The 120,138-nt window shown below is 39.6% G+C and overlaps 6 protein-coding genes and 1 long non-coding RNA gene across 17 annotated transcripts; 2 read left to right on the forward strand and 5 right to left on the reverse strand.

Moving 5' to 3' along the window:
- Positions 1–3,368: 3,368 nt before the first annotated feature.
- On the reverse strand, positions 3,369–9,371 carry LOC137136446 (proepiregulin-like). 3 transcript variants are annotated; one of them, XM_067521811.1, is made up of 6 exons: positions 9,090–9,188; positions 7,756–7,846; positions 7,272–7,355; positions 6,021–6,147; positions 5,790–5,936; positions 3,369–4,560 (listed from the first exon to the last, which is right to left on the reverse strand). In XM_067521811.1, exons 2-6 carry the CDS (start codon positions 7,826–7,828, stop codon positions 4,494–4,496), a joined length of 498 nt encoding a protein of 165 aa, XP_067377912.1. In that variant the 5' UTR covers positions 7,829–7,846; positions 9,090–9,188; the 3' UTR covers positions 3,369–4,493. The 3 variants fall into 3 exon arrangements, 2 of the variants coding, with proteins under 2 accessions (XP_067377912.1, XP_067377911.1); XR_010915591.1 differs by lacking the exon at positions 7,756–7,846 and having other exon boundaries at positions 5,446–5,936; positions 9,090–9,371; XM_067521810.1 differs by lacking the exon at positions 7,756–7,846 and having other exon boundaries at positions 9,090–9,366.
- A 528-nt stretch (positions 9,372–9,899) lies between these two features.
- On the reverse strand, positions 9,900–11,844 carry LOC137136448 (epigen-like). The gene is made up of 5 exons (XM_067521812.1): positions 11,689–11,844; positions 11,218–11,349; positions 10,710–10,830; positions 10,403–10,555; positions 9,900–10,246 (listed from the first exon to the last, which is right to left on the reverse strand). The coding sequence occupies exons 1-5, from the start codon at positions 11,720–11,722 to the stop codon at positions 10,192–10,194; spliced, it is 495 nt and encodes a 164-aa protein (XP_067377913.1). The 5' UTR covers positions 11,723–11,844; the 3' UTR covers positions 9,900–10,191.
- A 127-nt stretch (positions 11,845–11,971) lies between these two features.
- LOC137136445 (bifunctional methylenetetrahydrofolate dehydrogenase/cyclohydrolase 2, mitochondrial-like) lies at positions 11,972–25,169 on the reverse strand. The gene is made up of 8 exons (XM_067521809.1): positions 25,018–25,169; positions 22,088–22,272; positions 21,750–21,872; positions 21,142–21,294; positions 19,393–19,500; positions 15,735–15,827; positions 13,739–13,864; positions 11,972–13,477 (listed from the first exon to the last, which is right to left on the reverse strand). Exons 1-8 carry the CDS (start codon positions 25,158–25,160, stop codon positions 13,362–13,364), a joined length of 1,047 nt encoding a protein of 348 aa, XP_067377910.1. The 5' UTR covers positions 25,161–25,169; the 3' UTR covers positions 11,972–13,361.
- Positions 25,170–30,801: 5,632 nt separating this feature from the next.
- Positions 30,802–72,562, forward strand: slc20a2 (solute carrier family 20 member 2). 8 transcript variants are annotated; one of them, XR_010915588.1, is made up of 12 exons: positions 30,802–31,098; positions 53,414–54,015; positions 56,623–56,763; positions 57,359–57,444; positions 58,630–58,726; positions 58,923–59,042; positions 60,033–60,266; positions 60,356–60,986; positions 61,164–61,349; positions 63,947–64,031; positions 64,653–64,737; positions 67,204–67,342. XR_010915588.1 is itself a non-coding variant. In XM_067521792.1 (12 exons), the coding sequence occupies exons 3-12, from the start codon at positions 53,727–53,729 to the stop codon at positions 67,366–67,368; spliced, it is 2,034 nt and encodes a 677-aa protein (XP_067377893.1). In that variant the 5' UTR covers positions 46,353–46,532; positions 46,922–47,874; positions 53,414–53,726; the 3' UTR covers positions 67,369–72,562. The 8 variants fall into 8 exon arrangements, 7 of the variants coding, with proteins under 7 accessions (XP_067377894.1, XP_067377891.1, XP_067377897.1 ...); XM_067521792.1 differs by lacking the exons at positions 30,802–31,098; positions 64,653–64,737 and adding exons at positions 46,353–46,532; positions 46,922–47,874 and having other exon boundaries at positions 67,204–72,562; XM_067521794.1 differs by lacking the exons at positions 30,802–31,098; positions 64,653–64,737 and adding exons at positions 46,610–47,874; positions 47,970–48,072 and having other exon boundaries at positions 67,204–72,562.
- Positions 65,992–69,186, reverse strand: LOC137136439 (uncharacterized). The gene is made up of 2 exons (XR_010915589.1): positions 68,348–69,186; positions 65,992–67,378 (listed from the first exon to the last, which is right to left on the reverse strand). It is a non-coding gene; the product is annotated as an uncharacterized lncRNA (long non-coding RNA).
- A 2,584-nt stretch (positions 72,563–75,146) lies between the features above and the next one.
- On the reverse strand, positions 75,147–87,565 carry LOC137136438 (E3 ubiquitin-protein ligase KCMF1-like). Of its 2 annotated transcripts, none has more exons than XM_067521799.1 (7): positions 87,532–87,565; positions 82,890–83,057; positions 81,150–81,289; positions 80,195–80,296; positions 78,591–78,771; positions 77,390–77,708; positions 75,147–76,782 (listed from the first exon to the last, which is right to left on the reverse strand). In XM_067521799.1, exons 1-7 carry the CDS (start codon positions 87,563–87,565, stop codon positions 76,458–76,460), a joined length of 1,269 nt encoding a protein of 422 aa, XP_067377900.1. In that variant the 3' UTR covers positions 75,147–76,457. The 2 variants fall into 2 exon arrangements, with proteins under 2 accessions (XP_067377900.1, XP_067377901.1); XM_067521800.1 differs by lacking the exon at positions 87,532–87,565 and adding an exon at positions 84,779–85,155.
- Positions 87,566–88,800: 1,235 nt separating this feature from the next.
- lipg (lipase, endothelial) lies at positions 88,801–94,583 on the forward strand. Its single transcript, XM_067521798.1, has 10 exons — positions 88,801–89,108; positions 90,125–90,312; positions 90,567–90,746; positions 91,742–91,853; positions 91,950–92,168; positions 92,417–92,659; positions 92,897–93,017; positions 93,430–93,657; positions 93,741–93,845; positions 93,951–94,583. The coding sequence occupies exons 1-10, from the start codon at positions 89,015–89,017 to the stop codon at positions 93,961–93,963; spliced, it is 1,503 nt and encodes a 500-aa protein (XP_067377899.1). The 5' UTR covers positions 88,801–89,014; the 3' UTR covers positions 93,964–94,583.
- Positions 94,584–120,138: the final 25,555 nt, after the last annotated feature.

The following is a 120,138-nucleotide window of genomic DNA, read 5'->3' on the forward strand; positions in this document are numbered from 1 at the left end:
GTTTTGTTTAGTAGGGAGTGTTTCGCTGTCTGAATTAAAGGTGTGTGGTTTTATTAAGTGATTGCTGGTGATACTATTTGAGTACTCTGTAACCAAAGGAGACGCAAAGGCTTGGGCGGGGATGCTGTTCGAAAGGTGTGCTGATTATCTTGTTGTGTCTGCAGACAGAGGTTGTCCCATCCTCCATGCTCCGGTGGAATCCAGCAGAAACCTGCAAGGAATGCTGGGAACTTTTCCATGTCAAGCTCCTGACACATTTTGTTTATACTCAGCCGAGGAATTTAATTGTTTGGATTATGCGTAATGGCATTGGGTATATGTGATACAAATGTGTGGAAAGTCTGACACAAGCCTTTAAGGAAGCACCTCATAACAGCCGCCCACTGTAAACACACGGCTGTGAAGCTAACAGCATGAAGGATGAACACCTTTTGACACATCAAGACTGTCGTATGTATTTGGAATAAAAAATGAATGATGTCAGATACTGGGCATGTGTAAAAAAAAAAACAATAATGCATGATTCAGACTGTTTCTGTGGGAAGGGGATTATGGCCCACACAGAGCACACCCTCACTTTAAGACTTGGTGCAAGAGTCCATATGCACGTGCAAGTACAGAATGTCTCCAAAGGAGACACAGCGTCTACAGACATGCATCATCTCTGTGAGCTGCTCTTCTCCACAGGGCTTTGAGAACGGCACTACTGTAATTATCGGGTCAGTATTCTTCGCTGGTCTACCTTAGATCTTCATAAATATATTTATATAAATGCACTTCAGGTGACATTTATCTCCACACAAAGCAGTAATGTCTTGGTAAATTCCACCATGCTGACGTTCAGTTCACCCTCTTAGTTTAGCATGTGCATGTGTTCTGAATTTGACTGGTATCACATCATTCAGTAAGGTCTTATCAAATACATCATCAGCCTTACTCTGGGTTCACTAGTAAAAATTATATCTTCAAGACATGTGATTAAAAGGCACCATATTGTTGGGGCAGATGGTTTAACCTAAAAGCAGAGAACTTGTTATACGATATCGCCATTTTAACCTATCCCTAATCCTTTTGTGCCTAAACGTTTTCAAGTCAGTGACTAACTGTAAAAACATTTTAAATATTCCTTCAATTTGTTTGTAGTGCATATAATAAGCACCTACTAAACCCCTAGTTATGGCCTGATACCAGCTGATAACAGCCCAGTGAATGCCAGAATTCCTTCCGTATCAGGAACATGGGAGAGAGGGAGTTGTTCACTAGCCTCAGAGTCAGTGATTTGATCCCCCTTTGAACTACACATTTAAGTGCACTGAAGCTCAAATTGTTTTTGGTGTTACATGAATGAATGTGTCTGCCAAAAGGCTCGATTTAGATGGTAAAAACTGCGGGGTGACATTTAATGCGTTTTTTTTTTAGGAGAGTTTATAGAAAACTTCCTACAACAACAAAAATATCAGGATCAAAGCCATTCTTGCTCCAGGAACCATGACCATCTGTATAATTCATAATCTGTAAATAATAATTCATGCAGTCGACACTGAAATATCTTTACAGGATAGATGTAAACCAGAGCTTCACCCACACCTCATTAGGATTTAACATAAATGTCTGTACAGAATTTCATAGTGATACATCTGTTGAGATATTTCATTTTGGACCAAACACCAGACCAGTGTTGCCATCTCCATCCATGCTGTCATGTTAGCGTGGCTTATAACAATTACAGTGAAAAACTGAGCAGCCTTGTTGCAAAACAAACGTGCACATGGTACACGTGGACATTTTGTTTTGTTAAAGGACACGCAAGGACGCAGCTTAGTGGGGCTTCCACCAATCCCATTACTTACTGCATGAGCAACCTACTACTACTTATGCAATAATTAGGTAATAACACATATTGAAGACACCGTAGACATTAGGCATTTCCTGAATTGTTGATGTTCAACTACAGGTTTTATATTTAGAACAAAACGGATACCATTGAAAGAGTGTGCGCACATATGTGTGTGTGTGTCCGCACACTTATGAGTTTTTAAGTATGTGCTAAACACACCAGCGGCTGCAGCCAAGTTAATGTTTAGATGGGACATAGCTGTTCATTAGCATATAGAGCATTTAAAGATGCTTCAGTCAGGTGTTAGAAATGGTCCACTGACTCTGGCTGGAGCTCTAATTAGGGTGCAGGTGGTAAAATGATGTTACTGATTAACTTGACACCGGACACTGGCTTTAATAAGACTGACCTAAACTGCAAACAGCACTGATTTGAACTATATAAGTTTATATAACAATTTTTTTTTTTTTTTTTTATTTTTGAATTTGTCATGTTTTAACTTTGCGAGATTAAACAAACTGGCAACACTTAACTTATCGTCAAATGTTCCCAGAAACACCAATAAGTGATAATATAGTAGCACTATAGTAACACACAGTTCATAATAGAATTTATAGTTATTTGAAAATTATATATAATTCTGCTCATAGCATCGTATTGTCTTTATAAAATGTTTAAATGTCTACTGTTATGGCTTAGTTGGAGCAAAGTTATGTAGACTGATCCTCACAGTAAAGGTGACACTGCTGGCTGTGAAGCACTCGTCATAAAGTCATAATTTTCATTCTTCCATTTATCACAAGACCCACAGTGTGTTTCATCTTGAAAGGCTTGATTGTGTTTGCACAAAAACAATGGATAGTGTTAAAACACATGTCATTTTCCTGCATACCACACATAATATCTTAGCTTACATCTCTCCTTAACACGAATCTGGTAACAAACAAGACGTGTTAACAAAATGCTCAGAGTTACGTTAATTTTCTTGTTACTTCCACATAAACCATGAATGTATGTTATGTTCGATTGGTGAACTTAGATCGAAGTCAGTTTGGTGTAATACTTTCCCAGATAAAAGGTTTGCTGCCTTTATTTTTGTGCAGTCTTAAAGGCCTCTGGGTGCAATTATTTGTAAAGCGTCATGACTGACGACCTTTTGACTTGCAGAACCAGCACAGGTGTAACTATTATTAAAATTACCATTAATTATGACACATTTCCATCTATCTTCAGTGAGTCACCACGCACAATACCAGCCCTACGACACTCATCCAAATGTTCCTGCTAATTATTAATTTTTCACACCTGTCACTATTGTGAAAAAGGGTCTGGAGGTTTTCAACATTTTATGTGGAGATGTTAAGGACGTTGACTATATCCCACAGCTACCTGCATTTCTCTTAAATATCAGATGATTCTCATTTATTTACAGTGTTGAGATCATTTAATATAAACTAAAATTCACATTTGTGTTCCAAATCTGAAAGATTATTAAAATGAATGTCTGAAAGAGATGAGCACAAGTCACACATTTGAAATGCATTTGCTTTATTAATGATTTAATACTTTATTAAACATGTTTACTCATACATGAAAAGCTAATACTGCCCCTGCAAAAATATCACGAAAAACGTTTTTACAGCTTTTTATTTTTTATTTTTTATAAGAGGATTAAGGAGGGGAAACTTAACAAAATCATACACAGTATGACTAAAGGCACTGAAACAGAAAAGAAAAAGTAAAAAGATCAAAATGTAAAAAGAAGTTGCAATAATTTTTGTGGCAGTGTCAGGGGCATAATATTGCAGTGTACAACGTAAAACGTTTAATAACTTATCAAAAGAATAAATTCTATTTAAACGAAGTTTAAAAGAATGTAACAGTCATTCTCCAGTTTAATGACACTAATAAGACCACTAGTGGACATTTAGCTACAAAAGACAACAAAAGGGCAGGCAGCAATAAATAATAACTGAAGTCAGCAAAAAAATTAAATATATTAATATTAAAAACTGTGTTAATAACAATAAAGCTTTGTTAAACTGTTGTGTACTGTGATGGGAACCATATTATGATCACAAACCTCTGACACTGATTTAAAACAATCTGCAAACTAACTGAACTTGAGCTCTGCAAAGTCTTGAAATAAGGTCATATATTGACACATTACTTATGATTATTAATTGTTTTTCCAGACCCAGGCCTAAACGTCTGAAAGCTGCGGCAGATGTGTTTGAGATGTCAAACATATCCGTCGCTTTGCAGGACCACTCTTGGGCCACCATTACTCCTCACATTGATTTTCCATTCATTGTCCATGAATGGATAAATGTGGGTGGTGTCACCCACAGTGATTGTTGTATTGCTGCATCTCCTTTTTCTTTTCTTTTCTTTTATGTGGATGAGGATGAGGGTAGCAGGTGATGAAATGTTAGAACCAGTGCAGCTGAACACAACAATCGCCATGCACACAAAGCTGCTCCTTTTTGAACCTTTTTATCTCCTTGTGCTGATCTACCTGCTTGAAGTGATCCAAAGTTGCGTGACGTACAGTACTCTGAGTGGCAACAACCAAGAATAAACAGCCACCGAGTGTAAGCTTGCCAGGTGACATTGTGGTATGTTATCCTGGTTTTCATTTTCCAGCGGCGATGCTCTACACAGTCTGAACTCCTCTGTAACCCTGCCGCTTCTGCTGACATGGAAATCTGTTTTTTTTATACCTGCAAGTATAACACAGCACATCAATTATAAAGTCTTGTAATGCATTAATTAACTCACTAACTTCATACAATAGCTGGCTTCTGCTACAAGTTAAAATTTGAGTCTCATTTTTTGAATCTCATCAAAAGAGTCTCATCTTACTACAATGGCTGATTTTAAAAGATGCTTAGGACTCACTAATAAACAAACACTTCTTGGTGAGATGGATCATTTTACAGTGCATGCAGCATATGAAATCTACAAAGTGTCACCATAAATTGGAGGAGAAGTAAATGAAAGCAGCAGGGTAGAAAGAGAATAGATAAAGTAAAAGAAGCACAGCCTAAATCTACTCTAACCTGCAATTACTGACTTTATTTGGCCACTAGAGGGCAGTGTAAACAAACAACATTGACATTCATAAGTAAAATTAAATTGCAGCTACAGAGCAACAGTATCATTTATTTGGAGTTATGTTTGTCTCCCTCTGGTGACTGTAAGTCTAATATTTACTCTCTGTTAGCCGTCTCCTGAAAAAAGTAGTGTTGGGGGTCTTATTACTGTATTATTTTTATTAGGTGATATCATCACCGTAATATAACTTTACCTCGTTAGTTTAGTTATGCTATAATATTATTACACCATTTATGTAGTGATATGTTACTATGTTAAGAAATTATACTTATTTTTATATTTAATTAACGGTAACTTCTTCTCTTTTGAAAAATAAAATTTTCTCAAAGAAGAGATGAGTTAGCCAGAGTTTTATTCATTTTATCAGGGCTCGGGACCGGCACAAAGGTGGCCCCTCCATTAATATAATTAAACATATTACGTTTATTTATTTGAAATAACTAATATGTAATATATTACATTTGACAAAAACATTTTTCAACACTGTTCACCATTGCATTGCTAACGGTGTCTGCCTGCCAGCTGATGTTGAGCAGGTTCTGTACTTTGGCTTATGAGAGCTTTTCTTTTCCTGAAATGAAATGAACCCATACTAGTGAACCCAAACAGTTAATATGTGGGCAGACAAAGAAAACAAAAAAAAAAAATATATATATATATATATATATATATATATATATATATATATATATATATATATACTTTGCAGCACTAGTTGTTGGCAAACTCAGAATCCTGGATGAGAAACCTGCTTCTGCCAGCTGCTTTACCCCAGTACTGACCAGCATGCACTATAACTACTGCAAACACACACACACACACACACAAGCCTTACCATTTGCAGAAAAAGTACAGAATACCTGCCAGTCCGATAATCAGCAGACACACAAAGAAGACAGTGATAATTATCTGTTTTTCTCCCATTGGCTGTCTGACAAGCTCCACATTGTCACACCTGTGACCATAATAACCCTCCTCGCACCTGCAACACAAAGACACAAGTCATTCACAGTCACACATGATGATTACAAGGAGCAGATACACACACAAACACGCAGGGTCATACTTGCAGTGGTGTTCACTGATGTCCAACAGCAGCATACACTTGCCGTTGTTCAGACAGTATTCATCAAACGTGCTGTCGCAATTCTGTATTGTACGCTTCTCCACATGGCGGCGCTCCTCTGCCTGCCCTGAAACACCAGAAACAAAACAGCTGAAACTTTCTCATAGCTAACTCTGCATCCTTTTCACTGACTGACAGTCTGTGAGTTCTTAGATAAATGGCCCGAAATTGCTTCTTTTGTTTTACTTTTTAAAAAAATATCTCCTTATGATCTTGGGTTGGCAGAACCACTAACATCTTTTAAATAGCTAGAAGACACAAGTTAGAATAAAAATATTTTGTACCTGATCTCATGAAATTATTCTTGATAGATAAAGTGTATATCTTTTCAGAACTTTAATGATCAATCTCTTCCAAACATGTCACTGTGAAAATGAAACCACAATTAACCTTTGCAAAAAAGAGGAATGTGTCTAAAAACTAAATTATTACAACTTTAAGGGCAACAGTGTATGTTTTAATTAAACTATAATTCATACTTAATTTTTTCAGAGTTTATTAACGTATGTATTGTTATAATATTGGTTTATTAATGTGTTTTAAATCAATTTATATGTAAAAATATCCAGCGTTTGATGGTTTAGGGTTCTGAGCTGTAACAATTTGCATTGTTTGTCTTTGCGACATCAGATGAAATCTGTGTCCCATATGACTGTGATTTCTGGATCTCAAAAACAAGAACATAGTTGGAAGACTATAATTCATTATAGTTGATAGGGTTTTTTGCAGCTGAAATGAATTTATTATACTCTTATGTCTCATATTATTTTGGTGTATTGATTTAATTTGTCAGATCTGTAAGTACTTTTATTTAACTGAGATGCTGGAGTGTTTTGTTTAAACAGTGCTGTAGAAACACCACTCATGTGACGGTGGATTTTACATTATTTTTCCCCTCAGAGTCAAGAACTTTTTCATGCTACCTGAAAAGCAAAGTAAATAATTCAAAATGCAAATGGTAGTAAGCATAATAATTTTGCTGTAAGCATTACAGTATGCATGCAATGATGATGCGTATGTGGTACGTGTGTATGTGTGTGTGTCTGTGTGTGTGTGTGCATATAGGTATAAATGTGTATGTGTATGAAGAGTATCGCATTCTTTGTAATTTTACTACCAATTACCCAAATACACTGTAATACTTGGAAATTGTGAATACATTTTAATGCCAACTGATGTTGGGGTGAATACCTGTAGACAGTGAAGCCCAGTCTGCGGTTTCCAGAGTGAATGACACACTCTTAGTGAGAACATGCGGCCATAGCAGCATGAAGCCTGTTGGACAGAGAATATTTGTCTCATTAGTTACGAAGGAGAGAACATTGAGTTTATATGAATGTTCAGTTTTACCAGCATGTTGTATATAGTTATTTGCACCTGTAATCTGCCATCCAGGTTTGTGATAGGGAAAAGTTAAACAACTATATTTATCCTAAATTCAGAACACACCAGGTGTTTTCCTGTGGAAATATGTATAGACTCTCTGAGTTAATTTTATTATTTTTTGTAAAACCTTACAACAAATAGAACATTTTTTTTTAGCATGAACATTAACAAAAAAAGAACTTATATATGTATAAACATCCCAGGATGATTTGCGTTCATGACTGTGTTTCGATAATATGTGGAAAAAACCCAAAAGTGCTTTTTTTGTATAAACTGTCTCAGCTAGGACCTGATGTGGTGTGGCCCGCGTTGCCTGGCCCCCATGCCTGTACTAGCCTGCAAAACTTCGTCACGCATGGCATTCGCAGACGCCCACATTCCTGCAGGCAGGACAGAAAAACATGTGAATCTGGATTCAAGATGTGTCTGGTTATGACTGGTTATGAATCAGGTTATACTGAATGAAAGTCTTGCTTGTCGGTTTTCGTTTTATTGTTAATGCTGCAGAGACATTTTCCTCTGACGTGGATGATTGATATAAACTCACACCACAGCTGGAAGTGATGGCGAAGTAATCAGCCTATTTACATTACTGGTTTTACGCACTTGACTCTCATCACAGAGGAGAATTTAAATAGTATCGGGCTTATAATCAGAAATAAAGGTAAGCAGCCGTATATGATTAAGAGATGTAAAAGGAAAAAGTAGAAAAATAAACCATAAATCAATCACCAAAAAACAACTAATTATAATAATAGTCTAAGTACCTAAAACTAGCTCTATCTGTACATTATTTACAAAATAATATATTAGCAGCATATATTATATGTGTTACATACAGTTTATACTAACTAAATAAAACATTTCATTTTTACTTAGATGCAAATTACCTTTATTTAACAAAAAGAAGAAGCTTTTTAAGCATTTGTGGTTGGACTTAATCCCAGTGAATGTGCTGGCAGATAATAAATCATCCATTAATACATGCGAACAGCTTCCAGCATCAGAGAAAACATAAGGCTCTGGGCTCACATCAGTCCTGGATTTAGCTCCATCTACATAATGTGGTTAAAACGAGTCTCGCCTAATCCAGCTACAGCAACTTGCTACTTCTGCACAAATGTGTCACTAATACACAAAGTATATCAGTCACTGGTCCATTTTTATTGTTGGTCGTTAAAGTACATTCCCATTTTTATTTACAATTCACTGATACGTAAGTGTATTTCAAAGTTTGAAATATGGACCCTGAGGGATTTGAATCTAAATATCAGTTAAGTTCATGAACGCCTGCAGATGAATGTAACAGGTTGAGACACAGTTTAATAAAAGTAACGATGCCATAAATTGACAGCAGCAGATGTGTTTAAAGTACCAGTCCAACAATGGAAAAACGATGGTTATTTACAGTAGCTAAGCCAAAGTACTGAAGCATTAACGTAGGAAAAGTCCAAATTTAAGGGGGAAATGGACTGGAATGGATTGACTTCTTTACACCGTGCCTGTCTTTTATATGTCGTCCCAGTTCATGTTTGAGACCTGATCTTCGGTTACATTAAAACCCGAGTCCACATGAGGTCCCCCCATCACCTTTTTACCCAACATTAACCCAACCCGACTCACCGAGCAGAGACAGAAGAGCCGAAGGTTTGCTGTTGGTCCCCATTTCCGAGTCGACTGGTCTCTGATCGAGGCTCCAGGTACAGAAGGCGTCAGTCTGCATCCGCTTCCGACTTGTCTAATTAACCATTAGGTAAAAAGGGGCAGGCAGTATGCATATCCTTGCAGACACAAACTGGAAACCAGTTGCCTCAATCCTGTGGGCTGGGTGTGGTGAAAACATTCCTGTAATTTAGCACATTTCGCCCTTCGAAGGTCCAAATCAAAAGCCAGACCCCGCAGGCGGCTGTTCCCAAAGGGAAGCTGCTTCTGTCCTTCAAACAGACGCTCGACTAGAAGAAGACTACTTACTCTGGATGGACAGAACTGAATCTGTCCTTTACTCGGGTTTTATCGGCAAACAGCCAAAGCATCAAAAGTAAGAATTGTTCTGCATCAGAATGGCCCCCGTTTGAAACAAAGTATTGGAACAAGCCGAAAGGACAAACAAAACCAAAAAAAAAAAAAAAAAAAAAAAAAAAAGTATTTGACTCTGATATGGTGTAGTAACATATATCTAAACTACTGTGAGTACTGACTAAAAGTTATTTTCCATCAGTGCAAAAATATGTACCATATGTCTGTTATTTGGGAACCTTATTCAGGCTAATTATAACATTCAAAAACATTCAAACTTATTTTTAACTAACATTAATTACAGTATTGTGTGAACCTCCCCAAGTAACATTTTCATTTAGGGTGTGTTTGTTATCGTTGTGTGTGGGTGTGTGTGACCTTTTGCCCACAAAAACTAATGAAACACATTCTCAGAAATTTATTACAAAACCTTTTAATAAGTTAGTTATTATATTACAATAAATACGCATATGTTGTCACTGCCATGTGTTAAATTACAATTGAAGGTGATGATGAGCCTGTTTGTCGGACACAGAGTGGTCTTTAGATTGCTTCATTTCACCGCAATTAGTTGTTTGGATAAGATTAAAGAGAAACAGTGGCCTTTGTTTATACTCATCAAATGAAAAGTCTAATAAAGCAGAAAAAGCTTTTGGAGTTTCGTGGTCTCTTCCTGTGATGTTTCCAGTGCTGTATAAGGTTTTATGGGTCACACTGATATCTCCGATGGTGCTGATTTTATTAGTGGCGTTGATTTCATACACCTGGAAGAAAAAAAAAGTATTTGGATTAAAACTTATTCTCTTAGTACACTCCCAGAGGTTTCTAACAAACTGTTGCAAAATGAAAACAAGACAAAATTCAAAATAATGAGTCTCAACATTAACAAGTGCAAGGAAAGAAAGACAGTAGATGCTCACCTCCTATGAGCGAAGCAGTAAATTATGATGGCGATCCCAATGATGAGGATGACTACCCCTAAACTGATACCAATCAGTTTCTCAAACTCGGGTCCAGTTTGAATGGGTTCAAGCAGGAAGAGGCAGCGAGGCCCGCTATATGAGGACGTGCAGCTGCAGAGCACACGGGCAAGTATGTGAGTGCATTCCAAAGGTGAACACGAACCAACATGTGAATGTGGATATGAAGCAAAATGTTGACTGATCCTATCTTGTAACATGTGCAAGGTACACAGGGTACCTGTGCTGAAAGTGCAACGTTGCTTACATGCAAGAAGGTCGGTCACTGTCTTGGGGGTACATGCACTCTCCACCATTTTCACAGTAGTTTTCATGTTCGCTTCTACATGGCTTGTGCAAGTGCAGCACCAGAGGTTCCTCCATACTGCCTGCGGACGAAAAGTAGAATCGTAATTATTTATCAATTTTTTTTTTACAGAAAAATGTCTGTTAACTTTTTATTTTCTATTTCCTTTCGTGGTGGGAGATGGCGCTGTCACTTATTTATTTTATAGCGGGTTAATTAATCACATACTCATTCAGTGGCACATTTGGACCCAGGTAGGGGCTTGAATTCTCAGAGATTTCTATTCAACCTCTGCGATCTCTTTTCATCCTGTGTATTTGCACAGGATAGGTCTAAATCCGCAGTTAGTTGAATCTTAAAACAAGATTCACTGCAGTATTTCGAGACTTTTTACACAAGTTAGAAATAAAACATGTCTCGGTGACACTGTGTGGTCAAGCTGACTCAAGACTCTGTTAGAGACACTCACTGTTGTTTAGCTCTGTGGTCAGAGTCAGATTTGACAGAGGTGTAGTTGTTGTGGTCTGAAGCTCCTTAGTCAGCATGGCAGATTGTCCTGTTGTGGTCAGGAGGACCAGCAGTGCCACTGCACGGAAGAGAGCTGGAAAATAAAAAATAGAAATTAGAAATGATTAGAATTTACGGTGAAATTAATCATTTTGCTTCCTTTTGGATGAAATGCTGCTTTCCAGTCAATACTCTTCTGCCTTAAAGTGCTACACTGTTGTGATCATAAAGATACAAGAAACAAACTGAATTTGACTTGATTTTAATTTCTTATCCCCAAGGGTGGCAAAACACGTTTCAATATTTCAATATTGATGTAATCAGTAATTATTACATGACATTCATCATCAAAGGGATCATTCAGTCAATAAACTATAGAACAATCACCTAACTCCTTTCAAATTAAAAAATACAGAATAAACTTGACACGTACCCTTCTTCAGGTATGCTTGTCTTAGTGTAAGCATCTTGTCCTGTGGTGCTGAGATGTCTGATGTTTAGCAGCCTGACTCCGTCTGTCTGTGCAGTGTGATCAACAACAGGTTTTTGCTCTCTTTTATACCGTGCTCTCAACCACTGAAAAGGTTTAAACAGCCAATCAGCGGCCCAAAGAGTTTGTGGGGGAAAAAAAAAACAACAACTCCATATCCATCATTTCCTTTTTGCCCAAAATCTGCATGCAGAGACAAATTCTAAAGGCTGCTGATGATGGTGAGGGCACGTGACTACCCAGAGGCTCTTTAAATGTAGTTTCTTCTCTGGAAGACTCCGAACCCACGCAAATATCTGGCAGATTGAAAGTTTCACTCAAATGCCTGCCCTTCAGTTTCAAGGTGTTGCATCACTGACAATTGCAGGTGTTGTGAAAGCCTTAATTTCTTCAGATGGGATTATAGAAGGAAGGAAAAAAGAAAGGAAGGAAAAAAGATTTGTTTTCATGGCTGCCCTTAACTTTACATAAGCGTGGATATGAGAAATCCCAGGTGACGTGCTGTAAATGTGAAGTAAAGCGTTCTTGGTTGAGAGGGAAAAGCTAGAAATCCAAGCTAGACAAGGGTTTACAAACAGCTTCTCTGCAATTGTCTCTAGGCAACAGTAGTCAATTATGACCCGGCAGTTTCAGTCAACCTATAAAAATGTTCCTGAAAAATTGAATTTAAATGGTTACTATTGTAACATACAATAGCAATGAGGCCAATTTCATGAAGAACATTCATTTGTGTGGAGCTGCAGGGTTAGACAACTAAATCCAACACCTGGAAGTTACTAAAGGATCACGTTGTTGTCACTGCCCCCATCACTTGTTGTTCAGGGTGCCTGAGAATCTGAGAGGTGGGAGCTGCTCATTGTTCTTCACACGACATTTCACGATACCCGTCTTTGTCATGCTTATGGAGGTTTCTCTTACATTTTCCTTGTACAGTTTGTTTTTTTTAAAGGAAAAAAAGATTCAAAAGGTTTAAAAACAAAGGATGTGATGTGTTGGAAAGATCGTAACACCCTATGAGGCAAATATTGGACTATCTAATAATTAAATTAAATACTATAGAGAATGTTCAAATGCAAATTACAGAGAAAAAAAGAGTTTTTTTCACTAGTGACTTAGGCTAAAATTGCTTTAGGATGAGATCTCATCAAGGCCAGCACAGACAGGATGATTGAAGAAAGTCAATACGACTTTCATTCATGTACGAGCATGTGAGTATTGTTTTATGACAGACTTCAAGTAACAACAAAGCGAGAAAGTTAATTATTGGCACATTGTTGTTTTTTATTTTATATTCCCTTTCCAGTGAATCTGGAATGTTCAAGAATGAACAAAAATGACTTCAGTAGAAAAAATATTAATTTAAAATCTTAGAAAATGAACTTTAAAATAAATAACAAATAAATACATGACCAAATTCACAATATAAACAAAGTACATATCAAGTAAATTTCCCAGCAGGTATGGAATCTCTAGCTTATGGATGTTTAAATAAAAATGTGTTTGTCTGGCATGGTGTGTGTGTGTGCGTGTGTAAATGAACTGATGTAAGTATGTGCATATACTGTTGGTAGTGTATAGCATTCATTCAACCAAATGAATCTATACGGTGTCTGTAGTTAATGCATCAGTGCGTTTCTAGCAGCAGTCACAGTGTTCTTCATCAACATGGCGACTGTCATCGGGCCGACGCCTCCAGGAACAGGTGTGATGAAACCTGCTTTCTCCTTCACCCCTATAAGTCAAACAATCCACTTGTTAAAATTCTTGAAACTCAAAATCCCTGAACCTTTGAGTCCCGTGGGAGACTTATCTTTACAACTGTAAAAAAAAAAAAGTATGTGTACATGGCTACATGTCAAATCAGAAACGTAAAATAAAATGCCCAGCAGCATTTTCTAATGTTAATATTGTCATCAGGGCAGTGAAAACGTTTACCCCTGCAAACTTATCATGTAAGTACGGTTTTACATCAAAAGTACGTTTGATTAATTACCCTCAAAGTCCACATCGCCAATGAGCCGGAGTTTGCCAGTGTTTGGGTCCTGGATACGATTTATGCCCACGTCAATGACGGCTGCGCCCTCTTTTACCATATCTGCTGTGATCAGCCTGGGGACACCTATGCACAGAAACCAAGCGGACAAATATTATTAGATGGTGCTTTATTAACTTGTTAAGAAAATTAAATTGGTCTTTTAGTGGTACACAGCCCTTTAAGCTAGATTTCAACACAGGACTTCTCTTAAGGAGCGTGTCGAGATTAAGTAATAAAGCAGAACACACCCTATCATGTCTGCGCATATTGTCCTTAACACTGCATATTTGTCAAGTTACAATTAACCAAATTATCCAAATTGCTGGCACAAGGGTTTTGAGACAGCAATAATTTTAAAACTGGCCACTAATTGTGGTTTAAAATAATTTTCATCGGCCATGACATTGCCATTCCAACCACCATACCAATGTAAATAGCCCATAAGAGGAACACTAAAAAGAAAGCTCTGCAGGTTCCATTGAGTTTTGACATGTAAGTCACTGTACCACAAGCTGTAGCTTCCTTTCTGTAGTGATTCTTTTCATCTTCTTTTAATCTCTAGTGAAACACAATGACAATTTTAAAAGGCGACAACGTAATAAACATTGCAGATTTACTTTAATAACCACTCCACTTTAATGTTGACTGTAAGAAAACTGTCAATTTGAATCCTACAGACTGCAATTACAGCTGTTTAACAATGAGTCTGTCTGAGTCAAATACCTCCTAAGCACCAGATTTAACTTAAGAAAATTGCTGCGGCTCAGATAAAGCGCACAGACACCAGAGGAGTGACACGCTAACCCAAAACTACACCCTCAGTCTAACTGCCTACTAACATGTAGGTCCCTCAACAAACCTGTTTGAATTCCCAAGTGGTGTGAAAACAGCTGCATGCCTGGGGGATAACAACACATCACAGTGTAAAGGCAGCTTTTTATTTCCAAAACAGAAACCCAACAGAAACCTAACAGTTGAATGAAAAAAAAATAAGATGCCCTTCCCAGAGAGAAGCTTTTAGTCATCGGGAAAGAAGCTCATTAATTGGGAAAATAAATACAACAAGGCACCGGTATTGGATTATGTGACTAAAGAGACTTTGGGCAGATTGCTGTCCTGCATTGATTGATAGTTCCACGTTACAGCTGCCACACAGCACTTATACTGTAAGGAAGTGAAATACAATGAAACGGTTGACTATTTAAAGTTGAGTATTTAAATTCTAACAAGATCGCTTCAAGGAAGGGCTGGTGAGCACTTTCACAATCTTTTCTCCGTCTTGCATCTGACACACGTTTAAGGAGTGTGCACTTCAGGCATGACCCGCTTAAGTAAGACCATAAGCACCATCACGTCCCTTATCCCGGTTTTATTCACAACTTTGAAAAAAAAAATCATAAATAATTGGCAAGAATTATTGTCTTTTAAAAAGAAAACAACTGGAGTGGCTGGAGACATTTTAAACTCTCCAGTTGAACCACATTAGCTTATCTAGTTAGAGAAAATGAAAAAGTTAAATGTTAATAACTGCTAATAGCTGTGTGTGTGTGTGTGTGTGTGTGTGCGTGTGTAAATGTTCATTTAAGTTTGAAGAGTGATTGCTTAGTCCAGGTTTGGCCTGGACAGATATTCGTTCTGGCTGAATTTCCTTTGAGGCATGTACAAAAATCTTATTTAAATAGGCTTGAAAATGTCACCGTTACACATAAACAGTGGATTAAATGAATAAATTCCCACACAGACACACTTCTGCATAACAAATTATCCACGATTGGCCATCAACTATTTTAATTGTCTCTGTAAAACATGTAGGGCTAAAAATTTCATTATGTTTCATTGCTGCTGCTCTTGTAATGCTAAGCTAAATCTCTTTGACTCCGACTGTGGGTCGGCAAAACAACATCAAATGAACTGAATGAAAGCTTAGCATGATCATGGTGCTTTGTAATGTTACCTGCAGCTGCGATAATGATGTCAGCCAGGCTGGTTAGCTCCTTCAGCTGCTCCCTTGGTGTACATCTGTGGGCAATGGTCACTGTGGCATCACCTGAGAGAACACAGAATATTTTAGTGTAGAAACAAAAATATTTTAACACCAACCTTAATCCAACCTTGCATTATTAAAAATTTTGTTTTACGTACTAAAGTGCAAACAATGTGGGTGAATTCAATGTCATACAGAACATATCAGCGTAACTCAGGATCATTTACATACGACTATGAAAGATGTCTTTTGGAACTACTTACAATAAAGCACCTGCCCCACTTACATCATATGACAATGACAGTTAGTGTGACAACCAATGACACACTATTTAGGGTTTCCTGAGGAGCACCACGCCAGGAGCCGATCGGCAATCAAATACGGAAACAGATCATGATTATTTAGTGTATTGACTTTCATGATTATTAAATGATTTATTTCTCACAGTTTTCACATTGTGTAGGCCAGTAAATAAATTAAATTTTACTATGTGAACAGACTCTTCAGTAATTCTGGTTTCTTCCCCTTTGTCAGTGTAAACTCTTTTATTTCAGTGCTTCAAGGTTACTGTACATCAAAAGACTGACGCATTCACTAAGTGGCAGGTTGTGGTACGGTGACGACACTTTATGTAGTGAGCAATTACACAATGAGGAAGCTTAATATCTCTCTTAGATGTGTGAAGACATACTGCGTAGTCATAACTGAGCTGAGACCAGTATTACAGGAGGAGCCAGAGAAAGACACCAGGAGGGCTTCTAGGAAGATAAGAACAAGAAGGAAGAAAAGGCAAGTCTCAGCACATCAAACCTGTGTTTCACATACCTCTTAGTCTGTCTACGTGCATGTGGAGAGTGGAGAGAGAGAAAAAAAGGCAGCAAACTGGCCCAAAAGGACAATTTGATCAAAATTATTCTTTAACAAATATTTTAGGGGTGGCAGAGTCAACGCTTAGGATTATTAGGGGTTATTAACCACAGATATGGGGACTAAATGGTCAAAATGGCCAAATAGTATTATTTTTATTTCATTTATTATTTTGATTTCATTTAGGTTTACTCCTCTAGCTGGATTTTTTGCTACTTATTGATCAGTAGTTTGTACTTGTTTATTGTCTTGGTTTGGTGGAAGCTTTTTCCTTTCCTTCCTTTTCTACTGCTCAGGTAGAGAGCAGCTGTAAAGAGGCAACACAATTTCCCTAAGGGATAAATAAAGTTTTTTGGATCTTAAAAATCAGAAGCATGTATTTTAATGAATTTGCTTTATAACCTTGTCATTGTCTGTTGATGCACATTCAGTTACTATTGTACACAGCCTTGGGTTTCAAGGATTAGTTTCCAACATTCACAGAATTTCACCTTAGTGCCACAATCGACCAGAAAAATGTGAATAATGATGGAAATCTAACATATTCTGGGATGTATCAGGGTCACATCACATTTTCGATAGTTTCACAGATGCCCTGAATAATTTTAAGCATGGACAGTGCAAAACAAATTATTATTATTATTATGGGAACATTTTTATTATTGACTTTCTTTAAAGAGGGAGGTTTAATGAATCCCTGGCAAAAACAAGCCACCTGTTTGGCCCACTATTCTATAATATATGACCACACAATGTCCACTTCAGTTTCTGGTATGTGATCTCACTTTCACTACCCATGTTTTCTGCCTCTAATGAAAAATATATTAAACAAAACATAAGAACAAGGCAGATACAATGTTGATAAGAGGTGCTCAATAGCTGTTATCAGATGATTTGGTTGCTGATTTATGCTGTGTTGGCTGAATAGTGTGTCTCTTCTCTGCAGTTTAGCAAACCACACATTCATACCACAATGATTCACATCTGGTCTCAAATTTTCAAATTCTATGACTATTTCATCTTTATGCAAGAGACATCTGGTATGTGTTACAAGTGTGCATTGCACTTAGATGAGGTGTAAGGCTGGTGGCACATCTTTGTGCAATACCAAACTCAGTTAGGTTCTAAGGTTCACCAATTCCAGGAAAGTTGACATACTTTTTCACGTTGACATTGTGTAAAAAGTGCTTAACGCAATATTCAGCAAATGATTCATAACCGTTTTTTGAGTTGGATGCAAGCCACACTTCTGGATGTAGTGAGAGAGGACATGAAGATAGTTGGTGTGACAGAAAAGGATGCAGAGGACATGTTTAGATGGAGGCACATGATTCGCTGTGGCGACCCCTGAAAGGAAGCAGCCGAAAGGAAAAGAAGAAGAAGATGCAAGCAACACTTCTCAAAAAACTTGGGACACTGGCATCAAAAACTGCATAAGTGGTGTAATCCTAAAAAAAAGAAACATACCTGGTGGAACTTTCCACAACTAATAAAGTTGATAAGCAACCGGTCAGTATCTCGACTGACTATTAAAAGAGAAACTCAGAGAAGCTGAGTCCCTTGCAGAAGGATGGGGCGATTTAGCACCTTTAGAATAAAGTTTCTCGACATAAAATCATAAATAATTGAGGGATTTCCTTATCTTGGCAATGTTTGTGACAATAATGGACTGAGGTAGAAAACTGTCATTTGTCCACAGTTCAAAAGTATCTTGTACACAGTATACATAAGCAACTTGTACATATGTAAAGACATCATTAATACTGACTGATAATCACAGGTTTTGGAGCAACACATACTGTCATTCAGCCAATATGTTTTTCAGGGAAGGCCCTGAAGGCTCTCTTCAGCAGCACAATGTCAATAATATACTGCATGTATTACAACAGTGTGGCTCAGTAGTAAAAGAGTCTGGGTGCTAAGCTGGCCTGCAAACTCCAAACTTGTCACTCATTAGAAAGTGAAATAAATAAAAGGAGCTCAAGAGTAAGTAAAAAAAAAGGAAAAATTTTGGTTTCAAAATGAAAGCAACATCAACATGCCTTGTCTCAATTTTTTTAGGCAAATGAGCAAGTAGTTTAAAAAAAAAAAATCTTCATCTGATATGTTGTTTTACACATAACAACATATAATAAACAGGTTGCACCACAAAAACTAATTATTTTGCAGAGATTAGTTGTTACTAAATAATTGGCAGTTGTAAATGTTGCGGCCGACTGAACCAACAGACAAAAGTAAAGTTAGCTTGTCAGCGGTGTAACTCCTGACTTACCCAAAATCATTTAGTCATATCAAATGTTCTTAACAGAATTATAAACCAACTTAGATTTTCATTTGCAAGTAGTCTCCAATATTTGCTACATCTGCTGACCTGCAATATTTTGACAGGTCAAAGATATCTTGTTGCTTCATGTAAGCACGCATTTACTCGCAAATGTCTTTCCAAAGGACCCTCCCTTCTTCCTGCACCCTTATAAGGACAATTGATCCGTCTTCAGTGGTGCTCAATGCCAGAAGTCTCACCCTGAGCTTTGCCCTCACACTCCTTGGTATTTTTATTCATCAGACATCTTCAGCAAAACTTGCATAAGTATTTACTGTTTGGTTAAGAGAAGGCCTTTTTTTTCTACTCGTCACATCCTGACAAAAGCGCTTTTCAGGGAAAGCCAAGATGGTGCAATTTCATTAACCTGCAATTCTCCATTCATAGTATAATGCTGACTCACTGACACAGACGCCGATAAAACACACATGCACTTACCCCCTGGACGTTCATGGTTCCGATCGCTATGCAGCAACATTGCGATGGGCATTCCCACATTCTTGGAACGACCAGCAACCAGCACATTCTTCCCCACCGTCTCAATACCTGCAAACACATTTTAGGGGGAATCATTATTATTATTATTATTCCTGATTGAGTGTAGAGTTAAGCTGGGACTTCAGAGAACATGAGCATTCAATAAACAAACTCTGCGGAATGTGGAGAAAGGTTATTCTGCCAGACTCCCCGCTGCCTGGCACCACGATGTCGCATATGTGACAATTACTACATTCATTGTTAGCCAAGACATGGTTATTAAAGTGATTGATAGTGGGAGGATAGGTATGTATCAAGCGCCATTTGTTAATAAACTGTCTGGTTTAGCGTTATGGATTTTGGCCAAGACGTTGTCAACAGGTTTTCGACTAAAAGGTTGTTTCATGGCCACTGGTAAAAAAACAAGTCTTTGAAATATGCAATGAAATTTTTGCTTCTTTAATTATGTATGTGTTCATGCTTTCTGTAATGGCAGTGTCATTGTAAATCAGAGTTACCCTGATCAACATACCCAATCAGTTCAACTTTTAGTAAATCCAGGTGACTTTAGCAGACTGAAAATATAACACACTCTTGTATGGTTTATTAGTCTAGTTAAATATGATAAGTTGAGTTTGAATAACATCTTCAACATCAGTATTTTTGAGAGTTTATCATAATAACTTTAAACTCAACACAAACCATTTGCCCAAAAAGCCCAGGTTTGTTACCATTTAGTCCAGATAAACAGAGAAAAACCTCCCACCCTCGTGACATTCTATAAAGCGGACTGCAGAAAGCATCCCAATCTGCCTCAACACTCTCTGGTATGGGGATTGCAAATTTTTTCTGATTGCTGGTAGTGAAAACAGCCCTCAAGGTCCCTCACTTCTCTACATAGCGTACTGATCTTTATCAACATCATGACTGTCATAAACACTGCAGTCAAGACGCCTCCAATATTGCCAAGGTGCCTCACAGCACTCTCATGGTGTCACAGTGCACTGATTTATGGCAGGAGGGATGTATGTAGCTAGTTTTTTCAGCAGTTGCCTCAGTTGAACTTACCAGATAAGAAGTCAATTTTATTCATGCTTCAGTTCTGCTTGTATATGAGCAACAGCACCCTCTTCCAGCTTTGATTAGTAAGGCAACCGACAACTTCCCAGAGCACCCAGTTTTTGCTACTACCTGACTACCAGACATACCCTAAATTCTACATTCAGGGCTGACTCCTGTAAATTTTATTATCCTACATTTGTTTTATTTATTTATGTAACTTATGTAATTATTTAAGTTAATGTCACTAGATTCAGGCTAATTTTGAATTACAGATCTTTTGCGGGGAAAAAAAAAACACTACTTTTGTTTTCCTATGCATTTGCATTTGGTAAAGCACATTTAACCTTAGTTCTTTACTGGCAAAACATTTAAAGCTTTTACTTGGTCAAGGGGCTGCAAAGGGCTGTCTAGCACACTATCACGATTACATGCCATCTAGTGGGCCCTGTACACTAAAACAGCAACATATGTGTGACTACTCCTACATTTGTCCTCAGAGTTAAAATAGCTGCAACACAAAATCCAACATGACTTTATTTTAAGTAATGTTGGGATGAATAAATAATCAACAGTACCATAAAGATCTTAGACATAATAACACTAAATATCCCAACGGAAATACTGATATTACCAATAATGATTATGTACCCGCTCTTTTGATGATCTCCCAGACGGCGGCAGGCGTAGCTGGCACCATCGATCTCTGGTCCAGACACAGTTTCCCAATGTTCACAATATGGAAGCCATCCACATCCTTCTCTGGAGCAATGGCGTTACACACGGCTCTCTCATTGATGTGCTCTAAAGAGGAAGTGTCAGTAGGATACTCATTGATTTTGAGTGTATTGTAATTAAGTGGAAAGCATGATGACAAATTGTTGGTAGCTACACTCAAACATTACACTACGTGTTGTTGTAAACAGAGTATTGAAACATTTTCTAAGTCAACATCAACTGGCGAGATATAGTCTGAGCCTTTTTTATTGAAATGATACACTGCAAGACAAAACTAAATACTAAAGTGGGGAAAGTCTCAAAAGACTGAGCCAAATTTGACCTTTGTGTGAGGACTAAGTAAGGTCAATCAAAAGAAAGAGATGCTATATCATCAGAAATGTTATAAAAGTTAATCAGTGTTTACATAGCATGTAACGGACAATAAGCTACTGCAGAAGTTGGTTCACTTTAAATTAGACTTCAAAGATCAGTTAACACTTAGTTAATTTGAATTCAGAAGCTGTGCCCCCTGTGTTTACCAGGAAGAGGCAGCTGCACCAACAGGCCGCTGACCCTCCAGTCACGGTTCATCTTGTCAATCAGCTCCAGCAACTCCTCCTGGGAGACCGAGTTAGGCCGCACCACAGTGTCACTGGAAATACCTGGACATCACAGAAGCATCACACACACTCCACGTTAATGTTAACTTGCATCTGTGTAACAGTACACTATGTTACATTAATGTTATGTTTATGCAATTCCACGCATGCTTTGGAAATGGGAAGTGCATTAGATAAATCTGGATTATGCTTGCTTGTCTGTATGATGCACATCATGCACACAGTGTTTAGGAATGTTTGCAGTGCTCATATCTGACCCAGAATACTGGCTGCCCGGGTCTTGTTCTTCACATAGGTGCGACTGGCTGGGTTGTCCCCTACTAGCACAACGCCTAGGTGAGGTCTCATGTTGCCCAGAGCAACCAGCTCTTCCACATCGCGTTGAATTTCTCTGTGAAGCTGACGAGCCAACTCTGTCCCCGAAATCACCACAGCTGCATGTCTGGAGAGGACAATTGTACAGTTTTATATGAATGCACATGCACAGAATACACCGAACATATGGCAGTGTAAAACAGACATTACACAGAAACTGTTAAATGCTTATATAAATGATTATTTGACAAAGTAGAGAGTAGCAAAAGTTCTAATAATACATGTAGGTTCTAGCTTCTCATGTGAATGTTTGCTAGCTTCCTTATTTTTAATGAAAGTAGTTAATACTCTATCTAGTAGAGGATGAAGTAGATAATTTGGAATATGGTCAGTTTATATGACAAAACGAGGAAAAAGGCTATGTCATCTTTGGCTTTAAGAAACCGCATTAAAACAACTTTGTACAGCAGGTTACAATGTGTATGGAGGGTCAGTGATGTACACTTTCATATTTTACATATCTACCAGGTGATTTTAACAAGGAAAATGTGACATAAACTGACATAATATGGACAGCAAATAAACCGTCCCACCAGAGAAACGAATACACTCGATACACTAGCTACATTGTACTGAAAGACACACATCGCTCTGGTTCCAGGGCAGTTCTGGGTCACTCAGATCACTGCGTGGTTCATCGCCTGCTGACCTATAAGCCAAAACTAAAATCTCTGAAGCCTTGACCAGTGTGAAGAGATGGGAGAGATCAGTGAAGCAAAGCAGCAGCTGCAGGCTTGTTGTTACTGCCCAGACTGGAGTGTTTTTCAAGCTCCAGTTGAAGACCCGGACCTGAATTCCTGTACAGGCAGGGACAACATTCCCTGTCATAGGAGATCAGGGTGCCCAAAAGAAACTACAATTGTACAGCTTTTTTTTCTACTAACAATGCCACAACAGTGTGTAGAGCCTTGCAGGATATTACAAATTACTTCCTCACTGAGAACAAAAAACTTGTAGACAGTCTAAACAAATTTTACTGTTGCTTTGAAAGACACAACTTCATACCCCTCACCTGCACTAGCTTAGTGATCACTGATACCACCACACCTGTGTGCAACCCCCTGTATTCACCCCATCAGCTCCCCCTCCAGAAACCCTGGAAACCCTCAAGATATGTAAAGACATTAACGCTTGACCGGTTACCTGGGGCAAGTAAACTACGATTGGGAAAGTGGAATGCATTATGAAGTTGCCTAATCAGGCAAGTGAAAAATACATGTGATGGTCTTCAGTGTTTCCCAAACATTAATTTATGTTGCCTCACCACTAATTGGTTAAAATCATACTTAATTGCTCTTAACAGTGTTGACAATCTCTGATTTCCGAGCCAGAAACCAGTCATTTTATTTTTCATTTTCTGCTGTCCTACCTTGTTTACTAACCTCATTATAACTTTAAGGAATAAAATAAATAATAATAAAATATTATAGGCATATGATAGACCTGCTAAAATAAAAGAAAATTTAATCTTTAGTTCTACTATTACTGAACAAACAAAACTGAACAAAGGAACTCCAAACTTTGGATTTGTAATACACTAGCTTTATTACCCTTCTGGGCAGCTGCCACAGGCCCCCATAGAAATTCTAAGACCTCAATTGCTTAAATTTATTGAGGCAATTTGTTGGTTGCCTTACACATTACACTTCTATTATGAAATAAAGCAACTTAATATAATAAACAAAACCTTGAGGATTGCAGGCAACAGTGACCTTTTTTAATCAGTACATTTGCAAAATACATTTTTTTAAACTTTTCCAATACATGTACAGAGAACAATGAAGAATTATTCCAATATTCCCCTCAAGGACATTCAAATTGTTTCTTGTATCTAACCATCAAAAACCTCAAACGTCATATACGACTGTTAAACTAGTAAACATTCACATCTGACTAGCTGAAACCATTGATTTCCTTTTTTTTTTTTAATTTAAAAATGTAATACCTTCAATTCTGGACTAATCAGTTATGAATTTCTTCCAACTAATTTTCTATCAAATAAGCGATTAACCAACTAAAATGTTAACTCCAAGTACAGAGAGAATAGAAGGTTAAACTTTTTTTTTGCCACTATAGTTTCCCAGTGAGTTAAAGGAGAAAGCTGACTAACGATGAAAAATTAATTTTAGACTTTTGCATTCTGAAAATTGCACTGTTATAACTTGTGTTTTTGGTTTTGGTTATTTTTACATACATTCATTACATCAGACATGTTACTTAGCCTTATAGCTAAAGGTCGACTGAGAAGAAAAAAGTAGCATTAAATAACGATTTATTGTACTGATGTGATTAAATGCTTCTCACATCTGTACACGAAAAATCAAAAGTACCATATTGCCTTGATATTTACTAACGCTAATTTTTTATTTTTTTTTCAATTGATGAGCGCGCGACTTTTACTGGCGCTTTTATAATTACGTCATCTTATTGCGCAGTCTTCTTCTTGCAGTTATTGAATCGACTTGAATGGGAACTTGGCGCCACCATCTGTTCAACTTGACACCTAACCAATTGCTACTGTTCGTACGACGATAGGGATGGAATCGCTCCATTAATTCGCGTTTAATTTGGATTTTCAAGAAATACGGTTAGATGTGGCGCTGTAGACGAAAATCCACTTGACCTCCCAGCTAAACCAAACCTCTCCCTTGTCTATTGTGAACGGGGAAACCTGCTGTCAATCAGCATCCTCTGACACGTGACGGTCCACACGCCTTCGCCGGTGCTGAGGCGTCACTCATCTATCTCTCAGCAAAGTATCGCCGTGCATTTAAATACCGAACAGCTGTGTCCTTAGTGCGGTGCTATTTACCTCGTCGCCGACTGGTGAACATGTCTCCTTTGACTCTCGCATTTTCTGTGAGTTTGCAGTTTGGCCCGGCAGCAGTGGTGGTGTAACGTTAACAAGCTACAAATCCTGAAGGAGGAGCGTAGCGGTGTAATAGAGGCAGCCATGTTTGTGTGTCTTAGAGCGTGTGTACGTCGTGCGTGTGTGCGTGCGCGGGTGGGAAGGGGGGGGGGGGGGGTAATATAGCTGATGAATGATGACCTGAACTGTCCACACAACAGAGAATTAACTTGTAGCTGTTTATTTTTTATTCATTTAGCATTGTTTGAAATTCAGTAAAATGAAAAGAGTTACAATAATAAGCGCCATCACCAACGACTTACAGTAAAGTACATTCGCGTGATAACTCATGCGTCCCCCATCCTCCACTTAGTTATAATCTAGGTTTAAATGTCTTAGTTTTTTATGCAGCTCATTTTTTCTGAGGCATGTTTGTATTATTCCATTATCCAAGGCTGAAGGCTGCAACAATTAATTGCAATATTAAAACAATAAATTCATTATCAATACTTCTACCAGTTACAGGTGAATGATTGCTTAGATAAATGTAATATCAGAAAATAGCTGGGAAATTATCCTCATATTTAATTCTTGAAAGCCCAAGTGTGCAACCATGAATAACAAGATGCTGAGTTTATTACAATACAAAAACTACCAACAATGACATTCAGTATTTTTAGTTTGAAAATGTGTGTCAATTATCCACTTCAGCTCTAGTTCTGGTTTGTTTATGGATGCTTTGGGGCAGTAATGGACCGACCATATCAATGGAAATACACAGGTTAAAGTTTGTGACTTTTAAAAAAAGGAGTTAATTATTTTGGGGGGAACAAAGCTTTGCTGGTCAGTGTTATATGAAAAGAAGTTCTCGGCCTTACCATTTCAAGTGCCTTTAAATCACTTATTGGTAATCTTATTTTCCTTTTGGCTGTTCCATTTCTGGGGTCGCCACAGCGAATCATGTGCCTCCATCTAACCCTGTCCTCTGCATCCTCTTCTCTCACACCAACTAACTTCATGTCCTCTCTCACTACATCCAGAAATATCCTCTTTGTTCTTCCTCTAGACCTCCTGCCTGGCAGCTCCAACCTCAGCATCCTTCTACCGATATACTCACATTCTCTCCCCTGAACATGTCCAAACCACCTCAATCTGTCCTCTCTGACTTTATCTCCAACACTTTTAACATGAGCTGTCCCTCGGATGTCCTCATACCTGATCCTGTCCATCCTCGTCACTCCCAAAGAGAAAATCAACATCTTAACCTCTGCTACCTCCAGCTCTGCCTCCTGTCGTTTCTTCAGTTTCACTGTCTCTAAGCTGAACAACATCTCTGGTCTCACCACCGTCTTGAAAACCTTTCCCGTCATTCTCGCTGATACTCTTTTATCACACAGCACAGCTGACACTTTTCTCCACCCGTTCAAATCTGCTTTCACTCGCCTCTTCACCTCTTTTCCACACTCTCCGTTGCTCTGAACCGTTGACCCTAAGTACTTAAAGTCCTGAACCTTCTTCACCTCTGCTCACTGTAACCTCACTTTTCCACCTGGGTCCCTCTCATTGACACACATGTATTCTGTCTTGTAGCAGCTAAGCTTCAGTCGTCTGTTTTCCAGAGCAGACCTCCACCTCTCTAGATTTTTTTCCACCTGCTCTCGCTACGTGCTCTCGCTACAGATCACAATGTCATCTGCTAACATCATAGTCCATGGAGATTCCTGTCTAACCCCATCTGTCAGCCTGTCCATCACCAGAGCAAACAAGGAGGAGTGTAGAGCTGATCCTTGATGCAGGCCCACCTCCACCTTGAACTCCTCTGTCACACCTACAGCACACCTCACCACGGTCTTACACCTCTCATACATGTCCTGCACCACTCCAACATACTTCTCTGCCACACCAGACTTCCTCTTACAATACCACAGCTCCTCTCTCGGCACCCTGTCATACGTTTTCTCTATTCCTGTGTTCACACGAGGAACACAGGAATCGGGTAGCTGTGCTTACCAAATATAACAAAATCAACCCAAAGCAATAAAGCTCTGACACATCTGTTACTGAGCCCAGTCAAATAGTCCACAAGATGGCACCAAATATTAGGTGCATTAACTAATTTGTGTAGGTCCATTTAAAATGTTTGAAGTTTTACAAAGGTACGTATGCATCAGGTGTGTAATCATTATACAGTGTGCACATCACACATAAATAAAATATCTGCAATGCTAATCCTACAATGCTAATCCTATAATGCTTCTTAGCTTGTGTAAACATAGGTCTATAAGAAGGGAGCTATTCAGCTGTATTTCCTGATTGAACATGTGGGTTAAATGATTCAGGAATCTCAACTAAAGGAAAAAGGAGCTTGATATTTTAACCAGACCACCTGTGAAAATAGAGGCAGGGTAAACAGGATGGAAGACATGCCACTTAAGTTCATTTGCATTTAAGCTAAAGGTACTTGTGGTATTCCTGGGTGTGTGTGCAAAGCACATGACTTTAAAACCTGGGACTGGAATTCATATCCTTTCTCAGGCTGTAAGTCATTGTTTACTTTTTCAGTATTTAAGTCCACATTCCCTCTCTTATCCCGAAACACTGTAGTTCTTTACACATAAACACAAAAGCTTAAAAAGGGGGTATTGTTCACAGTGTTTCATAGAATCATAAGCATTTTGCCATCACATTGATAATTACGTCCTGGTAAGAGGAACCTAGAGGGAAGATAAGTGGTTTTGCAGCACAGATAAAAATCACACATGCCAGTAAAGTTTTTAGTTTAAACCCTCACAAGAAATTCACCAACAAGAAGAACTGTCTTTAGTTTATTTAGGTATTTTGTGTGTGATATAACATTTTAGTTAACCAGTATCATGTTTACTTACAACAGTTGAAATGGCAAAATTCCATATAGCTGTGTGATTTTTTTCGCCATGCTTTTAAGATCCATTGTGTATGTTCTTGAGATGCATAGGAAGCTTTAAAAAGGCAGTGACAATTGGACTTACATTCATCAGGTGGCCAGAAACACAACACAATGAATACTGCTGTTGCAGTGTATCAATAAGTTGGTGACCTGTCAGTTTCCATTTAGTCGTGCTGAAACCTGTAACAATTCATGTAGTGTGTGAGCTAGTAAAAGTAACATGAGCCAGCCATTTTTATTGTCACAATTGTATTGTAAGTGAGATGCACTGCACAGCGGGCAGCACCATGGTAACTGGTCAAGTAAGGACTAAACAATCTATCTCACAGCAGTGCATGTTGTGGATTGCAGCATTTTGGCATTTTGATTCAAGAAAATATTTGGAGCAGTTGCAGAGAGGGTGAGGAAAGTGAAGACGTATCACCTGATAAAATTCTAAATACAGATTCAACTCAGTTCAGTGAAAGTTCATAGTACATGTGAAACACTTAGAGTACAGATTTGTTTCATGTGGTGTAGTGGATTCAGAAAATGTAGTAAACACCACGCCCAGTAAGGCTTGCCTGGACACGGGACTGATAGAGAATGTGGGCATTTTCCCTTGTGACACAGACAAAGCACTGTTTACTTAATTTGTAGCTTAAATGGTCTGTTTGCCAGCCCATACACTAATTATGTAATTAACATAATAAACATTTTTACTCTTTTTTAATAGAAACATAACAAAGCTGTGATGCATTCCAGTTGAGGACGTAACATATTAAATACAATCAATGTTCTTTTTCACATCCAGCAGCTGTGTATTTAAACAACACAGACTGTACAAATAGGAGAGTTGCCAACTGGGATTCAGCATTAATATTATGTAAAGATTCTGGGAAACAAAGAAGGAAAAAGATCAATTTCCTGTAAACATAATGAAGCTATGATATTTGTTGTGTGCCTGTTAAACGGCAATGACACACCCGAGGCACAAGATGTTGACTCACCGATGTTTGGTTGTTGGCGTTTGAGTATTGCTGTCAAAAAATGGTAAGATTTGCTCCTGCACATGGTCCATGGGTTTTGTTGTCTAAGTTTTAGCAATTCCAGGTTAATTTTTTACTGGAGTAAAAAAAATTTATCCACAGTGACTTACAAGTGCGTTACAAAGCAAACAACAAATCAAAGGGAGTAAAGAGACACTGGAGCAAAATGGAAGACTCTTTGTAAAGCTCACATGGCCTGAACCAGGTGGGACAGTTTTTGGTGTGGCACCTCTGAGAGGACCCCGGCCTTTTAACCACTTTTTAGCAAGGCATCTCTATATGTAAAGTTCTAGCCCATCTCATACGAATGGGGCCCAGGTAAATAAGGTGATGGCTCATCTAAAGTTGGAAACTACATAGAGAACTGCAACCATTCCTGGCCTGTGAACATGTCTGCACACGGAGAACTGTATTTTAATGCCTACAACTGATGACCACAACTTATACAAGATAATTATAGCTCTTAGACATTGTGTTAGTTTTTCTTCTTGTGAGTGTGCGCTGGCCAGCTCTTCTAGAGATGGGGTGGGAACTTGAGACTTTGAAATTAAAATGTTTAAAAATCCAATAGCAGCATTTAAATACATTGATTTCCTTTTCAAGATTCAGTGAACTTTATCAATCATGGGAGGAAATTGCTCCACTGTTGCTTCTGTGTTATCCTCCCTGGGATGCTCATTAAAAGAGTTGTATCCCTATTATAAATCTGTTCTAAGACCATGATAAGATTTCACAGGATTAACGTGGAAGCAAAAAAGCTCACTTTAATTTGTTGTTTGGAGAGAGTTGTCCAGGAGGCTAATTGCCATTTTGGTTTTGTTTTATAAAAGACACGGCCGTGGTCTTGGGTAGGTTGAGGAAATTAATGCAGCTGTCCAGTGCGGAATAATAAGCTGGGCCCAGCTAGGCGTGGGTGCAGCTCTGTAGACTCAGTGACACTCAGTTGTTCCACAACATCCCTGGCTGAATGGAGTCATGTCTCAACAAGACCCAGCATTTATACAACTGAAAAATGAAATTAGAGAAACACACACAAACTATCAGTGCTAATCTGATATTCTTAAAAGATATAGGAACATTGAAGGTGAAGATCTGTGAACTTCTGAACAATTAGATGATTGTTTTCTATATTTATTTAATTTGAATTATTCAACATTTCTGGGAAACTAACAGTGTGTTTTTGCTGTTTATTCTGTGTGTGCTACACATTTAAATCATACACTTTGAGGTTGGTTTAATTACCCTCCCAACGACCCCCCTCCCCCTTTCCACCCACTGTTGTTGCCTGGCTCCCTCCGACGTTACGTAACACATTTATGCCGTGCGCACGTGGCCACGGCCATAATAGATGGCCACATTTAGACAGATTAAACATCGTCATCGACCCCACTGACCATGACCTTAACACGCAAGTTACATTTTACATTTGATGCGTTAAACTAATTCTGGTTAAATACACAACCCCCCCCCCCCAAATCTAAAAACCCTGCGCTCCTCAACGCGGTTCTTTTCCGTCTCAGCCATCAAACTGGTGAACAATGAGAGCAGGCTGAGGGAAAAGAGCCGCACTGTGTTGGTAAACTCCGTTAGTGGCGACATTTTCTGCAAGATACTCGAGTATAGTTTCAACACTAAATCAAACGATCACTCAATGATATACACATTCATATCAAATATATTCAAATCCAAACAACCAATATTTTCTCGATTTCCCTCAACAAACGAATTTCTTTCCTATATGGTGTTCTGCCCCCACTAGATTGACCACTACTCCTGTCTCTCTCCCTCCCACCCCCTCCCCCTTAATCCAAAAACTGTCATCCCTAACAGAGTTGAGACGACGGCTCAATCCCTAAACGCCCGGATGAGAGCAGCAGGCGACGTACAGGGCAACTCGGTCGCGTGAAGCCGAAGGACTCGAGGGCAAAAAACATCGGAGGGGGGCGGACAGCCACTGCTGGAATCTGTGACATTTTCGACGCAGCCCACGGAGAAGGGATCAGGGAAAACACGGACACAGACAGACAGACAGAGGCGAGGAGACGAAGAGGAAGAGCACGCTTGCCCCTCTCGTGGTGTCCTGTTTCGTTGGTAAGTACGTTTTGGGGGGTAAAAACGCTGCCACTGTGTATCGCCCCCTTCTATGGGGCTATTGTTGTATTTAGTCACTTTCCTTGCCAATTTCTTTGTGGCGAGCGTGTGTGCGCTTTGCGTTTAGGGACAAACGGGCCTGGTAACTGAATGTAGCGTAAAGTAGAAATGTCTGTGTTTAAAGCAGCTGCTGCAGCCTGTAACCGTGAAGCTCCCGCTTGAAGCCGCGTAGTTCTCGTCGAGGTTACCGTAAACGTAGCATTTCACCTCAAGACGATGCATTTGGTTTTGGTGCAACGTTGGTGCCACTGCTCGCACGCAACCACGGTGAGTGGAGCTGCTACACGTGTGTGAGACTGACTCCACATCCGACAGACAGGGAATCACAATAGAACTGGTTCAGATCCGCTGTCTGGTGGCCTCGCCGCCGGTCTGAACCAGTGTGGGGAACTGCAGCCAGCCAAGGCAAATTGCAATCGCTTGGCCCAGGACTTCGCTTTCAACCGAATCATTTGACTTTTAAATCACGCCAGTTCGTTTCACTCTGTTGAACCTTTCGTGCGGGAAGCGGACTCAGTTTGAAGAGGCGGGTCGTCAACTGGGCATGCGCGGTGTCCACAAGCACTGCCGCCCCATTACTCGCTAATAATAAGAAGTTGGAACTTGCCTGTCATCTTAGAACCATCTCAGAGGTCAGGTCACTTCCCATGTCTGCACATTCAGGTTGATATTTGTCAGTGGTTAGTTTGACCAGACGGTAATGTGACATACAGTGTATTTCTGCAGAGCCCCTGGAGCTTTTTTCTTTTTTTTTTTTTTTTTTAAAGAGCTTAGTGTTTTTCATCTGTAACCATGATAACTATTTTCCATCAGGAGAGACAAAAACACTGGAACATATGTGCAGCAAACATACAGGGGGGTGGAAAGAAAAACAGGAATGCTCTGCAAAATAATACAGCTGTGGTGGCAGAAGTGTTTCAATCAGCCGTCAGAGTTTGAAAGTGGAAATACTGCCGTGTAAAATATTACATTACAAATTAAAGATTGGCAAAATATTGTTTCAAACAATGTAAGTATAATTTACTTAAAGTACACGTAAAGTACTTACATAGGCTGCCTCCATCTTAATGTTATTCTATTGTGTTTAAATATTAGGTTATATTCCTGATGGGTCTATTATCCCTGTTGTTGGTGGAGTTTAAGGTATTTTAACTATTTTACACTGTGTTGGCCAGTTTAGTCCATAATAGTGCATTTTATTTTGAAAGGTCCTGCATTTTTATGCAAAATCGGGAAATTTCCCTCATTAAAGTTTTTCTAAGAAATTATAACATCAGTAAGCGGGAAGCATCAAATGCAAGGATGACTGTTCCTTATCTAGCTGTAAAGGTCATAAAAACCGATATGAACGCGCATGATGATAAGATTGGTAGATTAACGACTTCCCTTTTTTTTACACGCATTTGTGAACAAATGGGTGCTCAGTCTTAGACTTCTCTTTACCCTGCCTTAGCTCATTTTTTTTTGTTCTTTTGTACTTTCGGCTTGTCCCCTGAATTCAGGGTCGCCACAGCGGATCATTGTCCACATGTTGATTTGGCAGTTTTTATGCCCTTCCTGACGCAACTCTCCTCAATTTCTACCGGGCTTGGAGAAATTGCACTGCACAGCTGGGGAGGGGAATGGGCTGTTGGGGGTTCAGTGTCTTGCCCAGAGACACTTTGACATATATTACTACTGAACCACTGACCCTGTGGTTTGTGGACGACTGCCTAACCAACTAAGCTAAAACCGCCCCCTTAGCTTCTCCCTTTCCCATTTCTATGTAGTTTAAAAATGTACCCACCTACCTTTGAAAAGTGCTAATGAACTACAATACCTTCAACGTCCCCTTTTAATCCATATATCAAGTAACTTTTGGAGTAGCTGGGCTGCCTATAAGTGGACTCTAAGCTTACTACACTGGTTTGTACATGGGCAGGGTTATTTATTTATTTATTTATTTATTTATTTATTTATTTATTTATTCATTCTTACACATGCACTGCTACACATGCAGTGCTTTGCACTGTTTAATCTGCTGTTTTGCATTGGAAGCTGTTGGATTTGCTACAGAAACATGGTTTCCAAGAAGTGTTTTAGTTAAAATTCTGTTTTGTACCCTAGCAAGTTCAGCTACAGTGATGCTCATCTCTCACAGAGAGGAGAAATAATTCCCACTGTTACCATCTCCCTGACTGAGCCTTAATTTAAAGTATTCTGTATGTGGACTTATGCTGGATTCACAGAAACATTAGGGACAAGTTGAATTTATATTATGACTGTACTTTGACCTGCCCTTTGTGAGTGAAATCCTTTTGTGGAAAAAAAAAAAACAACTGAGGCAGAGTGATTCACACTAAATTGCCAGTTCCGTGGCGACAGGGTACAACCACAGCTTGGACCACACCGTCAATAGTCTCTCTTTTATGCTAACCCTTAAATCCAAATGCTTCATAACAGAGACAGAGCGGTGCATATTTAAACAGGAGGTAAAGCAGCGAGCTTAAGCTTGTGTTTTGAATGTCCTGTGTTGAAGCTGACTGTCAGTGGAGGAGGGGAGACATGAGCTGTTTGTATAAAGTAAGTGTACCTTGGGTAATGTTGTCACGTTCAACATGATGCTGAGAGAGCAGTGTCAGACCAGTTTTCACAGAGTGCTGCTTTCTCTGTCCACGTGCGCTGGAGTGTTGTGGAAGCGTATGAGATGACTACGCAAAAACAAAGTTACAGTAGGCTAAGGCTCACTTGTAAGGGTTTACCTAAAAAGAAACATTACCCAAATCTGTGGTCCCTTTCGGCTTCACTTGAGCCAGGCGATATGGCCAAAAAGTTTTACCTTTTCCAGTTGATTTAATCTCATTTTTTTAAAATTTAATTTAATTTATTTATTTTTTTTTGCACATGAACTAAAGACAACATATGATTCAAATACAGATTTTTTAAAGCTATATGCTGTTCCTCTAGGGCCATATGTACTATATTGATAATGGAAACGCTCTAATATTGTGCTGTAAATGCTTTCAAAACACAAGTATTATACATTCTGTACAGTTGACTAACGCTACGACTTCTTAAGAGAGAATGTTACTGTCTTTTTAATGTGAAGCAATCACACAAAGTCAAGTGAAAGAGCGTAGGTGGGATGTCTGGTATTTCTATATCACTGAGGTAATATGACTAGCTTTGTGTGTTTTTTGTCATTGTTCTCAGCTGCAGTGGCTGCAATTACTGCAGCTTGTTGACTGGCAAAGCCAACACAAGTGCAGGCGTCTCCAAGGAATCACTGACAGTTTGCGTTACTGTTGTAAATCCTACTTATTCCTGGCATACATAGTTATTTATAAATATATATTATGTTAAAATGTTAAGACACAATAAAGTTTGAGGTTGGATCCAAATATATTTTAATAAATCAGTGCCCTGGAGTTATCTACAGTTCTTCTTCATTTTATTCTTATTATTATTTTATTCTATCATCGTGTCATAACATATTAGCATTGTCATTTATTTTTCTGCTCATTGACGGTGATTGTATTAGTCGACCAAAGTTTCAGGTCTAGTTTAGTGAGTTTCAGCATCACTCAATAATATATTCTAAACAAAACCATTAGCGGATTAATTAAAAAATAAATAAGATAATCAATAGCTGCTTCTGTATAATGTAACATATAAATCTGCGGACAGAGGTTTTACATTTTGCTCTCAACTCAGAGTTGAGAGCAGAGAGGACCAATTCTGAGTCTCACTCCAATGCTACCTTGAGTTGTCCACTGTAACTTTAATTCTGAATTTCGAATAAAAATGGAATTCACATTTTTTTAACACAAAAATTGAAGGAAGACAACAAAATGTATGCTGATCAGAGATCAGAAGCTGCTCTGGTTTCCGTGATGGTAAGACCCATGCGTGCTGGCCCTTCTGCCGGTGGGTGTGTCTGTATCTCTGTAGGAGGAAAGGCAGTTGGCACCAGTGCTGGAAGTCCCACAGTCGGAGAACAGTCTGTCTCTAAGATCGGCCCACCTCGCCCTCAGAACACAATCGCACTGTTATGTCTGAGCCCTCTTTTGCCATGGCAACATCACATGATCGCATAGGAAAAGTGGGAATCTTCATGCTGTGTGTGCGTGCTGCTTGACTGCTCGTACCAGGATTGCTTAATCCATGTTGTTGCTGAAAACCTGGATAAGCACGTCTTTGATCATATGCAGCTGATAACATTTTTTTTAATATATATTTATAAAAGGTTAGTATGAGCACAGAGAACAGGTGGGAGAGCAGGAAAGGTTGGCATGTGAGGGTTGTTAACGGAAACAACCTCGGAATTTTTTCTTTTCTTTTTTTTTTCTTTCTGTGATCTCTTGATGAATTAATTGCAGGTTTACTTCAGGGTCAGGGAACTATTAAAGCTTGGGAAAGTAATTTAGGAAATTTTAACTCCTAATTAGACTACTTACAACCGCAGGTTCCGCTTTTCCCTAGTATTTAACCAGAGTAAGCATTCTTAAAGCTTGATTTATACACTTTCATATTTGTGGTTTACACACAAGTATATGTATGAAACTGGTTTCAGGGAACTCCTGTTAATGGCATGGTTACAAGCGATAAGAATGCCAATCCCATAATGCTTACCAGTGTCACGTAGGCCTGCATTCTTGTTTGTCTCAAAATTGAGCCTTAATAGCTCCAAATAGATTTTTCACCAACATCTCTTCATGTAATGATTTTAGTGTTTTAATTTATTTTTATTATTTACTGTTTCATCTATCTTCTAAACAAATATATTTAGCACTGACTCACTTAAATTGTTGCACGTGACTCATACAAGACAACCTCAGTTCTTTTAAGTTCTGGCTTCCTTAAAGACAGAACCACTAGATTGTTCCCATTAAAAAGGAATCTCGTACCATTGACAACCCATTAGCTGGTGACCGCTTATATCACTTGCATCGTTTTATCTGACCTGCTGTGCATTTTTGGCTTCGTTTGTGCTCTCCACTCGGGCTATGAGAGCCATTTTGTCGTGTTACTGGTGGCCTTCTGTAAGCAGCAGGGTCTGTATCAAAGCGCTGTGACACAGAGCTTCTCTTGTTTGGGTGCTGGCCTGGTGTTAACTATGCTAATGACGGGCTTACTGCTGAACTGTGAGGCATTGTGGTTTTATTTAGAGATGGTAGAATGGGCATTATTTTCCTGTTCTCCTCATTCAGGTGCATTTGTCCAGGAGCACCTATGGCTTGGTTGACTTTAATGAGTCATAATTTGGCCACTAAGGCCTGAGGTCACTTTGAGGTTTTTGGGAAATATTTGACAGCAAAGTAGTAGAGCAAATCCTGCAAAATACCATAGCAAGGGTTATTTTTGGCATCTGGAATGATGCGTCAGGTCATGTCAGTGACACAGTGACAGATCTATGCCCCTCTTGATTATAAATTCCCTCTAATTTTCCAAAGAGCCAGTCAAACAGGAAAGCACTAGCAAAACTGTGCTGCAGAATATTGACAACTAATTCCTTATTTTGAATAATTACAGTATGGATTATTTTTCTACGCTTTCTTTGTGCTTAGTTTTGAGTATTTGGTTTTGTGAGATTAATCTATCGATTGTAATTCTGCTCTGCAAAAAGCCTCTTTTTGTGTTTTCGGTCCAAATATAAAATTGTTTACATATTTTCTCATTTAATTGCATAGACATAACCTCATAAACAAAGCATGTTTTTCAAATGCTTCTCGTGGGAAAAGGGGCTTGGATTTGTGCTTGTGAAAGTGTTTGAACAGGTGTGAGCTCACTTGTCCATTTTAACTCCTCTCTAATAGTTGGACACCAGGGCATAATGAACAGTCCCCAATGAATGCTGGACCTTTCTGTACCTGTCCATGCTTTTAAGTTGACAATTTTACCGCCTATTTGCATTTGAGTGTACAAATCGGGCAGGGCTCCATGTAAGGATCCGCAGCTGGCTGACTGGTCACTGCCCACACTCATGTGACACTGCTATTTCTAGCCAAACCATTTGTCCTCCATACTGCCTTCAGCAACAAGAGCAAGTGGTGGATATGTGACACTTTAGAAAGCAGCAAAGCTGAAAGCAGTCAAATAGGGTCTGGTGGTATCTATCCAGACATCACATTGCAGGGTGGGCATTAGCTAGGTAGAACAATGGTTTGTTGGAATACATGTAGGCGATTCTGCTTAAGATAAGACTTAAATTAGGGTTTATTGCATAAGCACTTAAATTCTCAAATAATGTTTGCACATTTTCCAGTGGAGACACTCATGATAAAAACATCTACTGTAGGCTGTCACACATCCATCATGCTTGTTTACAAGTTCTCAAGAGGTCACGTGATATTGATGCGGTACAGTTTTTCTGTGCTCTGGCTGCTTACTTAACACTGCAAAAACAATCCCAGTTTTTTCAATAGTTGACTTTACTTTCTCTCAACTCAGATCTCAATTTAGTGTGTTGATGGGATCCAGTTGCTCCTTTTGTCGGACAATCAGAAATAAAACCTTTAGAACCCTCAGCTAACCTGCATGTCCAGACTTTTATTTTTCTGCTGGTATTGACTACCAGTATAAGTAATGCTTCCTAATTTGGTAAATAGGGTAGAGGTAAACTGCACCTTGACACATAATTTTTTTTAATTTAGCATCATAGTTAAAACATAAAGTACTACAAGCCCTTGGACTTTTAGTAATTATAACCTCATTTAATCTACTCGACATGTAATTGTATAGTGTTCAGGAAACACTATTGTGATCAGATATGATGAATCATACAGCAAAACCCTAACAAGCTGAGACTGCCTAACATAGTATCAGGGGGCTTTTGTTTTCTTTTTTTACACGAGAATGAGGATTTTCAAACTGAGTGGAGGTTATGATTAATGATGCAATGCAAGTGCCCTTGTTTTGTTGTGGAATTATATAATGGGTTTTCTTTAGATCTGTGATAGACCAAACATAGAACTGATTTGGAATGGAGCCTGGAAAATGCACTGGCACCAAAAATACTTGTACTACAAGAAACCTTAGGGACTCCTCGGAAGAAATTAGTCCTAGACTTGAGCAGAGAGGCTTTTTTGGGGGGTAATGTCAGGCCATTAGACTATGGGAGGCAAGGATTAAATATTGTTGAAAATCTCCAGGGTTCCCTGTACTGAACAGGTGATGACATCTTCAAAATGTTTCACACATTCCAGCTCTGCCATGGTCCCACAGTAAGTGCCCCCCCACACACACAACTCCAGCAATGCTGTGAGGGCTTACCCAGTTTCAGTCTGAGCTGGAGTCAACAAACCTGTCAACATAATTTGCCCACATAAACACTTTGATTTCTTTCTGCTGCATACAGACGTTATAAACAACACTGACTTGTCTGTGCTCATGTTTAGTCTCTGTCAGTCTGCAACCTGTATCTGCATTTAGTTATTTGGCAGACAAATTTACCCAAAACAACTTACAAGTAACTAATGTACACTAGGGGCAAGTTAAGATCAAGTGTCTTGCCCACGGTCATTTTGACACCAGGCCAGGATGAACCAGGAATAGAAAGACTAACCCTGTGGTTCATAGACGACCAGCTGAGCTACAGCCAGTTATTTATCTGTGCCACAGATGTGCCAATTTGCCATGACTTTGTACAGTGCTCTGAAGTAGGCCAGTCATCTGCACATGTGCAAGATCTACCGTGGAATTATGGCTATTCAGATCATTTGTGACATTTGTTTAAACATTTCTGCCATGAATTCTACTTTTAAAAAGTTATCATTTCTCCGTTTTTAAGTTGAAACCGTGAGAAAGGTGATAATTCTACTGTGTGTTTGTTATTGAGGTCATGGCAGGCTGTGGAGTCGTACTGTAGTGCGTTATATTAAGAAGTGCTTCTAATATTTTACTCCTCTCATTCAGTTTAAATAGAGTTGCCAGATTCAGATGACATGCACTCTGGGTTATGCACCCTGATCAAGGCCTTGCTCTCCTGGTTACACTAGAAGGAGTCCTGGCTGTTCCCAGCTTCTTCCATTTTACAGTTATCAAGACTGCATTGTTGGGAAAACAAAGCATTGAAAAGATGGAGGATATTGTGCTTTTTTGACACACCTGATAATCATCTTATAGACACTACTTAGTTTAGTTTAGCTGCGCAACTATTTCACAATGAAAAAGGCGTGTATTTTTTCTCCCCGGTGCTGATCTGTAACTTCTAAAATAATACAAAGATGGACTCCCAGTTAAGTTCCTCTGTCGAGGTAATAAAAGCAAAAAGATGGAGGACCACAAAGCATTTACCGTTTGCATACATGTTAAAAAACATATTTTCACTTGTTTGGCATTTGTAATTAAGTTACTTTGTAAAAGAAAAAAAAGCATTTAAATCTAAATAAGCAAAACAGGTGTGTGTTTAAAATATCTCCAAAGCCATGTTTCATTCTGTGGAAATGACTGGGTTGTAATTAAATCATGTTGAAGAGGACATAAAATGTATTGGGCCATATTTAAAAAAGCGGATGACTAGTGAAGGAAGCTGAATAGCTCCTGGTGGGGCATGGTGATTTGCTGATTTAAGCTGATGGGTAGAAATGATTCATATCAAGAGGATTAGAGGTGCCGAGGCAAAGCCACCCTCTTCCCCAGTTACCCTCCATCACCGGAACACCACTAGACCACTTGTCACAGTGAGTTTCCCTCAGTGTCGAACATGCTGCGACAACCCTCAGACAAAAAGAAAATAACACGTGTCAACGTCTACCCGTACTATCCAGTATGACACCTTGATATTAACGTACCTGTGTCATTATTTTCTGTTAGCTTATATATATTGTGTTACGTATATATCTTGTTCAAATGTATGGTATGTGTTTTATGTGACTCCAAAACAGATTTTCCCTGGGGGCCAATGAGGGTGAAGTTTAAAGTTTATTCATAAGGTGCGTCTGGGTGTAACCTGATGTGCAAATGTCCCACACAAATGCAAAACGGATTACCACTCCTTAAAGTTGAAAAGCAACCTGCAATCACATGATAACACTGGTTACGCTGTGTACTGTGCTGTGTTAGGCTGAACTCATTCATACTTTGGTATCAGTTGTAGCTGCTTTGATTTACTTCTCCTCCCATGCATTACTATTACACGGTTCACTGCCGGGAAACTACATGCAGACATTCCCGTTTCCATCTTTCGTTTTTTTAAACATTTAATACACATATACAGTCTGTTTAGTTACATTACTATACATTTTTGTAAATGTGCCAGAGACGGCCAGAGGCTAAGGAACATCTGTCATCTCCTACTACAAGGCATCCTTTAAAAAACAATAAAATCTATACTAAAACTCTTATCTGTAATTATAAAGTTACTGCCTTACGCACCTACGCTATGCCATGCTCTGCACAGCATTATCAAATTATAATAACTAAGGATGCTCCAAAACTTACTGCCTTCCTCAAATAATTAAAGAATTAAGTATGTGCAATGTTCTGTTCTGAAACTTTGCTTCATGGAGGCATCCACATTACCTTCTTACATTAAGCAATGTGGAAAAACCTAAAGAATAATCCGTTATTTATTACACCGTTCGTTGAAGTTAAAAAGAGAAATCTGTGTGCATCCTGTTGAATTTAATGCTGTGACATTATTGGTGTATAAACTTGTTCACTGCCACGAAACCTGTGGACTGTTCAGTTTCAGTCTTTGTCCATTTCTAGTTTCCGGTGTGTTACGCAACACTACATCCTCAATTGCTTAAAAACTCCGCTTGATGTTATATTTTGGTTTGCACATTGGTGTTGATGTGTACTGAAGCTTACTTTAAGTGTTTCTGTTAGTAGGACCCGATATTGAACAAGTGTTGTAAGTATATTGTGTATATTAGAAATGGCTATAATAATGTTTATAGTGTAGCTATGCTGTGCTGGGTTCTCCAATAGTTGGTGTTCTTTTTTTTAAATTTTAAAATCTGACCAGATTTCCCTTTGTCACAGACATTGTGTACTCTACAATGAGGGTAAACTTTGATAAGTGAACATTAAAACCCCCATTTGCCTTTAATGATGTGGCTGATTGGGATTGTATGAAAATAACATGCTTTTAATAAGGAAAGCTAATTAAAGATAAATTGGTGACAACCATTTAACAGCTTCTGATTATTTTCACACACGAAATTCACCTCCCTTGTGAGACGCCTTGACGCGATTGCTGCTTAAGTCTTCTTGTGAAATTCCTCTCCCTGTTGTGACCGCTCTAAGTACCAGTCTTGCTATCATCCTATCATCCATAACTAATGCTAGCACTACGTTTTTGAGCCTTACTCTTAACTTTCTGATAGAAAATCCGTGCCGGCTAATGTGGTGACTCACTGACTTGCAGGCCTAATTCGGCCTTTCTTCTGTCTTTTTTCTTGCACTATGCACAGCCTGCGTACACTGAGGTTAAATGTACGGTTAATGCGGTGTGTACATGTGTCCGTGCACTAGCATTCCTGCAAAGTGGCAGCAGAGCACAGGACTCTGTTCTACCGCTTCTCTTACTACATGTGCAAAGCAGCAGGTCTAATCAAAGCACCCTCTAATACTATTAGCTTGGTCATGTGCTTGAAGCCCGGATTAAGAGCAGGAGGGCACAGGCCACTAGATCCAGCTTAGGGGGGATCATTCTCTCTCTCTCTCTCTTCATTCTTACTTTCTTTCTTTCTCCTCACTCCTTTTTTTTTTCCCCCCTTTTGTACACCCATCCTCTCTGACAGCGAGCAGCTGTTTGTTTTTACACACATTGTTACCAGAAACTTTCAGTTTCATACTGTCCTTCCTATCCACTGATGTGTTTTGTTCTTACATGATGATTTTTTTTCTAAAATCTAATATTTCAAACTATAACAGAATAATTTGTTTCCACATCAGTGCAGATACTTAAATACCCCGCTTAACACAGACAAATTAACACATTTTTTTGTTGTTGTTGTTGTTGTTGTTTTTTAGCTTAGCACAGTTTCTCTCATGGATTCCTGTGATATTCAGATAGATGAAATCACATGATATGTCATATGTCGGCATAAGGCTGTTTATTTTGTCTTTGCTCACTATAACACAATTGTGGCATTTTTGGATTTCCACTTTGGACAAGGTTTTGTTTGTCTATCAGTAACTAAATGTGAATTATCCATATTAATGTCATTAGCCTAAAACATCATTAATAGTGTTGCTAACTGGCCTTTCTCATTTGCCCTTTTGCCTTTATTTTCAGCACTCACTCACTCCAACTATTACCGGCACTCACTTTGCCCCAGTAACACAATTTAATACCACAGAGCCTACCAACAGTACATTACCAGTCTTATCAGTTGAGAAGTAGGTAGGTTTGAGGACCTGGCAGGGCTTTTTGAGAACGGAGTAGGGATGCAGATGTCAAACAGCTTCTCTAACCAATAGTGTACAACGTTAAAAATCAACTATTGTTTAATCGCTGATAAGTTAGCCGGAGACGGCCCGCCTCCACATTTGGCCCGGCCCCCTGAACAATACCAAAGACACATTATGATTTTTTTTTTCAGTCTGGGCACGCAAATCTTAGACTAGCCCCTGTCAAATAGAACGGAATAATGGCAAAAAGGTTAGGTAAGAGAAAAATTGATCTAGAATGCAGGGTATTTAACCTGCAGTGGTCAAATGATTATTTTTTGTTCAATGCAAAGAAAAGGCTGTTTGTCTCATCTGTCAAGAGGCGGTGGCGGTATTCAAGGAATACAATCTGCGCTGACACTATGAATCCCATCACAAAGGCCAAATGCGAGCAGACAAACTCTCAAAGCTAAAAATGGACTGTTAATTCAGCAGAATACATTTGTACGCCAAGTTCAGCGGAACCAGTCATCTGTTCGGGCCAGCTTTCGGGTTGCTCAACTGATAGCAAGCAGCGGTAAACCTTTCAGTGATGGAGAGTTTGTCAAGAAATGTTTTAATGCTGACGTGGAAGAAATGTGTCCTGAGAAGAATGAATGGGATTCTGTCATGAAGGTTGTGGTGTCATGCATAAACTTCATCAGAGCAAAAGGACTTAAACACAGGCAATTCCAACAATTCCTGTCTGAACTGGAGTCTGCGCAGGGCGATGTGCTGTACTACACAGAGGTCCGATGGTTGAGCTGGGGCAGAGTTTTGAGGCGTTTTTAGAGCTGCTACCCGAAATTAACGCATTTCTTCATTCAATGTTCAATGGACTTTTTTTCTGTGAACAACCCAGAGAGCGTTATTTGGTTATTTATTTCACAAATAGTTTTATTTATTTCCTGACTTTTTTCTTTGAAGATCCCAGAGAGGGTTATTTGGTTATTATTTAATTAATTAATAGTGTTATTTATTTCCTGACTTTTTTTTTTGTGAAGATCCCGGAAAGGGTTATTAATATTTGGTTATGTGTGGCTTTCTGGAAAGCAATACATGTTTACGTTTAGGCACCCTGTGATCGTCACACATTTTCTGTTACAAACTGACCCCGGCCCCCATCAGAGAAGGGAAAAGTTATGTGGCCCTCACAGGAAAAAGTTTGGGGACCCCTGACTTATGTGATCTACGTTTGTCACAAGAATCAGGAAATTTGCATCTTAAGGAACAGGTTAGGTAAACACCATGTTCCATGAAATATACTTTTTTGTAAGCTTCTACTCACAATTTAACAGTTGTTTCATTAAAGAACAAATGTTAGATCAGTCTAAATAAGCTGGATTTGTTAAATGGCACTAAATAACTAATAATGAATACCATGAACACCCCAGTCTCCCTGCAGCATCCTGGTTTTATATAACACTATGTTGTGAGTAACCTGTGTAATGCTGGAAACATCTCTTTAGCTCTGGCACATGTTGGAAATGTACTAATGTTGCCACACCAATTGTTTGTCACATCAATTGTTGGTCACAACAAACGTTTGAGCAAGTATTTTTCACTGTTAAAATTCAGCTGTGCTTTCTCTTGTTTAAAGCTTGCTTGTATTAGCACAGGGAAATTTTGCAGGGCCCTTCACCTTCCAACACTCAGTCCCCAACCTGCAGCTAAACTGGGCAGCTGCCAGAAAACATTGTCATCCAGAGTACTACATCAGTCTACTAAGAGAAACTATCCTGACATCTTTCTTTAATGCCAAGGGGGTGCATTTGTTTTATGAATACCAACTAGAGGCATAATCCGGTACTGCAGTAACCACAGTACATTACAGCACATTTTCTAATAGTTGAACTGGGTATCCTCATCTGTAGTATCGGTTGATGTATATTTTTTAACGATTATTCAATTAATTGTTTAATATTGACATGACCAGTATAGAGTCAGACCCACATTTTCCTTTTTCCACATCTAAGAGACAGAGAGATCGAGAAGAGTAGGCAAAGGCAGGGAGATGATAAAGGACATAGGTGAAGGGGACCTGATTTGCTACTGGGTACTTCTGTGGTAGAGAAGTAGAACTGTCTTGCCAAAGCAGAGTGTGGGAGGGGGTGAGAGCAGAGAGGAAAACAGAGAGAGGGTCAAGGGTAAGATGACTCCTACTTTGAGGAACACGGAGACAGATGGCTGTAAGAGAAGAAAGCCGGACTGCAACCTTAAAAAGCCACAATTGTTGGTAGGTACCAAGCTTAATTGTGTCAGCAGTCTTATGATTTGAAGCCTAGCCAACAAAAGCAGCCCCCATGCTGTTGTTAATAAAGTAGTCGGCTTTATGTTTATCTTTGAGGCACAATGTGACTGGTCAATTAGGATCCCTGTTGTGAGCATGGTTTATTTTCAGAGGTGACTAATAGTTTCTGCTGGTCAAAAAGTATTATTTTGATCTGAATCCTTTTGTGCTACTCCTATTTTAAGCCTTAGTGGTTTTTAAGCTGTGTGTGTGATTGTGAGACTGTTCTCAACTTGACAATTCCAGCCAATTTCAAATAAATTCATTTACCGTAAGAAAGTACATGTTGAAATCATAAAAAGTTTTTTTTTTTTTTTTTAAATTTATGTTGCAGCTATATCTGCATTTGTTTCGTGTTTTTATTTATTGCTCTTTGTTTTGTTTCAAAGTTGTGTCCTGCTTTGGACACCACCACAAAGACGAACTGTAAGGGCAGCACAGGGTGTCAGTCTCAGTTACTTAAAACAGTTGAATAGACACTCTCATAAGGAGGAGTCACTTCAGTCTTTGCCTTTCCAGGGCGAGAGAGTCAAACCTCTGCACAGTCTCCACTGAAACCAGAGAGAGCTGACCTTAAACGTATTTAAACATAAACCTTGCTCAACACTGGAAGTCAGTGGGGGACTTGATTGTTTGCTGTTGTAACTCAGCCTGCTTTGTGTTTTTAAAGGCTCAGATTCTTGTTCTGTCTATGGAGCACAGGGTTGACATTTCTCTTTATTTTGGCATTTTTTCAAACTGCATTGGAGATAAAGTGGCAATCTTTTGTATCGGGCAGCAAATACCAAAGAGAGGTTTTACTGAAAATGATGATGAAAATGTCTCCCTGAAGCAGAGGAGGCAGAAGTACACAAACTCAGTAGATTGAGTAGAAGTTAAAGTAAAAATGCATTGCGCTACAAGTAGAAGTATTACTTCAAAATTTTTTTGATTAAAGTACCAATGAACTACTACGTGCTATAAAATGTATGAAGTACAAAAGTCCATTCTGTCCAGTCTGTGAGATTGTTCCCCATATGCGTCATATGACTCTGCAGAAAATATAATATTTCTGGCTTTCAGTTCAATTTCAAAAACCAAAGAACTTTCTGAAAATGTACTGTTGTTCTGAAATGTACCCTTGTACCCAAATGTCAGTATTACAACAGGCCCAGGTGTAGAGAAACTACATTTATTGCACACAGTGAAAAACTGAGGTGCTGCAGTATAGTCCCACGCTCACGAAGAGAAAATATGAGTGAAAGAATTTATGGAAATTTGTGTGCATGCGTGTTCCTGAGCGAAGCCTTTGAAGATGGTGTTAAGACTGACAAGCTCTTTGCAGTCATGCGTGCTGTTGTTGTCATTTTTAAGTGACCCCCTGCTTGCCAGTGGGGGCCGACTGTTCTCAACACTGTACGCTGTGTGTGTACGTGTGTGTGTACGTGTGTGTGTGCGCGCGCGCGTTTGTTTGGGTTCTAGGAGACAGCGCCTCCCTGCTGCGAAGAGTCAGAGGCAGCAGGTGCAGCTGACGCAGATAGGCTTTTTAGTAGACAGGGCCAGTTGAGGGACAGAAAGGGAGAGAACGAGTGAGACCTGATCGAAGAGAGAGCCACAGGAACTCAAACACAAGACCAGACCTCTGAACAGTGCGAGACTGATTTACTTATCGCCCTTATTCTAGTCTTTGCACAGTATGTGAGAACCGAGGGAACAGGACATGAGCAGTGTTTCCTTAGCGTCAGTGGTACGTGAGTAATATGGTTAAAACTTTGCAGAGATTGTAAAGGAGTTCATGTAAAAAAAAAAAAAACTGCGAGAAAGATAGAATCTAGGTGAGCAGGTAGTTTGGAGTTCAGCCTAATCTGTGGTACATTTTTCAGAAGGTTCAAAAATATTCGTAATCAGCTTAAGAGTATTGTGCCACAAACATAGTTGAAACAAAAACTTTGTGTCAACTCATTTGGCTGTCTCCCCTTATTCCTCTAGAAAAAAATGTAAATCCACTATTGCTAAAAATGTAATAAATATGTAGTCTGTGTGTAGAGATTTCCCTGTCATGTTTTTTGTATCAGCGAGTGTTTATGAGCTGCTGAAGAGATGTGGACTCTCTGACTCTGCTTTGTATTTTGCCAGCGTTGTGCCTGCAGTGACTGATCCACAATCTTCAACGTGTCAACGAGAGACTCACTGAGACCAAGTCACATAAAGACAGACTGTACTGTTCAGCATGTCTTTTGAAAGGGACAATTGTGGAAGAGAGAAAGGCAGTGAAAGTGATGGCTTGCTCATAGTGTGTGTGTGTGTGTGTGTGTGTGTGTTCGTTCTATCTGATGACCCCTCGGTGGTACTAGGAAAAATCGTCCTGCCAGTCAAATTCATGTACCAATAGCAAGCATCAGAGCTTAATCCCTCATTTTGTCGCATGGTTACTTTATTTCTTAATCTGCATCTGTATTTAGGCACCAATATGCACATCACTGTGGTCAGGAAGAAGAGGGATACTTTTGAATGCCCTTGATCCACCTGCATGCTTTTCTATGGCTCTAAAACACATCCACTTTCCGTCTCCTCTAACCCCTCGATGGTTTTCCTCCTGCACGGTTATTGGCTGCCCCCTCCATCTGTCCGTCCTCTCTGGACACAGACAGCCAGTCAGCTGTACATCTAAGCCTCCTCAACATTGTCATTGGCTGCTCTGAGTTGTGAATGCGGCTGCTTTCCTTTAAGAGGCAGTCTAGACTCAGCTGGCTGCATTGCTCTCTCTCTTTCTCTCTTCTTAGCTCGCTCGCTCGCTCCTCTCTCCTGCAACAACACCACAACCTGCTGATTTCTCACTAAAGCTCTCCTGCTCTCTGCTTCATTGCTTTCACTCCTCCTCTCCTCCTGTCATTAGTTATCATCTACTCTCTGCTCATAATTTTATTTTCTGTCGGTCACATGCTCAGTTGTGTGTTATTCTTGGTTTTGTTTTTTTCAACCTAACGTTTTTCTTTCTATGCATTTCTCCCCTTTACTGTCATTTGTCTTTTGACATTGATTTATCTCCACCACTTTCTCACCTTCTACAGATGTAAGGAGACATGAAGGTGAGTGGAGTTGATTTCCAGGAGTCAAGATTTCTCTACTTACCCGCATGTTTGACTTGATTTCTCATCTTATCCACATCTCTCTGTTAACTTAGTAAGCCATCCGGTAGATGTGAGCATCCTGTGTCCTTGGCGGTATGGACCGCAGTTGCCTACGCTTCAGGTGTAACAATCAGGCAGCACTGGTAGCAGTCTGCTGTGAGTCATCATCTGACACTGCCTGTATGCTGTAGTTCTGCTCCTTTCACCATGTGCCTAGAGAAAGAGGGTTAGTTAATGTGTGTAATGTGGGTGGGGGGGTGCAGCTGCATGTCGATGCAGGCTCTAGCTCGTGACAATGTGTTTTGCGCACCAGCTGTGGCTGTGGTGCAGCAGCATCTTAGGCAGATGAATGAGCATTGTATAGCAGCAACAGCAAACAATTAGAGAGGTGATGACAGCATTTCGCACACAGGTTTTTACAATTTTTACAGCCATGACACAACACATGCTTGTCAAGGTTGTGGTTGTAACAGGTGAAATGCTCTGCTCAGGCTGTGATGGTGCTGAAGAGTTCAAATTCTCTTCGGTTAGTATTCTCCTCAGGAATTTCGCAGTATTGCAAAATTAATGTCTTTTTTTTCCCCCCAGTGTTGTGTTTTTTGTGTTTTCCCTCATTACGTGAACTGTTTGCCACCTGACACTGACTGGATGCAAAGACAACATATCTGCTAGAAAATATTCACATCACAGATTCTATGGCTTTTTGTTATTATTTCGAGATGCCTTTTGAAATGGGACCGTTTTATTCAGAGTATTGCATAGTAAACGGCAGTTACATGGTGCTTTTCAGCAGACAAAACACTTTTCAGTTTGCCTCTCACACACTGCTGCACTGAATGGCAAATCCATTCCCCCATGTGGGTCAGCGTTTAGCATTTTTTCAAGGACACTTCAACATATGGGCATGGCACTCTAAAAATTTAACTGACACTCTACTTCTTGAGCCGCTGTGACCTCCAGAAAGTTTGTATTTTGTAAACGCCAAAGCATTAAAAATATTGCCGAAAAATTCTGAATAAACATAATAAACGAAGGATTTTTTTTAAACCATTTCATTTAAAATATTGATTTGCAGCTTTGCATTTACAGTATGAATTACCTGTTCAGCCATAGTCTAAATGACAGTCAAGTCACAAGTCAGTAAGCAAGTTGGGGCAACTGCCTTGTCCACTGCTGATTACCTGGGTAAGGTGTGTTCAGTCAGTGAGATGCTGGAAGAAGAGTGAGTAGCTTCTGACTGACTGATCACACCTGATAGTTCCCCACCACTGCTCGAGAGTTTGCATATTTTGAATGCATTTGCATATATTTGTGTATAGTTTTGCACGTTTCTATGGGTTTCTTGCAGATGCTCTGCTTTCCTTCAGCACAGAGTACAGTACAGGCATGTTTATTTTCCTGGTGAGTAGGCATTGGACTTTAACTATTCAGCAGCAGCCATAGTCCAACACTGAGAACAAATCTTCGTACATGCCTCAAGTTTAACTTATCATTATTAAATTATGGATATTTTTGAGTTTGCAGCCTTTTATCTAGATAATTTCACACTTTTAGGCACTTAAACTGCTGGGAAACCATAAGAAAAACAATAGTAGACTCAAGTGAGAGCTACAAAAGACTTGTTGAGGACCTGACGATTCCTGCTGTTTGTGTGTTTCCCTGTTTTCTGTTCCTATTCTTTTAGTCTTCAGACACTGTAGGTTTGTCTTACCCAGTTCTTATTTTTGGAGTCCCTGAGATAACGGTTTTTGTCCATCACTTTGGCATGGTGGACAGTCTAAATACTACAATTGTCATAAGTCTTGGCTGCTGTTACTGGGGAGAAGAGCTATTGAAAGGCTCACATCATATTAGTAGCAAACTTTGACATGTTCCAGCATTCAGTTTGTGAACGAAACATGATGCTTTAGTCGTTTCATTGAAACAAAATTAACAAATAATGTGAAGTTGTAGATGGCTGTTAGCAGCACATGTAAGAGAATCATGCTGACTTGCTGCTTGTTGCAAAATTGTCAGAGTCTTTATGTCTGCAGGCTTGTACCTGCAAAGGCTGTACAAAATAACCTGCTATTTTCTAATGACATTATTTATACGTTTTGATAATTAATTAAAGCAGAGGAGTTTCATGTCCATCCGAACTACAGTGGTGCTTCAGCTGTCAGTCACGTAGCATTCCTCCTGCTTAATGTTTCGTTAAAACGCTTTCTGTTTGCACACCTAGGAGCGGCAGTATTAGAAGAGAATGGACATAGCGTCAGCTGCAGCTGTTATATTGTGTCTCTCTTCAGGAAGGTGGAGACCTGATTATCAAGGATTTGGTACTTATGTGCATGCCTACATAAGAGTCACTCATGCTCATTTGTCTTCTCCCCCTTCCCACATTTACACACACTTAAATGTTGTACTGTCTGTTTTCTCTGGTGACGTGTTTGACCGTTGGACACACCGTTCCTTTGGGATTCTGGTTGGTGGAGAGCCATGTTTGACTGTGCAGTCCTCTTGTGGCGGTAGCGTTTTTTGGATTAAACATTTACACAGCATACTGTTAGTCCTGGAGACTCTGGTACGGTTAATACATGAACTGCAAAACTGATCATTTTTACAGCAATTCTCAAAGGCGTTGAAGTGACCAAATAGACCTAATTACTAAATAATGAGTTCAGGAATAAAAAATAAAAAACAATTTAGGGTAGCTTGCATCTCTCAAAGGCATTTTATAATCTGCATATTGGTGCAGACCTAATAAAACGGGCATAAAACCACATTTTAGTGTTCTGATGAACCAGTATTAAAGCAAGTATACAGAAACTACATGTGACACAAAGCACTTAACAGAATCAAATAATCTTTAAAGCTTCAGATGGACGTAACATTCAGTCTAGAATTGTATTGGTACAGGTGTCCATGAATTATTAACCTGGTTAACCTTTTTTGTAGCGATGGACATGGGGTCATGACTTTGAAATGCTTCATCTAAAGAGGGTCAAACTTCTGTGTCTGAGACTCTAAATCTCTAAATCCAGGAGCACTGATACTCTGCTCTGATCGTTCGCTCTGATCTCTCTCGCTCTCTCTCGCTCTGTCTCTCTGGAGGGAAGCAGAATTAAAAAATTTCCCCAAGCCTCCGTGTATCAATATCATATATTTCTTTAATAATAGATATTTGGCCATCTCTTAACTGTCTTTGCCTCTGTATGAAAAAGACCTGACCTGGGATCTGTTGATTCACTGCATGTACCTTTTTATATTCTAGATTGTTAACAGTGTATTAAATACTGGTTTCATGTAAGATACTGAATCTTGATTCAGGCAGGTGTTTCATGGACCTGATCTAGAAACAAGTTATCAGCATCTTTTTATGTGTGCATTGTGGTTCAATGAAGGATAAAGGATACATGTACGTGACCTCAACTGTTCCAGATGGAACTGTTGGTCAGGAGGAGGGAGCCATAACTCGCTGCAGGCTATTTAGAAAGGAGTGGTCTGCCCCCACGCGATAAGAAGCACACAGTCAGTTCATGCAGAGAGAATGTACTGGTCTGGCCTTCAAGCTGTTTACATTTAATGCTCCCCATTAACAATTGACTTAATAGAAGGGAATGTGCTGCCATTAACCCCTGTCAAAGGACTTTGATTATGTGGTATAGATAAAAGAAAAAAGAGGAGAACGAACCCAGACCAAGTCATTTGTGGTGCAGAGCTTTTCATGAGGACCACCGGGGGCTTCAGTGTTGGCGGCCTCCTCATCTTTGTCTAAAGCCTAAAGCCCTCACTGTTGCCATCTAAACAGACCCTGTTACCCTTTATAAGGACAATAAAGCGGTTCGCTCTGGTGGATCTGATGTGATCGACTTTCTAGAAGATTAAATTAGGGGGATCACCAGAGCATTAGATCAGCTCCCAACCACAGCTCTTCCGAAAATATTGTGGTAGAATTGCACTGACAGTTTTTACCATTACAGATTAATCTTGTGATTACTCTTCTGATTAATCAGTTTATTGTTGCATCTAATAAAAAGTCAAATCACAAACTTGAAGTATAGTTTTTTATTTTTGCCTCAAAAAATAACTATTAGCAGTATAGTTGGCTAGAGCTGCTTTTTAGGCCATTAAGGAGTTTTAGGAACAGCAGATTGGCAGTTTCAACTTTGTAAAATGTTGTTTTTAGTTTTATAGAGCAAGAGCAGGCTGGCATAACCCTGTAGTAAGGACAAATACATAGGAAAATCATATATCATCTTTTAAAAAAAACTTAGAATGTTTACACTTCTGATTTAAGTTGTGAAATGAATTGTTGCCTGTGTCCAACCTTTGATAAAGTGAAGTCACAAAAATGGAGCAGCTGATATGTCGAGAAGTCTCCTTAAACATGTAATTTACTTTCCCATCTAAATATTTGTATGGACTTCAATTATAATTCTACGAATATTAAACATGTAGGTTAAATTACTTTCCCAGATTTTTAAGTGTTCTATCCATTGTCATGGTCACTGAAAAGTTATGTCAAAATTAAGTGTAATGTATTTAATTATTAGGAGACTGAATGATGTTACATTTTTGCTTGTGTATTATCAGCTTACACTCCTGGACCCAAAGTGCAGAGTTGTGAACTGTTCCCAGCTCGAGCTGCAGTCAAACTTCACTGCTGCTGATCTTACTGCATTGCAGTCTTGACAGATTTTTTTTGTGTTATAGTGCAGCAAAGTGGCGATTTAGTACAAGCTTTGGTGAACTAGTACACCAAAGCTTGTTACAAAACTGCTGTGAACTTTTGTCTCTCATCCAGTGGGCACTGTTCAGTCACGGTCTGGCTGAAAGAGCAAAGATTAGAGGGGTGACTCCAAAGTGATCTACCATGTAAACATCAGAGAGACTGTCAGTGACTATTTTAACTATTTTGAGGAAAATATTTTCTTCCTTTTGGCGTCATTGTGTTCGACAGTCCAGTATTTTTATTTCCTTTTAAAGGCTGTATATATGTGTGGCAAAGGCAAAATCTGTGAAATAAAAGCAGGTTTGGCAAAGACATCTGCTGCCCTGTTGTGTGGGGATAAGGTGTTAATAGTCTAGTCTAATGTTGGGAACATTGCTCACATCTCACTCTGGATGCTATGGTCTTTTTATAGTCTCAGTGCTGACAGCAGGCCGTCCAAACGCTCCGATTTGATTTCTTTGAAGTGGAGACTGTGATTTCCTATTGCAGCTATCTGAGATGTCCTCAGCTTTCCTCACGCTCCTCCGTTTTAATCGAAAGCCAGCTCTGCGTTGTCACTGTCTTATCTCGAATCCTTCATTATTTTTTTATTTTTTTTTGGGTCTGGTCTATTCTGCTTTGAACCCCCCCGCCCCCAGTCCCTCAGTACTGCCACTGCTTTGTTTCAGGTTTGGGAGGAAGTCACAGAGAGGTGTTGTCAGACGGTGGCTGCTGTTGAAAAAGAGTAATTGTGGCTTATGACACTAATCTGTTTCTGTGTCCTCTCTCTCGTTTCTCTTGCAGGTGAAGGACCGTGCAGACAGGCTGTCTCACACTAAGCTATGGAATGCTCCCTGCACCCACCATCACTAGTCTCCAATCTTTGGACTGAACTCCAAACGCTTAGTTAGCGGCTGTGCTTCTCCCCTCGAACTCTTTATCACCAGGGGACGAAGAAAAGGAGTGGGCTTAATAAGTCCTCCGCTAATAACGCACAGAGCACTTCAATTTAGTGTTTTTTGTTTGTTTGTTTGTTTTTTAGGAATATTTAAGCTAGTTTTTAATTTCTCTTTCTCCACTTGGATTTTCCATTTTTTTGTGGTGAAATTATATCAAGATGGATTTGGAATCATATCTGTGGCTGGTTATTATTGGCTTCATCATTGCCTTCGTCCTGGCCTTTTCAGTCGGCGCCAACGACGTGGCCAATTCGTTCGGTACAGCAGTGGGTTCCGGTGTAGTCACACTGAGGCAGGCCTGTATCCTGGCCTCCATCTTTGAGACTCTGGGCTCAGTGCTGCTAGGCGCCAAAGTGGGTGAGACGATTCGGAAGGGCATCATAGATGTCAACTTGTACAACGAGACAGTGCCCGTACTCATGGCAGGGGAGGTCAGCGCCATGGTCGGTAAGTTGGACTAGATTTTTACATCCATGTCATGTAGTTTCTGCTAATCCCATAAATCCATTTCACACATGCACGCACCCTTTACACTAATCTGATGCCAGCTGTTGGTCTCATGTCACTTTCAGATAAAGGTCACAGCAGGAGTTGCTCAGACCTTGTTTCATTTTGAACATGGCTCAGTTTGTAAGTGAATTGCATTGTGAAGGTTCAGTGAAGCCACCAGGGGCATTAGTAAAAAAGTTGCATATTTCAAGTAATGAAAATAATTTTTTGTAGCCTAAAACAAAAGACAAACCTCAAACAAATGCAAACTGTAATAGAGGCTAAAAATTGTAAGTGTTTCACAAAAAGCGGTGCAAAAAGTTTTCCTCATTCCCTTGTTAAGATGATGAGAGATTATAGGCAGACACTGTTGTTCCAAATTGTGGAGGTAAAGCTGGAAGCTAGGGATGCACCTGAAGACTTGTGTGGAGACAGTTCACACCTACACACTATTGCCACCAGCTGTCATAGGTTTCAGGTCTTTTGACAGTCTGGAATGGGGACTCTCACATATTTTAGAGCTTAACAGAAGAAAATGCAGGTAAAACAAATCAAACTTCGGGTAGAGCTGTAAAGTAGATCTCCCTCTGTCGTCGCTGGTGCCATTCATAAAAATAAAATATGTTTAAAATAATCTTTGAGACTGACTGGCAGTGACAGGATCCTTTTTTTTTTTACCTCCACATACCTGCTCAACCAACATGATGTCAACATGAAGTGGTATGGATGTATATGAAGTATGGAAAAAATATGAGTAGGGTGCTATCGGAACCAATACTGTACAGATGTACTGTTGTACTGATAAAGGTTTCCGGATATTCCTTCTTCCAATTACTTGTTTTGTCTGAGTCAAAAATCCAAAAATTTTACATCTATTACAAGCAAGTTAGGTGTTTTGCTTCATAAATGACAAATAATTATATTTTATATTATTTTAACATTTATCATGTAGCAGAAACAGTTTTTTTCCCTGTTGTGCACATTTAATATTAATTGAAAATAACTGCCTCGTGTAAATGAAGACCCCTGTAATCACTCCTATGGATTTTGTTAAATGTTACCAACCTGAGGGCCCACTCAACACTACATCAGACCCTCTTAAATGTAACAGGCACAGATCTTTATGCAGAGTTAATCCTACTGCGTGGGAAATCTTGCAAACAGGTTTCCACGCTGCAATCACAGTGTCCACTTTATGTCCATCGGCCTTCTAGACTGAAAAGGGGGTATTACTCTCATTCTTATTATTACTGTATGTTTTTGAACCAAACTCTAAAATCCTGTGCACCACTTTGTCTCTCTGTTTTTCATTTCTGCTCACAACCAAAACCAGACTACTAAATAACATAACTTGGGAGGTGTGTTATAACCTTCCAGTTGATAGAAGTTAATCTTTTACCATTTGACGAACATCTGGCCGTGTTTTTTTTTTTTTTTCAGTCCCATCTTCTCCACTGACTTTTTTAAGCAATGTTAGAAAATTAGTTTTGTCCTTTTGTCCATTTTTTTGCTGGCACTTTCTGATAAATGGCAGCGAACTGTTATATTTTCAGATAAACATTAACAAACGTTGTAGTAGTGTTATCTAACTTTGCAGCTTTGTGAACATTGAAAACCTTGATTCATAGAAAACCCTTTCCACTGTCCTCTCACTCAGACCCATTTACTGTGATGCACAAACAGGATTTGTTGAGCATCAGCAGCAGCTCTGCACATCGACATTAGATTGGCTCATTAAATGAATGGCACAGAACAGAAAACAATAGGGCACCCGCTGAGACAATGCCATTTTAATGACAGAGTAACGGCTGGGAAACAGTGATAAATGCAGCGATATTAGGCACAGGGGATTCCCATGTCCCTGGAAATTCAGGTGTGGCCGACCAGTGAATGTTAGGGAAACTGTTTCTTTTTATCTCAAACAGGAAACTCTCAGCACTGCCATATTGTTCATACAGAATTAGAAGAAGTTTTAACTTATTGATTTGATTTGATAAAAGCAGGAAAATACTTTCATTGTGTCCATCTGGTTTTGATGTTCACTGAAAGAACACAATACTCCATATAAATGTGTCTAATTTTGAGCTTTCAAAACTTCAAGCCTGACAATGAGACGTTGAGGAACTACTATTCAAATAATGGCACAAAGAAAACAAAAATAAATTAACCAGTGGAAAAGGATTGTTGATAGCCCCACTGGGAGTTTTAATGTTGCTAAATCAATGATGTCTTGATAAATGTGCCATTATTTTGTATTGTTTTTCATTATTAGTGCCTTTCTGCAGATTTGTTGTTGCAGAAGACTTTCAGTGTATCACAGAACACAAACAGCCTCTATCAAATGATCTATAATCCCACATCAGAAACACTTCAATTACTGTATCTCATCCAGCTCTTCTGTGGTGACTTGGATAATTCAATTTACGTGTTTGTATGTGACGTTTTCTCTGGTTCACAGTTTAAACTTCTCTTTTGTCTGTAGCTATATTTTTATTTCATTTTATAAAATATAAAAAATAAAATCAGAAACATGTCTTGAAATTCGTGTGTCTGTTTTGAACACAGGGTCAGCTGTCTGGCAGCTAATCGCTTCCTTCCTCAGACTGCCCATCTCTGGGACTCACTGCATTGTTGGCGCCACTATCGGCTTCTCCATGGTGGCCATCGGCACCAAGGGCGTCCAGTGGATGCAGCTTGTCAAGATCGGTAATGACCAAGTGTTTAGATCACAACAAATCAGTTGCAACTGCCACTTTCCCACAGAAAACCAGTGGGAATAAACTAAATAAAACTACACTAAGGTATTGTCTGTGAAGCTACAGTGGAGTTTGAATTCAGAATATGAAACAGACAGTAATTATCAGATTTTGTTGTCAGTACAGATGACTGACTCCCTTGGCCATTTTACACAGCAAGTAATCTATTTTAGAAGATGCAGAGATCCCAATTTCTTCTCTGTTAGGAACCTCAAGAGATGAGAATGAAGCAACAAGAAATCACTTTACAATAAAATAGACTCACTTTATCTACGCTGGAGAAAGAAACTGTAGCTGTTGCTGTTGCTTCACTAACACGTATGTACAGTATTTAACACATTAGAATATACAAAGGGTAAGCCTTATTATAACATAATCTGGAAAGTGTAGGAAATTACAATTTAAAGGTCGGCTAGAGAGCTATGCTATGAAGACTATTATATCCCTGTATGAGTGACTGATAATATTGCATCTGTAAGTGATTATTGGTTGTTTGCAAGAGTTTTATTGTTATTTTCTGAATACATTTTCTCCTCCCTCTCCAGTGGCATCATGGTTCATCTCCCCCTTGCTCTCTGGACTAATGTCTGGACTGCTCTTCATATTAATCAGATACTTGATCCTCCACAAGGTGGGCTCACATCCCTGCACAATTCCGCTTAAACCAATTACCAATTAACTAATTAAACCCAAACATACGTAAGTAAACCAACCAACCAACCAACTACACAGACCAATACAGAACAGTTCCTCCTCCTGGAATTTTTAGTTTCCAATTTGTGTGTGGGTGTTTTTCTGGAATAATACCATTTTAACAACTAGAAGGATTTTAAGCATAAAATCTGGATGCTGGAAGACTAATGATTGACATTTTAGTCTCCACGCAAACAGTTATTGGTCCACAACAGTAGAATGTAGACACAGACATACATGTGTGCAAGCAAACTTGTCCAAGAAGCTTCAGCACTGATAAAATCTATTTGATTTGGCAACACCCACAGATCTGTTGTTATATAACAGGCAAATTCTGGCAGACCAGGAAGAGAATAGTGTTGTAGATGGACGTAAGGTGACGACTGCATGGATGACTCATAGGACAACTTATCATTTGAACTGTATAGCTGGGTCAAACACAGGATGAGTAAATCTCTGTCTCTATTGGCTATTGGCATCAGCTTCAAACAATCAATCTCGTAATCAACCGTTTTTAGATACAAGGGTTTTACTTTAATAGGTTGGTCATAGTGCATTAATCAATAGTAAACCTCAGGTTGTGTAAGCAGGAATAGTTGCGTGTCTAGTTTTGTGTTCACCTGCAAAAGTCTTTCCCCTTTGTTGTTTAATATTGTACTAGAGTTCTGAAGTGAATTTGTTGCTTCATCAGTAAGCAGTTAACTGTCTTCTTTGACTTGATGCAGAGTTGCCAATGATGGTGTGTTGGTAATCATAAGTTTAAATCTCATTTTACATATTTGTTCTTTCCCAGTGTAATTTTTCAGTATACATTATTTTCTGTCTATTTTTTCAAATAGAAAAGTCAACATATTCCATCCTCTTTATCGTTAGATGTATATGACAGTGTGGCACAGTCTCTCTGTTGCAGTACATCAAAGCAAACACACTCTCTGGTTCTATTTATTTTTCTTTATTACATATTTTTTGGAGTTATTGTTCTACAGTATTTTGTAAAACCTCACAGAAAAGTTGTGCCCCAGGAATAATAAGTTGCACTATAAACTACCTCAACCAAGTATAAGTGTACATTCGTTTAATGTAAAATGAGGAACTGCTCTAAAATCTGTGTATTTCTCTTCAGGAGGACTCGGTCCCTAACGGCCTGCGAGCGCTGCCCCTCTTCTATGCCTCCACTATTGGAATCAACGCATTCTCCATCATGTACACTGGAGCCCCATGTAAGGGCCAGGCAACATCTAATCTGTTTTTATTTGACACCAGCGTATGATCACATTATCATCTCAGTCTCAGTGATACTGCCAATGTCATTTGCTCTCTTAAAATTCCTTCTGCAGGTGTGGCAAGAGTGTGAAACTTCTAAAACTACGTGCAAGATATTATTTTCTTATACCTGCGTTTGCTTATTAATTTCAGTGCTTGGGTTAGAGATGCTGCCAATATGGGCCATCTTTCTCATAACTTTAGCCGGGTCCCTGGTCTGTGCAGCTGTGGTCTGGATCTTCGTCTGTCCCTGGATGAGAAGGAAAATAGCAAGTAGGTGTCTGTGTGTGTCTGTCTGTGTAGCGCTCCACTTACTTTGCTTAGACTTTGTCAGATCTGAGAGGTTAAGCTCATAGCCTGCAGTGCAGAGAGCTTTTACATCAAGGTTAGGAATTTGTTGGCCTAATGGGAAAATCTGCCAGCAGCAAAGCAGGTAATGCTTTGAAACACATGACATAAAATGGTGTAAGGAGAAGCAGGTGGAATATTTGAGAGAAGGGTGGACATCAGAAAGGGAGTATATTAAAATGAACTTAATGTCATGGAGGACACATAAAACATCCTTTTCACTGATTAATGCTTTGTATTTTAACATTAATAGTTATTTTTAGATACCTTTTAAACAACGTGATGTCACTGAAGTGATGAAAATAGAATTTATTTATTTATTTTTACCTGAAGCTTTTTATCCACCTTGCACATGAGCGAGGCCGACTTAACATGTTGCTTATCATGTCATAACCTTGGCATATCTGTGAGGATTATGTGTGATATTATCAGGATAATGCTGCATCCGTCACAATGAAACGGGTTATGACTGAGCTTGTTTATGTGTTTTGCACTGGGGGGATGTTGTGAGGAGTAGGGGGGGCTTTAAGTCAGCACAAGGATAAGCTTGGATCAGTTTGTGGAATGTTGCTGCAGCTTTTTCCTTTCTGACCTGAAGCCAGGCCTTTTGTAATTATTATTGATTTTAGTGCAGAATAACAAGACGCTTTCAACGTAAACATGCATGAATGAGGAACAAAATGTATCCTATAATAATCAGTGGTACTTCATCAGGAATTCATCCAGAAGACTTTATTATACTGTAAATGATCACTCGGACATTTTAAAATATAACCAATAATGTCCTCATCATTTAGTATTTACAGTGATTTGTATACTGTGTTAGCAGTGCTGGATAAGGAGGAGGAGGGGGGTTGATCGTTTCTCTTTCCAGGATTCTTTTTTACAAAACATCCATTACTTGATTTCATCCAGGCAATCTAAAGAAGGAGCAGGCTCTGTCCAGGATCTCTGATGAGAGCCTGGACAAGATACCAGAAGAGGAGGAAGAGAGCCCTGTGTTTAAGGAGCTACCAGGGGCCAAGGGCACAGATGAGGCTGTGTTGCCGCTCACTGGGGGCAGCAGTGATCGGGGCACCCGTGAGTCCAGTGGAGAGCTCGCTAACCTGACTAATGGAGGCACTGTCCCACCGAATGGCAGGGTTTATGGTAAAACCGAAATGCAGTTTTGCTACTATTTGATACTACTTGCCTGTTTTCAGAAATCATGAACATGTTGTGCATCTTTTCTCCTTGAGGTCGAACCCACTCAATGACCAACGGCTGCCTCAAGTCTCCAATTTCTAATGGCAGCTTCAGCTTCGATGGCCACATGCGCAGTGATGGCCAGGTGTACCACACAGTGCACAAGGACTCAGGTCTGTATAAAGACCTCCTTCATAAAATCCACCTGGGCCGCATGGATGACGGTGAGCGCTCAGGGTCCCACGCTGGCCCGCCTGACAACAATTACCGCCTGCTTCGTCGCAACAACAGCTACACCTGCTACACAGCAGCCATATGCGGCATGCCCGTCCAGCCGCTTATACGCACAGAGTCCCGCGAGGACAGTGAAAAGCTTGTCGGTGAGGGAAACGGCAGGAGCAACAGTGTGTCCTACTCCAAGAAGAGGGTACGCTACGACAGCTACTCGTCATACTGCAACGCTGTGGCCGAAGCTGAGATTGAGGCAGAGGAGGGTGGAGTGGAGATGAAGCTGGCCACAGAGCTGGAGGGAGTAGAGGAAGAAGGGTCTCCAGCCCCAGTGCCTGTGGATGAGGAGGAGGATCACGAGGAGAAGGACAAGCCAGAGGTTTTCCTGCTTTTCCACTTTCTGCAGATCCTCACCGCCTGCTTCGGCTCCTTTGCCCATGGAGGCAACGATGTCAGGTGCTGCCTCCTCCTGCTTATATGCCAGATGGCACGCTGTATGGCCAGTGCACTGGTCAAAAGATTTTTCCATAATACCTGATAATCCTACCTGATATTTTTATTCTTGAAGCTTTTTCCTTTGGCGTAGATCCTGGAGGTACTAAATGACCTTATATTCTATTCTCACCATTGCAGTAATGCCATCGGGCCCCTGGTGGCACTGTGGATGATCTACGAACAAGGCGGTGTGATGCAGGATGCCGCCACTCCCATCTGGCTGCTGTTGTACGGTGGTTTAGGCATCTGCGCTGGCCTGTGGGTGTGGGGCCGCCGTGTCATCCAGACCATGGGAAAGGACCTGACTCCCATCACCCCCTCAAGGTGCGAAAGTGATCACATGGGAGAGTGAGTGGGTGTATGACTGGATGTTGGACATGAGTGGATGCATTTTAAAGAGAGAAGAGTATATGTGGAAGAGTTGAAACTTCCAACATGCTCAGTTTCAATTGCTCCAAAAAGCCTCGACTTGCTGACACACACAGGTCCATGCAGTGCTGCCGATTCTTTGGTAAGTACTTAACATGCACACAGCTGTAATGGAAGTCACACATCAAGTGTCTTTAGCTACTGTTATATGTAACTTCAATCAACAATCAGAAATCCCCACTATGCTGACAGTAACATGCTTAACCCTAAGGTAACACACTCCATTTGACTTCCCATGTACAGTGAACAGGTCTGACTAATCAAAGGTGTTTCTCTGGAGAGTTCTCTGATTAATCACTCTCCACTTCCCCAATCAAGCTGCTGCTGCAGCTGAGACCCTTTTTTACAACACACTGTGGTATAGTGTTTATGCTGTGTATAGTTTGATATCTAAAGCTAAAGCCACATGTGAATACATAGGGTGTTTATGTACGATATAGTGCCGTGTTGTATGTGTTTACTAATCCTTATCAGAAGGGCAGAATGATATAATGTGATTTCACCACTTTAATGTTTGGAGTAAGTGGAAGTAAATTTCCTCTCTATTTTATGTTTAATTAGGCATAAATAATTCCTAATAAGCAGGTATAATCTCACTCTTTACTAAAGTAATACTTTTACACGAGGCTTAACTTTGCTAGAAGTAAAATCTTTACTGCTTTGCATTATGCTCCAAAATCTACAGTAGTGATTGTGTCTGTAGTGGCACTTCGCATAGGCAGAGAGTACACTCTCTCTGTGGGTCCTCTGCCCTTTGACTTGTTACATAACATATATGAATAAATAAGTGGACTTGTGGACCACAACACAAAGCCCTAGAGCTCAGTTTGTCCCACTGCCTAAGCAGCAAACATCACGCATCCGTAACCACTTACTGCGGCACCTCTGTCCTTGAGATCGATCTCCCTCTTCTTTCTTTTTTTTGGTCCTCTTGTCTACCCACGCAGTGTGTGTGTGTGGGTGTGTGTGTACACCACAAGGATGTTCGTGTATAACATGTCAGCTTGAGGAAGCCCGGCCCAGTGCCTGCAGATGATTGTGTGGGGGGAATGTTCTGTATGTGTGCGAGCGTGCACTTTAAGGTCTAATTGTTCCAGCAAGTAAGTGTGTGTGTACGTATTTGTTGCCTGGCAGGAACATCGCACAGGGTTACAGAAAGTTGTTTGGCATTCTGCAGGAGGGGAGGTGGGGGGGCACAGCCACAGTGGGAACCCTGGCTTCTCTTCTCCAACCACAGGGAGGGACGCCAGCCTGACTCCTCTTGCATTTTTGTTTTTCCTTCTGTCCCTTTTTTTCATAGCCCTTCATACTTACTCCTGTAAATGCTGTAAATTCTCTCTTCTTCCCTTGTTACCTCCTTTTCTTCATTCCTTCCCATTTCCCTCACTGGGTCTTTTTTACCTTGTTTTTTTTATCGGTGTCCAACCTTTTTACCCTAAAGTCTCAGTTGTTCTCACACTCACCCCGTGTAATTATTTTCCCATCTTTGTTCATTTCTTCTCCTGTTTTTGGCCCTTCTCTTTTTGTGTGCCTTCTTTCTTTCCTAGTCTCCCTTTTTCCATCATCAGCTTAGTCTTTTGCCAGGACTCCAAGACAAATTTGCTTTGGTTCACTACTGAAGGCTCTCCTTCCTCTAGTGTCTGTTTCAATGCATCAGTCTGGCAGAGAAGTTTGTTTGGGGCAAGGACAGCTCTCTCTCTGTGTAGGTGTATTTGTGTGAGCAGTAAAAACAGTTTCTAAACTTTTAATTAAGGATTTTTATCATTTTGGACAACTCAACCGCAAGGATGGAATCCTGCAGACGTAAGCGGTTTCTCCAGGTTCTTACAGTTTGGCACAGGGAAATATTAATAACCCTTTGTTCTTGTGATGAGCTGTGGCTGTGTACACACTTACAATATATTATTGACCAGCTTACACAACACACCTTAGAGGAGGCACGAGTGATCTGCTGCTGACCTGTAAAAAACAAAGTCCTTAGGACGCACCACGACAGGAAACGGTGTAAACAATAAAATGTGTCATTGCTGAATGCATTTATGTTTCAGAGTGCTGGTATTCTGGTCCTGGTATCGGCAGGACAGTCCGCAACAATGCCGCAACTTTGACTAGAGGGACATTGTGTTTAAAGTTAGTTATTGATAGTGTGTATTTGCAGGCCTGTATTTATTTGTTAATGAGAGTTTTATTGACTTGTGTATTTTGTTTAATTAGCAATGTCAATGAAAGCATTTAGATTCACTTTAAAGTTTCTTCTACTCTCATCCAGTTTCCAATCCATTCCAATTGCTTCGTTTGTGTCGTGGGGGGAAAAGTGTGTGTGTGTGTGTGTGAGTGACAGAAGAGACCAGTTTTTGTATAGTGTGTTCTGCTGTGGTCCGTGTGATGGAATGTAGCGAGCCTGTGCCATCAGCAGTGCTTCTCAGACATTACAATAAAGGATGTCTCTTTGCTTCCACTCCCCCTTCTCCTCCCCTCCCCTTCGTCCACAGTGGATTCACTATTGAACTGGCTTCTGCAGTCACAGTCGTGTTGGCTTCCAATATCGGAATCCCTGTCAGTACCACACACTGCAAGGTATGACTGACTGGACGTCCAGCTGGCCTCCTAACTCTCCTCCATCATCCTCACAGGGCAGGGAGCTCACACTGCCTCTCAGGGCACTGGGCTGGAATCACACATGCAACTTAAGTTCAAATCACCCAGACTCACATTCAGATAATTTCAGCAGATAACACCCAGATTGCCTCAGTGCAAAATTACCTTTATATTTCCCTGCATATGACAATCCTTACTAATCTTTAAGCTGCATTTAAAGACAATCGAATCATTAAGGCCGTGTCCAGCCTGCTGCAGACAGCCCTGGGGAGCAGTGTGCAGCCCCTCTGCCCTGATCTTTACAGGAACCTCAGATCCAAGCTGGAAGTTTTAGAGGACCCCTACAGCCTCAACCCACCCTTGCCCAGCCCCCATCAACTTGGTGTCTCATGCTCTGTTTCGTTTCCTCCACCGACTCATTTTGCCCTCTCAGCACTGGCCTGGCTTGGTGTGTGGATCCTCCACCCTCCTGTGCTTGGCTGCAAGCAGACACCCCCACCACCACCCTCTGCCCCCAACCCTACCTGTCACACTTGTTTTCCACTTTTTTACCTCTCACTCTCCATCTTTCTCTGTCTCTCCACTCATCTGTCTTTACAGCGGATTTTGCATTGAAGTAATGAGTGCGCTAACAGTGCTTGTTGCATCAAATGTGGGCATCCCAATAAGCTCCACCCACTGCAAGGTATTGGAGTCATTGGTAGTGAAGCTGTGATTAAGAGCCCTCTCCCCCAGAGCTCCACATGGCTTCACCTGTAGCTGTCAATCGCTAAAACCAATCACAACTCCTGTTGTTGAAGTTTTGACCTGTCCTGCCGTTTTCCCACAGCAGCAAAACATACAAAATTGTTCGAACGAAAATTATTCTTATTAGTGTGTGCGACAAAGAGCGGTGTATCTAGGTTATAACTAGTGAAGTACATCTACTTTTAAGGGCATTTGGTAAATTAATACCAAATACATTATGTGCAACAGTGGAAAGAATATAGTTAAAGGAATAGTTTGGCATTTTTTGTTCTAGTTAGATAGAGCCAGGCTGTTTCACATTGTTAATGAAGCTAAGCTAACAGGCTGCTGACACTAGACATAAGAGGGGTATTTATCTTCAGATCTAACTTTTCCAGAATGTAATACATGCACCTTACTCGACAGACTTAAATCATGCCAGTGCCACATGCTCCAGGATTTTGCTCTCATTTTGTTGTAATAGTTGTTTTGTTTTTGTTTTTCCCATTGTAACTGTAACTGTGATTGCAACATCATAAATTCCTGGAGAGCCTGTATAGTAAAGTTACATTTGAACTTTGTTCGCTGAAGGGAAACTGCACAAGACTCAAAACTGGCATTTAATTACTGATGATCAATTTGTCTAAACATCAGCATCACCATCATCCCTTATTTTGTTTATCACCTCCCGATACCCATGTCATTTTCTTAAAACCACAGATAATCAACTGCTATGCCAAAATGCTAAATGTATACTGATGGTTAGAGGAATACGATTGTGGTGATTTGAGTGAGTGAGTAAATGAGCCTGGGGGATCCACAGATATTGTTGGACAAAATCAGTATTTTAAACATGATAATTGATTTGTTAAGCAGTTAAAGCATTGTTAAAAGTGACACTGAATTGTTCAGAAAGTAGCCAGCATTTATCTGTCAGCATCTCCCAGATGGCTGAATGTGTGTGTGTATGTGTAAGTGTGTGTGTGTGTGTGTGTGTGTGTGTGAATGAATAGGACTGGACATCTATTTAGTTCTGTCTCAGTGCAGCCAGCACATGTTGTTGTTGCTGCATCTGGGTTTTGTTTGTTTGTTTGTTTTTTTCTTCTTCTCCTGTTGGGTTTAAACTGAATGGATGTCCAGTCCTGGTGAGTGGAGCACTACAGTGTGATTATGTACAGTGACTTCTTTCAAAGGCTCTACAGGCAACGTCACACAGAGTTCAGGTTTTATTGCTCTACATGCAGGAAATACTACAGATGGTTGTAAACAAACATCATAGCCACAAAGGTGTTGTTCCACATAGACTCTGCTTTGGAAAGCATCCGAATCAAGTATTCGACTACAAATTAACTTTAAGTCTTCAGCACTAGTGTAGCTTTGAGTAAGACTCACCCATTGGCTCCAAGCATGACTGCTGTATGTAACCTGACCTTTAGCATTTAGTTGTGTCAAGAGCATCATGTTTCTCTGGCCATATCACATGTCACAAACAGAGCTGAAAACAGTCACTGCACTTTTCACTCAAACACACTGAGATAATGGTTTTTGTGTTTTCTTCAAAATGAATTGTTACTCTGAGGTTTTCTGATTTTCTTTTTCCTTCATAAAGGTGAGTAAAGTATCAGTGGAAGTCTGACATTTGCAGATGTCTTCACATATTGGATTGAGACAAAAAAAAAAAAGCTATAAATCAGCCGCTGTTTTAGATATACAGCCTAATAAAGAGGAAAATGTCTTCATTTTTATACACTAGACCTGCCAGTTTCTGACTTCCACCCACAAATAGAATTGAAGTAGTGAATAACGTCTGTAATCGGCTTGCTCTAACTAACAAACATTTTGGACCAAGCTGGTCTCGAGGAGCTGAAGGCTGTTCATCTGCATCCACATGTGCGTTATCACCTTTTTGTTAACTTATCTGTGAGCTTTCTGAATCAGCTTAAATTTCCTCATTGGAGTAATATAATTTTTTGATAGTACTTATTCTTTTATATTACTCTGTTGAATTTAGCCACAGCTATAGTCTAGCTACTTTTTTGCAGATTAAGTTTTCTGTGGACCGGACTATTTAACTGTGTATCAAATAGTAAAATATGGACACACAGGAAAATGCAACAGCAAATTCATTGAATAATAATATAAATACTTTTAAAATAAATGTCTAAATGAGTAGAATGCATCTTTTTAGCTTTTGCTGTTTTTGAATAAATTTGATTAGTATCTTTGCGTACTTCTACTATCTCTTTACAGCTAGATACACAAATACAGCTCAGTATATACACAAAGCTGACATCTGATCATAAAATGAAAACCACATGTAAAGCCTTGACAACCTGCCGCTCCTCAGTTTCTTTGACTTTGCCACCTGAAACATTTCATTCTGTGCTGCTACTGATTGTTTCCCTTTCTTGACTGTGGCCTCCAGGTGGGCTCGGTTGTGGCCGTGGGTTGGATTCGCTCCCGCAAGGCAGTGGATTGGCGGCTCTTCAGGAACATCTTCCTGGCTTGGTTCGTCACTGTGCCCGTGGCCGGTCTGTTCAGTGCTGCCGTCATGGCCCTGTTCGTCTACGGCATCCTGCCCTTCGTCTGAGGGCGCATGGCTGGGAGGGAGAAGCAAGGAGCAGTGAGAGAGGAAGAGAGAAAAGGGGGGTAAAAATCATAGCTCGAGTTTTGGGGTGCAGATAAAAGAGAGCGAAATGGGGAAGAGCAGGAGAAAAGAGGGAGGGAGCTGCAGAGGTTTAAAGATGGATTTGGTTGTACTTTGGATGTGAGAAGGGTTGGTTCACATGCTGCCTGGCTCTAGTCCAGAGGTCTTTTTTGATTGATGAGTTTCTGAACGTTTTTTTTTTTATTATTCTCTTTTTGCGTGCATAAGAAAGTGTGCCATTCAATCTGATGTACATAAGACAATGATAAGAGATCTCCAGTAACTTACATGAAGACTTATAGTTGTTAGAAAAAAAGTGGCAGTTATTTCTGTCTTTTCATAACAAAAAGTGTAAAACAAAATAAATAAAAATACACACGACTAAAACTAATCAAATGGATAATTCTGCACACCTAAACCGAACAAACACGCCTGCATTAAAGCAACCTCCTTCTGCGTGCAATCCCAGGTAGCATATTAATTACTCCAAAATGCCAGAAAAAAAGTGTACATTATATATATATATATATACATGTTATATTGAATTGAGTGTGATTTTTGTTGTATTGCAACTTGCTTTTAAATTTAACAAAAAAAAATAAAGGCAAGGTGCGTGTGGTCAACCAACCCATCCATTCTCACACTTTTAACATGCTAGCCAAGTACAACTGGGGCCAAATGGAAAGGATGCCCTCACAAGGGGTGGTGGGACTGTTTCTCAGCTTTTTTTTTCATGATACCATAAAAACCAGACTTGCTAAAGGATTGATTTTTGTCAAAAGCTCCTATATGGTTTTAGAGATGATCTCATATTTTTTAACGATGTATTATACTGTAATTTGTACTGTAAATACTGTCCTTAAAGAGTTTGGGGATGTGGGTCGGGGGATAATGGTTTGTGATTAGAGAGGGGGCTCCTCACCTCTTCATGATGTCATATTATACAGTACTTTTCGTCCGAGGCTCCCAGGAAACACTCACGTAAACACACGCCACTGTTGATTGGACATCAGTATTTAAACTCAATGTAATGGAACTTATTGACAGGAGACACTTAACTCCTCTTGAATTCATTGCATCAGTAACTTTAACAGTATTGACATAAAGTTTCAGATGGTAATATTCTTACTTTGGCAGCACTTTGCCAAAGTAAGTTGTACTGTCGCCCCGTATGAGCTTCTAGCAGATTAATAGGTTTCATGTGCACCAGAAGCCAAACACTAAGATGTTACAGAGAAAAACACTAATAATATCTCACATATCTCTCATATGTTCATCTGTATGCCTTTCTTTCATTACATAAAGCTCAGTTGCTGGAGTCGCTTCCTCACGTTGAAGGCTCCATGTCCTCAGTGGACCTCTACACTGTCCACGTTCAAGTCGAAAAAGATTATTTGCCCCATTCGCTGGGTGCATTACACATCACACTTATCTGTTTCAGTAGCTCTGCAACTCAGTCTCATACTCCTCACATAACAAATGTGAGGTGTGTCAGTCCAGATGCCTCTGAAAGTTGAAGCCTTGTCTTATCGCATAGCGATTATGTGTCATATTGAAAACTTAAAGTCCAACTGTTGTGGTATAGCTCCGCCAGTTATGCAGAGGTGGAAGAAGAGGGGATTTATCCTCAAACCTGTAGCTCCTCCCAATGGGCTGATGTCGTCTGACGTGTAGACATGTTTAGTCTATTGATCACCTGTGTTTCAATCTGTGCTAAAGGTTAGCTCGATATCCTAGGGTCAAGTTGAGGCCTGAATCGAAGTCCGGTGTTTGAGGCCACTCATATCACAAAAATATCACGAGACTTCTGTCTTGGGATCATTATGTTTAAATGAGATGGTATTTTTTATTTTTTTTTGGTTGGGGGGGAGTGTTAGTACTGATCATCACCAGCTTTTTAACAGGGTCACCTGACCTGTAGATGAACAAAGTCTAAGGCTTTTCTTATTTGAACAAACTTGATGGCAGGTGTTGCAGGTTTGATTTCTTTGTTTTTTTGTGGTGTGTTACCTTTTTTTATTTTTTTTTATTTTTTTTCATGAACAAATCTATGCTTAAGTAGCCACTTGCCTTGTAACATTGTGTTTTACTTTGTGCAGATACAGAAAATAATTAAGTACTGTGGTGTTTACATTGTAACCATATTGTAGAGTATTTGAGAAAAAAAAAAGACTGTTGCCTAATGATGCCAATGAAAGACAAAACTTCTAAACGTGAATTTTTAAGTGCAAGTAAAACAAAATAAAAATATTGACCAGAAGTGTCTAGAAAGAAAGCGATCCAGAGCAAAAGTGCGTGCGATTACTTGTTTCTTTTTTTTGTTTTTTCTGTTGTAGTAGTAGTAGTAGTAGTAGTGCTAATCATGATCCCCGGTCACTTTATACCACTACTACAATGAGTTAACACTACATGTATGGGTGCAATTCAGTAATGAAGAGAATAACTATAGAAATCTCATCCAATATATATTTTTCTACCATATCTGAGTTTTAACTGGGTGAGCTTCCAGACACTGTGGAGGACAGACTTTGGGGTTGGTGAGGAAATTGGCAAATGGAGTCTAGTTATAAGCTCACAGTGATACTGAGAACTGGTCTTATTTAGAGTCTGGTCTTAGTGGTGCCACGTTCCTCCAAAGCCCAGTGTGTTCTGTTCCTGTAGATTGGATGTGTCTGTTGCCAATCGATCCGATTTTGAAATTGCCATTTTATTTTTGAAGTTTAGATGAAAACACTTTGTAATTTTGTTTCCCTTACTGCTTTGATCGTGAGCGGTGAGAGCAGGGCAGCATCTTGCTAAAACTAGGACTGCTCACACTGAAGGACAAAAGCAGAATCTTTGTAGTTGAGAAACCTTTAATGTCGCTTATGGAAAAGTGGACTGTGAGGACATTAGTTTCCTGGTTTTTAGCCGGTGACCACTCTTAAAGCTCAAACCCTTTGACTCTTCCACAGGCTGCGTTACATAGGGGGTTTTACAGGGGGGAGCTGGGGTGTTCATACCCTCTTTGTACTCTAGTTAGGGTAACTGGGGGACTTGAATTTAAAAAAAAAAATTAAAACACAGATCATAATGCAAACATCTGCTGAGGTTTTTCTCCATTGTCGACTATGATGTTGGTTTTATTCTCCTTTGTTTTAACCATACGTGCAAAGGTGACAGCTACTGTTGTAGGGTAACAGTATCTTTTTTTATTAGTCATTGTTAATCTGTGCGCCTGTTAATGCCTAAAAGTACTGTGGAAACCCATTTAAATTGGAATATGCACAGAAACCCCCAGTAATGTTCAGCTCTGTGGACAAAAGCTGTTTTAGCCAAGTGTAGTTCAGGCCCCCTTTGTAACTCACACTGTCGTTTTCTGCTTTGTTCATGCATTCTCAGTCCTGATGGCCAAAGGGATGCACTGCTCAAGATGGGGAGGGAAAGTGAAAATTGTCCTTTGGTGGCAACGCTGAGAGAAATGTCCAAAACGTTAAAAATATGGTTCAAATTTTATCTAAAAATAGTAGATATGCTTTATTTTATATTTCTGGTCTTTAAAATTAATATAAATAAAAAAACTGCTTTAATGCTTTTCTTTGTGGATGTGGTTTGAGCAGACAGACTCAAACAACTGTGTCTCTGTCTTCATCTCCAAAACTTTGAATCGATTCATGAAAACACACATTTCCATCATGTTTATGTCGAGTTGAAATCAATCGGAAGAGCACAGACCGATATCACAAAGACGGAAAGTTTTTTTTTTTGTAACGCAGCCACTAGATAGCATGATTTGACACTTTCCCTCCCTGTAGAGAGGGACAGAATTTTAGACCAGTCCATTTCAGCTTATCAGTACAAATCAACCAGTGGTGTAGTTGCCATTGAGGGAGTGACGTTGCGTCCTCTACGTTTTAACTGCTTTATGACCTGATTGTAGAGACCAGAGAAACAGAATGTGCCGTGTTTCTTTTTTTATTTTTTAATTTCCTCCCTGAATGTGCAATACAAACAGTTTCTTACTGAGACGCAACTACACCGATCAGCCATAACCTCAGGTCCACCTACTGGTTCTTGGTGTTGTGATGGACGGGGGTCAGCATGGACACCCCGACCACTCTGCAGCTACGCAGCCTCATATGCAACAAACTGTGATGCTCTCCTCATTCTGACGCGTCGATCATGGCCGACATTACTGTTTTCCCACTTTGCACCGAAACGTAAACTCCAGGTGGATTTAATGTTGTGGCTGATCTGTGTACATTGCTGTCACTCTGTGGTGTGTATCTCCACCTGCCCTAGTGTAATAGCGCCCTCTCCTGTTTGTTTGGAACTAGGTGGTGGTGGTGGTGGTGTGGGGGGCATCCCCACAGACCTCCATCTGGATGTAGTGTGCTGTCTCTAGTTTTCTGGTCTGTTTTGCAATAGAATGTGCTCCTTGGCTGGCCTGCAGGCTTTACAGCTGTGTTTGTCTTTTTACTGTTTACTGCTGTTTAACTGTCCAGTCCTTCAAAAGTTTAAAAAATAAAATACGTGGGGAAAAAAAACGTAAGGAAACTGTAGCTTGCTTCTACAAAATCTTAAAGCTCTTCTGATTTGCATATATTGTACTGTTATGTTTTATTTAAGATTTTAGTGAAAAAAAAGTCTGCATTTAAACTAAATTATGGGAATTAAAATTACAAAGAATACCTAAATCCTACTGAGTTTTGTGTCTTATTTGTGGAAAGGTGCCTTTGAGTTGAAGACAAAATGCTTACAATGAGCTTAGAGCAGCTTTTCTCTTTTATTTTGTATGTGTGTGGTCACATTGTCGTACTTGAAACAAACACTGTATGTCTCCATGACTCCATGGGGATAATTATCTGTCATGAGTTTGTATGGTGTATAATTAATTTACATTTAATTGTTATTCAAATCCCTTTGTTTTTTTTAATATATTCGTGTACTGGGAGAAGTACTTATTGTACTGTTATGATCAAATTTCTTTTTTGACGTTATGTCCATATGTGCCGTTAACATGGGAATCTCCCACACACACGAGCTTAAAAACAAGTTTGGCTAGTTAGCTCAGTTATTTGGAAATTGTTTGGCAACAAGTCCGATATAAATCAAACATCAGTCATTTGCAGATTATGTCAGAAACCTGAAACAAAAAGAGTAAAAAGTGAGTTTGTTCACCACCTTAAACACAGATAGCATCATTATAACAAACTCCTGTAATTCAAAAGGGTTTGTCAGCATCATTAATAAAGAATAGTAACAAATATCACCATGGAATGAATTTGACCTGTATTACCGAACCAGAAGCAGGAGTCCCCATGTTCTCGTGTTTGGGGACAGTAAAATACTTGTGCTTGGACAGCTGTATACCTCGCTTTCTGTGAATAAGAGCCTGCCTCCTAATCTCTGTGTTATCTGCTCACTAACAAAGGAGAAGAAATCAAAGTACAGATGTGCAGGTTTTAAGACCGTGTCACAGTTCTACAGTTGACTCTCCAGAGAAACAAGCTTATTTTTCAGCTGTAACAACAAAAATGTTCATCACAGTACTGTAAAATACTCTTTTATGGTTCTATAGATTTCATCTACGGTTTTATTATGATTTAGCATCTTTGTTGAAATAGACACTGTATTTGTGCTTGGTAGATGGAGACAGCACATAGTTTTGTCTGCATAATTACGTCTGCAAAACATTTGAATGTGCATCTTCCAACCCCCCACCCCCCAACTTTGCATGCATTTGGTTTCCTGCAGCAACCGGCCTCCATAAAGACCGAATGAATCTGCCAGATCTTTTCAGGCTGCTCTTTTTTGGGGTTTTGAGCTCAGATAGTAATTCATTGACTTGGCACAGACTGCACTTGAAGTTCTCAGCATTGTGGCTGCCTGTGCTGGGTTTAATTTAAGACGTCTCTACAGTAACGCGGGGAAATGCTGGTCTGATGTTGGCACAAAGCGACTGACACCATTTACATTCAATAGCATAATGGTTTCCATTTTGTGTTGGTTAAATTAGTAACCCAGAAGAAATGGAAACCATGACTTCCCTGCACTTAGAGGTTTGCAGTGTTTCAGTAACAATCTCCTTTTTTTTTTTTGATGTATTCTTGATTCTTTGATTCTTTATTTGTGGTTCCTGTGTTCATCTTAATTGACAGCAGGAAGCCCTTCAGTGATGATAAAGTGTGGCTCCCCCACGCTGAATGTTTGGAGTTTATAGAAACCCTCTCTGAAGATAAAATTCAGTGGAGTAATGGAGACGTTTGTGGAGTGTGTTGTAATTCCGACTCATTAGAACAGCCCTCACATCCTTTCTTTGACTTCTGGGTTATATTAAACTTTAACATTTAGTGTACTTTTGTAGTATGTTGCAAAACAATTACAACCTTCCTGTTTTTGAGTGGCAGTTAAAACCATTAAAAAGTGATTGTTCTCATGCACAAAGATCTGAAGTACTGTAGGATTGTGTCCATTAAAACTTTACACACTTTGAGCAGATTTAAATTAAACTGCAACTTGTTCTCCTAATACAGCTACATTCCTGTGTGTTAATCAAAAGTGTTGTGTACTGGAAGAAAAACAGCACTTAAAATGTTCCATGATTCATTTTACTGCAGATTTGAGAGCAAAGACACGTCTTCAAATGAAGCAGAGTGAGGTTCTAAGCATCGAAAGAGTAAAGCAACCGTAATATTTTGTTACACAATGTTCTCACAGCTCGACACTGAACTTGCTTACTCAAAAACCAAAACACATGGTGTTAATTCAGACAAGTTGTAGATTTTACCAATTTAAAACCAATTTTCCATGAATTCCATGCTTGGCCAAAGTCTGATGATTTTTGATGCGTTTACATTTATCTTTGTTTCTCCTAAACTCATTTCGACACTGCTGTGTTTGGGCTCAGGCACAAGGTTGACACAAAACACTTTATCGATTACCAGTTTATTAGGTACGTATACTGTATCTAGCTAAAACTAGTGTAACAGTCCTGCAATAAATCCTCCCTTGGTAATAATGATCGTGTGTGTTGTCCTTTACTGATGTTTTATTTTTTCAAACCTTTTTATACAAAGGAGGTTAAACCATATAACAGAAACGTCTCCTCGCCTCTGTGTATAATGCAGTAAAGCTCGGTTCAGGTTTCAGTTTGTCAAAAAGAAAAACTGCTACATTGGTTCCTACATAAAGCTTTGTTTCACAGCATCGCTTAGGAAGATCTTACCAACATAAAACATGCAGTGGCAGTAAAGCTTATTTAAGGGCTTCTGCTTTATACTGCCCCCATATATAACCTAGCTATTTCAAGTTTTCATTTTTCAGATAAAATGCCACTTTATTGTACCTGTGTCTCAAATGCATTGGCTTCTAATTGTTTGAATTCATTTTATAATAATTGAAGTTTGGATGTTAGTGGGTGTTTTGTCAGTACGTTCAGAAGGCCACTGTGCCAGGCATCTCAAATATACTGAAAGGAAATAATAGCAGGGCCTCAATGACTGTAGCTGGAATTTTTAATTAACTCTTCTCTAAAAATTGGAAATTATGCCCTTTGACTATTTGTACTTTGAACCGCACATTGTGAGTGCAATAATTTTAAGAGAGTGCAATGCTAAATGGAACACAAGGCTTATTTCCATCCCCCTAATTTATCAGCTGTTCTTTATTTAGTCCAGCCTGTAGCATTGCTGCTGTGAATGACATGCATCAGGAGATGACAAGACTAATTGAGATCGAACTTGACCTGTAAGATAAGTGTTTATTATTACCATATGTTGTACATGCTCACCAGGAAGTTAGCAACTGAAAAAAAAAAAGTACAAAACACAAACCAGAGAACAGGATGGGGTTAGTTCATTTCCATCCAAAACATTTTTATTGTCCTCCAAACTGAAAGGTTTACCCTGTGATTTGGCTTGTTCGCTGAGCCAAAAAACATACATTGCATTTCTTCAGGTAGCAGTGGAGGCGTAAAAAGATCTTTTTGACTGAGAGAAATCAATGGAAAGAGCAATACAGGATTCTCTCCTTCAAGTCACATGATAAGTAATCTTTGCAATCATGAGTATTGGAGAGAATATTAATTTCAGATAATGGGAAGCTTGAGAAAGTAGCATCTGGCTTTCCATACAAGAAAGAAAAAAAAACAACTGTATGAATACCAGGGATGTGTTCCATGTTAGAAAAGGCCTGAAAACGGTCACAGACTTGTTTCATCTCTGCCCCAGAGTTGTGTGTCGCCTTTATGTAGATTCTGTAGTGTACACAAATGGACACTGGATATGCAATTCAAATAAACCAAAGTGCCCAGTCAATATAAAGCAAGGTCACATGACCCAAAACAGGTGCTGTCACACAAGGAGGAGGGGTTTGAGACCAAAAAAAGAAAGTAACCAAACACGGCCATCAGTCTGTTTGTGTAGATGTGTGTTGCAGAAATGCCAGTGAGGTGGCACTCAGCACCATTAATTTACAGTTACTCAGGTATGTGAACAACAGAGAAAGACCTCCCCGTCTAGTGACTGTGCAGTTAAAAATGGGCACATGGTGATTTAAGCTCATGCTTAAAGGTGTGGTAAACCATCCAAGCACTTCTTTAATTAATAACTATAAATACACAGCAGCGTTTTTGCTGGAGAGGTTTCTGCCTGCTTCCTCTCCCCGGGTGAGTGTGTCACATATTCGTCTCTTAAACGGCTAACTACGCTTTGCTGATCTGCTAGAGGAAACACGGGATATGAGGAATTGATTATCAACTTTCATATAGATTTTTCTATAATATATTTATATAGTTATTTTTCTTTCTCACGCACCCACCACGCTTGCTTTCACATTCTCTCGTCTCACTACTTTTATTCAATGTACACAACGTAATAAACATGGGGTTGAGTGGGGAGCAACAGAGCTGAAATGACAATCACTGAGGAAAAAATAAAAATAAAACAAAGCCAAAAAAAGAACTGCAGTTTTTTGTCATCCATTGGCAGTTGGACTGACTTAGCAGTCAGCCAGGTACAATGGTGGTTTAAGGGGAGGGACTGGCCATGTCATCAAAGAGGTGGCGCAGGAGGCTCTTTCTTCGTCGGTGCCGTTTTTGTTGTTTTCGTCGTTTTAGTTGCAGGGGTCGTCTCCTTGAGGTTGAGGTTCTCCAGTGCCACATCCAAGGTCATGACCTCAACGCATCCCATGGCCTCAAAATCAGCGAAATTCCTCATTGAACCGTGACAGTCATCCTCGTCCTCTGAGGAGGAGGCCAAAGCGTCCTCATCAGGGAGCAGTGTGGACAGCAGTAGCTCTGTCACAAACAGGCTCCTGTCAGCCCACTGGGCCTCGCACACCTGCCGCTCTGCCTCAGACAGCCGTGGTTCGCTCAGCCTGCAGGGGCAAGATGAGACACAAGGGGAGAGGAAAACGTAACAGCAGAAAAGACCAATAAGATCCCGTTCAGATTGTTAAAGGTTTGACCTTCACTGTGCAGAATCATGTAAGTACCGATTCTCTCTGTGATAAATTTTGAGATGAAGGCTTATAATATGACATTGCTCTTTTTAAATGAAAATGAGTGTTCAGATTCAGTTTTTCAGAGAGAGAGGAGGATGAACCATAGAAGAATACCATACCAAATTATTATTAAAATGAATATTTTTATGCATGTTTGAACATTTCTGGAGCAAATCATTAAGACATATAATACTCCTTCTTCCTCAATGACAAATCCATCATTTATAAATATGCAAATGTATCTTTTGGCCAATAGAGGTCTCCTTCCTCACTGAATGTGCATTCTCCATACAAGAGCACTGCAAATTTGAAAAACGTATGATGGACCACATTTGGCTTCTAGATGGGTGATGTAAAAAAAAAAAAGAAAAAAAAAAGCTTGCACTTAGTGAAGGTTTAAAAACATACACTTCCGAACAATAAAAGGTCAAATGTGAAGAGTGACGTAAAGCTTTTAGACACTTAACAGTGACAGGCCTACCTGCTGAGTAGAAACTGGGAGCTATGTGCAGTATGCTGTGTGTTGGACTCAGATGGACCTGGGTTAGGACTGGGGTTGGTGTTGTGGTTCGCGCTTGAGTTGGGGTTTGCGGCGCTTGAATTGGTATTGAGGATTGCATTGGCTCGGCTGCCACCCCGGGTGGCGTTTCGGGCCGTCTCCAGCTGCTGACGCGCTGCCTGGGCCTGCTGCCTCTCCAACTGCAGTTGCATCTGAAGCTGTTGGAGCTGGGATGCCGAGGGGCCCGAGCTGAGCTGGCCGCCTGCAGAACGCCGCACCCCTGACAACTGGGACAGAAGCTCTGCGGAAATATTATGAAAAAGACAAGGGCTTAATGACAGAAATGGCGATTAAGGACTAAGACTGACTGAGCTGGTCAATTCCGTTCACTGCAACAAACCTGCACCACCTGGTCTCAAACCGTCAACACTGGCTTGTATAAAACACTAGCAGTCTTTATTGCTAAAGACTTGCATTTATGAGCTATGTTGTTACATACCTAAAACAACCCTGTGCAGCCACTGATCGACAGTCAGAGCACAGCACTAGAAAGCAAAGCCACACATACTCAGTACAATAAGCAGTGAGGTTTTTGGGCTTTGGACGATTTGGATCAACAGCTCAGCAGGTACAGCAGCTCATTAACAGGGAGGCTGCAGTCCTGTGAGGGGAACTGAAAAGGGACCATCATTATGGCACAGCTGGAGCTGACATGGCAAATGCCAAGCGCTGAACCAGATTAAAATTGGGAAGAGGATGAACAACAAATTGCCACAGCAACAACTCCGCCCCCACACATTTCTGTACTATCCAGGCTACTACAGTGCACACTAGACGTGGACAGGGCATGTATAATATAAATCCTACTGCTAGCAATTCGTGTGTGTGAGGAACAATTTAGAATCAGACAAATTGTTAAATGTGTCTACTGATTGCCAAACGTTAGATTTAGTGCTAAGAGCCACTGCTTTGTGTGTCAGACCTCCTGCAGTTTCAACTCTGATTCCAAATTTAACAAGAAAATAATTCACTCTCTCACTGAACTCCTAGCAAAAACGGGTTCTTTTTTATCTGACTTACATCAGACTCCATATATTTTTGTTCTGCCTTAGTAGCATATATGTCAGCATCGGTTTACTATGTAACCATGACTACTTCTTAGTGTATTGGTGGTGGGACTGACCTGCTATAGGGTCCATGGCCTCTCTGCTGTAGTTGGAGCTTTGTGAGGAGCTCTGACTGGTGGAGAGCCCCCCTGTGGTGCTGCTGGTGAAGTGCATGTTAGATCTCCGGGCTCGTGGACCCCCCAGTCCACGTCCAGGATGAAACATCCTCCTCACATGTCGCACCCCACTGGACTCGTCGTGAAGACCTCCCGTTAAGGTAAACATCAAAAAAGTGCAATAGTTCGTTATTTATGATAAAATATCAAAAATTGCCCCATTAGTAGCTCCCACAAGGGTCATTTTCAATTTGGTTGTTTGGTACCAATAATCCAAAACTTGGAGATATAAATTTAGCATGTTGTGCAACATTCTTATATTTGAGAAGCCTGAAGCAGAAAATATTAGGAAGGCTTGTGATATTACTGAAATGATTAACAGATTCACATTCTGAACCACTCTTTAACCAAGTTACGGGTAAACATAGTTTTAGCACAGAAAAGGTCACCATCAAGACAACACACTAGGTGCTACCAACACAAACTGTTTCTCTATTTGTGGAGCTTGTGTTTCATCGTACTACATTTGCATCTTTTGTCTTTTATTTAAAAGTACATCCAGACTGCTGTCATCCAGCCACACAGCATTTCAACTGGTTCGTGACAGACAAAAGCAGATCCTGCCAACTAAATCCTTCTCACAGTTTGATTAATTACTAAATTTACTGCTCTCTGTCCTACAAAGTGCTCCTGTCTGTTGCACTCCTTAACACGTTGTGGTTATGCCGACAGAAAACACACTTGAAACATTTGGGTTAATTCCTACAGTATTTGAACTGCATTTTCAGCTTCCAAGGAATGAGTAATAGAACATAGCTAAGACAAGGCCATTCCTTCCATTTTAGGATAACTGTTCTCTACTTAATTGCATATTTCCAAACTGGTTTGCTCGAATCACGTGTTAACATGTTTTTTTTTTATCCTTTTTATGACTGCACTGTTTACATATGTTGTCAATCTTCACTTTCAAAGGCACGTTACTACATTATGAGTCTCTTGCTGGTTCTGCTTTGTGCACGGAGCAGAAATATGCCTCACCTCACTGCAGTGCTTCCAGCATGCTTCTAGAACAGGTGACAAAACAATGCAAACATTGTTAAGGACGGACTGACTCAGCCAGCCTGGTACATCCCCATAAACCATCAAACCTGCAGCAGTGCTGTCACTTTTTGAGGCTACGTGGGCTTAGTTTAAAAATAAAAACTTGAAAATTTGCATTTGATGTTTTGTTTAGAAGCAATCATTTTTTTTATTGCAGTTGATTTAACTACTACTTCTCGTGACTCTAGAGGAGCGAGTTTGAAGGAAAAGCCTCCACTCTGCACAAACTGCTCAGTCTGAGAGCAACCCCCTTCATTATCATATTGCCATAGGAGGCTTCTGTGTTATTAGAAAATATAAAAAATGTCCCCAGTGCATTAACCTTTAAAAAGAAAAAAAAAAACAATGTCAATGATACAAAATGCAATATTAAACATAGCGTAAGCATAAACAGCATAGACATGAACAGTTTGCACACATAAACCTTGTTTGTGCATAGCAGGCTTACAGCTTGAAAAGGATATCAAGTCTCTGGGTGCTCTGTGTTCAAGTGTGAGATGAGCAGCAAAGTCGTCTGTCACGTGATTTGGGTCGCCACCTGGCAGCGCTGCGCATATGGGGCAGATCTGGAGGAAAGCAAAAGGAAGTGTACAGTCAATATCAGCACATTTCACTGCACATTCAACATTTGCCTGTTTTTGCCATGTTCGCTTCAACGCATAACTCAAGCCCTGTGCTGGCTGTGTCAAAACTCAAAAACTCAGAAATGATGGCATGGATCCATTTGAAATGTTTGCCAATTAATGCCCAATGAAACAGAAAGCAATTTAGCAGTGGGCAGTTTTTTTGAAATTGTTTTCAGTAAGATTTTGATTATTGCTTTTGGCCATTTTGGGTTCTATGTTCGCATGAATACTCACTCACTGACAGCCGCTTTGCTACATAACTAAGTAAATACCTGCTCCAGAGAATTAGTGTGCAAAGTAATTAACAACTAAATGTGTTTTTCAAACTGCTAGTCACACTGATGTCAATGTCTCAACTAAAACCAAAAACATTAAGCATGAATTAATCCAATTTCTATACCAGCATTTAAATGTACTCAATAGAAGTTCAAATGTTGAAAGGAATAACTCTACAAACAAATATGTAAAATAAATGTCATAAATTGGAAAAAAGTCTACAGTAATGAAAGGTGGACAGTTTATGGGCTCAGAGGTTGTTGAGTGTATTTCTTAGCAGTTCAAAATAGTGTTTTCCTGCCGTCAGAAGAAGAGTGTGTCTACAAATGCCTGTCCACAGTCTGTCATCACTTGCAGTGTGGTTTCTTTTGCAAAATGGAAAACTGACATCACAACTAGGCTCTGACACTGTAAAAAAAAGTCAATTCAAAACAAACATTGTCCTCTGTGAAGGACATTCAGTCACCTACTTGAGGTTTCGTAGATGGCTGTGTGTGAAGCTTTAGCATCAACCTACCACCTCTGTGGAGGTCTCTGTGTGCTCTGCAGCCACATGCTCCTGCAGAGAGACCTCTGTGTAGCCCATCCTGCCACAGTAGGGACATGTGAAGGCCTGGGGCTGCTCCACCGAGAACGCTTCTCCACCATAGTATAGGTCTGGAGGGGCAGTAAGTATGGACATTGCATAGTGTTAGTGCTTAGTAGGTTATTACATGCAGGCCCAGTCACACTGTTTCCCCCCTTTCTCGGCTAAAGAATCCACAACATAAACTACTATATAAAATGTCAGAGTCAAGTTAAAAACTTGGATTCTGGTGAAGGGAGTTTAAGTAAAAAACAAAAAGGTTAATATTTAAAAAGCAGTCATAATATAATCGCCTCATGAATTTATCAGCAGAGGATCACTGCTTTCATTTGGAATTGTATTTGTGTCTACCCAACTAAAGTAAATGTTACTTGATGTCTTTCATGTATTGTATACACGTACAAGTATTAAATTTTTGGTTCAGTCACAAAACTGTCATCAGCAGATGATGACACAGTGCGAATTCTCTATAACTTGAGTGATCAATATGAGTGAGACCTTTTAAACTGGAAATAAGAAATTTCATAATATTAATACAAAAAGACAAAAATTGATGCAGTTATAACATAAAAAAATTGTTCATTCAGTGAGACTCATAATCTTTTTACATTCGAGATCATTCCACACCTAATCCAAAGGTAAGGTACGGTTAATGAATTTATGAGTATAATCTGAGTGGGTGGTGGCAGATGCTCAGTTGATAAGTGAGCCTCCGGCGCCACTGACCATAGGGCCAGAGGCTCACATCAGTCCCAAGCCCGTTACAAATTGGGGAAGGTTGCATCAGGAAGAGCGTCTATCGTAAAAACTGTGCCGCATCAACACGCAGACCAATGACCCACTGTGGCGACCCTTAACTTATGGGTCTAATTCAGACTGGGATCTTTCTATCCTTATCACGGCTTTACAAAATGTTGTGAAGGCAGAGATTAAAAAATAAATAAAATAAAAACTAACACAAGAACACAACCCCAAAAACTTCTCATACAGTCTTGATCACTCACTCTCTACTAAACCATATCAGAGCAGCCTTGTTGTCTGAAGGCATTAACCATTGTCAGCACAAGAAGCTTATCAAAGTGTTTGTTTCCAGAAACAGCCATTATAAAAAGGGTTCATCTCAACCAGTCTGAAATTTAAGAAATGCCAGTTTTCGATCATTTATAAAGAGGGATCTATGTGATGTTTGTTTACAGTGTAAAAAGAATTATGACTGTACCAAGTTTGAAAACATTTCTTTACGAAGGCATCATTCTTTGCTGTAGCATATTCTGTTACCAAACTCTGAACTGGTCCCATCACACCACATGCGTGGCCAAGCACACAAGCATGCACACACACAAACACAGTCAAACACTAAATGCATATTAAGTCACTTTTTTACTGAAAGCTGAACGTTATAATAATAATGTCACACTTGCAAATGAAATTCAGGTGGTTTTGGGTTAATCTCCCAGCTAAACTGCTGCAATGCTGAAATTGTTCATAAATGTTGTTCAATTTCTCTATTTCTTTGGCTAGTTTTAAGCTGATTGGCAAAATCTCTTCCTAGTATTAAATTCTTACCAAATATTATGTAATCAAACTAATTAATGACACACACACAGGACATGTGAATCACAATCACGCTCTGCTCAAAGTTATGCTTAGGTGAATATCAAATCTACTTACCAAAGTCGACTCGGGTTAATATACACTGCATGGGATGCTCTGTGGTGTGTCTGGTTGTGGTTGCACCGCTCTCATAACATGATGCGCACAGATCGTAGTCATAGCAAATTAAACATTTGTATCTCCGACCTCTGAAGTTGCCTTTTAAACATGCATCACAGCTCACCCCTAGGATAATAAAGAAGAGACATTTTTAAAAAAGAAAAAAAAGAGGCTAGATGCTGGGTATTTAAATCAAAGTAATATGGGTTGAACAACACAGTACTTTTTGGAAATCCATATTATTTTTACAAAACAGACGATAAAAATGCATAGCAGGCAACAATTTATTGTGGGTGCTCTCTTCCTATTTAGTGTTGCAATAGATTTTTCCAGAATGGATTTTTCCAAAATTGCCAGGTTTAACTCTGTAATTAATTAATGATTTACAATGAATATAACTTTAACTTAATACAAAAAAGTTCACAGTCAAAACACAGCTTAGATGGAGTGATGTGCTTTTCCTTGTCTGTGTGGTTTGACTCCAGTGCAATAAGAAGACCATCCTCCAAACTATAAATACAAATGTCTTCTATATGAGCTGCCTGAGAAGACAACGTTTCAGGTCTCATACACTGTGCAGCTACTACAGGCATAAAGTCCTGCTCTTGAATTGTAGCTATGTTACTAAGGGTTCGTTTTACTCAGGAGTGACCAGCCTATACACTACTGCCTGCTCGATTCCCGTTTTAGTGAAACTACATTCCCAACACACGGATCATCAGAGATCATCATCCTCGGTCCAACACTGAAACTTTGGTCTCACGCGGAGCAAACGGGACAAGTCCAGGTTCAAGTCCAGGCGTCCCTTGATTGACTAGGACAGTCGTGCAAGTGTTATTGTATGACAAGAGTGTGTAGAAACTCTCTCCTTTCTGCATTCACAGCTTGCCGGCTGTAGGAGCTTCGTGCCCACCTCATCCCTGGCTGACGACTAACTGACCCGCTAGTTTGCGTTGACGACAGTAACAAGCTTAGATTTTGTTTTACACTTTAGAGAACTGTGGCTTGATGAGAACGTCTAGCAAAGTTGACTAACACACAACATAACTAGCAAATAAAGGCCTCTCTGGCCTGACTCTCCTTGGCTGTTGGCTAACAATTTAACTAACAAACACAAAAAAAACAAACAAACAGGTGCCGTTAGCTGACCAGCCCAGTCAGTTAGCCGTGAGTTGTGGTAGACATTATATAACCCAAGTTTTTAACAGAAACACATTCGGACAACGTTAACTCCCGTGAATGTTTAAGCCCAACAAGGTTGGCCACAAGGACGAAGTGAATGTTGGTTCGCTAAGCGTTAAGTAAGCTACCGAAACAGGAATCTAACCTCCAGGCCAGATTTTACCAGGAAGGAGGCTGAAACTTGCAAGCTAACATCACTGACATGACAAGCTTCGCCCTCGCATCGCCATCGCTGGGGATTCGCTGCTCTCTTACGTTCCCCATTCTCGGCACTCCCCCTTGCTGCCTAGCTCGTTAACGTTAACCTAGCTACATAACCCATTGCCACTTAGCTTTGAAGCTAGCCAGCCCACTTTGCTAACGATAACCAGCGTCTTCAGCTCACATGTACGCATTGCTTTGGTAAAATAGCACTGACTGATATACATTTTCCCAAGCGCAAACTGTAAGGTCCTTTCGGCACTATAAACATTCTGTGGCCGCCATAATGCGTCTCCGCGAAATCCCATTGCAAACTTGCTGCTAACACTAGCCAATGTTAGCTAGGATGCGCTGCAAAACAAGAAATTCTCTGCTAGCTAACGCTAGCTAGCAGCGCTCTGTCAACGTTTTTAATTCACAAATCCAGACGTGCTCACTCTTCCGGTGTTGAAGTGTCTCCTTACCTTCATGACGGGACATCCTACGAACTGTAATAGCGCGCCCTGCTCGGGCTCCCTGGTTTGCAATAGAGAATAATATTAGTGAAGAGAAGAGAAGCCGGGGCTGCCTGGCTGTCCCTGGCCTCTTCCCTCATGAAGGATCCGGTCTGGCTCTCTGCCTCTGTCCCCCCTCCTCCTGCTGTGTCACTGTCTGGCGCACTTCTCCTCTGTCCACACGGTGGCGCCGTTGCGTCATTTTTGGTGCCGGGGTTGCCTTGTCCAGCAGGTGAGTTTGACAAGGCTCAAACAGAAAAGCGTTTGGAAAAGCTACTGCAATAAACAGATGTTGCTCCTTTTCCATCTTTTGCAAGATTTTGCATTAGGCACAAACTAAAAATTGCACGGCATTTAAAAGCTTACAGTCCATCCCACACACACGATGCTCAGCAGGCTTGTGAAGTCCAAGTAATTTTTAGTAAGTTTATGTATGAACCCGAACAAGATAACACTAAATTAGGATGTTTAAATACTCTTTCTGTTTTTATCACAGAGCATCCTGCATAATGTAAGTCTACTTTGACTGTGTTGTATTTAACAGCAACTCCTTGTTGGGATCTCAGCAGGCAAACCATGAGGTAAAATTAGACCTGGTCAGCATATAGTGCAAAATCACACTAACAGTAAGTCTGAGGAGCTGGCGAAGGCATGTAGACGGAAAGAATAACAATTCCCCAGCAAGAGAAGCAACCATCCAACATCTGACACTAGGTTAGTCTAACAGAGTGTTTCTGGGAAGTCCTTGAAGTGAACAATTGAGTGCAAAATTTTATACCCCCGGTAAATGGCAAAATAGTAAAACTAAGAAGATTCTTTTCATCGTCGTAATATTTGATGCCTTTTCAGCTATTACAAATTTTCCTTCACCATCAGACGCAGAAGTGTATAAAAAAACTTGTAAAATAATAAAAATTATATCATTGTAAACATTTGCATCCCAGTATATGGAAATGCTCTTTCATAATTTGTATGTCCTCCCTTCCCTTTTAAAAACTCTTCCAACCTCTTTGGATTCTCTCTAAACAGCATTGAATTTCTTACACTTGTAATTTTAACCCTTTCTTCAAGACATAACTTTTTTCAAGTCCACAACAGTCCATGACTGTGCTTTGCGCTTTGAATCATTGTCTGGTCGAAGGATCCACTGCATGTTCTTGTTCAGCTTTTAAACAGTTGCATCCACAAAATATCAGCAAGCCTCCACCATGTTTGATGTTTTTTTTTTTTTTTTTCCCTTTGTGAATTATGACCTAATAATTAAACTTCAATCTCAGGCCACACCATCTTGTTCCAAACTCATTTGATGTGTTTATGTGCTCTTTAGCACACTCCAGGCATGCTGTCTTATGTCTACAATTGGTTCCCGTGTGCTTTTTTATTCCAAATGGTCCAGACTTTTTCAGACTATGCTTGACTGTGGAGATTTGGACTTTAACTTAAGTTGCCTCTAAGGACTTTGTCAGTTCTCCTGCTGTTTGTTTTGGATTCTTACGCAGCTCTCGAGTGAGTTTCCTAGCACTTCTTTCCCTTGTTTTTCTTGGTCAGTGTTTCCACGTTTCTTCCATTTCTGCATTATGGTCTTCACAGTTGGTATCGTATCCCTTACTGTTTTGAAATATTTTTCTATCCCTCTTCAGCTTTATGAAGGTTTACCAATTGATGCAATTTTCTCAATACAATTTTTATTTAGTTTGTTCGTTTATTGGTTTCTCTCAGCCACCTGCTTGAGACTGCCCCAGTAAATTTACCCACTTTCAAATTTATGTGCAAGCCAGATTTAAGACACCTGGTGCTGCTCATTTTTTTTCAACCAATCACACACCTGATTTTACATGTTCAATTTGATAAATTGATTTATTTGCACTGATTTAATTTTCATTGTTTTGGTGCCCTAGAAGTGATTATGGTTTGGCGCCAAATCACCCAAACGTTTTTTTTTTAATTTCAAGACAGAGCACAGGGAAAGTAACTACTATTACCCAAACTATTATTACTATTATTTATTGTTTTTCCAAAAATAATTTGAGGGCTTGCAGCAGTGCCCCCTCCAGCAGGTGGCTCCCTAGGCAACCACATATGGCCTATGTCAAGAGTGGCTCTGCTTCTGAGGATAATAGAACATGTGTACCAGCTGATATTATATTGATGTTTTCTTGCAATTTCAACACAAGGGGATGCAAACTTTACATACTCTACATACCTTTTGTCAATCTCACCTTAATATAAGAAGCACAAATAAAAGGAAACTGTGACATAATTAAAAATGATAAAACAAATCTATCAAGCTAAAAATGTATTGTCTTCAAAACAGAATGTAGGCTTACTGAAGGCAAATCCACCTACAAAGCAATTATTCATCATATTTTGTAATTAAAATTGTTTTAAGGTTAAGATCAAACTGTCTCTTTCAAACTCAGCCCATTAGATTAGTAAACCCATGTAAAATGTTCTTTACATACAGAAAGCTGTACTTTGTGGAAGGATTAAAATTTCATAACAAGGTAACTGCATAGAGGAAACTATCTGACCCATTTTTAGAATTAAAGATATTTTAGTATTTTGTAAGAAAATGCAAATAGGAGTGTTACATTCAAGTAATGTCCTCTGGGGTATTCTGTGTTACGGGCACTTTAGCACCATCTGCCATTTGCTCTAATTTCTAGCAGTAGTTTTAACAGTGGAAAGTGTCCTAACTGTGACAGATATCAGAAGGATATTACCTGCAAAGAGAAACTCCATCTTCCATTGTTTCATAATTCTGACACAACCCATTCTGAGAGGGATTAAAGGCAACTGCTGCGACTGAGAATGAGCGGGATAGATTTTAAGTTCTGTCTGTTGTTTCATCTCATCATTTGAAGTGTAGTTACTCCCCCAAACATACACTAGAGTGATGCACCTTCTGCTACAGTATAGTCTCATAAACATGGCTAATAATACATGGGTGCTTAAACTTGTGCTAAAATTAGAGCGAGTTATTTTGGACTATAGCTGATCACACACAGCCTCAACTCACTCCTTTGAAAAAGACGTTTTATATTGTAAAAGGCGAGAAATTTCAGTTAAGTTTGTGATGTGAAAAATTGACTTGCTTCTTTGTATCTTTGTAAAGACACTGTTTAGCATTTAGACATGATACATAATGATTGCAATAGCTTACGCAGAACAGGTTACGTGATCCATAATAATGATGTAATGGTAACATCATTATCGATATCATTTTTTTAAAGAGCAGAAAGAACAGGACACGGTTAAGTAAAAATACAAAAGTATTAGCTCAATAAATTACCTAAAGTAACAGTAACTGTGGAGAATGGCTTATTCTACAGCAATGGATGTGATATCATCTGTCTTTTGTATGTGATAATAATCATTTAATATTCATTTAAATAAGTAGTAATCAGAAAATGGACACAGTCAAGTAAAGCCAAAATATCTTAAAATCACAGACAGACAGACAGACAGACAGAGAGTTTACCTCACATTACCACACACGGCTGCTGTGGAGCAGGTGACACTTCCTGCTGTGACTGCTGATCTATTTACACAAAACAGCTCTGTTATTGTAGCAGAGACCCTTGCGTGAGTGCGCCCATTATTTTCCTCATCATTTGAAACTGGTTGTTGGGTGAAACTGGCGGCTCGCCACCGCCCCCCCCCCCCACGCGGTCGGAGCCTTTTAAATGCTTCCAGAGACGCTGCGGAGGGGGTTGAGGGTTTCCCACGTATGATAATGAGGAGGATGGGAATATGTTTTGTCCTTTCACATTGCTATTTGGGTAAAACGGATCGTGGCGTGGTGGGTACCAGATCTGGATCCAGGAAAAGGCTAATTTTCAAACCGGCTTGCGTCAGTTGTGCGTAAAACCTCAGACACGTAAAAAAAAAAAAAAACCTACTACGACTTCATTCAGACTTGCCACGCCTTTAAACGTAAACACATGGGGGGCTTGACCAATAGGATCTACGATAGATCAGCCGATGATCAGATGACTGAAAAGCAGTAACTATTTAAAACTCTAATGACACACTTGATGCAAGTTTTTATTCATTTCGAGAGCAGTGAGTTCACAGGCGCGCGCCACAACGGAACACCGGCTCTTTGTTACCACTGGATCTAAACTCCCCCACGACCAATAAAACTGTTACCTTTAGTGTTGCCAGGACGATTTTAATTCATCCACACTCGACTGTGGCAGAGCAATGAATCATAAAGCCCTTTTACAGTTAATTTTCCTACACGCTGCTGCTGCTGCGCTCATCTCGTTCGCTTTCTGTGAAAACGCTGTTCTAAAAGGTAAGAAATGTCTTTGTGTCCATTGTTCACTCATCATCTTGTTATTTCTTTCCCAGCCTCACAGGCAAAGTCAAAAAATTCTAAGAGCGCGTATGTAAATTAGCGTGTGAACGCGTGTGAAGATTCATCAATGAACGCACATAAATGGCATTTAACTATCAATTTTCCCCACGTGCCCGCGTTAATAATGTGCATTTTAGACAATTTGGCTGAATTACAAATGAGAACAAGTGTGACGGGGATGTGAACCAGAAAAACGGGGATGGAGTCACAGGATGAGACTGCAACGTGTCCTCTTTTTTTGGGTGGGGGGAGCGCACGGGGCACGGCGCACGAGACGCATTCAAGCCGAGCTCCAAGTACAGGACGCGCAAGCGCCAAGTCTGCGTGATCCAGCCGCGTTTTAGCTCGAACCGCTCCGAAGCATTTTCACTACCCAGCAGAAGTCATCTCGGTCCGTTTGGCCCCAAACCAAAGGGTGTTGAGTTCATTTAATTTAAACCAGCGGCCGAATTAAATCAGCCAGAATTAATTTGCCTTGGATTTATAATTCAATAAACAATTATTATGAGTCTACACAACACAATTTGCTCTGCCAACCTTAAAATAACATTTAGTGGGACGTTTATTTATTTATTTTTCATTTTAAACCAGTGGATACACTTCCAGCCTTATCTGCTTCTGGCATCAGTCACATTCTGCACTTGAACTATTTTAGCTCCTTCCTGGGAGAAGCGTGTTAAAACTGGATAATTCCATGAGCTCTGGCCGCAGCTGTGAATAACATTTTGGCGCTGTGCTTGCGTCTCGGCACAACTTCCTCCCGGTATTATTGTGGCAGATGTTGGCTGAAAAAGCAAACTGACTGGCTGCCTCAGCAGCTCCTTGGAAGTGCTATGGATGATTGGCAACATGGTTTCAGTATTGTTTGAAGGTGATTCATTAGTTTGAACACGCATGAACATGAGAGGTTGACTTCATCATAGAGTGAATTTTATGTAATTTTTTTCCCTCAGGTGAAGACGGTGAATTTGGTGAATTGCCACCAGAGGACCAGGCTCCCAATGACATAAAGTACAATATGAGAAAGGGTTTAGATCTGGACCAGGAAGGCTGCTACCTACAGACTGGCAAGAAGAAGTGTCTAGAGGAGTGTGGATTCAACGCTACAGCTAAAACAATCTTCATCATCCATGGCTGGACGGTACATATGAACTCATTTTTTAATAACCCTATGTAGTAACTTGTCCTTCTCTTTATTTGGATCACTCTTTACAAAATGCAGTATCACCTTAAAAACTAAAGGGGGTTTTAAATGAAAGTGTTTGATCAACCAGTGTGTTTTGATTGTTAGAATGTCTCATGTATGTGAGATAAGTGAACAGAGTATCAAAGAATTTAAGGCAGTTTCCAGAGAATGACTGACTCCTATGATTCCCCCCTTTTCATTTCACACAGATGAGTGGGATGTTTGAGAGTTGGATGCAAAAGCTAGTCTCTGCAGTGATGCAACGTGAGCACGAGGCCAATGTGATTATTGTCGATTGGTTGTCAATGGCTCAGCAGCTGTATCCTGATGCAGTAAACTACACTAGCAGTGTTGGGCTCGACATTGCCAGCATGCTTAACTGGCTTCAGGTGCGTACATGTCATTTATGTGAAAGTTACTGGGTTTCTTGTTTTGAATAATCACTCGAGTGAAAGAAATGCTGTATATGCACCATTGGGTTTCTATTTAATTTTTGGGGGGCATAATCTGCAGTATCACTAAGGAACTTATAATAAACACTGCACTGACTACTGTAATGACATGCAGATGGTGTCTCTCACTTTTGTGACCTGATTAAGTCAAGGTGTCTCTAATATTTATGGCATATTTATAAATTAAATGGGACTCTTAAATTGTGGGATATTGTAAGTGTGTGCATCATCTGAGCCTTCTTGGCAGTTTAATCAGTAAACTGCCTTTTTTTTATTGTCTTATTTTTAGAAACATGACATAAGTTTCTAAAATCTTATGCTACTGTTGGGTGCAAAGTTTGCATTTGCTCATTTTAAAACGCACGGGTGGGACTTAATCAACATTTCACGCACATGAAGCTGTTTACAAATGTTTCATCAAACTATTGTTTTAATGGTTTAAGGGGGATGCAGTTTTCAAATAAGGGGATGCAAATTTTTGCAGCCAACTGTAAAAATTGACATTACTCTGTCAGTGTTGGCTGGTTTTGGAACTCCCACGTTGCCCTGAACCAGCTTTGCATACTTAATAGTTTGATATAAAGGCACTTAAAGAAAACAATGCTCATCAGAGAGTCTAACAGGGACCCGGATCTATTTAGCACATCTGAGGCAAAGAGGATGCTTCCTTTCACATGGCTTCTTACAAAATTTGAACAGTGAGGAAAGCTCAGGCATCCTGCCATGTAGTTGTAAACCCAAAAAAGTACATCTATTGGAGGAAAAACTGAAACAGAAGTGGTGCTCTTTTATGAAAGGATCTGTCAGTAGGTTCTGTTAACAAAGTTTGGCTCTGCTGCAAAGCATGAGTAATCAACTGGCTCAAATTCAGAATTTGAGTGTGGGTTAATGATTATGATGGCATTTCTCCCCCCCAAAAAAATCTCCAACAGGATGAGCAGCAGCTACCTCTGGAGAATGTGCACCTGATTGGCTATAGCTTGGGCGCTCATGTAGCTGGCTATGCAGGAACATATGTACAAGGGACTGTCGGCAGAATCACAGGTAGGTCCTAATAATAAATGTGAATCTGAAGTAAACACTCAAAGGTAGTGCTTCCCTCATTTTCCTGATCTTCTGTCTGATCTTTATTTGCAATAGGTTTAGACCCAGCGGGACCAATGTTTGAGGGGGTTGAAGAACACAAGCGGCTTTCACCAGATGATGCAGACTTTGTGGATGTTTTACACACATACACTCGAGAGGCTCTGGGTGTGAGCATTGGGATCCAGCAACCAATTGGTGATATTGATATCTACCCCAATGGTGGCGATGTTCAGCCTGGCTGTGCGCTGGGTGAAGTACTGGCAGTGGCTAGCAGTAAGTCTACCTGTTGTCTCTTTATTATAGACATGTCAAGAATTAAATCACAGCTTCAAAATTAGCTTTTGAACTTGGTTTTTCTTTCCAGGTTTATTATTTGTTCAGCTCATGTTCCATTTGTTTGTGTATACTGTACATTTAGTGAAAGCAGATTACCTTTCATGTGGTCCCTTTTCAGCTACTTTTAAATTTTGAAATGTTTATAATTTAATTGTAGTCCATTTATCACGTCTCTCTTTCCCCAGATTTCATGGAGGTGATGAAGTGTGAGCATGAGCGGGCTGTACACTTGTTTGTAGACTCGCTGATGAACAAGGACCATATGAGCTTTGCCTTCCAGTGCACTGGCCCCGATAGATTCAAGAAGGGAATCTGCCTCAGCTGCCGCAAAAACCGCTGCAATAACATCGGCTACAACACCAGAAAAATGCGAAAGAGGCGCAACAGTAAAATGTACCTGAAGACACGAGCTGACACTCCCTTTGGAGGTGAGTTGCATCACCTTAACATGTAATGCAGGCATTTTTATTTTTACTACAATTTACTATTTGGAGTAATGCTGATAAGCAATCCTGTCTTATCTCAGTAAAGGTTATCTTGGACCATAATTAGTGTATATGGTCCCACAATTCAGGGCCTAGTACTACTACTACTACTACTACTACTACACACAACTCCAGTGGCTCACACATGAGATTTATAATTTTCTCTTTTTTTCCTTTCAGGTTACCACTACCAGATGAAAATGCACGTGTTCAACAGAAAACACATGGACACTGCAGATCCTACGTTCTACCTCACGTTGTACGGCACCCACAAGGACGCAGCAAATGTATATCTTGATGTGTAAGTACAAAATCTCAATTCTTCCTGCAAAACGTCCTTCAGCACTTCAACACGAATGTCAACAGCCACAGCACACTGGCTTGTTGTTTGCTGTATGTACAAGCAGGAATCTGCAGTGCATGTGGTGCACGGATATGTGAATGGGAATGTAGCATTTCATACTTTTGAAAAGTGACAGTCATAGGTTTGTGTACAACTGCAAGAATATCTGGGTGAAGTCCTGTAATTTTAGGACCATTGCTGCAGATGCCATTTTATTATCTGTAGGGATCTTTGCTGTAAAAGCAGGAAACTGTCAGAAGGAACAGGTTGGATAGGATTAATGTAGTCTTAGTCATTTATTTGTATCTAAGTAACTACTGTATCTCCTGGCCACTCGATTTAAATTGATTCCTCCTCCTCCTCCGTCCAGCCAAGATGACTCCATTGGCCTGAACCTGACAAATACTTTCTTGGTGTTCACCGAAGAGGATATTGGTGACCTGCTGAAGATCAATCTTAACTGGGAAGGAGAATATGAATCCTGGACCTCTGTCTGGAAGAACTTCAAAACAAAGTTTTGGGCATGGGACACAAAACCTCCCAAACCTATTCTTGAAGTGCGACGAATTCGTGTAAAAGCTGGAGAAACCCAAAAAAAGTAAGTTAAGGCAGGAAGCGGAGTTGTCACTAAAATGACTTCTCTTGTCAGACCTCTAACACTGCTTCTCTGATGTTTCACAGGTTTACCTTCTGTGCCGAAGACCCTTCAAAAACCGAAATTTCCCCAGGAGAATCCCTAACTTTTGTGAAATGTCGGGATGGGTGGGAAGTTAAACCAAGAAAACGGTATGAAACTTAAAATGTTCACAACAGTTGTATATCAAATTGATTCTACTGAAAATTAGTGCTGTACTATAAGGTGTGTGATTATTCTGCTGTTTGTGACAACAGGCTGCACGTGTAATGACTCAGCACTTTGAAAAAGCACTGCACCATCACCGTGGGGGACCCAACATGGATCAGCAAAGCACTGCTTTCGATTTATTTGTGCAGTTTTTGGAGGAGGATTGATCACCACACAGTGGGGTAGGGCTTCAGCTCCAGACACTGGAAGGTTTACATTGGATTCTGGAAAGGAAGATCCGGGTCTGTCAGTCATGACACTGCTGCACAATGCAGGCGGGCTGGAAGGAGGTGGTCGAAAATGTATAAAAACTCCTGCCTCAGGAGTTACAGACTGTTTCTTTGTGGAATAGTGAAGTAGAATCTTTGCCAGTGGACAAACATCAACTTTAGTCACTGTACTGTACATTTTTAACATTTATTTATGGAATATAGAAGCACTGCATGACCAATATTTATCAAGGCACATTCCACATAGGTTGAATGCAGTGAATTTGTGCAATGTGGATGACTTTCTGCTGGGAGATTATTGCTACACTGTAGAGTTGAAAGAGCTCCCTGATCTATGTGCAGGTTTTTTTTTGTGTGTGTGAATAGTTACTGTACAACTTTATTTGGGAGTGTCTGTACATACTGTAAATATTTTTTTGGAAAATAAAATAAACACTTATTTCTAATAAATGGCTTTTGTGTTTTTTTTAAAACACCAATATGCAGTAAAAACCAAACCTTGAAAGATTATGGTTCTTGGATATGTACGTAATCTATTGAGCTTTGGTGCGTTGCACATAGCCAGTTGTGTAAGCTAGTTATGCAAAACAATTGCTTACATCCAACTGAAATCCACATTTTCATGCAAGACTCCAATTTGACTCATTTTTGTTTACACAATTTAGGAACTGCATGAATGTGCATCATTTTTGAGTTTAGCAACAAGCAAGTCAATCAGTTAATGTTTTGGGACAAGAGTTTCTTAAATAAAACTTTTATTCTGAGTTTGCCAACTTAAAAGAAAATTACAAACAGTATATGCAGCAGTGTGTTACAAAATGATTACCTTCATTATATTAAACCAGAATGAGCACAACTGATTTATTTATTTTGGTACCAGCTTGTGATTCAAATTAAAATTGTTCCAAAGAGCTCACGTTTTCTTACCCTTTTCATGTTGCTCTTGCATTTTGATAGTTTACCAAGTTACAATGCTTAAAACCTTTAGCAGGTTAATTGTCAAATAGACAATTGAATTACTTTTGTCTACCAACAGAGTATATATTGTCACGTGTTCACACATGATCACTAATCCTCAACTGTGTAAAAGCTCTCTTCCACAGACCAGGCGAATTTGCCAGAAGTAATGATGTATAGTACAAATATCTCTGTTCTAACACATAAATGTAATGTAATGGCACATCTCCATCTGTTGTTGCAGGAAATACTAACATTCAGCGTAATGTTATTTGCCAGCTGTAGTCTCCTTTTTTGGCAGAAATGCCAGAAAACCAAATCTTAATCATTTCCAGCCACAGCACTCTCCTTAAATGAATGTTTAGTAAGAAGAGCTTTTTTTAAAGGATATTTACCTAAACAGAGAGTTGTTTGTGTATGAATTTTAGTTAATGTTCAACGGAGTCATTATGTCTCTGCTTGTAATTCAACATCAACAGTGAATCTCGTTGCAGAGGTGACCCATTTTCCCTGTCTCAGACCTGTTTTCTCCAAGTCTGTATGTCTTCTGGTTGTAATTATTTTTAACACAGTGAATTTCATTGCACAAATGACCTATTTTTACAAAGCTGGACAACCTACACTATCCCTTCAAATGTGGATTTATTGGGTCTCCACACTCACCAACATACCACCCAGTTCTGGTTTGGTGACTCACTTCACTGTTTAACCCCTTTCATTACTGTACCATGTGCCTGTCTGTAGAACAAACACAATTTGGGATTATACATTTGCTTTAGGTGCAGAGGATGTCCTGTTGATCTGTCTGTGGCTGTCCACTCTCACCTGGTTGATGACTTTCACTCTTTCCCATGTTGCTGTATAATGAGTTGATTTTTGAGGCTTTTGTTATTGCACTAATATACTGTGATTAAACATTTTGGTAAATCTATGTTGCTCATTGTGAAGCTACTACCAGCATCCCAGCTAACTTATCTTAGTACATACAATGGAAACAGTGGGAAACAGCCAGCTGAACTTGCTCCAATATTGAACACATCCACCTAAACAACACTATTTAACCCAATAAATCACTATTGTTCAATCCACAGAAAGGCCAAAGTAAAAAATAGGATACGCTGCAAAGGTAATCTGATGTGATCAAAACCAAATGCATCGCGGAACAAAAGCCAGTTCCAAGAAGTTGGATTCAGACCGTTTCAGGAAAACTTAGCCAGCATAGGTCTTTGTGTAGCAGCCTATGTTTCAGACTTTAGAAAGTCCCAAGTTCAAATTGGCCATTATTCAGAGAATCCTGTGAACCTGCTTCTTGGAACTGAACCCTGGTTGATGCTTGTTGTAAAGTATAATCCAATATTCAAATGAACAAAAGCACAGTCCCACCACGGAAAATTTGGAGCAGATTGTTGAAACACTCCAAGTTCGACCTACGTGTATTGTGTGTTTTTGAATGGATCTCATATTATGTAAAATACTCCTAAGAGACCTTTTCCCTGTGATTACTATTAGAAATGCTCTCATTTGTGTGTGCAACATTTATACATCATCCCAACACTACTATTGTTGCTACATACCCCTCCTAAGAAATTTGGCACAGTGCAGGGGAACTTCACTTGCAAAAGGTGAAAATGGGAACCTGGCAGACACAAACCCAACAGTTTTATTTGAGGAGGTAATAAATATATATTCATTTTTCAACACAGATTTTCATCATATTGCATGACTTTTTTTTTGCCTGAGATTTAATGCAGTACTGTCACATAAAGCCTCTAATGTAGAATCATGTGATCAACAGATATTTTAGACAAACTTGTCCTACTTTTGCAACATAAATGTATAGTCATTTGTCAATGCATTTAAAAGAAGGAAAATCAACTTAAATAAGGTCGCAAATGTAAATGCATTTGTTGTGAGGTCCTTCATGCAGGGTCCATTTCATTGCTTCCAGATCATTTTGCACAACATGCAGTGAGCAGCTCTGGTTACTCGTGCATCTGGTGCCACGTGCATCACAGATTAAAGGGTGGTGGTGCACACATTGCCACATGTTGGGATGCCGGCTCAGTCACTGCGCTGGCCACTGCCCTGCGGATCAACAGCAGAGAGAGGATTGGGGAAGAGTGGGTAGGCCCCCTCACATGATTCCTTCGGCCCTTGCGCGGGCTGATGTAAGGTCGAGAGAGCAACCACTTTGAAACCACTTGGAGGGCAAAATGTTTTATGACATCACAGTGGTCACAGTGGAAACACTTTAAACAAGGCCAACTGTTACCCTCCCAACACTCACTGCGTGCACTGTACACAGGGAAGATGCCAGCTGAGTAGTTGTGGCCTTCCTATAAAGGTTTGGCTGGAAGGTAAAAGCACTGAGGTCACTCGGAGTCTCTGTGTTTCCAAGTAAGACATCCTCCAGAATTAAAAGGCGAGAAGGACAAAAGTAGCACTCACGTGTTTTCAGGGAATACATTTTAACATATGAGCTTTTGTACAAATAAATCACTGAACATTTGATCTGAGAATTACTTTTACTTTTAAGACATGTTGTAACAATGAATGCCCAGAGCAATGAAAGGTTATAAGGGACGACCTAAAAAACATTCATTTCTTTTGCAACAATAAATTTGCTTGCCCGTGCAGTACCAAAGAAGACAAACTAAGTCATCAATTTGGCTTTTTATTACTCTCTGCTGAGGATATTAAGCACAAGCCCATTTTTATTCCCACCATCACAAAAAGGAAGCACAAGGCTACACCCATGCTCAGATCAACTGTATCCCTGTGTGAAAAAATGCAGCTTTCTCAAGATTGCACATTCCAGAGAGATAACTTTTTATCCCTTTAATGAGAGATGCAACATCATTAAGGATGTTGACTCATGCGTTGGTAAACGTCCTGCATCATATCGTCATCACCACACCTCCGTCAGCTCAGCCCTTGCAGAGCTAACATGCCCGCAGTGGCTATGCTTACATGCTGATGTTAAACAGCGGGCAATGTTGACCATGGCAAACAATTTAATTTTGTGTGTTAGCAAGCTCGCGTCTGCTTAAGCTGCAGGTATTAGGAATGATGTCATTAGCATTCACATTTTTAAATCTTAATGGACAAAGTGGATTTTTGACCTGATAATGGCAGGTATCTGATATCTGAATCAGTTCCACAGTAATACATCTCATAGTTGTTGTTATAATTGGATTTGGACAAAGTGTGGGACTGACTGAGCTTCCAACATTCCCCTTCCTGCAACTGCATCCGCTTTCAAACTAGCTACCAACTGAAATCAATATGATATCTGAGGAAAGAGAGAAGTGATAAATGGACTACAATTAAATGATAAGAGCTTTGTTCTACCGAGCTTCCACATGTCTCATTGTCTCGTCACCGATTGTCATGCTCTCTGTCACCGGGGTAATGTCATGACACCAAAAGAAAAAGAGATATAGTACAATTGACTGAGTCCTCAATAGCCATTAAGAAAGAAGAACAAATCAAGTGAGAGATCACATGCTATGGAGTTTATGTTTCAACAGTACATGCAATATTTGTTTACAGCCTGTAATTACGCTGTCACATGGACTCTGCATACACGTGAGTGTTAAGCATGGGTGTGTGAGGGCCCCTCAGCTACTACTGGTGCACACATTAAAACCAGACACCACTGTTATGATGCTTCACTGCAACCTTAACTCTGAACTGAGTGAGTGCGATTTGATTGTTTTACAACCACCAAGAAAGAACTTCTAACTGTAACTCTGACTCAGTTTATGTTATCAGTCTTCCCACCAAAACCAGTTTCTCTTTCTCCTCTTCTCCTCCTCTCTTCTCTTCTAAAGAAATGTTTTGACACCCCCTTTCATTTCCTCATTTATGCCAGATTCATTTTAATGTGCAGGGTTTTACTTTGGGAGAAGAAGCTCCAAAGCCTATTTGGATATTAGTTTGTAACCCAAAGCATATTTTCAGTAACATTACAGCATTTATGATCAACTAATAAAAAGACAGAGACAGTTATCAACTCAGGGCAGCACTAGTGCGATGTGAGTTGTAAATTAGCAGGGCTGATGCTAATAGACTGTGATGGAGGCTGGGCACTAGTCAATTTTGGAGGTCTGAAACAAAGTGGAGGCCGACTGTAGACCAGCAGGCTAGCTGATAAAAGTACAGGTTGGATTAAGAATTATTAATGGGAAGAGACTAGCTCTGCAGTGGTCAGAGACTCAACGACAGCAGGATGCTTTATTAACCAGGGCTTGGAGGCAAAACCTAATCATTATTCATCCAGTGGTCTTGGTGGCCACTGGCAAGGTCCACTAAAATGCAGAGGCTTGGCTCAGTGGAAACATAACAGATGTACAAATCCATCTTGTTGTACAACTCGTGCACAGCTGAACATCTGAGCAGCCCACACCCCGTTGAACTCAGTGTCCCTTAAATCCCAAACCTGAATTAAAGCATTATTCCATCTCCCACAATGGCCACACCCCTAACACAGTATACTAAAGAGACTGGTGATCACAACTGGAGAGACTAGTGAGCCAATGATGGATAAACTGGCCATCGTGAAACTTGTGTGACCCAATCAGCTTTGAGGCTGAATCAGTATCTGTTCTCATCACTTTCTCTCATGAAATTCCCTTTAACAGAAGAATTACTGATTGTGTCTTAATGTCACATACTTTCCACAACATTTACCATGAAATGTCCAAATTGTAATTACAGCATAATCGTACGACCAGGAACTCAGACAATGCTCCCACGCAGGAGGATAGGAGAGGCACTGCTTTGTCACTGAATATAGTCACATTTTGGTCATTTCCATCTGCAGGGAAAATCCAAAATTTGATGGCTTTCCTCTATGAATCAACTCACTCTAATGAATCTGATTAATTAGGTTGCACTATTATCAGATAGTTTCTATTTAGTTCATCACTGTCTTCTACAGACTCACACATCCCATTGAACTTGATCATGCAATCAAGTGGCTTGCGCGGATCTTTATGAAATGTAAAAACGGCCACCTACCAAAGCTTTCTAGTCAACATGTTGAATCTCAGTGTCATAGATGCTGGTTTATATGCTTGCTAACACCTGTTAACCAAAAACCTTCTTCTTTACTTATTTAGATCTAACCCTAAACTTGTCTCTCTACATTTTTCTTGCTGTGTGATTGACAGTTAACTCATAGGTAGTATACTGAGCATAAATGCAGCTTTAAAATGTCACTGAAGTCCAACAAATCGATTGCGAGACTTGCTGCTATTTGTTATCTGTCACACCTTACTAAAAGGGGTCAGAGGTCAAACAGGTATAACACAGTGACCTCACTCTCTTTCAGGTTACTCAGTAGCTGCGCAAACTTTACTTGCAAACAAAACGTACCAATGCTGTCCAAATGACGTTAAGGTAAACATGCCCCATGACATGCTCTCTGACACCACTGTTTCCTTAACAGTTTCCTGTGTGCCTGCACCCGTCAGTGTGCCCACAAGCAGAAGATAAAATGTTTATGGTACGTTTTCATACATTTATAAATAATATACATTTCCTTTAGTGCAACCATGATAACAGATCAGGGCATACCCATTTCTCAGTTTATCTCATGGTCCTTTATTTCCTGTCAGGTCTCTAAGGTTTAAAACATTTGTAATCATTTTCTATTGGATAAAACTTTGTTAGAGCTACTGCAAGTTAAAGTTGTAAATTCACAGTTTTTGTATCCATCCAAAACCAAATCTTCGGCCAAGTGTTTAGAAAGCATTTCAAATTCTCACTCTTTCTTTTTAGACTTCACACAACCTTCATCACATCCCTGCCAGAAATCCCTCGAGGGAAATGACACGAAAATCTGTATTCTGTTACATGTATAATAAATCACGTTGGGTTTGATTCATCACACAACAAAAGGTGCAGAGATCTTGGAGAGAGATCAAGAAGGCAGTGGGGTGCAGCCAAGAGAAGGTTGTGATATCTGGCCTTTCAGGATATAAACACTGCAGCCTTTCAGCCAGGTTAAATTATATATTGTATAGTTTCAAGCATCCTGAACCCTAGCAATCACATCTACATTTCTAACCCAAACTTCTGAAATATTAGTGTTAATATTGCAAGTCTTTACCCTCAATAAGTCCTTTGAACAAGGGAAAACCAGCCCAATAGTTTCATTTTGCATATTTTTTTAACTCAAATTAGTTTTTTCCCAAAAGTTCAACACAAAAGCTGAATCTCTCCCACGGAAATATTTGCCATTGTGAATCATTGTGCTCCAACACACACATACACACACACACACACATTCACACGCGCACACACAGAGCCTCTGATGCTGGTCCATGCATTGTCATTTCTTCTGTGACTGTCTCATGGTATCTGAACAGTAGGCTGAGTCCTTCTCGTGGGAACCAGCCAGTCGACAATGAGAAATGCAAAGAAATGTCCTTCTAGCTGAAAGGAAAGTGAAAAAATACTGTAATCTTCTCAGAATGGGATTTATGTAATTCTCACATGTTGGAATACAGAATGCACTTGAGTCTGTGGCTTGGGGGAATTTGTGGCGTTACACAGTAAATGTATGTTTACAGCTGCACTGTGAAGCACATTTTATAATATTTTGACTTTGTTTTTAAGATTTTGATATTGTTTCCATTTTCTAATGGATTTTAACCGTAGATTTAATAAAAGTTTCACATAAAAATCCGAGACCGTTATTTCACCGAATTGGTCTTGTGGGTGTGGATTACCAGAACCTCTGCTTTTCCCATTGAAACCACAAAAGTCTACAGCAGCCTACATACCAAGTAGTGCCTGATAAATCAGCTGTTGGCATGGGTTTTTACACTTCTTTTGAGAAATAAAAAGATTTACTATGAAGGCATAAACAAAAAAAACAAAAAAACAATCTATTGTTTGTCATTTAGTCTAATTTTGCCTATGGTTCCTGGGTGGTTTTACTAACATGGACAGATTTAATTTAACACATTTTCTTAACTTTTATGAAGCAATAAATAGCAGACTGCAAATGGACATTTCTTTAATACCAGAGATTCCCAGCCACCTTCCACAGAGTAGACAGTATATAAAGGAATTTGAAGTCATATGGTTTGATTCATACGATTCATGATTGCAACATTTACAGTAGATCAAACGCAGTGACTAAAGCCGGACTGAAGCAGAGGACAATTCCCACCTCAAACTTCACTCTTCATCAGAGTCACTGCGGTGTGGAATGAGGATTTATCGTTAATCTTTTAATACCAACACCATGTTTCAAAGACACATTTTTCTTTTGGAAGACAGCAGGGAGACACTTGTAAGTGCACATAGAGTAGGGCATTCAGTCCCTTATGTAAATTTTTTAAATGCAGCAACTTTAAATAATAAGAAGAAATGTAATACTTTATTTTAGGTCAATTTCCAAGGGATGTTTCCAGGAAATATCTCTGTACAGTCATACATACTATTTATATAAAAAACAACTGATCTGTGTGAACCAATGAGAAGTCCCTGCAGTTCTTCCTTGTAAACCATATTTCCATTTCCTTCAGGTTTTCCATGGTTTGGCCAGTGCTCCTTTCTTTACATCATCTTGCACCATCTTCCTCTGCAATATTTGGGAGATTTAGCACCACCAAATGTTAATCTCAATGAGGCCAGTTCACATTTGGATAGAAACTTGACTAGAATTTAAATCCTCTTCCATTTAGGTAATTGCCAGTGTCGTTCCCACATTCTCTACGGACACTTTTACACCTGGAGCCCTGACAAACCCTGGTGGATTTACACACCAGGAGCTCGTTTCACCAGTTGTTCATAAGATCAAAGTTTGTCTTGTCACAATATACCAATTGTTGGCTAAAACATTAAATTAAAACAGGTTGCACCGCATAAACTAGCATAATATTCACGCCCAGTAACTGTCAGGTATTGTGTAGCTGCCTGAATCGACTAAATGCACCAATGTCGGTTTTAGTTTGGATATTTCCTACAAATGTTGGATGAATGCTTCTAACTCTGAAACACATGTATGTGAAGATTCACAGTTATCAAGCTCATGGTTATCAGACTGCTCAGTCACTTTCCACTGTTGCTTATGATTTGACAGCTATATCTTTGTAATTGATAAATGCTACTGATGTCTTCACAAACTTAAATGTTGTTAAGCTTTTACCAGGGGAGCCCAAAAAATCTTAGAAAGAACACAGGAAACATCAAAAATTGTCAACGCAAAAGTCTGCAATACAATATAATATATTGTATTTCTTTTTCATATTAGCAAAAAATAAAATAGCAAAAAATGCCTCTAACTGTTACATTCTGTGATTTAAACCAGTAATTTAATAATAACAAGAATAATAATAATAATTATTATTAGTAGTAATTGTCGTCATCGTGATATTACTGAGATTAGATTCAATATTACTAATGAATGTTATTTGTTATTTTCCTGGGGGCCTAGTGGCTCAGTGTGCTATCTAATATAGTACTGTTTGGGTTAGAGTTATCGTTATTAAAAAATGTTGGACAATTAAATAGAGTGGTTCCTAACTAAGAAGATGTTCTATCAGATGTTCCAGACTTATTTATCTACTGTATGTGACGCATGAGTCGTTTTAACCTGAGGCACATCTTCCCTGGATACCAGACACACCAGGTTACAGATTTTGGCTTGCTCAGTGTGGGAACTCATCATAGCCAGCATTTTTTAGAGCTCTTGTTTTGACAGAGAGCATAGCCTGAATTTCTTAGTGTGCAGTAGTTTTTAGACTTTGTGTTATAGTGGGTCTTTTTGGAAGTGTTTCGTAGCGGTGGCATTAGAGTTTCTGAGAGGCGAGTATGTATAAAGGCATAGCTCTTGATGATAAATTGATTTATAATTGTCAAAAATATATCATACCATAAAATAATATCATAGCCAGGCGCAACCTCAAATGAAGAACAATGCTGCCTGTTGTCTGCAGCATGTGTGCATTTACCAGCAACGTCTGAAAATTACGCGATCAGGAAGGGATCTCACTGCCCATTGTTATGCTTCAGTAGGCAAACTTCTACCTCCTGGGAAGGATGTGCTGTAGTGTGCTCATTCGTTCTTACCATATGTCCATATAATTAGCTTTAGGCACAAACACAATGAGCCTAGGTTTGTGGAAAGAGAGTAATTTAGATTCAAATACTGGAGGAGAAACTGAAGGAGAAACATTTACCACTGTAAATAGTAACGTCTACTTCTGTAATACTTAATATTTCCTCTAAATGTCACCTTAATATATTGTTTTCCTCGGACTTCTTCCTTATGTGAATTTGAGATCTAAATGTGCAATGGCTGCATTTGGGTTCACGTTACTTTCCTCAAGCTCACCTGTCAACCTTCCCAGCCTCCTGAAGTTTGGGAATTGTGTTGAGCAATAAACAGAACAGGCGCGTCTCAGCTTGACATATAGGTTTCGAAGCCCATGAAGGCAAATGACAGTGCTTCGAACTACATTACAGTTTTTTTACAATTACAGTACAGTACCTACAGGATGTTCACTCATGTTCACACGGCTCCGAACCTGACTGCAACCTCTTCCACAGGCACAGTGTGTTCAGGGATTTCCCTGTAGGACTGTGTATTTTGTGAATGAATGAGTAGCAAACAATGGCAGAGCAGACAAGCCCCAGAGAAAGAAGGGAGAGCTTTAAGAGAAAAACACCGACTGTCTGGCTCTCACCAACAAATGGCAACTATGTCCGCCCGCTGGCTGTTATTCATGAAATAGTAGGAGGTGTGGACCCAAACGTGTTGATTGGCTCTGGACAGGGTGCCTGATTCCAGCCAACAATTGCGATTGGTTGGGAGGTATGGTCTCACCTTAACAGAAAAGTTTACTCAAGTTCAATGACACAGAGATTCCTGTGCACACATTTTTTGCATGTGACTTATACGCACATCAAAACAATAGCACGTATGGGCGTCGATCTGAACATTCCTGATCCTCCTGTTACTGCTGTATTTCATTTTTGGGGGGAAAACAATTCTAGAAAGGGCTGGTAGTTAATTAACTGTCCGAAAACAGCAGGTTTTTAAAGATTTTGAATTGGCAAGAATTTAAAATTTAATTTACGGTTTAATGCATCACACTGGCAATGTTTAACAAATAACTTCCTCTCAGTTGCGCCATTCAGGCTTTCAAATGTGGCAGGCAGTGTGTTAGCCTAATCAGCAATGGCACGGAAGAGAATCGATGGGAACTAACCTCACTAAGTAGCAGAAAATCAGCATTCAAACTAAATTCATTTGTAAGCATGTACACATTCCTGTTCTGTGTAGTGAAGCCATCCTCCCCATGCCAATACTAACCTTAACCGTGACCCCCTTTCTTCATTCTCCTCCATCAAACCTTTAGCCTAATCCCCTGGACCATGACCCTGTGCACTCTTTTAACACTAGTCATTGAATGAGTGGCATTTGGCCAAACAAAGAGACTTTGTATCAAATCCAGCTCGAGTGCTTGGTGGGAAAGTGGCTGTGATTAGTTTTTGCCCACCAAGCCTACTTTTGATCCCCAGCTTTTGGACAAGCTTAAGCATTATTCTGAGGGAAATTCATAAATTAGTACCATTAGTCCATTTTTTTACCGTGTTGTCTCTCGATTGTCACTTATTTCCACCTGTTTGAGTGGAGTGAAGTGGGTCCCTATTGCACATCCAGTACAGTTTTGGTCAGTCAGTTTTGGTCTCCATTGGAACTGCCCCCTACATGCTCAAGACATATCTTATTTTCCCATTTGTATTATTTTCTATATTATTTTAGCACAGAGTCATACAATAACAGCACAGCACGCTGTAAACTTTTACAAAACGAGTCGAAATCCCCCAACAAAACAAAAAGTAGAAGGGTGATGTTATGCAAAGCAACTCATGTCCCTCTTCTGTCAGTTTTCTGATCCAGTGCTCTCTGGTGTTGAATACTAACAAAGTCCATGAAGCTGCTTTTGGATTAGACGCTGACTATATATCTACATGCCGCACAATATGACTTCCTCTGACAGACCTATTACTAGAAAACTCTACAGCAGGAAGGGACTGTCATTAGCTATTATGTGGAAATGTGAGACATTTCCACATAATAGCTAATGAAAAAACATGTGACCACACAGAAATTTGAGCACTACTACTGAAACAAAACAGTGAATAAGACAATACAGTGAAGCAAAACTATTTGCTGAAAGGTGCTTCAATGCGAACTGAGGTGCGAGGTTTTTAACTACAAACAACCAATACAAAATATTTATGAAATACCACGTATGCTGTTAATGAACTTCCCCCAAATTACAAAGACAAATTAAGAAAAAATCGGTTATCGCTAACCACGTTTTTCAATTATGCTGTGTTCAAGATTTACTTGTCCATTTCAATACAGTCTTAGTGATGGAAGGAGGTTTATGCTGTTTCCAGGGTCGATATCAATTAATAAAAGAATAATTCATTTCCAAAAGCATGTTGCACAGAGAATAAAAAAAATATTTATGGCTGAGGAGGAACATTTAGTCATTTAGCAGACGCTTTTATCCAAAGTGACTTACAACTGAGGTTTCCTGATATTATCTTCTAGCTAGATAATACCAAATACCAATGCATACCTTCAGTAAAAACAGAAGATTCTAGATGCTTGAACAGGGGTAGGCTGTAATTAGGCAATGAGAAGCAGGTGAGCAGCTGGGCAGAGGAGAGTAAGTTTCCTAGAAAGGCGGGACAGCAGGGTTACTACAGGACAGGTGGCAATGGCAAAGTTAGAAAAGACAAGAGAGTTTGTGAAACTGGAGAATGAATGAATGGAGTCTGTTTGTTTAGCTAGGTCAATATAACTTTTTTTTTCTAGCTCTGCAATAACATCATGCAGTAAAACAACAAAAAAAGGACGGATTTACTTGGAAACTGTTCCATAGACCTACTCCACCAAAATCCAATGCCTGATATTAACTTGCATAGACAGGAAATCTGGAAACCCTGGGAGAATACTGACTTTGAAAACAATTTCCTCAATTTACCTCTTGCAACTCTCGCAAAAGTCATTACAGGTTTCCTCCAAAATTCCCTACAGGGATTTTATTATGGGAAGGCAGGATGTCTGGGATCTAAGTCTGAACTGACACTAGAGTCATGATCTCAGCCATCACTGTCAAAGTGAGTGTCTAGCATGGGTGGGTGGGCTTGACTTTATCGGAGAAGTGTTTATTCTGTTGCCTCATAAACATAACTTTATGAAAATGCTTTAAATCCAAATTTGGGACATTTACTTTGACTTTAAAGCTTTGACACACCTGTTGATGCTGGCGTCATTTGTGTTTAGTCTGTGCTGTAATTTTCCCTTTACCTCACTAAAATATTATTATATTGTCTGGAAAAAAATTAATTTGTATAAAAAGACAAGTGACTCACCGATCAAATAAATCCATGTGTTAATGGTTAGGGTGAAAGGTGGGGGCATTTGATGTCAGCTAACAAAGGTTGGACTAAAGTGCAGGCATGGACACACCTGGAGAACACATTTATGCACACACACTCTCACACTCACACTCACACACACACACACACACACACACACACACACACACACACACACATAAACAAAGCGGTGGACACCTCATTCTGTTCTCGACACACCTCAGCAGATTATGCTAAAACAAACATAGAGTATGAAATGTTTGTGTCATAATTCGCCCCTTTTTGAGTCTTAAGTCTAAGCTGTAAAGAAGCTTCCTTTGCCAAACACCAGTCTCTGAGGTAGATCTTGGACCACGACCCCTCAAAACAGGATCATTTAGGGCTTGTTGGTCTGGTAATAAGTAAGCAGCAGGTATTTGGTACTTTTCTATATAACATGATGGGAAACAACACCTTAATGAGGAGCATTTCAGCACTGGCAGTTCTGGCAGAAACTGAAAAGGTTAAAACTACAACAAAACGTGCCGTATATCAACTAGCGTTGTTGTTAGACCAACAAGATTGTTTGCTAGTAATATGGAGTAGTCAACCATCTTTTCCACATCCCCCCCAGATATACATCATCTGAACTTCTGATGATGAAAAACTCTTCCAGGTGATGTCATCTCGATGAACTTTTTAGCTAGAAGCATCCAATTGCAGAATGAATAGTGTTGGATTTGACTGTCTGGCAACATCCTTTTTCTGGAGGCAACAAGCTTTACATTTCAAAAAACATAGCCACTGGCTGTGCCTCTAATGTAAGAGCACACATTTGGATCACATAAGCAACCTGAGTTTGCAAAATTATAATTAACCAGGGATGTTTAAAAAACAGAGAACATTGTTAAAAACACTTCAGTTTGTTCTAAAGGTTCACTGAAGACAAATATAACAAACTTTTTTTTTAAGTTTCACATCTGTTTCTGAATCAAAACAAAGATGGCAGCCTGCTGGCTTCCTGGGTAGAAACAGTCTCAACTGGGAGAAATGGTTTAAAAATCGTATTTATTGTGAAATCAACCCTGAATTGAACATTTCACGGGATTAACATGTTATCTCAACCGAAGACAACAACTGAGTTCACTGATTCTATTTAAACCTATGTAGAGGTTACAGAGGTATTGCTGAATCAGGTATGAAATTCCTGCATGTTGCTTCATGCTCCATTATCTGCAATCAGATCAACAGAAAACTGAAACCATACCAAGAAGACCTGTAATACACTTGAGCCGGGAAGGAGGGGGGGGGGGGGGGGGGGGGGGGGGGGGGGGGGTAAACATAGTACATAGTAAACATAACTTGTCTACGTCTGCCTTGGGGAATGACTTCACGCCTCGAATGCGGTTGAATTGATGAGAAATAGAGTAGATGTTGCTAAAGAAATAATGAAACTTTTACGAAAAGTTCTTACTCACTCTTTTGTAACATTATTCCTGTGCCAAGCTAATGGCTCAGGATCAATCCTGTCTTCTAAAAATTGTGTTTATATATTACTAAATACTTTTCCCACTAATGTTGGTGACAAAAGTAATCCCTGTATGGAAGTCGTACAGAGGGGAAAGCTAATTTCACAAGTAGCCCTACATTTATTGCTGCAGTGGTTGGGAGGTGGTCACAGGCACACAATGCACAAGACTGTGACTTTCCAATTAGGAAACAAAAGTACTTTGGTTAACCAGTTACTAGAGTCCCCCATTTATGTGCCAAAGCCCATAAATAATCAGTAACAACAACAAAAAAACAGACCACTGTTCGTCAACTTTTCAAATTGGAGTCATCACCCTGGACCAACTCAATCAAGCTTTCACCCACATAACTACTCTAATGTTGGGATGTTTTCTCCAGGACAACAAATTAATCGGACTAAAACATTTTGTTGCTCTTGTCACGTGAGAGGAGTCCTGAGGTACGGAGGGGATATTCTGTTGTGTGTACTAACCCTCTACCAAATGAGAGACAGTTAAGAGCAGGGATACAACGTCCTAAAGGGTTTTACGCGTATAGACTGAGGAGTCTTCGAGCTTTCGGAAAATCTGTGATTTGTCAAGGATTAAGTGGATTAAACTAAACCTACTAAACCTACGCACAAAAATTAGCAGTAATAACTAATGAAGTACGTTGTCAGTGGACATTTTACTGATGAATTCAGTGTCAACATTTGGAGAAGTGACATTTGATAAACAAAAAATGTACATTTTTTTAAAATACATGAAGATTTTTAACCGATGTTTAAAGGACCCTTTCACAGAATGTGAACTTGCTTTTTTTGGTTCTAGTTTATAAAGTAACTTAGGTAGTAATTTGTGCTTGTTTTTAGCATTCCTATGTATTTTACATGTATTTAATTTATTTAATGGGTTTAAAACAGCTTTTCATCAACAGTTGTTGGTCTTCACATGAACATAACTGCGAGCAAAGAATTGCAACACTCTGAAAGGACTGTAAGGATTTGGACTGTGTGCAATAGGCTACTATGCAGAATGTTAACAATATTGTGTTCAATTTCCCTTTTGTGTAGTACAGATACACAAACAATACTAGTTATAATTAAAAGTTATAGTACAAGAAAATGTCTTATGAGCCAGAATAATTTAAACACAGATGCAGGTGTGGTTTGTTGTATAACTCGTCTCCGCCATGTCCTTTTTCCCCCTCTCTGGCCATTATGTCATCTTTTTTAAAAACAAACTCTGAAAACTGGGCCACAAAACCAACAGCAACAAGCTCTGCAGACATGAATAAATGAATTGGCAAAACACTCTTATGATGTTTTTTCGTTGTTTGGTAAGAGAATGGGAACGCTCATCACATCAAATGATGAAGATAGACTTGACATCACATTACAGTAATTAGCCACACAAAGCCTGTTTGACACCACCCACCCAACATGCATGCACACAAACCCAATCACAGTCACCTCATACACATCACACCACTTCTCACCAATTGGATGTCAGGAGGTATCCAGTAACAGGTGTTTTGTGTGTGTATGTGCGTGTGTGTGTGTACTGCGAAACCTCACACTTCAGAGATGACTGGTATATACTGTACTTACTGTATGAGAATCTAAAACTATTATGTCATTTAAAACAGAAAGTAAATCTATCATGCTTAGACAACAATTGAATATCATGTTTGAAATTATGAAAGAAATAATGAAATAATGTTTTTATTTCATTCAACAAATATCTTTTTAAAGACCTGTCAATAAAAAAATCCTTCTCTTCTTTGCTTGTACTCTTCCTTCTGTTGCATGGCTTTCTACCCCCTGTTCAGTGTCTTTCTGCTGCCCCTTTTAACAGTGTGTGCACTGTATGTGTTAAATGTGCCCTTTAAGAATATAGAATAGTTGTGTGTATGTTGCAGGGATTTCTGTTCTTAAGCTGTTATGTATACTGGGGATAAAGGATTTTAAGCTCTGTTGGTGTAATCATCCTCCTGGGGGGTTGTGTTTTCCATAAACTTTGCGTGTTTCCCTTTTTTCACCGATTTGGCAAAAAAACCCCTCATGGTTTTGTTTTTTCTGAAGCCTTTTGTCTCACTGTAATTGTCTTCATTCTTCAGGCTCCACCAGTAATCACATTCACAGACAATAACGCCCAACCCATTCTCAGTCCTATGGCGTCATATTCTGCAGATCTGTCACGCCTTTTGGCGTCTGATACTGACACTAAAGATTGGGATTGACTTCTGATGGTGCTGCTTTCTCATTGCTGTAGAAAACTAGCAGCCTGCAGTTTTGCAGCTCAGTTTTGCAGCTCAAAAACATTGGTTTCAGTGTCAAACCAGTGTCTTGTTCATTTTTTTATATGACTGACAGTAGATCATAGGCAAGTTGAGAGACAAAAAAATAGCAGCCCATCATAGAAACAACTGCTGGAATGCAGTAAACATAATGTCAGGGAAGCCACTTTGACAGCATAATCTAAAATATAATGTACACTTAAAAGGGAAAGCTTATAGTTACAGTGACCTGAGGCAACATGCAGACAAAGGTTTTTGTTCACCTGCAATATTCTACTCTTGAACTACTCACACTCACACTAAAAATCTCACTGAGCTTCACTGCTAATATGAAATCATAATTTTAATTTTTCCTCGCTGGACGTGCTGTAGTAACTAGTTTGAATGGACACACTGTATATTGTTGTTCACAGTGTATTGTTTTCGCTGCTAATAACTTGTATGTAACACATTAAGATTATATGTGGCTTAATGACAAAGTAACAAAATGCATTATGCTATGAGCATGGCTGCAAAGGCAAAAATGTTTTTTATTTGTGTTCCAGGACTGAAGAGCACATACTGTACATACCACAAACACTCACATTTAGACAGACATCTGGTGTTTTGATGTTTTATAAACACTTTTATAAACAAAAGATGTAATTATTGATTATCAGTGTATTTAGACTTTATTTTTTTTTACTTTCGGCTTATCCCGTGAGTTCAGGGTCACCACAGCGGATCATTGACCGCATGTTGATTTGGCACAGTTTTTTTTTACACTGGATGCCCTTCCTGACACAACCCTTCCCAATTTCTACCAGGCTTGGACCGGCACTGCACAGCTGGGGACAGGAATGGCCTGTTTGGGGTTCAGTCTCTTGCCCAGAGGCACTTCGACTTATAGCCACGACTGGGGATCGAGCCAATGACCCTGTGGTCCGTGGGAGACCTTACCAACTGAGCTACAGCCGCCCCCCTATTAGTGTATTTAGACTGAGTAAGTGAAATCAGCCACATGTTCAGTCTGACTCACACAACAGTCTAGTCAATAACCACAAGAGTCAACAGTTTGTTTCACTGGAATAAATAGATTTCAGTGTTGTTTGCCAGGTCCTATAAAGAGGAGTAGAGGCAGGAAACCTGAGCAGATATCACTATGAGAAGGAAAAAACATTTTGTTTATATTTATATTTTATACTGTTTATACATGTTTTCTAGCTGCATGTTGTTTCCAGTCAAACCCTTCCCCTGTTTGTACCTCATCTGTTCATCCTGTTATTTGGAAACTTGTGGCTTTTCACTAAAAGGATGTGAGATCTAACTCCTCCACTGCATCTTCAACTGTTGACATTTGAAAGAAAAGTGAAAGTTTCATTTCGTTGTGTGGGCTGTATTTCCTTCTCTGATCTGTCACGCGTTTTATTCTTAAATTATCTATTTATTCTAAGAAGGCCAGTTCTAGCTATAAAAAACAAAGAATTCATGAATAACTAAAGAAACTAAATGCGACTTTTGTTTCAGAGGAAAAAAAAATGTCTGGATATGCTTGAGTCAAATTTTAGGAAACACTTTGTTTGCCATATTTTGTCCATGTCAGCAAGGATGAAGACATCACCTCAGTTTTGACACATCCCATGCAGATATTCCTGGTAGAATTAAGATGCTATAAATGGAATCTAACGGTAGATCATTTTACATTTACTTTTTAGGCCTTCAGCTGACACGCATCTAGGGCAACATAAAAGGAGAGAGCGAGTGAAGGTTCTGTAAGTCAAACAGGGACACTTCAGCAAAAACTATATGTGATGTATTAAATATGTGTTCTCCTTATACACTTATGTAGTACACTAATTAATGTCAGTGTCAAAGATTCAAGACGACTGAAAGGCTAAAAGGCTTAAAAGGCTGATGACCATTACGCAGCAAAGAAGACAACAATTAAATGGATTTAAAAATTATAATTGTTTGCTTCCTACCGCTAGTGTGGCAAAATGTTGAGTTAGCAAGGCTAAGTTACAGAATCCTAAAAGCTTTATCCTTTATCACAGTTAGCTCAGGTTATGTAATGTGTGTCCTCAGCTTTCTCTGGAAATCAGGTCCGTTTCTCACATCCCTTGCCCAAACACTGACTCTGTACAGTGTTACTTTAACCGTGAAATACTGTGCAGCAGCGTGAGGAAACAGGTGTTTTCTATATCAGCGACCTTGGCCAGATCATTTGGTAACATGTCAGTTTTGTACTGAATGTAACAATTTGGACTGGGGGGAAGTAGATAACATTTTAAAAAACTGAAAGCACCTCTATCTGCCTTACCATATGTGTCTTTTTTTCATCCAGCACAGTTCAGAACAAGGTTATTTGTGAACTTGATGAACTATCAACTTCAGTCTGAGTATCACACCTGCATACTTTTTAACAGTTTATGCTCGCTGAGAAAACTTTGAGAATTATTTGTTCATCTGTATTTGGATAACAAATACTTCAGTACCTTTACACAGGTCTGTTTTTAACATAGCAGAACTCCCTCAATAGTAGAGTGACTCAGCTGCAAAGTTATCCATCACATGTTTTAAGGATTACAATGCAAAACACTCAAAATATTCTGAGCACTTGAGAAAGAACACTGTGTAGTGCAGATGTAAATGTGGATAATGAAAATTCAAAGCAGTGACAAACCTTTCAAAAATGTGCCACAGTTTTACAATTCTGATTAAACAATTAACTGTGGTTTTGCAATGCTGTTATGTAAGATCCAGTTACGTAGTAATCTCCATCCCAAAGTAAGAGAGGAAATTGTGTATTTGTTAGATAGACATCATTTCTATTTCTGCATCTAAATGATCTGTTCCGGTGATTTATGAATGTGGTCAGAGTTTTCCTTAGTGGTTGGAGGCAGCAAGATAACTTTAGCTTCATTTCTATCTTATCATCTGACCAACTACTGCTTAAACCACTTTGTGAATGTAGTATCGTGTGATACTGACACATTTTTCTCTCGCTGGGTATGCGTTTTTCCAGATGTCTCCAAGGCACCTGATCATCACACCCACTTATGCACCTAAAACATATTCCCACATGAAACCACAGCTGTAGTCCATTACCCCGAACTGTTTACATAGGTGCCTATGTGCCATATTTCTACCACAGTGCCCATCAGAGCCCATGTACTTTCAGAGAAATCCAGGATTCATTCATAGAAGGTCAACACATCAATTCTCAAACTAAAAACCAAATTATCAAAATGATCATGAACTGGATTAAATACAGCCGTCATTTGAAGAACAAGAACCTCTGTTTCCTTATTCGTGAACTTGGCCACTTTTTGCCAGTTTGTGAGTTCTTCTTTTGCCCGTATGACTGATCTTTTTGCTGATGTGTTTTTTGAACGTTCAACAAGTAAACATTGTTTGAACCTTTTTTTGCTTTGCATTTGAGCTGTATTTTTGAACCCACACCACATTTATCAGAAAGGTTACAAAATATACTTGTGCTTTATCACATTATTATCCATGTCAGTGACCTGGCTCTACGGATTGCAGTGCCAGTCTGGGGTCAGTCCACTTTGCCCCACACTCTGCGGTCTAGATCAACAGTTAGTAAATGAACTGACATGAAGTGCTGACATTCATCTTTCGGAGGGGATAAAGTCTTCTGACTTTTCATGTAGCGCCACCATGAGGTTTATGACATTCCAATCAGTCTGAGCTTCACTGGGTGTTTTATGCTGATCATCTAATATTAACCACCTACACCTGTTAACACCAGAATGTTGACATTGTCACAAATGTATTTTAATATGCACCCATGCGTTTCGGCATTTACTATTGCAAACATCTCATATGTTAAAGACCCTGAGCTAAGCTGAACCTATGGCACTTATTTGCCTGAGTATTGGTTGAGTTGTATCCAAATGGTTTTCCAGTTCTTCTACGCAAATTGTCCGACCATGATAATGAAAGCAATTTGCTTGATCTACTTTTCACGTGGAGATCAACAGTCTTTGATGAACTTTTCTTTTAATCAGTGTGAAACATTTCCTAGTTAAATGCTGTGACAAACTGTGGCTCCTGTCTCTCCTGCAGGCACTTGAATGTTAGCATTGCTGATGCAGGTTTAAGTCTCTGACGTGTCTCTGCCGTCTCTCATTGTTAGCCTTTTCAGTGAGTGCTCCATGACAATGTGCATCAAAGAATCCAGGGCAAGTCCTTAAGTCACTCATTTATCGTACACATCACTGAGCTTATTGTTCTCGTGGGGCTTATGTAAGGAAACTGATCTCTGGACAAACAAAGAGCCAAGTCCAGTTTGAAATAATTCAATGTGAAGCAGTTTAAATGCCAATTTGAAAGTGCTTGGTGGAAGTCATTCTTGTATTTATGCTGGAATTATACACTGACATTTATGTGTAAAATAACTATACAATTATTTATCTAGAAAATACATTAGCTTACTAGTTTGAAACAGAAAGTTTACGTATGCAAGCTCAACAGCATTTGATACTTGTACAGGCTATGGAAAGAATGTCTTAAATCCAAACTATGGACCCTGCACACAGAGGAGGGAAAAGCAAACAAAAGGTGGTGAATTAAAAACATAGAGACTATGGTTCTCTCACATTACTGTCAAAGCTGGCATGTGGATAAGGGGGCATGTGTATCTTGAAACAAAGAAATTCACACAGAATTTATGTTTCTTGAGGGCCTGGCAATGGCATAGGGAGACAGGTCCAATCTTAGCGTACACAAAGCAAGATGTGAACATGTCACGGTCTGACTTTTATTCAAACTGACACTGTATCCACAGACGCGTAGATGTGGCAACTTTTTCAAGAACATTTTACATAAAACATACAACCCCAATTCCAAAAAAGTCGGGAAGAAAATAAAAACAGAATGCAGTGATTTGCAAATCTAGTGTCAGATGTGGAAACTTAGACATTTTACATATGGGTTTCCATTCTTTTTGGACAGACTTTCACAAAGCCAAAGTCATGTTAAAAAAGTTCTGTAGGATGAAAAGATGAATGAGTGTGCGTATGACAGAATTCTTGTGCACATCACAACTTGTTCTCAGTTAGTGAGAATCTCCTGACAGATGAGACTAAAACACGTTTTTGTCATTGTACAGAAGACTCAGAAGAGCACATAGTGCTGCAGTGAGAAATGTTGTATACTGTGAAAAGAGCAACACAGCTAAACTATCTCTCAGTCACTGTTACAGTGGGTTTATCTTTGATTTGAAGAAGTTCAAGTACTTTCTGTGAAAAGTCTAAGTATCTTGTAGTCAAAGGAAATTAAAGGTATCATGGTAAGTGGACCATCACGTCACACTGAACGTGAATGTCCTGAATCGACACCCCGTCCATTTCACAAATCCTAATATCGTTTACACAGTTATGTGAAGTTTTCATAAGATAGCAACATGCAGCTTTGGACACAGGTATAGTATCTTGGTATCTAGCTGTGATTTTGGTGCCTAACGGTGAAGTAACACATTCTTGCATGTGTGTTTTTTTACTCTCACTGGTACAGTACATAAGGAAGATCTTACCTTCTGTTGACTCAGTAAATGCTGGAAAGAGACATGGCGCACTGAAACTTGAGTCCTTGGACTATATAAAGAGAGGTATCACTGGACACCCTAAACTTGTACATGCACAGACAAACACGTGCACACTTACTAAACAATTATTTGCTAAGCCAGTTTTTCAACCACCTTATTTTGCAAACGTCCCCACTTTTTTCTAAAGCAGCTCTTGAGCATCCTCGGTGCCTTGTAAGCATTCATGTGGTGCATCTGACAAGAATGGCTGTTCTGTTTTCTCTTCGATCAATCAGAGGGCCCCCTAAAATACTGCAGTGCCCTTTCACCGACAGCACCTCTGTCTTTGCTGCTCCTCTGGCGTCTGCAGGACTCCGAGTACTGGGATACCTAGAAACTGGGCTTTGTGGTCAGTGCCAGTTTCCATGGTTCCCGCTATCAAAGAAAGGTTCTTTCTAGGCCTGATGTATTTGTAAAGTCCCTGTGAAAAGATGGCTCTGCATCCTGAGGGCTCAGCCCCAACAAGGGCAGAATTCCTCTCTGACTCCGGGAAGAGTCGGGGTTGTGCAGCAAAGAGGATGCGAGGGAAATTAGGGGGAGAAGACACAGGAGCAGCAATTTTGGGCACTGGCGGGTGGCCAGTTAGGAGCTTGGGTCACCGTGGGGGTTCAAAAAAGGAAGTAATCAGGCCAGTGTGTACACACTATCATTAGCAAATACACATTCAACTGCAAACATACACACAGACACAGGCTGACGTCTGTTCAAGCTCAAATATACAAAATACATACATTCCAAATGTTGCTTCATTTTTAAGTTTCCATTTAAAGTTTATTAAAAATTAAGCCCCAGTTTTTACAAAGATGGACCCAGTCTGCCTGTTTGTCAGTAATCACACACTTAAAAAAATTCTACATACAGTACAAAACAATATAGAAATACAGAATGAAGTTTAACCTATTTGAATAATTTCACATGCTGTTGCAGTGCACAAATGACTCACTAAAATACTATTGACACTCCCTCTTTTCTTTTAATCTTTTGTTCACAGCTAAAACATATTGTCCACAAAAAAGAGGAGGAGGAAGCTTCTATTTACTGTAAAACACCCACAATGACTCACCAGAAGGAACGACAGATATGTGCAAATAATTCAAATGAAAGATAAATCCCAGCATGCCAAGGATGCCTCCAATTTTAGCAGAGTCTCTGCTGCCTATGAGGAATGGAATATGTAGTAATTTATTGTCAGGTTTTCAATTCCAAGTTCTGAATAGCATTAAAAAAGCACAAATGGCCTGGGACTGAATGGATGATTTCTTTCAAAGGAACTACCAGTACCACCAGCCTTTCCAGTTACCTGCACTGCTTTTGTCGCTTGTCACATTAATGACCTGCTCATACCTGTTAATATCACAGGCACAGTTATTTCCTTCATATTCTTTAAATTCAACGTGTCATAAAATGTCATAAGAAATGTCTTAAAACTGCAGGCCTTTGTCATAAAAGCTATTGGAAAATCCCTTGTGATTATAACATCCTAATTTTTAGCTTCCTGACAACCAGCTTGTGTTAATAATTTTCTAGTAGAACTGTGTAATAAAAAGGCTTCTCCTTTACTCCCTTCCTGCTGCCTTTTATGTCAGTGTGAGAATCTTTAGAGGTAAAACTGGTATGTGTCAGCCTAAGGCAGTAAATCCACATCTTGGCCGAAACATGTCAGTAGGACAATTTTCTGCACCCACAATGACCCAGTATCTCCACCTCTGAGTATGATAATTCCCTGTGTTGCAGCATCTGAGAAATCACAGAGCTCTGATTGGATCTGAAATCCACACAGAGTCCAAACAGTATCACTGGGACATCTTGTCACCGACATGTAGCTTTTGTATCAGGCTGAACGTGCTGAACATAATTTTTTACAATCTGTGTATTCATTTTGTTTCACACTTAACTACAAAAAGGAATTTTCAAAACATGATGATTATGTTTCTTAATACTCCTGTAGACCTACACAGAATACAGACTTTGTGCACACAAACTGTTATTATTGTAATACAGTACAATACATACAAAAATTCTCTTAGGGATAATATAATCCTTAAACAGGTAAGGGAAAACACTGTGAATTTATACCACAGATTTCATGCTGGGCTGACTCAGCTCATAATGCCAGCTGAATTCCTGACTTTGCACTCCACTGGATGGCTCCGTTTCCACTGTGACTTATGAAAGCACCTAGGGCTCCCCACATCGTGGCAGATGGAGGTTTAACCACCCACCCACTCAGGGCTCCAGGCTCTGCTCTGTGGGGCCAAACATAACAATAACCCTTGAGCTGGTCAGTGTTCATACGCTACTCTCCTTTCCACGAATTTGCAATGTTGAATTCAAGGTTTTCTGTGGTCATGGCCAATAAAACGTCTGTGCAGAACCTCTGTGGACGTAGACAGAATTGCTTAGGTGTGGATTAATATAGCACAGAGGTGTAAAAACTGTCTAAGTCAGAGGAGCAAACAATACAGTATCTCTAAAGAAAAACATATCTTACAGATTTTGATCATGCTCTAAAGGAACATGAAGTATTTAATAGTTTGCATAATTTTACCAGTTCGTAACACAGAACATACACTTAAGTCAATGGCAAATGTTTTTACGCCGGATGCCCTTCCAACCATCCCCAATTACTACTGGGCTTGGACCGGCACTGCACAGCTGGGGGTGGGAATGGGCTGTTGGGGGTTCAGTGGCTTGCCCGGAGACACTTCGACATAAAACCGGAACCGGGGATCGAACCACTGACCCTGTGCTCCGTGGACCTTACCAACTGAACATAAAAATTACCCTGCAGAGGCTGGACACTTAATAGAACTATGACGTGAAAGTAGTTATCAGGTTCAAACTTGCAGAACTATTGTTTTGATCTTACAATCGGTTTCAAACAATATTTTACATTCACATGTTAATTCACTCTTTGTCTTGTGTTTGTCTTCTCTGAATGTTCAGAATTCTAATATCTATAATTACGCATCACGAGCAAGTAGCAGAGTACTTCCGCCCTCTGCTGGACATGTGCTGGCAGTGCCATCAGGTTCTGTACTAATGAATAGATCAGTGGTACTAGCAGCTGAATAATAGTTACTTTCGGTTATGATTAACTCTCTGTTTTACTTACAGTCTTTAAAGTTATCCTTTGCACTACTCAAACCCCAATTACATGTAAAAAAAAAAATTCGATTACATACTACAAATTTTAAGGGGTCCTGATTTGTATGGATTTGCAGATAATGAATTTAATGATAGTCATTATTGACA

The sequence above is a fragment of the Channa argus genome, chromosome 11 (genome assembly GCF_033026475.1).
Source record: "Channa argus isolate prfri chromosome 11, Channa argus male v1.0, whole genome shotgun sequence".
Classification (NCBI taxonomy): domain Eukaryota; kingdom Metazoa; phylum Chordata; class Actinopteri; order Anabantiformes; family Channidae; genus Channa; species Channa argus.

Coding starts and splice junctions, on each gene's coding strand:
- lipg (XM_067521798.1), top strand. CDS start 89,015: ATGAATCATAAAGCCCTTTTACAGTTAATTTTCCTACACGCTGCTGCT. Junction 90,313..90,566: donor TCATCATCCATGGCTGGACG/GTACATATGAAC, acceptor CATTTCACACAG/ATGAGTGGGATGTTTGAGAG. Junction 93,658..93,740: donor GCTGGAGAAACCCAAAAAAA/GTAAGTTAAGGC, acceptor GATGTTTCACAG/GTTTACCTTCTGTGCCGAAG.
- LOC137136438 (XM_067521799.1), bottom strand. CDS start 87,565: ATGAAACAATGGAAGATGGAGTTTCTCTTTGCAG. Junction 80,297..81,149: donor CAGAGACCTCCACAGAGGTG/GTAGGTTGATGC, acceptor GCTTTCCTCCAG/ATCTGCCCCATATGCGCAGC. Junction 77,709..78,590: donor GGCCATGGACCCTATAGCAG/GTCAGTCCCACC, acceptor ATATTTCCGCAG/AGCTTCTGTCCCAGTTGTCA.
- slc20a2 (XM_067521793.1), top strand. CDS start 53,727: ATGGATTTGGAATCATATCTGTGGCTGGTTATTATTGGCTTCATCATT. Junction 57,445..58,629: donor GATACTTGATCCTCCACAAG/GTGGGCTCACAT, acceptor ATTTCTCTTCAG/GAGGACTCGGTCCCTAACGG. Junction 58,727..58,922: donor CATGTACACTGGAGCCCCAT/GTAAGGGCCAGG, acceptor TATTAATTTCAG/TGCTTGGGTTAGAGATGCTG.
- LOC137136446 (XM_067521810.1), bottom strand. CDS start 9,189: ATGCAGACTGACGCCTTCTGTACCTGGAGCCTCGATCAGAGACCAGTC. Junction 7,356..9,089: donor GGCTCTTCTGTCTCTGCTCG/GTGAGTCGGGTT, acceptor TCTGTCCAACAG/GCTTCATGCTGCTATGGCCG. Junction 6,148..7,271: donor CTGGGCTTCACTGTCTACAG/GTATTCACCCCA, acceptor CTGGTGTTTCAG/GGCAGGCAGAGGAGCGCCGC.
- LOC137136448 (XM_067521812.1), bottom strand. CDS start 11,722: ATGCTTACACTAAGACAAGCATACCTGAAGAAGG. Junction 11,350..11,688: donor ACAAGCATACCTGAAGAAGG/GTACGTGTCAAG, acceptor TTTATTTTCCAG/CTCTCTTCCGTGCAGTGGCA. Junction 10,247..10,402: donor TACTGCTTCGCTCATAGGAG/GTGAGCATCTAC, acceptor TTTTTCTTCCAG/GTGTATGAAATCAACGCCAC.
- LOC137136445 (XM_067521809.1), bottom strand. CDS start 25,160: ATGGCTGCCTCTATTACACCGCTACGCTCCTCCTTCAGGATTTGTAGC. Junction 19,501..21,141: donor GGAGATCATCAAAAGAGCGG/GTACATAATCAT, acceptor ATGTGTTTGCAG/GTATTGAGACGGTGGGGAAG. Junction 13,865..15,734: donor CATCATTATCGCAGCTGCAG/GTAACATTACAA, acceptor TTCTGTGCATAG/GTGTCCCCAGGCTGATCACA.